This window comes from Struthio camelus, chromosome 5 (genome assembly GCF_040807025.1).
Source record: "Struthio camelus isolate bStrCam1 chromosome 5, bStrCam1.hap1, whole genome shotgun sequence".
Lineage (NCBI taxonomy): Eukaryota > Metazoa > Chordata > Aves > Struthioniformes > Struthionidae > Struthio > Struthio camelus.
This window is the reverse complement of record NC_090946.1, coordinates 57,819,549-57,956,237: the sequence shown is the minus strand read 5'-3', so window position 1 is coordinate 57,956,237 and position 136,689 is coordinate 57,819,549. Positions and strand designations below refer to the sequence as shown.

General features: G+C 50.4%; 8 protein-coding genes across 15 annotated transcripts in view; 5 read left to right on the top strand and 3 right to left on the bottom strand.

Moving 5' to 3' along the window:
- Window positions 1–2,535, bottom strand: part of FOS (Fos proto-oncogene, AP-1 transcription factor subunit) — a 2,693-nt gene extending 158 nt beyond the window's left edge. Inside the window, exons 1-4 of the mRNA XM_068946595.1 lie at window positions 2,235–2,535; window positions 1,568–1,810; window positions 1,346–1,453; window positions 1–1,246 (exon numbers count right to left, since the gene is read on the bottom strand). The exon at window positions 1–1,246 is cut by the window's left edge and continues 158 nt beyond it. Coding sequence (XP_068802696.1) covers window positions 638–1,246; window positions 1,346–1,453; window positions 1,568–1,810; window positions 2,235–2,375 — 1,101 coding nt within the window. The 5' untranslated portion in view covers window positions 2,376–2,535 and the 3' untranslated portion in view covers window positions 1–637. The remainder of the gene's footprint in view (window positions 1,247–1,345; window positions 1,454–1,567; window positions 1,811–2,234) is intronic.
- Window positions 2,536–28,176: 25,641 nt separating this feature from the next.
- On the top strand, window positions 28,177–44,045 carry TMED10 (transmembrane p24 trafficking protein 10). The gene is made up of 5 exons (XM_068946594.1): window positions 28,177–28,503; window positions 32,736–32,856; window positions 37,560–37,633; window positions 41,664–41,790; window positions 42,257–44,045. Exons 1-5 carry the CDS (start codon window positions 28,285–28,287, stop codon window positions 42,376–42,378), a joined length of 663 nt encoding a protein of 220 aa, XP_068802695.1. The 5' UTR covers window positions 28,177–28,284; the 3' UTR covers window positions 42,379–44,045.
- Window positions 44,046–48,756: 4,711 nt separating this feature from the next.
- NEK9 (NIMA related kinase 9) lies at window positions 48,757–74,991 on the top strand. 2 transcript variants are annotated; one of them, XM_068946591.1, is made up of 22 exons: window positions 48,757–49,372; window positions 50,453–50,630; window positions 53,678–53,733; window positions 54,623–54,693; window positions 56,624–56,729; window positions 59,383–59,514; window positions 60,471–60,581; window positions 61,181–61,245; window positions 62,215–62,265; window positions 63,366–63,558; window positions 64,801–64,945; window positions 65,869–66,069; window positions 66,470–66,516; window positions 67,517–67,672; window positions 68,059–68,167; window positions 68,773–68,934; window positions 69,293–69,463; window positions 69,698–69,757; window positions 70,364–70,554; window positions 70,991–71,155; window positions 71,866–72,078; window positions 72,458–74,991. In XM_068946591.1, exons 1-22 carry the CDS (start codon window positions 49,184–49,186, stop codon window positions 72,578–72,580), a joined length of 2,895 nt encoding a protein of 964 aa, XP_068802692.1. In that variant the 5' UTR covers window positions 48,757–49,183; the 3' UTR covers window positions 72,581–74,991. The 2 variants fall into 2 exon arrangements, with proteins under 2 accessions (XP_068802692.1, XP_068802693.1); XM_068946592.1 differs by lacking the exon at window positions 48,757–49,372 and adding an exon at window positions 49,695–49,719.
- Window positions 74,992–75,857: 866 nt separating this feature from the next.
- On the bottom strand, window positions 75,858–81,999 carry ZC2HC1C (zinc finger C2HC-type containing 1C). The gene is made up of 3 exons (XM_068946593.1): window positions 81,954–81,999; window positions 79,526–80,807; window positions 75,858–78,833 (listed from the first exon to the last, which is right to left on the bottom strand). The coding sequence occupies exons 2-3, from the start codon at window positions 80,798–80,800 to the stop codon at window positions 78,570–78,572; spliced, it is 1,539 nt and encodes a 512-aa protein (XP_068802694.1). The 5' UTR covers window positions 80,801–80,807; window positions 81,954–81,999; the 3' UTR covers window positions 75,858–78,569.
- Window positions 82,000–82,337: 338 nt separating this feature from the next.
- On the top strand, window positions 82,338–83,585 carry ACYP1 (acylphosphatase 1). Its single transcript, XM_068946589.1, has 2 exons — window positions 82,338–82,471; window positions 82,899–83,585. The coding sequence occupies exons 1-2, from the start codon at window positions 82,388–82,390 to the stop codon at window positions 83,112–83,114; spliced, it is 300 nt and encodes a 99-aa protein (XP_068802690.1). The 5' UTR covers window positions 82,338–82,387; the 3' UTR covers window positions 83,115–83,585.
- Window positions 83,586–84,196: 611 nt separating this feature from the next.
- On the top strand, window positions 84,197–104,218 carry MLH3 (mutL homolog 3). Of its 6 annotated transcripts, none has more exons than XM_068946583.1 (13): window positions 84,197–84,292; window positions 85,310–88,677; window positions 91,849–91,947; window positions 92,638–92,708; window positions 93,704–93,808; window positions 95,580–95,652; window positions 96,300–96,371; window positions 97,387–97,495; window positions 99,960–100,119; window positions 101,384–101,407; window positions 101,625–101,703; window positions 102,955–103,106; window positions 103,722–104,218. In XM_068946583.1, exons 2-13 carry the CDS (start codon window positions 85,383–85,385, stop codon window positions 103,860–103,862), a joined length of 4,380 nt encoding a protein of 1,459 aa, XP_068802684.1. In that variant the 5' UTR covers window positions 84,197–84,292; window positions 85,310–85,382; the 3' UTR covers window positions 103,863–104,218. The 6 variants fall into 6 exon arrangements, 4 of the variants coding, with proteins under 4 accessions (XP_068802684.1, XP_068802687.1, XP_068802685.1 ...); XM_068946584.1 differs by lacking the exon at window positions 84,197–84,292 and adding an exon at window positions 84,524–84,652; XM_068946585.1 differs by lacking the exon at window positions 84,197–84,292 and adding an exon at window positions 84,797–84,905.
- Window positions 104,219–105,213: 995 nt separating this feature from the next.
- Window positions 105,214–111,978, bottom strand: EIF2B2 (eukaryotic translation initiation factor 2B subunit beta). Of its 2 annotated transcripts, none has more exons than XM_068946588.1 (8): window positions 111,702–111,978; window positions 110,638–110,758; window positions 109,880–110,028; window positions 108,863–109,026; window positions 108,479–108,574; window positions 107,455–107,592; window positions 106,655–106,721; window positions 105,214–105,684 (listed from the first exon to the last, which is right to left on the bottom strand). In XM_068946588.1, exons 1-8 carry the CDS (start codon window positions 111,862–111,864, stop codon window positions 105,527–105,529), a joined length of 1,056 nt encoding a protein of 351 aa, XP_068802689.1. In that variant the 5' UTR covers window positions 111,865–111,978; the 3' UTR covers window positions 105,214–105,526. The 2 variants fall into 2 exon arrangements, with proteins under 2 accessions (XP_068802689.1, XP_009669172.1); XM_009670877.2 differs by lacking the exon at window positions 111,702–111,978 and adding an exon at window positions 111,254–111,394.
- An 11,329-nt stretch (window positions 111,979–123,307) lies between these two features.
- Window positions 123,308–130,441, top strand: PGF (placental growth factor). The gene is made up of 7 exons (XM_068946582.1): window positions 123,308–123,436; window positions 123,652–123,691; window positions 124,320–124,516; window positions 125,999–126,075; window positions 127,592–127,621; window positions 127,710–127,772; window positions 128,438–130,441. Exons 1-7 carry the CDS (start codon window positions 123,371–123,373, stop codon window positions 128,457–128,459), a joined length of 495 nt encoding a protein of 164 aa, XP_068802683.1. The 5' UTR covers window positions 123,308–123,370; the 3' UTR covers window positions 128,460–130,441.
- The last annotated feature ends 6,248 nt before the right edge of the window (window positions 130,442–136,689 follow it).

Below are 136,689 nucleotides of genomic sequence, written 5' to 3'. Positions count from 1 at the left end.
AATTAAAAACACAATAAAAACGTTTTCATGGAAAACTTATGTCAGAACATTCAGACCACCTCAACAATGCATGATCAGTAAAGTTACAATGAACATCAATGTAGAACTACAGTACATGGATATAGCTATTTATCTACCTACTAGAAAATAAAATAGAGTCTCTTCCCCCCCCCCCCCACAGAAGATGGGTCATTGCTAAGTCATCAGAACACGATATTGCCAGGAACACAGTTATTGTTAATCAGCTGCACTAGATACGAGTTGGAGATACCCAGCACCAGGTTAAATCCCAATAATTTAAAACCAAGAGATTAATTAGTTAATGCTAGTGATACTAAGGAGGGGAGGGAGTCACCAACCCAGCCATGTGGGACATGCTACAGACTACCAGCTCTCATGGGTGGGCCATTGGGGACAAGACAAATTCCATGCGATTTGCTACATCTCTGGAAGAGGTACGAGGCCTCAGCACAGGGCGCTCTGCCAGGCCCCAGGGTGCCAGGCCAGACAGAGGGGGCAGCGGTGGTGGGGCCCTCCCCGGGCCTGGGGACCCGTGGGGCACAGCGGCAAGTCCATGGGGGCGCACGGGCAGGGGAGGGGGCCCGGCAGGTCAGTCAGTACAGGGGCCTTAGGCCACTCACAAGGCCAGCAGGGTGGGGGAGCTGAGAGAGTCGGACGAAGGCTCATTGCTGCTGCTGCCCTTCCGGTGTGCGGCAGCGCAGCTGGGGAAGGTGTCCGCCTCGGGGTAGGTGAAGACAAAGGTGGAGGTGTAGGTGCTGGGGCAGGGGGTGCAGGTCACCACGGGGGTGCAGAGGGGCTCCAGCTCCCCACTGGTCCCAGCACCCAGCGGCTCCCAGTCTGACGCATAGAAGGAGGAGGCCCCAGGCAGGTCCATGTCAGGCACCGAGCGGGAGGCCTCCCGTGGCCCTGTGGCAAAGAGCAGCTCATCGAAGGGCTCAGCCTTGAGCTCCAGCCCACCTCCGCTGGTCTCCTTCGGTGGTGCAGCCGGCAGGGCCTCAGCCAGCAGCGGCAGGGTAAAGGCTGCCTCCTCGGTGGCAGGGGGACTGGGGGCACCCAAGTCCAGCGCGGCAGCGGCTGCCAGCTCCTCGGAGAAGCGCAGCTCCTCGGGCATCTTGCAGGCAGGTCGGTGGGCTGCCAGGATGAACTCCAGCTTCTCCTTCTCCTTCAGCAGGTTGGCTATCTCTGCCTGCAGCGTGGATTTCTCCTCCTCCAGCTGGTCGGTCTCCTGCAGAGAGAGCGGGCTGTCAGCCAGGGCCAGCCTGGTGCCCCGACCACCCCCGGCCAGGCCGGGACCCCCCTGCCCCCCCGACCGGGCCACACTTACCGCCTGCAGCGTGTCCGTGAGCTCCCGCCGCCGGTTGCGGCACTTGGCCGCTGCCATCTTGTTCCTTTCCCGGCGGATCCTCCTCTTCTCCTCCTCCTCCGGGGACAGCTGCAGGCAGAGAGAGGCCGCTGAGTCGCGCTGCCAACCCCGTGCCCCGGCAGGGGCAGCCCCGCGGCCCGAGCCCCGGCCCCCCCCCCCGACCCGGCCCGACCCCCCGCTCACCTGCTCCACTTTGCCCCTGCGGCCGAGGCTCTGCCCGCGGGCTCCCGGCGCCTTGAGCGCGGCGGGCCGGGAGTAGGCGCCGGCGGGCGCCGCGACGCCGTAGGGGTGGCCGCGGCTCTGCGAGGGGGCCACCGAGGAGACGAGGGTGGGCTGCACCAGCCACTGCAGGTCGGGGCTGGTGGAGATGGCCGTCACCGTGGGCACGAAGCTGGCGCTGGACACCGCCAGGTCGGCGCAGAAGTCCTGCGGGGCGGGGGGGAGAGGGGGGCGGTGAGCGGGGCGGGCGGCAGCGCCCCGGGCCGCCTCCCGCAGCCGCCGGGGCCGCGCCGGCCGCGGCGCCGCGCTGCCATCACCCGGCTCCACATGAAAAGGAGCTGTTATAAATATCTCTGACGTCCGCGCTGACGCAGACGCCGCTCCGGAGTCTCCTCAATGAACTCGCGTTTTATCAATGAAGCCGCTTTACGCACCCGCTGCAGAGCGCAGCCCGGGCCACGGCTCCCCGCCCGCCCCGCCGCGGGGGCCACCCCGCCGCCGCCCCATGCGGCCCCGGCCCGGGGGCAGCCCGCCGCCGTCACGCCGCCCGGTCCCGGTCCCGGCCCGCGTCCCCCCCCCCCCCCCGCCGGGGTGTCCCACTCCTCCTCCCCCCCGCCGCCCCGGCCCTCACCTGCGGGTTGACAGGCGAGCCCATGCTGGAGAAGGAGTCCGCCGGCGACGGGTAGTAGGTGAGGCTGTCCCCGGCCGGAGAAGCGCTGCTGCAGCGGGAGGAAGGTGCCTCGTAGTCACCGGTGAAGCCCTGGTACATCATATCGGCTCGGCTCGAAGGGTGCACACCCGGGGCCGTGGGAGCGGAGTGTCCTCAGGCGGGAAGGAAAGAGGGAAGGAGATCGGGAAGGCCGGCTGCGCCTGTCCGTGCCGCCACCGCGTCGCTCCGGCTCCTGCTCCGCCACTCGGCTCGCTCTGCCCTGGAGTACCGCGCCGCGCCGCCCCTTTTATACCCTCCCGCCGTGTGAAAAAGGCCGACGTCACTGGGGACGCACCACCCGCGCCCGCGGGGGGGGCCGCCGGCCCCGCGCCGCCCCGCCCCGCCCCGGGGCCGGTCCGCCCGCTCCGCCCCCACCACCTCCCGCGGGGGGGCCGCGCCCAACGGCCCGGGGGGGGGCGGGCGGCCGCCGAGCGGCGCGGCGGGGGGAGGGGCGGACCGGCGGCGGGGCCACCCCCCCGCGCGCGTGCCGCGTGGTACCTCCCGCGCGGCGTGGTACCGCCAAGCTCGGGAACCCACTGACGCAGATATCCTTATATGGGATACATCCTGTGCAAGGGGGTGTGACTGACGGGAACCGCTCCAGGCTGCAGCCAAGTGCGGCGGCGGCGGCGGCGGCGGCGGGCGGCGCGCCCCGCGGGACTGGACTGGACGGGACGGGACGGGTCGGGTCGGGTCCCCGCCGGACCGCGCGCCCCCCGCGCTCCCGCTCGGCTAGAGGCGCCCGCACAGCGGGCTCGGCGGCACGCAAGGGCTCGGGGCGCAGGGCCGGGCCGGGCCGGGCAGCCGGAGCGGCAGTACTCCTCCGAGGAACACACGTCTACTTTTTTTATTGCAAATAAATCCCGGCGCTGGCATCGAGCGATTTCTGTCTGTAGCCCGGCGCTGGAATATTACAGGCTGTCCATGTGGAAAATCTAACCTACTCCATTTCCTGCAGCGAGGAAAATGTTACACTCATGTGGCATTATTTACTTTTCTATTATATATGCAGAGAAAGAGCCGAGAAGGAGGATAATGACACAGGGCGCTGGGAAGCCTTGCCAGGGGAGCCTGCGGGGCTGCAGGGCAAGACACGGCCCCCAGGAGGGCTGGGAGAGCTCGGGAGCAGCGCCCGGGGGTGCCGGGATGCCGCTGTACCCCCAGCGGGTGGGCAGGGGGCCACCAGGAAACCACCAGCAAGGAGCAATGGGTGAGGCTTGTCCTTTCCCCTAGTTTGGGTTTTGTTTTGATCCCGGTTGCAGCGAAGCCCGGAGACACCCACCCACGACGGGGATGTCAGGCAGCCCTGGCTCAGGTCAGGCAAAGCTGGGAGCCAGACCGCAGACTCGCCTTGCACGGGCGCCAAGAGATCGCGGCTATAGATAGTAACAGGGAAGCTGCAGCAGCAAGCATGTTTACAGCAACAAACAGAGCCTGCAGCGCAGTCTCCAAGCAGGAGCGTCACCCAGCCAGGCTGGGATCCTGCTGGCAGCCTCTCCCGCTCTTTGAGCTCATGGGCTAAATGCAGCGCCTGCTGCTGCTGCTGCTGCTGCCGCCGCCGCTGTTGCTGCGCGAGCAACCTCCGTTCTTAGAGATCTGGGCCACGGGGGCGGGAGAACTGGGCCAGCTGCTATTTCTGCGCTGCCCGTCAGAGCGGAGGGGACAGCCAAGGACTGCCGCGGCGCACGGCCCGCTCCGCTCGCCAGCAACGGCCCATGGGCTTCTCGCCACCTCTGCGCCAGCCCAGGGGCTGGTCCTGCTCCAGCCCAGCGGCTGGCCCCAGCCCGGCGCGGCGCCCAGGGCTGCACTCTCCGGCCAGCCTCGGCCCCGCGCTGCCGGCAAAGGGGTCCGTCCTCGCCGGTGAACTCGCAAAGCCCCGGCCTGGCCGTCCCTGCCCGCCGGCCACCACGGCCGCGTCCCCGCAGGGCCCAGGAGGGTGGCTCGGGCTGGAGAAAAGCCTGCAGCACAGTTCAAGGCCCCAAACATTTCCCAGCCACGCGTTGGGGACTGCTTGCTGAGCCCTGCTCCCGCCTGCAGGCAGCCCCGGGGTTCCCCCTGCCAAATCGCACCCGCAAAAGAAACTTCTGGAAACCAGGGGGAGGACCCGCTTTGCCAAGAGCCCAAAATATTTTGGTGGTGCCGATGCAAGCCGTCTGTTGCCGTCTCCGCTGGCGACCCAGCGCGCTCTGTTTGCACCAAACGGAAAGTGCACAGACGCTGCGCATCTCCAGCATGTGCCGACGGAGGCAAGGAAACAGAGAAACCAAAAACACATGACGTGGGTTTGTTGTTTGCTCCAAACGCGGGGCGCACACGGTTTTACCACACTGTCTGTGAAAAGAAAAGGAGGAAGTGAGCAGTACCGCAGGGACAAAACACAGTCAGAGCGCAACCCTCCTGCCCGGGTGACGGGGTTGCCCTTGCTCCCGTGCCGCAGCCTGACAGAGGCACTTTGCCTGGCTCCGCCAGCGGGGAACGAGCCGTCCTTTGGCCCGCTCGCAACAGCAGCACACAAGTACCATGAGCCCGCTGAGTACCGCAGTGCTGCTAAACTCGCACGAGCAGGGTCGGCAGGGCTTTGCCAGGCCCCCGGCACTCGGCCGGGGCTCGGCCCGACGCGCCGCTGCCGGGCTGGGACCCCCCCCCGCCCCCGGGGCGCGGGATCCCCCGCCCGCGCAGAGCCCCCTGCGCAGGCAGGGCTGCCGGCTGCTGCCTGGAAAGGCCCGCCGTTCCCACGTGCCCGGCGGGACGGAGAGGCCACGGCCACTGCAGCGCGAGCCGCGCAGCCACCGCCAACTCCCGGGTCAGGATAGGGCTGTGCCTCCGTCCGGCCGCTCACCAGGGGAAAGTTCACGGCAGCAGCGCGGCCCGCCGGCAGCCGGGCAACAGCTCACATGGATCCTCTCACCACAGCTAACCGCACCGAGCGCTTCCACGTTTCACTTTCCGGGCGCGCGCCGCGACAAACATGTGCCTCTTGCCAAACCTGGGGCTGCTGCTGGGGGGTCGGCAGTGCCGAGGGGCCCGCGGCGGAGCCACCGGCGGGGGGGGGGGGGGGGGGGGCACAGGGACATGGCCCTGGGCACTAACAAATAATTCCTTGCTCTCAAATGCTCCTCTGTGCTGAGAAGCCGGCGCAGCTCCCCGCGGCGGCGCAGACCTCGCAGGCAGCAGGGGCACTAGTGCAATTCCCCTCGCACAGGCGCACGCTGTTCGCCGTGTCCTGCGCCGCACACTCTCCCGGCACAGCGTGACGGGGCCCCTCCGCCTGCCTGGCCCCGCGGAGGCTTGCAGAGCGGGGCAGGGACCGCGGGGCTCTGGAGCGAGCAGCAGGGAGCAGTAGGAAAGGGGGCTGGTAAAGCAGTGGGGGGGGGGTGCCCCCTGCCTTGCTGTGGCAGAGGAGCAGGCGCTGGAGAAGGGCCCCGTCACGTCATCCGGGGGCTGAGCTGTGGCTTTCCTACGAACGCCACCTCGCCTGGGAGCTCCCGGGAGGGCAGCCTTCCCACCTTCATGGCTCTTTAAAGTGCAGAGCCTACCTATAGCCAAGTATAAATAGTAATTAATAATCACAGCAGCTGGGTGTGTGACAGGGACATCCTAAAGAACAAACACGGCGAGCGGAGACATCCTGGCATCTCGTGGTCGCGCAGCCACATGCCACCAGCTGCCAATTACCACCAATGATGCTGCCAGCGCCTCCCACCCGTTGTCACCGCGCTGCCTCTGGCTCTTGCCTGCACCGTGCTGGATGATGCCACCTCCCGCCCGGCCGGACCTGCCTCCATACGCTCACAACACCGCGCTTCGCACAGACACGGCAAGTCTCAAAGGCGGCTTCGCCCATCGCGGCACGTCCTGTACGCCCCTGACCCATGGGCCGGGCTGGCCTTGGGACCCTCACCTCTAGCAGCAGCGACCCCAAAGTGACGTTTTATAACCCAGAGCAGCGCAAGCACAGTGTCCTCCAGGCAACGCTCCTGCTGCCGGCACAGTCCCTTTTTACTGCTGGAGCCAAGCTGGCCTCTTCTCTCCCTGCGCCTCTAAGGTGACGAGCCCACCCCAGGGCGCTGCGCGTGCTATCATCTATCCTCCTAGGGCACCATCGGTCAGCCGCGAGAGGAGAGGAAACTACGCGAAACAAGGTGGCCCACGTGTTTGTAGAACTGCTCAGTATTTAGAGGTAAAACCTCAGAAATGAAGCAGGGCGAGGAAGCAAGCTCGCACGCTACGGTGAGAGGCAGCACGTTCAAGCCCCATGACAGACAGACTGACAGAGGTCTTCTTCAGCTAATGGAGCAAGATCCAAAGGAGGCGAGTGCAGCGGCGCTTCCCTCGCTGGAACCCCCCGAGGAGCGCGCAACAAAATCCGACACAAGCAGGAGTCAGCCTGGGCTTTCCATCGCACCCACGAACCTCACCGGCGCTTTCTGGGGGCGGCGGCGGCTGGGCCGTCCCGCTGGCCCCCTCCGCGCGAGCTGCTCTTCCCCGCAGGGCAGGCAGCCAACGCCAAGCTGGGCTGCAGGCTGGGCTGTGGCGAAGGGGCCCTTGCGTGCCCTGGGTGTGGGGATCCCGAAGGAAAGGGGACACGGGGCGGGGGGGCAGGAAGTGCTGAGATCAAGGAGGAGGAGACCGCTCTGCTTGGCTAAGGAGATGTTGTTGCGGGTGGAGAACAAAACAACAGAAGTCAAGGAAAGGGACAGGATGTTGAGGATTGTTTGGCTCGGCACAGGAACAACCCTCTAATTGTTGTGACCAGGCAGCGCTCTGGGCAGCTGCTCAAGGGCACCCGGATCTCCCAGGACAAACGGAGCATCACAGAGCTGAAGATCGCCCTGGGGGAAAGCCTAAGGCTTTGCCGCTGCCTAAAGAAACAGCCCTGCTTCAGGAGAAGTCCCCAGTTCACCTTCCTCCTGTGTCTGTGTCTGAGACCAGCACATCCGGGCGAGCTGCCCAGAACAGCCTTCAACACAAACAAGGTCTCTTTTTCTGGGTCCTGCAAGTCCTGGGCTCGTGCGGCGACAGGGCTGCCATAAGGACTTGGAGAGATTCAGGCTCGCTCCTTCCTGGCCCGGTGGGAATCATATTAATTTGTTGATGCTGAAATGAAACGGAGAGATTTGAAAGCAAGATGTTTGCTGCCGGTTCTGGATGAGCTGTACCTCGCCCTGGACAGCCGGGCTGCACACTGTGCAGAGCCCGGGGAAGCCAACGGCTCAGTGGAAAGATGCTGCCACTGCAGGAATAAGGACCCCAGTAATGCAGCAAGAGAATAAATGATGACTACACCAGCCTCCTCTCCCCTAGGAACTTGGAAAACCCCAGGAAACTGAGGTTCCTTAGATGGTATTTAAGAAATCAAACATATTTGAAATTCAATATTGTTAAATGGTCTGAGGTTAACTGTACCATGAAGAAACACGCATGTAAACAGCGTGCAGCTCTGCCAGGCTTTGATCCTCCCTCCCCAAGGATGCAGATCTGCCAAGCGGTTTGGCGGGGGGGGGGGGGGGGTTGCAGGGGAGAGGGAAAAATCCTTTGCGTTAACTCATCCCTAAATAGCTGTGCAACTGCAGCAAAACCCAAGTACATGCTTGCGCAGACAATCCTGGCTGGAAAATCAGATCCTTGCAGATCACCTCGGGACCCTGCTCTACCGTGGCGGGGCAGGCAGGGTGCAGGGGCTCTGCTGCTCCCGGCTCCCAACCCACCGCTTGTTCCAAGGCAATACAAGCGTTCGACCAGGGCCCATACCAGCCCCGAGCCCACGAGAACATGTCGACAGCAGGCAGACCAGAGAGTACAGGCCTCGAAACTCAGCCGACTGTCCCCACGGAGCAGGCCCAGTGACCGACTTCAGGGCTCGGTTCGGCATGGGGGGCCCCGACCTCTCTGCGCTCAGCCCCCTGCCGCCGGGGCACAGCCGCCGGCCGGCGTGGACGGCTAACCTGCTTTCTCCCCGCTTGCTTCAGAGAGCCAACGGTGCCCAGCAGGCTGCAAAACCGGCCCCTGGTGCCTGCGCGAGGTACACCTTCATCCTGCCGGCTTCGCCTGCAGCCAAGAGCGTCAGCGTGGGCGCGTGGCGGGAGCGGGCAGACACCAGCCGGGAGAAAAGGAGCCCTGTGCTCCGGGACAGAGCCCCAGTGAGCAGCGCTGGAAGGCTTCCCGCAGCCACCTACCCGGGCCGCCCATTTCCTGTAAACAGGGATTCCCTCCTGCCTGCCTGCCTGCCCTCGGAAAAGCACGCCTCTCCCCAGCGGCTCAGAGGCAGCGCTGCCGAGCGACCCGACCGGCCCGCTCCCTCCGGCCAGGCACGAGCGCCGCGCGGGCAGCACACAGACAGCGGCGTGGGCTCAAGAGGCTGGAAGCGGTGCTGGGTGCGGCGGGGGCATGCGCACGCAAACACACAGCGCCTTTGTTACCTGAACACCCGCCGCTGCCCCCCGTCCCCGCCAGCGGCGGGCCCTTGGGCTCCTGCCCCCCGGCTCGCCCGCGTGCTGGCTCTTCCCAAGGGCGCCGTATGGCGACACTCGCTAGCACACGCACCCCAGGGACAGGCCAGGTCTTGTGCAGGAGGCGAGCGAAACTCGTTCTGCCACTGCACCTCCCCGGCTGGGAGCTTCCCCGCTGCAAACGGGGCCGCCTGCTCCCCCTCACCGCTGCTGGCGGCGGACTAAACCGCACCGCCTGCCCGCCCCAGGGTCTGGCGGACGAGGAAGGCGCACAGGCGCCGTCACAGCCCCGCCGTGGCGGGGGCAGAGGGCAGGGAACGAGGAACCACCTCTCGGCGACACCGACCCACCGCAGCCAGCACCCTGGCACAGGCTGCGGCGGGCACAGTGCTCCCGCCGGGGCAGGGGCCGCTGGCCGCGCTGTGGGCCCGGGCACTCCTCGCGGGAGGCCTGGTGACCCGTGGCAGAGCCCCACGCCTGCGGGGCCACCCCACGTGGCGCGGCACACCGTGCCCCGGCCAGGGCGTGCCTGACGCGCGACAGCCGCCCCGCACCCCCCGGGGCCGGCTGTGCCCCGCGAGGGGAGGGGGAGGGGCCGGCCCCACGCACGCCCCGCCCCTCGCCCCTCCCGGCCAATCCCGGCGCTGTTGCTGGGGCCGGGCCGACCGCCTGACGTTGCCCGGGAGACGGCGGAACGTTGAAAACACACAAACCTGTTGACGTCGGTGCGTGGTCTCCATAGGAACGGGTCGGCAACGTCATCGGCCTCCCCCTCCCTCCTCTCCCCGTCGGAGCTCGAGAGCGACGCAGGCGGCGGCGTCAGCCGCGGCGGGAGGGGGTGGAGCTCGGTCGCCATGGCAGCGGCGGAGGGTGGGGCTCCGTCGCCGTGGCAGCGGGAGCGGCTGTTGTTTGTTTGGAAGGCGGCGGCGGCGGCCGAGGTCGGGCGGGAGCCCGCGGCCGCCCGGCCCCGGCGGCGGGGGGACACCGGCTGCCCGGCCCGGGCCTGTCCCCCGCCGCCGCCACCCCGCGGCCCGGCCCGGCCCGGCCCCCCATCACCCCTCCGGAGGGAGCACCGGCAGTGGGCCAAGGCGCGGCCCGCGTGCCCTTTTGCCCTTGCCGGGCAGGTGCTGGTCTCCAGCCTGCCCCACACCTGCTTTCACACCTGCAGCACGTGGGCTGGGTTTGGGGGTGTCGCGGGGTTTCCCGCTCCGCTGGAGCCCTGAGGTGCAGAGAGCAGCAGGGGCAGGTGGGGGTTAATAAACCTGTACCTAGATGGCAACCTCAACATCCACCCCTCAGACCTCCAGCAACGCGTGTGCACCCTGCCTGCTGTGCCCAGGACAGAGGTGGCTTAGTGACTTGAAGAGGGAAACTGGCCGAGGCTTAAAAATAATCCAGCTGAAAAAAGAGTATTTATTTTTAACCCAGATCGGCTGTTCAACCCAATTCACCCTGTAGCCTGAGAGATGGTTGTAACAGCCCAGCTGAAGGAAGGGTTGGGGCTGGGAAGGAGTTGGCAGGGAGGCGACGGCTGCCGGCGCCGGCGCGGCTCTGAGGGGACGGCGCGGGCAGGCTGCCCCTCCGCAGGCGCTCGCTGCCAGCCGGCACCACGCGCGCCGCGGGGCCGAGGCCTTCACCACCTGACCGCCTGAACGGCGTGCGGGTGTTAGGCGCGCGCCCAGGAAAACCTCAGCCACGTGGCATGGGAACAAAAGAAAACGGGAAAGTGAACTCTTAAAATATTCCAGAATTTTCTGCTCCGCTGCTCCAGCCAGACAGTCGCAGGGCCCGTTTCTTCCCCTCCCTGTTATATCCGCTGTAAAGCCTGATCTTTTACACAGCCTGGGCGGACTTTGCCCGCCGCGACAAGGCGCCGCCTCGCTCCCACGGCGGGCGGTGGCGGGGTGTCGAGCCGAGAGCCGGCGGACCGAGCACTCCAGCCGCCGCCGCCGCCGGATGGGCTGCGCCCGCCGCGCCGGCAGCCGGAGGCTGCGTCAGAGAGCCGAGGTCCAGGCGCCCTTCCTCCCTGCCACGGCGCGCTGCCTGTTGGCTTGCCCTGGTGCCTGCTGGGGGGTGATTTTCCCTCTGACGTCCGCTGCCTCCCTCCCGGCGCGCGCGGCGGCCGGAGCCCTCCTCTGTGAAACGCCCAGCGGGCAGCGTTCACCGGCTGGCTGGCGGCGAGACCCACCCACGGGCACTTCCCCAAGCATCCCGTCCCGGCCAGGTGGCTGGGTCGCCCAGGTCAGGGGCTTCCCTAAAATCCGGAGCGCTGCATTCACACCGCTGGTTGCACAAGCGCTGCTGACGGATGGGGAAGGAGGGGACCTCGGGGCTGCCTGAGCCTCGCGCGCTGCATCAGGCACCTTCAGGGTGGGAACTCCCCGTGCCTGTTCCTGCCTCGATCTGCTGAGACCAGCAAACTGGAAACCAGCTGCTGACCCAACCCTCGCCAGCAGCCAAGCTGTTGTCATTACTATTAACTTTACATCAGCTCTGTTTGATTTGGCAGGCAAAGGGCAGCAGGTTCAATCCGTGCTATTTTACGAGGGCTGGTTCCTGTCCCACGCCCCTTGCCCATGAACACAGTGTGCGTTTAGGATACCCTCACCTCGCAGCCCCAGGCAGGAAAGGGTGGGGTTGAAATTAGTGTTTACTTCTCAGGGACAAGCCCTAAAGTGTCTGTGTTTGGGAAGGCAATCACCCGGCAGGAGAAGCGCCGTTCTGCGTGGTCACGGCCGCGCGCGCCGCCTGCCCCAGGTGCCCCGCCGCCTGCGCACGGGACGCTCTGCAACGCAGGAAAGCGAAGGGATGTGGTTAGGTGGCCGAAGGCGAGAATCGCATCCGGTAGCTGGCCAGCTGCAGGGCAGAGCGTGTTGAAAGCCGCCTGCCAGGGCTGCAGCGAGGAGGGCACAGCTTCTCCTCTGTGCCCTGCTTCGTAGCTGCTTGTTCATTAACCCGCTCTGCCTCGGCCTGATCGGGCTGTGTTTCCCCGAGTGGGAGGGAGCGTGTAAGGGGGGCTTATGTTCCCTGGAGGTTACGTGAGCTGTGTCCTGAGACAGGCCTGAGAGAGAGGCGAACGTCCCCTCAGAACAGATATCCTCACGGAGCCTTTGCCCCGAGGAGCATCTGCCACGTTTATCCCCGCAGCACGAGGGAAAGGCCAGGTTTTCATCTGAGACGGATCTTGTTCGTTGTGCAGATCTTAGGGAGCTGGTACCTGTGGAAAGGATTGTCGTTTCTCCTCTACGTTTCACATTGCAGTGAGAAAATGAAAATATCACAGGTTGCCCCAGCTGCTCCCTGCCCTTTTTTCAGGGCAGGCTGTGGTAAACGTCGTCCTCCTGGAGCAGTCTGAATCAGGCCGAGGATGTCTCTCCTCACGGCATGGTTTGTGTTTGCAGTTCCTGGCAGGGAGGACCAAGCTGCATGTGGATAGCTCTGCACTTTCCTCCTGTGCAGATCCCGGGGGGGTGGTAAGAACCATTGTCTCCTCCGCCCAAAGCGACCTACCCCTGTGGCAGCGCGCTGCCGTGGCCTCTTGGGGCCCAGGGGCGCGGGAAGCGAGAGCCCAGCACGGCGAGAGCCACAAAGCGGCAGGGGACCGCGGAGGGCCAGTTAGCCTGGCGTCTCTCAGCCTCACTAGCTCACGCCTCTCCTCGGCAACGGAGCAGCCCCGGGGTCCCGTCCTATCCGTCGGTGGCCCCGCCACGGCTGATAGGGAGCTGTGTCACACCCCCATTTACAGCAGGACCTCACCTGCGGGAGAAGTGGGGCAGAGGACGGAGGTCAACGTGCTCCTCTCCTGCTGGTGGCACCAGTTCAAGGAGCGGAGCCTCCGCCCAGTCCTTCCCCGGCGGCTCGTTCCCAGACGGCCCTGTCCTCTGGCCATACTGGCCCAGCGGAGCAGGTGACATGGGGGGAGAAGGGGCACCTTGCAGCGGCTTGAACATCACTGCTGTTCCTGTCTCCCGGCAGCCTGGGTAAAGCCTGCTTCTCTGAAGCAGCCTCGCGCTGCGATTCAGCAGCGTCGGTGGCCGTACGGCCCTGTGCCACTTCCGATCCCCTCCAGCCGCAGCTGCATATTTCCACTTCTTTCCTTGTGCAGGTCATAGGAGCCACGCAGCAGTGCAGCAAGGCAGTTTGGAGAGCTGACCCGGCTGAAAACTGAACGCTTTCTGTGGCCAGGTTAGACGGCAGCTACGACGGCTCGCTGCTCAGGCTCGCTGCCGGCTGTGGCTCCCCAGCAGCCTAAACTGCTGTAGCTGGCTGCCACGGTGTCCCCTCCCAGCTGCGACAGCCTGGCCTCTCTCCTTGCCAGGTCCAGCGCTCAGCTGTCCCCAGGAGGAGCTGCTCTCTTGTGCTAACTCAGCAGAAAACCCTGCGCTGTTTTCTGCCACATTAGTTCTCTGCCAGTTTAGCGAGGTGAAATGGCTCAGAGCGAAGTCAGGGGAGCTCAACAGTCGGTGCACGGCTTGGACCCTGTGCCAAGGGGATTGGCAAAAGCAAGCCTACAGCAGCTGGCAGGCAGCTTGGCTTGGCCTGCTGCGGAGCTGCAACGTGGGAGGCCCGGACTCGGCTGTGCGGGCACGACGAGGGTGTGGTGTGGGCAACCGTCCAGCTCTGGAGCAGCCCAACTGCATCTCAATCAGCTGATCCGAATCAGGGAGGCACTGCACCTCAGCACCTCCTGAGCCACCACGCATGACTTGGGTCTGGAGCCGCGTGGTGAACTGCTCTCGCAGAAGACCAACCCTGGAAAAATAAAAGACGATTACTTTTCTGCCAGATCAGTTCCTCAATCTGGTTCGCCGAGCTGCTGCATATACTGTTGTGCTGGCACAATAGAAAGGATGTGAACGAGCGTCGAGGACCAAGGATTGCTTCAACCGCTTTAAGCAGCTTTGGCACCAAAAACATGTAACCATGGCCACACAGAAGACCCCGAGTTAATGGGTCTCTAGTTATCTGCAGAGCCTTTGTGAGTCCAAGCCTTACACGACTCTTTACTGAATCGCCTCACTACGACAGACTTTAATGAGTGCTGGATTTGAGCTCCAACAGGAGGGCTTAATGGTGTTTTTATCTGCCCTTTTGGATAATATTTGAACGCATTTGCACTTTAATAAAGAACTGACTGTGGTTTTTCCATTCCACTTTGTCTCGAGGCTATACCACTTTCACTCCCTTTAGCGTTTTAGTTTCCGTGTGCGTTTCTTGGTTGCTCTCATGCCACTGGTGGTTCTGGCAGTTTTGATGGCCTCTGACTCCCTGCATAACGTTCACAGATCGGAGTACCCAAGACAGTATTGCAGGGGGCTGCATAATAGCAACACTTCTCTCCTGCTGCTTCAGCTGGATCATGTACCGCTCTGTCCAATGCTACGGTGCTGTCTGCTCAAATCCCCTCCCTCCACACACAGCGAATCCATCCACAAAATCCTCTGTTGTCTGCCCCCTCTGTATCGCAGGCTAGGATACACTCATCCTCTCTCCTTTGATTTTTCTCTCCCTCCCTAGCCAGCGGGATCGCTCTGGAGTGAGCCACTCACTGGCAGTGTGACTTGTGAAACAGCTTAACTTCCTACGGGAGCAGCAGCCCTCGCCTGTCAGCCTGTGCCTGGTGCTCACAACGCCTCCAGCACTTACATCCCTTCTTCCTTGTCACTGACGTGCGCGTATGCACGCTCCTGCACGCACACCCCTCCCCTCCTCTATTATGTCTCTTGCGTCCGGTGGTTTCCTCCAGGGTGAGAACCTGCCCCGAGGAGCTTGCAGCTCAGTCAGCGAAGGGGAAGTGACGGCACCGCTTGGGAGCTAGCTGCCGTTTTCAACATGGATGGAGGGGAGGGGAGTGCAAGGCAGATGCACGGGGTCCCCGTGTAGCGGGATGCAGACTAAGAGGGCTGGGTCCCACTGTAAGGCCCCTGAGGAGGCAGCTCTGCCACCGCAGCCCCAGCAGCAGCTTGGGTGCATGGTGGTGACAGGTGGCCACAGCCCCCTGGTCCAGCCGTGGCTGTAGCCTTCATCCGTGAGCGCTGCCTCCACGCAGCGAGCGCAGTGCGTCGCACGGAGGGCAGCCCGGCCTCTCCCGAATCAAGCCGGCAGGTATCGGGAGCGCCACTGTCACACCATAATAACAGGGGAGCAACTCGGGGCAGGGCAGCAAGGGGGGCGGCAAGGGCCGGGAATGGGCCGAGCATCGCCGCCGAGCCCGCGGCGCAGAGGCTGCGCCGAGCAGCCAGGCGAGGACGAGAAGCGGGAGGAGAAGAGAGCGGTTCCAGGAACGCACATGCCCAGGGGAGATGTCAGAGGCCTCCTCTGGAGCTGAGGTTCGGCTCTGTTCCCAGGAGGTGACTCTTTAGGAAGTGGGTGCGCCCCGGGGCGCACGGGAGGACGGGTGGGAGGCAGGAGGCCTGGCAGGAACCGCGTGGGAGGGAGCGGATCCACGGAGCTGCCCCGACCGCGGCGTGAACCCCTGGGTGATCAGCGAGCAGGCAGCTTTGAGGAGACATTGCAGCAGCGCCAAGCGGGGCTCAAAAGAGCGGGAGGCTTTACAGGATCTTGGATGGGGGAAATAGAGCCATGGGAGAAGAGGAGCAACGAGGGCGTTGGGAGACTGGGCTCTGAGGGCTGGTTCTGCTGGGAAGGAAGTCGCCTAGTTTCCTTTAGTTGGCAGCTGGGGTGTCTGAGGTGAGGAAACGGGATCAAGCTGGAGGTCAGGCCTGGAGTCAGGGAAGGGCACGAGTCACTATTAATGGGCCGTTTGCAATTACCTTGTGACACGTCGTAATTGTTTTAGTTTCTAAACTTCTCCCAGATCCCCATTGCGCTGTTCAGTTTGCTGCTTGCACAAGAAACAAAAGCAACAGGCATTCCTCAAAATTCCCTCCAGGCAGTGGGTTTCGGTGGGCAACCCAGATGTTTACAGGCTCTGCTTGTGCCAGACGGAGAGTAGGAGGGAGTCCCCGTCACACTGCCTCCTTCTAAAAATTCCCAAATCGGTAAACCCAAGGCCTGGTGCCCTGACTTGCTAACCTTAAATCAGGCATGGGAGCATCACTCACGTAACCACTGCCGGCGGGGGACGGGACGCACGGAGGAAGGGCGACGCAGAGCCCCGTGCTCCCCATCCGGGAGAGCCGGGCGTGAGAGACGCGGCCCCCAGCGGGGCTGGCGCGAGGAGAGAAGCCAGGGCTCGCACATTATGTAATGTGCCTACTCCCTGCAGTTGGGAAATAGCTATTGCGTGAAGGCCTTGCGCTGTGGTTAGCAAGCATGGGACAGGATCACCAACGGCAGCTCATCACGTCTTGCCTTGCGTACAGGAGTTCAGCGCAGGGAGAAGCCCTTGGGATTGCTCAGAGGCTTGGCCCAAGTGCCTGAGACCGTGGCAATGCAGAGTGCCGGGAAAGGCAGGCGCAAGGGCGGGAATTTCCCAGGAAGCGCACCCGAGTGCCTGCTGCCCCGTGGGGCGCCTTGTGCCGCGGGCGCCCGCAGCTTCCCGGGGCAGCCTGCCGCAGCGCCGCCCGCGCCGAGGAGAGGAGGAGGCGAGCGGGGGGCTGCGCGCTAGCTCTGCTGGAGCCCGCAGGGACCCTGGGGAGGGTCTCCGGGGGTCCCTTGCTCCCACCGCTCTGCCTTGCTGCCCTCCGCTCCCTCTCGTCGCACCACTGTGCCCGCCATCCCCCTGCTTTAGTAGTGGCGCTTCCTCCCATCGCTCTGCGTTGCTTTTCCCTTCATGTGCCTTGTTCTGCGTCAGAGCCCGTGTTTGCAGTGTTGCCCTTTTTTCTCCCGCAGGGATGATCACCTGGGGTCTCTTCCCTTCCCCTCGTCCTTTCAGAGCTGCGGGAGAGAGGAGGTGGTCCTCCGAGGGCTGTACGAGGAGCCAGGCGCCAGCGCCCTGTCGCAGGGGGCTCTACGTCTCCCGCGCAGGGACCCAGGCTCCTGCGGGGGAGCTCGTGGCAGCGTGGCGGGCCAGCCCCGGAGCGGCCCCCCAACTCGTCGCCGTTGGAGGGGCCGGGTCCAGGCGCCAGGAGCGCCCGCCGGCCTCCGCGCGCCCCTGCGGAGGTGCCGCCTGGGGCCTGCGCGCCTGGTGTCCCGCCACGCCGCCAGAACAGCCTGCTGCTGCTGCTGCCACCTAATGGAGTCCCTCCCGCGGCCCGGGTGAGACGAAAAGGGCAGTGCTCTGCCACCGCTGGCAGGCCTGCGCTCACGCTCCCCGGGAGCCCGGGCCCACGTGGGCGCTTACACGTAGCGCAGGTAACGTGCAGGCACTGGCACTGACAGCATGCGTGAGCGCGCAACACGCACATATAAAAAGCAGGTGGAAAGGACAAGACTGGGTGTCCCTCCGTAGACGGCCGCATCTGCATCCTGCCGACACCAGCTCTCTCCGTGCGCCCCTGCGCGCAGCGCACCTGGCCGCGCGGAGGCTGCGGGCGCAGGCACCTCGGCTGGCAGCAGCCGGGGCAGAGAGCGGGAGCCGCCGCCGCCTCGCCGTGGCTGAGGCGGAGAAAGCGAAGCAGCTCTCCAGCAATGCAGGTCATGGCAGGATGCTTTATATAACCCAGAGCCACAGAGAAAACCAAAATAGCTACCTCCCTGCTGCTCAGTTAGTCTCTTCCATCAAACACGGATAAAATTAGAGCAGGCGGTGACGTTCACCTACGTCTGCACAGGGACTCCAGGGAGACAAAGGGAGCCGGCTCAGGGCTCTGCCATTAGCGGCACAGGCTGCCAGAGCTTTCAAGTAAAATCCGTCAGCGAGGTTAGTGTGTGACCGCAGGGGACAGATGTGTGGCAGCGCAGCGGGCGGCGTGGGGGGCACGGCTACCGGAGGCTTGCCGAGGCTGCGCCAGCTTACCTCCGCGTTTTGGGGAGGCAGCCTGAGCAGGCATACGCAAGCCGAGCTTCGCCGCGGCGCTGACCCGCGCCTCCCTGGCGTGGAGCCGCAGGGGACAGCGCAGGGGGGCTTCGAGGGCTGAGCTCTGCAGCGGAGCGTCTCAGGGGGCTGAGCTCCCGTGCCGGGGAGCGCTGCAGCAAGAGTGGTTCTGCGAGAGCCTCTGAGCAAATATGCCTCTGCGGGCTGGCAGCCGGAGCGGCTGTGCCTCGGGAGAGGACCCGCAGAGCTGGCCGGCCCCCTCTGTCTCCGCTCTCTTTGCTGCTCGGTGGAAGCACAGGCTATATAGTACTCAAGGGTGGTGAAAAGCCAATTCAGAAATCGTGCGTGGAGACTCAGACACCTTTAAGAAAAAAATGAACAACAAAAAAAGAGCCTAAGACAAAAGTCTAGGCTAGAAGCTGGAAGACAGTCACCTACATCTGTGTTTAGGCACCCAGATAAGATCTGAGCCTTTCACTGATGACATGAGAAACTGCAGTTGCTAAAAGCCTCTGAAGACCAGGTGAAAAAATGGTGTCATTGTCCAGAGCGCACACAGATGGAGGTATCTGACTTCAGCTCTCTCCTTTGGACGTTTTGGCTTTGTTTTTTACTGTTTGGTTTACTGGTCCGACTATAGGAGAGGGAGCCAGGAATGCAGGTGTCCCCCCACCATGGCATTACCCTGGTCCGTGACCTTGGGCACATCCTTTCCCTGATGTTCACGTGTATCTGTGGGTGCTTTGGTGTCCCATTTGCTTCTCTGGGGCTAACGTTCTCCATCCTCATTCAGCTGACAGGATAAGGATTTGTGAAGGTGAATATTTGCCAAACATTTAGAAGATGACAAGAGCCCTGGGGAAAATCTCTATGTTAATTATCATTACTGGAGAAGGAGCCAAAAGAAAAAAAAAGGACAAAAGATTTAAATTTGCCTTCCTGGTCTGAGACATGTGCCCACTCATGAAGGTAATTCATGCCGAGTCCGCTGGAGCTCTGCCATCCTCCCCTTCTGTCCCTGTCACCTGACAGTGCTGGATACCTCTGCTCTTGGAGAGGTGGCTCAGATCTCAGGCAGCTCCTCTAGGCAGCAGTCGGAGATATATATAGCGCACAGCGAGAATCAAGCTAGGCAGCCACAGCAGCAGCTCTTCACTCTGGGCTTGGAAAAAAAAAACCCAAACAGATAGAGGGAAAGAAATCTGTTCATCTCCCCCATGAGAGAGAGGGTGAATAGCTCAACAGCGAAGAGGGGAGAAACAGCCAGATGAGAGGAAAGATGCCTGTTTCAGGCTACAGGGTCCTTACTGATGCAGTCCTGCCCTGAGCCTGCCTAGGCGGGCTGGAAGTTGCTCACGTTTTCTTGGGGACATTCACTGCTAAGCACCCATCTCTGCCTGTTATCTTATCTCACTGATTGCTGGGGTTTCTAAGGAATTACTCTGAAATTCAAATGTCAAACAATGTGATGTGGAAAAGTCAACATGTCCCTGTGTCATCTGCTATCTTTCTCTCCTTTGGCCCATATAAGCCTGAGGGATGCGTGTGCACGCACACGCACCCTCAAGCATGTGAAGTGGCATATGTTGGTCTTGTGTATTCTGAGAGGCAGTTCAAAAGTGGCCTTTGGGTATCAAAAGACTTTATGTCATCGCACACCAAAATCCACCTTCTGTGGGTCGGCACAGAAGTCTGTGCGACTCCCCCAAGCCACCGAACAGCCCTTGCACAAATGCAATGGCACTCGGGGCAGGCTTCGAGCGGCCCCAGCCCAGGGCAGTGTGCAGGCTGCGCTCATGCAGCAGGCTGGCTGGCAGGGCACAGCCCATGCTTTCCCAGGTTACCAGGTTCCTTCAGTTCACTGGAATCATGGTAGTCTTTTAGCACCAAAAAATTGGAAGAATAGAGAATGTGGAGGTGAAAGGCACCAAGCAGGCACTGAAGCTGGTTCCCCGCAATTAAAGACAGTCGCCCTCAGACAGCTCCATGCAGTACCATGGTGGCTGTCCCTGAAAACTTAAGTCCAGAGACACCAAAGGCAAGTGAGGTGGCCATGAAGTGGCTGCTGGGAAAGGGCAAAGCGCAGAGAGGGTAGCACAGCCGGAGGCATGGAATAGGGGAGTCCTTGGTGCCGCCAGCAGCGTGTCCTGTGCACTCACACCTTGTCCTTGCCTTGTCTTACACACCAACTCTGAAGGGATGGAAGAAGTAACACTTGAACAGAGAATATCAGGGGTACTTGTTGTGGACAAGAGCAAGAGAGCACTATGATACAGGCTGGGATTCCCTGGGACTGCTCAGGGGACTGTTTTTTACTGTAGGGATCTGTGCTGGGCTCAGATGAGTGGGGAGCAGGATTAATTTGCAGCCCCTCCTCTGTCACTTGTCCGAGGATTTAATGGCTGGGATTTCCCTCCGGTTGTCCTGGGAGATCAGAGATACTTTACAAGCTCTCGGCCAGGGTCAGACAAGGACCTTTCTCAGGCCGTTTGAGTCCCTTCAGAATACCTTAGCCATACAAATTCTTTCCTGTGAGCAGTGGCAAGGACTAGCCTGGCACAAGCGTGGTTTGAAAAAGATACTTAACCACGAGAGCATCTTTTTCCTCCAACCCTCAGCACATTGCTCTTTCATAACTGTTCTGAAGCTGAAAATAACCTGTCCTGGCAGCTGGTGTTACTTGCATAAAGAGGAAGCTGAGGCCCCCAATGAGGTCAAAGGGAAGAGCACCCTGTCTAGACTGACATCCCTGGGGATTTCAGCCTCGGCCTCCTGGAAACCCCCTGGGGTCCAGAATTGCTCTGGTGAGTCAGAGACACTTGCACAAAGCCGGCACCAAGACAAACTCCATAGCTATCCCATCACTCTGACAACTTTCCTGTGCCCTGCTGCTGTTGGGAAGGCTTCTGGGGGGGGGGGGGTCTTCTCATCCACCCTGCAGGGCAAAGGACATTTCCACTTTGCTCCTACCACTTCATCCTTTTCAGCTGTACCTAGTCAGGCTGCAAGGCAGATGAGAACCTGCAACTGCACATCCTATCCATCTTCATTGCCTTATTTTCCCTTCCTCCAGCTAGACGGCCTTTCTTGAGGTGTCACTAAAAGGCCTGTCTACTAGCCCTCTTTCTCCATCAAACATTGTAAGCAATAGTCAACCAGGACTTTTATACTTGCTAAGCCTGATGCACCAACAGGGCTTGCAAGGCCCGCCAGCGTCTGGTATGATGCTTAGGAGTGACTTAAGCATCACGTGGCCACCAGTGAGAAAAGGAGTATCTCTCATGCACCTCTTCCTTTGTTTTTGGGGTGCATCCTGCACCCAAGTCCAGTCTGGCAGCTCAGCTTGTCCTGGCAGGAGGAACTCAGGAATGGAGAAGTTGCCCATCTGCACGGGGTGGCAATGGAGGCTGTGGTCGGAGTGAGCCATCCTGCCTTGGAGAAGTCTTGTCTTAGAAGTTATTAATATTCCTGTTGCCACGTGCCATGCTGACTAGCTTCCAGGGATAAGTGCTCTCCTCATGTGCCTGTGGAGAGAGGGGACTTCCCAGGCCTAATTCAATGCTTCCCATTCCTGCTTTCTTACACACCAATCTCTGCCGAGGATATGAATATGTCCTGCTGATTCAGTGTTCATCCAGCCAACTTCCCCTTTTCACAAGGGGAAATATTTATAATCTAGCACTCAAGCCACCACGCAGCGCAGCTGGTGGAAGACATCCAATAAACATCCCATCTAACAGCTTTCTTTGCTGCCAAGCCTCCTCCCAGGTGCTGGTGACTTGAGTAGCATTCAACTGCCCTGTTTTGGTTAGGTACCAGGTATTTTTTAAACCATTGGCGAGATGCTGCCTACTCATGAGTTGTACAGAGGAATGTTCTTCATGTAAATCTTCAAATAACAAGCAAGGCCGTTCTAAGCAGGAAAAAATTACATCAGTCTGGATGGATTCATTAATGGCTGTCTTCAGTTGAGAACCTGAATTGGTACTGTCCATTGCATTTCGTTTGTTCCTAGCAGGAAGATATCTTTGAAATCTGTAGTATTCCTGTGCACAGACCTCCTCTGGTTATCACTGCCAGATTATAGGAGGATATTATCATTCAGAAATAAGTAGTGGCTCCAGTAGTAGGCTGAGCTGAAGTTTGTGTTTAAGATAAGGGATCCAAGCTCTTTCCTATCTTGATGCCTCCTCCCCAATGTTCTTGCGCTTACTTGCTAAGTATAAGAAGGAAAGTTCTGAGAACAGACAGAGATCCAAATGTTAAATAGCTGAGAAGTTAAAAATAATTAAAATTAGCCTTGAAGAAATACAGCCTGTAGTGACAAACCTTTTTGACTTTTAATTATCACTATAACTAGAATAAAACAAAGACTTCAAGCTTCCTACAGAGTAAAATCTTACTGTTACCATGTGCAAAGCTTGCACAAGAATATTTATTTTTTAATTCCTGGGCACTTTTCTCATTACTTTTCACGTGTACAAGTTTCTCGGGTTTGCTGCACTGAGAATTCAGCTCAGTTTTCCTTCTAAAAACACAGGCAAAGTCACAAGTGGTCTTAACTGGTGATCACAAAGGAAGAGTTCCCATCAGGAACGACTGGAGGACGCATTTTGTGACAGATAAGCTTTCAGTGATGAAAGACTGAAACTGATTTCAGAAAATACCTTTCAGGCATTGGGCAACTAGACTGTGGAACACCTTACTTGGGAAGGCATTTAAGTCAAGAATTCAGCAGTATTAATAAGCATTGACATTCATATGGCCAGTAAGAACATCCACATTTTAAAAAGTCAATACATGTTTTAAAAAGGATAGTGGGTCTTCTTCCGAGGTACCCTGGCCAGCTCGAACTCTAAAGGATTTGGACCTGATGCTGGAGTAAATATGTCCTGTCCGTCTGTTGCGGGTTTTTCCTTTCTCCTATCTTGTGTCTCTCACTAGCCATTAGAGGACAGTGGAGTAGCTGGTCGACGGGTCTGTTCCTGGGGCCACAGCTAGACCCAGGAGCTGGTAGGGATGAGGTGAGCAAGGACTCCACCTTATCTGCAGGGAGGTGTACCTTGCAGGTGGCCACCTGCCCCTTAATTAAACTGCTGTTCATTATGTACTTGCTTTACCTCTTTATTTTGGTCGTTTCATGGGTGAGGAGACTGCCCCGTTAGACTTGTGCAGAGCAACAGCACATAATGTAATTGCCGACTAAACCTTATTTTCAGCATAAATTTAGTTTGGAGAAAGCTACAGCGGGCTTTACCTCACCAGTTTCAGAAGTCTACTTTAGGATAAGATGACCTTCTCCCTAGAATAATATCTTTCCCTCCACTGCTGGGAAAGGGAATCTAGCCCCCCTACCGCCCAACTCAGACGTGGAGTTGTACCTTTGACCAGATGAATCTCAGCTGCAGTCTTTTAAGAAAAACTAACTGCAAAGTCATACCCCAAACCGTGAAACAAATTCTCTTTCGTGTTGTCCTTAGACTGCACGGAATTTCATAACTGAGATAAAAATAATGATCTGACTTTACATTCGAGAGTTTGCCTGTTCAAACATGACAATACCCCAAGCCACAATTTTTTTAGACTTGTGTGGCTCAGGTAACAAAATTGCACACAATGTTTTGTAGCGCTTCCTCTTTAGTCTACATAAACAGCAATTTCTTACCCTTCCTAAGCAGTGGCACGTGTACTGCAGAGGTTAAAGGAGGACAATATAGAATCTAGGGGGTTGAGGCAAGGTAAAAAGTCGACTGCTTCTTGCAGGGGGTGGAAGTTTCTTGGTAGACTCTTTATTGGAGTTCTCTGGAAAGGTTAATCCCGACACAGCTGCTGGTCAGCAGAAAAGGCCACCAGGCCTCTGTGAGGCTGGCGGTCACGCGTTACCCGCTGCTGAGGTAATCGGAGAAATGGAGCTGTGGAGCCACATGTCACAGGCAGAAGGACAACAGGCTCCCCTTGAACTTCAGAAGGGCAGAGGGTGAAAGTTCCTGGGAAGTGAAGTGGGAGATTTCCTCCAAGAGCAAGGAAGGAGCTCTTGCAGTCTCGCACTGCAACTATTGCTTGAAGACTGAAAAACCTGGCTAGCATCAGGCAAAGAACTGGGACAAAATGAGAGAAGTATTCTGAATACTCGCTTCCTCAAAGTGGTTTATGTGTGATCAAATCTGTGCTGTCTTTGATAAAGGATGTTTCATTTCCCTAAATCAACTACTCTTTGAGATTAAATCCCATACATCCGATTTCAAGCAAAACCAATTCACATTTATGCAAGATTTTAAGCCCAAGATTCCCAGTTGTTTACATACTTAAGCAGAAATAACTTCAGTCACTCCATGAAATGGAGAAAGATACATATATAAAATATATTGCCACAATAGTTTCAGTCTTCTCAAAGGAAATGCAGCTTGAATTACCTTATATACTTCTCCTCTTGATATCTAAAGATTATTTTATTCCACGCCTCTAGCAAACCCTGTTTATTTAGCTATATGACCAGGACACAGTATCTGGGGTCTCTGAGGCAGATTACAGGGGAGGTAGAGCAGTGTGGTGCTGATTTATGGCTGTTTAGCTATTGTTTATTTTTAGCTCATTGAATTAGATCCCTATCTGGATCATGATCATGATGGTGACTTAGTAGTTATATCCCAGCAATGAGTTAGGATATATCCCTTTAGAAGAAGAGGTTTTGCACTTCTCAGAAGACGTGGACAAGCAACTTTGCACGGGTTAGTAAAAACAGTGATTAGTATCACAAGGCTTACGTAGTTTATGCAGAAGTTTCTCAGTAGCTTGTAGTGCATTGCCAGATGTAAGACAGAATGCAAAAGGATTAGATCATAAAAGTAATTCTAGAATAGCTTTTAAGAACAAAATTGTTTCAACTTTTTATTGTTAAAAACAAAAAAAATGCAGAAATGGCAAAGCAGCTGAGGCAGAAGCAGAAAAAAAGTCTAATTACATCATTTACACACATTCATACATATTGTTTCATGGAGACAGCAAATTAAATAGTGTTGTTTTCTGAGATTCACCCTGGATACAAGATACATTTTAGTAAGGCAATACTAAGTATTGCCAACAATCTGCCAATTTCTTTTCCAGTTGAGAAAACAATTAAAAATTTGGTGGGAAAGAGCTTATTTTCCTCTGCAGCTACTGCCGCCTCACACTACAGAAGTATTAACAAGTTTCCAGGGCTTATTTGTTAATATGGAGATGAAAGCTAAATAATTTGTCGCTCTCTTCTTTATTTTCCAGTCCGCAACTAAACTGCACTGGGATGTTTGAAAATATAAGAAACGTACAGGGACAAAATGGTTTAAATTTTGGCAACGTGTCGCGATTTGCAGATGATAAGGTAGAATGGTATACACCCATTTGTCTACAGATTAATGGCAGCAAGAACAAATACTCGCCTGTAGCTAGTTGCCAAGCTCATATAATGCGTAACATTGCAAATTATGCTAAAATAGGTCATCATTTTATCTTGAAAGTTGTGTAACAAGTTATCAATCTTTTTTTCTCATCTGTTAAGAGTTTCAGAATTACAGGAAGTATTTCATTTTGCCAGCCTGGAATATGTGGAAATGTTAAGGCATGTCCCTGCAAGACTGTTATTTCTAAACCCGCAGCTGAAAGGATCTTAAAATGCCTTCCATCTGCTAGAAGTTACTTTGCACATTAAATGAAGATTGCCCCATTGCATTTGTAAGTGCTTCAGAGAGCGAAAAGATGGAAATTGTAAAGAGCATATCAGTACTACTTTCTTTCACAACATGCTAAAGCTCTAAGGCGTTTATGGTACAATTTTATAATTAGAACAATCTGAACTTGTAGCAGCTTATAGCATAATACCGTCATACAAGGGAAAGTTACAACAAAAGATCGATGATAAGTTTGTTGGTCATAAATGTAACTCTTATCTAAAAATGTACCATGACAAAATGGACCAAATAGGAAGGGACTGTATTCAGTATATATTTACTCTTTAATAGCTGACATCACACTTTGATTTTAGAAAATGAGGTTACTTTAACAGGACTGAGCCACTTTCTCTGATATTTACCCCAGAAAATAAGGCATCATTGAATGTTTTGAACTTGAGAGAAGATTGGCTACATATCACTGGTATGAGGAATGTTCTGCATAGAGAGATTTCTAGTGTTGTGCATGTTTCATCAGGAATTTTGTGGTAGAACATTACAACATTTCATATCTTTAGATTCAAGTAATCTTATGTTTCTTAAAGCTTGTGAAATAATATCTATTTTTGCCTTAAGTGCCATAATAGAAAGAATGTTTTTATTGTGCAAGTATACTTTGACATATTGCAGAAACCAGCTAAATATTTGTTACAGTTGAGCTTAAAATTAATTTAATTGTCCATGTAAGGAAAGATTTGTGAACTGATCAAAAAAAAAAAAAAAAGATGCACTGAAATGTGCAACAAGTAACCCTAAGTACTACTTCGAACAATAAACTGAAACTTAAAATAATGGACTGTATATTTGAGTACAGTCAACGTTCATTTAAAACATATAGGCTATGCTAAGGAAAACTGTGTTTCCCTAAAATGTCATTTAAATGTAGGAAAAGGCTTTGTGTAGGTCTTTTTTTTTTTTTTTTTTTTCATAAGGGTTCTCTTTATTTCCCTCCAAGCAAAGAGGTCAGTCTGTCTCTGTACAGTTGGGCATAGTTTCTGTTCCTTCATATGAAGGCCAGATCAGCTTGTTGCTTGAGTTAACGAGAAACGAACCCTGCCTTCATCATATCGTCTCAGGAAATATGAGTATATGCTTGTAAAAAACAGAGCTGTTCTTTAAAGCATTCTGGTCATGGCTTGGCCTGTCTTGGTCTGCGTGTAAGCATCTAGTCATAACATGTAGTAGTTTAAGTCTCTTAAGATTGAAGTTTGCACCGATTCCTGCTTATTACTTGCCATTAATGATATGTTTTGCCCACAGAGAGGAATGGTGACATTTAAAATAAATAAAAGTGAAACAACAGCGTAATAGGTATTTTTACACAAGCTAATAAAAATAGAAGAGCTTTTTTGTTGTTTTCTAGCAATATTACTATTTGTCCATTTCTTCTCCCTTTTCCTTACTTCCAAACACACCCAGATACTTGCAACCAATCCCAGGAGCTGACTACAGGTTTGGTAATCCTAACTGCGTATTTAGGAAATTTTCCTCCTTCCTTTCTCCCTGTGTCAAGGCAAGTTACGCTGAGGAACACTGCAAAGGCCAAAGGAATAAAAAGAGGAGAGTATTAATGCAGCTGGTGGGTTATTTCATGCTGTGTTCATAAAAGCTAAAATACTTAAAGTATCAGAGACCAAATGAAAAAAAAAAAACTAGATCTGAGCATACACTGGAAAGAAAAACAATTCTCCAAAGTGTCTTTAAAAATCATCATAATTATATTTAGTGGCAAAAACCGTAGCCTCTCTCTATCATTATTGTATGGTATTGCATGGTGCTGATCTACAGAAGTAAGACATCTGGTAAGACAAAATTTTCCTGGCTGAAGAAAACAGAGGGAAAATTACTCAGAAACTTTAAAAAAAAAATTTAGAAAGGGCACTGCATCTTCCACTGAAAGACTTGGCAGACGTCCAACCGTATGAAACGCTCTGGGAGTCTGTAACAGTTTAGATGGCTTGTACGTCCGTTGTGTGCACCTCTCTACCTTAACACATTTCGATTTTGTTAACTCATGACTGTGTTGTGTAACAGATCATTTCTTTAAAAATGTAACAGTCCACCAGTAAGAGGCAATGTTTAATACCTAACTCCAGCGAATACCCTTGTGCCTGGAGAAGACGATCAGAAACACACTTAAACTCTCAACGTTGGAAGCTGGTGCAGGAGGCCCCGAGTGTTGGTTGCAGGACAGAGGAGAAGGGGGTCCGGCGGCCCTAGGGTTTCCTGCGGCGGGTCTGGGTGACGCAGGGCGCGCTCGGGCACACACTGCGCCGCCGTGCACAAACCCCACCGACCCCACGGGGCCTGCGCGCGGCCTCCCTACCACGGCGGAGGGACGTGACCGGCCCTTTTCTGTTGGCCGCCAGTCTAGGCCGGCGCCCGCAGCCTTCCCTCAAGCGCGGCGTTTTGGGTCGCTACTCTAAAATTACCGACTGTGATTTAAGGCGCGCGGTAGCGCTTGCGCTACGTTCATTTTACTCTTCTGCCTTCCGACGTTACTGTTAACAGCGAGAGTTTTTGGGGGGACAGAACCGGGTGTGAACCTGCTCCCGGGCCTCCCGCACGTTTGCAACCTTCATGGCAGTTTTCTGAAGCCATCATTTACACTTTAAAAGAAAAATAGCGTCGCTTTGCCACGATCCCGGGTCCATTTTTATTCCCCCTGCTCCCCGCCGGCAGCCGAACAACCCTCAGCCCTCATACTCCAGCCCCCCCATCCCCCCCCCGCGGCTGCCCACACGCCCGCAGCCGCCCCTCCCCCCCAACCGCCGCCGCTTCCCGCCCCCCGCGCGCGCCCCGCCCCCTCCCCCCGCGCCGCGCCCGCGCGCGAGCCGCGCGCGCCCCCTGCGCTGACGCAGCGGCGGTGGCGGCGGTCACGTGGCGCGGAGGAGGACGCCCGGCCTGTCGCACCCGGAGCCGCCGCCGCCGCCGCCGCCATGCCGCTGCCGCCCGGCCGCCCCCGCCTCAGGCTGGCCCTGGCCCCGGCGCTGCTGCTGCTGCTGCTGGTGGGCCCGGCGCGGCCGATCTCCTTCCAGCTGCCGGGCAAGGCCCGCAAGTGCCTGCGGGAGGAGATTCACCGCGACACGCTGGTCACGGGCGAGTACGAGATCGGCGCGCCGCCGGGCTCCTCCACCGGCCCCTCCGCCAACCTCAAGGTGCGAGCGGGGCGGATCGCGGCCCCCCGGACCGCCGCCGGCGCCCCGGCCCGGCCCGGCCCGGCCCGACCCGCCCGCGCGCGGCCGCCGCCGCCGTGACAGGGCCGCGCGGGGCCGGGGCCGGCGCCGGACGTGGCGGGGGCGGGGCGCGGGCCATGGCGCCGCGCGCGGCCCGCACGTAACGGCCGCGGGGCTGCGGGCGGCTCTGTCCAGCGGCGGGGCGGCCTCGGCCGCGGCCCGGGCGGGCTTTCTGCGAGCGGAGGCGGCAGCAGCTGCGGGGCGCCGGGGAGCTGCCGGCCTGCGGCGGGGCCTGCGGCAGCCTGCCGTGCCGTGCCGTGCGCCCTCTGCACACCGGCGGTGCTTCAGGGCCGCAGGACAGGGCCCAGCGCTGCTGTGGCGGGTTCGCTGCGCTCTCCGTGTGGCGTGGCGGGGTTACGGGTTGTGACCCCAGGCCTCCGCCGGCGTTGTTCTCTCTGCGTGGCACGGAGGGACTGTGGCTCAGAGCGCCAGGCTGCGGCAGGTTTGTTTTCCGTAGGTGGCGGACTTCCAGCCTGTGGGCCCTCCGTCCTGACGTGGCCTGTGTTTCCATGTATAATGCAGCACATACATGGGTTATAGTTACAGATGGTGGCAGGCCTTGCCTTTTACGTTTCTCATGATGGGAAGGATTGGGGCGCCTCAGTGACAGACAGCTTCCAGTGACGTAGTAGAGGATTGTGACAGGGCTTGCTTTGTGTTAGGGAACAGTGTGGGTGAACAGCTCGCCCAGCGTTTGCTATCTGGGGATTAGGTAATGGGGGAGAAAGGTAGGTAACAGCTTAAGAAGTTACACCAAGGCTTGCTGTCCCCATGAGATATCATAGGGGGAGGCATGTGGATTATAAGACATGTGGCACCACGTGGGGGATGGGCCGCTGAGATAAAGCCGTCCTAGGCCTGCCTTTGTTGACACTGTGTAGGGAGGAGAGAATTACAGTGACGTGGCTGTTCAAGAGCTCCATCTCTGCCTATAGCCTGGTACAAAGGGGCCAGGCAGCAGATCATAGTGAAAAGGTCAGATGGGGGCTTAGAAACAAGCTTTTCATAAGCAGTTACTCTGTTCTTTCTGTATCATATGACTTACATGGATTTTAATGGGGCATTTTGGCATACTACCACTGCTGCGGTGTTCACTGCAGGGAAGAAAGCACCAAGATGATAGCCTGAAGGACCTTTACAGAGTATAGGGGAAAGATCAGCAGAATATATATGTGAATAATAAATCTATCTATGTGACAGGAAGCTATTAAAATAACACTTCAGCAGCTTCACTTTAATTCTGTTCATTATCTTCCTTCCCTGGGCTTTCTTCTCATTTCCCAACTATCCAAGTAAGGTCTGTTACTAATCACTCTAACTTAATCCATTTGCAGAAGCTTGCTTTCTGTCCGTCTTCTCTCTGAGCTTCCAGAGGATTTTAAAAGTAAGTGTACAAGCAAACAGTGACAAGGCTGTCTGCTCAAGAATCTCTAGGTTCAGAAATGGGAGTGTTCAGTGAGCACTGTGAGATTTTTCTGAAATCATGTTACCCTTGCAGCATCTGCCTTGAAATACCTGAAAACCGTGGGATAGGGGTAGTCTTGCTTGGTTATGTTTCTGGATTGTTGCCTTTTTTTTTTTTTTAATTGTTTTGTGCTGTATAGTTACATCATTTGTAACAGGAAACTTATCTGTATATAGACAGAACCAAAACAGCTTTGTGTCTGAGTTTGTGCAGGAAAGGTTAGTTCAGGGCGTGATATCTGCAGGTGGTCTCCCTCCTTCTGCACTGGATGGTCTGTTTCAGTTCCCTGAATTGGGCCACCAGAACGTAGGAGGTTGGTAGTTAATCTTGGCTGAGCTCAGTATGGTTCCTGTCCATGAGCTAAGTTCTGTGTTTGTGATATTCCAACACTAACAGTGGCACCCTCTGTTTCTGAGGAATCTGCCCAATTTGCCAGCTGGCTATGGAAGGGAGGCTTTTGGGTGGATGACGTCTTGCTTGGGCCCAGTCACGTGCATCTGTCCATTGTTGAGGCTGGCAGTTTGGGGAGTTGTTGGGCTGTTTGTCAAGGGAGAACAATGCCCTGTCTGTGGAGGATGGTGTTACTGTAAATAACGTTAGAATATCATGAAAAATCCCTTTCAGGTCAACTTCTCCCCCACAAGTGTTCTGACTGGGTTACTTGCAACTTCTCCCACCCCCGCATGCCCAACTGAATGGGTAATGTATTTGCCTGATTTGGGTAACAGTGTCCAATATTGAAGGAAGCAGACAGCAGAGCTTTTACTGTCTGAGATCCTGTTTATGAGCGGGCTATTGCTAGAGCTGTAAAGGACAAAAATGGATCAAGCTGCACAGTATCCTTTAGCTAAAGCTTAGCTCTGGTCCCTAGAAATCTCTAGAGGACAGTGCTCAAAATAATAGGGACAACAGTAACAAGAACTGTTTCTTGAGACTGAGAAGCCAGTGGGCACACCGTGCAGTATGTATGTGTGTGTGTGTGTATAATATATACACACGTATGTATATATATAATTAGACTGGCATCTTGGTTAATCAGAGCTGCGCTGTTGAATAGTGTGCGCTGCATGGTCACCAAAACATATACTTTTATGTCATGTCTGTGTGGTCGGATAGAGATGGCTCTGCAGTGCAGTTAGGCCTGCTTGCTTGAGCTTCCAGTGGTTCGGTGGCTTGTCCCTGGCTGACAGGAGAAGTGGCAACACATCTGTCTCTGTACCTGACTGCATAGCCATTCTTTCCTCTGCTTGATGCTTGACTTCAGGTAGAGCTCTGATTGGGAACTGCAGTACTAGACCAGAGCAGTGCTCCTTGTTATCCTCAGATGCTGACAGATTCCAGATGGTTCAGGGGAAGCTAGAAGAAATCCCATAATAGACAATTATGGAATAATCTGTATGTAGAGGAAGTTTGTTGCTAATCTCTTGCCAGCTATGGTTTATACCCTGAGGCATCAGGTTTTATATCCTGTACTATTTTTCCTGCCTGATGTGGAAACTCTTATTATCTGTGTAAAGGTTTGAATCTGTTCTGAATCCTGGCGTGCTGCTGGCCTCAGTGGTATCCAGTGACAGGGAGTGAATTAGGTGCTGTTATAAGAAAACAAGATGAGTATTTCCTTTGAATCATTTCAAGTGCTTAGCTGTTCTATGTGCTTTTTGTACAGGAAAACAAGACTATAGATTACATGTGTGCTTTTTTCTTGTAAGATGGAGTAAGGGAGAATATCTAACTTATCTTCTCTGTATTACGTTTGTGTGTGTGCGTACTTCTCTCTTCTCTTCTTTTAAAATTATCCCCAAACTTTTCAGTCTCTTCCTCTGCAAGACTTTCAAAGACCTCTAGTAACTACAGCACTCAGGCTTTTCTGCTGTATCTGTTGAGGGAAACTGGGAAACGTTCCAGAGGAACACGTACTGTTGGTTTACATGCGATATTATAAAGCCTTCAGGTTTTTTCACTCCTGCTCACTGGTCAGCATATTTCAGCTGGACAGGCCTTTTAATTCAGTTGAGCACAGTGATTCTTAAGTCTCTGTCCTGAAACGTGTATCTGTTTTTGCTCTTTGTTGATGCAGTTTGTAGACTTCTACAGTTTTGGCCTATTCTTAGTGATTTCATAGAGTTAGCGCAAAGTAGTCATCATTCTGTGTAGTCTGAATTGTCTTCTGAAGTGATGACTTTTATGGATCCTGGCACCTAAACCTTGTATAATTCAGGGCCGTGCTGATGGTTCATTTCTAGGGGAACAGATGTGCCCTTCTCTCTTTCTTCTGCTAGGGAATGAGTCTTTTTTTGTCCCATAAGGCTTCTCTGTATTTCTGTTGCTATGGGAATTTATGAATTTTGCTTGCAAAAAGAAGCTACAGAGGCAATGAATAACAATTTGCTACAGCTAGAGAGCCTAAATATAGCGTGTATTCAGAAGTTGTAGGGGGAGGAGGGATGACTCTTTTTTAATCTGAATATGAATAAGTACCTGAGAGGCACTCTGACTTTTCCAGCTCCTGGGGTGGGGATGAGTGGGGGGAGGGACTGAAATGATTGAGAGGAAGGAGGTAAACTGTTGAAAGCAAAATGCAGTAAATTCAAAGCGGAGCCTAGGAGAAGTCTTCCAGCTTAGCTTAAGAAGCATAAGCGCATGGCAGTGAAACATTGTGTTCCTCATCCGCATTGCATCTCTCTTACAGATAACTGACTCAGCTGGACACATCCTGTATGCTAAGGAAGATGCCACTAAGGGCAAGTTTGCCTTCACCACTGAAGACTATGATATGTTTGAGGCCTGCTTTGAGAGCAAACTTCCTGTGGGTAAGTGAAGCGAAGCCTCCGCTTTTTGCCTCTAGCTGCTGATGAAGTTCATGTATATAGTGGATGCGTGCTTTAGGAGTACAGGTGAAGCGATCCCTGAGTGTCGTTTGCAGAACACTTTTAGGACTTTTAAAGAAGATCTGCAGGAGGTTGTGGGTAGCGTCAGAGGTACACAGTATCTGCTGTCAGTGTTGCATTTGGAAATAAGACATTTTCTGTGGCTGTTGTGTAGAGCGCTCAGGTTTTCTCTGCAAGAGGCATAAGAAAGGGGAATCTTGTGTATTCCTCCTGCAGAGGTCACTGCAGTTCTAATGAATGGCACGGGCAGGGAAGAAACCAGACCTGTTTTACTCTTGTCTTGCTTCTCCTCGTCTTGCAGTTGAGCCAGAATAGAGTAGGATGCCATCATTTCCAGAATCCCATCTTCCTTGCCAGTTGTCCATCTCTTTCCTTTTGGTGGAATGTGATCGCTCCAGAACGTTTACTTGGCAGCAATTCTGTGTTAGGTTGCAAAACATTTTCTGGCGTGTGTGTGTAGAAGAATGCGACCTTGAGTTGCACCCACAACTGCTCTCTAAGTGATCGACAAAGGGAAGGGGAAATGAACAGGACGTCAGTCTTGTATTTGTGCTGCAAGGATGGTTGCCTAACAGGCGCTGAGGCTTGTTTCCTGCGAGCCTGACGCATGTGCTGCTTTGAGTGGCTAGGTTCAATTTCAGGATAAATTTGTTGAAAAACAGCCAGCACGTGGGCTTTCTGTCTTGTTTGCTGTGGTGTGAGGGGATGCGAGTTTGTAGGTGCTCACATCTCTTCACAGTTGCTTTCAGAGTTCTGTTCTTTGGGCCCAGTTCTCCCATGTCTTATCCTGAAAAAAAAAACGAAGGTGTTTCACAGAGCAGCCACTTGCAGCATTCCCCATATCTGTTGAAAGGCAGTGTCTGTTTTGCTGTTCTGCTCCACATTTAAGATGCAAATAGTTTGCCAGCAGAAGAGGACTTTCCAGAAGCAGAAGGCAATTTTCTGCATTGGGATTGGGAAGGATTTGGCTTATAACACCTCTTCTGCAGTATTTTACAGATAAGGGAGAGACTCCAAATGCTCAGGGTTTTGCTTTTCCTTCACTCCAAAGGTAGTGCCTTCAAATGCTACATAACACATCGAGACATGCAGACAGCAGTGACTCATCTGGGAGAGTCACTCATGCCATTTACTGTCCAACACCTGGGTATTTGGGAGGTCTCCAGACAGTCCCACATACCCGTTCATAGCTTCCATGTGATCACACACTGAAGTGGGAAGATTGAAGGCTTCTTTCTTTAGTTGTGTCTAGACTCTTTTTTTCATTGCTTGCGACAAGAAGTTTCTTGCCTAGCCTCAGCCCCTTATAGCTCTTTCTGTGGCATCAAATGCTTTTTCCCTGTCTCCCTTGTGTTGTTGTGAGTTTCTTTTGAAGCTTTCCTTACAGGTGAGGATAAAATATTTCCAAGTGCAGCTTCTACCAGGTGACCAGTGGGAGACTGAGGTGCCAAAATCTAGAGCTGCTCAACTGAGCAGCTGTATCTTCCTCTGGAGGCTTTCTCTTTGGTGGCATCCAAGCTGCCAGTTTCTTCTTGGCCCCAGGGGCCCTGTATTCCTTGCTTTCAATATATGCTGCACAGTGGGTATCCCCCAACTTCCCATGCTTGTGCCAGTATTCAAGGAAGCATTAAGGTGAGGGAGGTGGCACTGTGAAACTGAGTTGTGTGTAGGGCTTGGTGACTGGGTAAGAGAAATCATGTCACAAGCAAGTGCCTGCCTTGGCTTTTCTATCATGTTGGCACTGGTCAGTTGGCACTGACCAGGCTCTGATTTCTCCCCATGTTTCTCTTTAACAGATTTTCTTTTTCACAGTTTCCTCAGGTAAGTAGTCAGGGCTTCTAGTGCTGCAGCCAAGGAGGATGTTGGTAGAGTATAGGGAGAGGACAACTGTTGGCAGAGGAAGCCGAGAGCCGTTGGGCCAAGGAGGGTCTAAGCAACTGGGATTTCTCAATTTATAACCACAGAAATGAGGAAGAGGAAGTGAGGAGATCCTGTGTTGAAGGTCCAGCTTGTCTTAGTAGAGAGGCCTCTTAGGGCACTTCTTGGAGCTGTGGGTGTTTGTATGGCAGACTTTTTTCCCCTCATCCAGTCCTCCACTCCTACTTACTGTCTACTCAGTAAGACAGGGTGCTGTCTTACTGACCAGTGCTCTGTTCCCAGGACCACTTATTCTAGCATCAGATGCTAATTTCTGAGGAGAAAAGCATAGACTGCATTACATGCTCCCCTGTGGGGCTCTTGCTATATGCTAATCTTTATCTGTCTTCTCCCTTATAGTGATGGCAAAGCTGTGTGGTCATATTAGAATTGTTGTTAGAACGCTTATGGAGAACTGGTTTTGCTTTCCACTCTAACAATAAAAATTAAAAATCTGAATTTACTGGAGGGAGTGGAGCATCACTTTGCTGCTTATACTTCTTTGAGGCAGCCTTTAATTCTTCTCTTCACCAAAGAGTTCAATGACTTATGTATTCTGGAATTTTCTTTGGAAAACTTTTTGACAATCCAGTTTAACAATCCTATTTTCCCATTGACTTAGTGAATTAGGAGCTCTCTCAATCTCCCAGGAAGCAGCTTTGTGTTCACATGAGATGACCCGATGAAGACCCTGGTCTCCCAGGGGATGTAGGTATTAGCAGGACAGTTTAGTTCAAGATCTCTGGAACTTCCTGTTTTTTATCTTGCTGCTTATTGCCTGCAGGAGGAGCAGGGAGTTACTGAGGGTCTGGCGTCCTTGAAAGAAGCTGCCTAGTACCTCAGCCTCAGTAAATTTCTGGAAGAGCAACTTCATTTTTTCTAGGATAGTCCCTGATAATGTTAACCTCTTGCAGAAAGTCTGCTTTCCGTGCCTTTGCGCTCAGCAGCTCTTTCATTTGTCTGCTTTCTTACTGCCTCTTGGCAGCTCTCCCTTCCAGCTCTCCCTTCCAGACCAATTAATGCTTCCAGTTCTGTTCTCCTGTTCATTGGCCTTTTCATCTTCCTTACTTCTTCCTGGAAGCCCCAGAGCTCCACCCAAGCTACTGTAATTCAAACAACATAAAAAACCCTCACTGAAGTGTGTGCTTTGGATTTTTTTGTGGGGCTACTTTTGGCCATCCTATCTGTCAGTCTCCAGGCATACTGATACATGACATAAGTGGTCAAAACCTGTGGCTGGAGAATGGAGCATGGGGTTGTTGTAACATGTCTGTTAAAGAACAGTGCTGGGGTTTGAGTTTGTTTTTACAGTAACCAGTCTTTTTTAAGCAAACTGAAAATTTCAGTCCTAATCCTAATTGATCCATTAGGCTCTTACGTAGCTGGGTTTGAATGTTGAGCCATTGTGTCCCATAGGAAACTAATGAAACAGTTTGTAGTTGATATAGACCATAGTGCCAGTAGTTATTCCATGTCCTGAGAGCAATACAAACTGGAGATGACTCTGCTCAGGTGGTGAAGGAGCTTTTTAGTGGATAGAAAGAGAACTTGAGGCTGCCATATTAAAGATCTGGGACACGTTTCTAGCTCGATCTGAAGTGTCCCTGTGTATTGAATTTGTGGACTGAGGAACGTCCACCTGGCAACCTCCTAAGGCAAAGGATAAGTCTTGGGTATGCTCCTGGATAAAGACTCTGAAGTTCATAGTGTAAGTGAATTTAAACCTTATGTTTTCTTGGCAGCCAAGTGAGGACAACTATATGCCTGAAAGTGCTGGGGTTTGGGAATGTGGTATGCACGAGCGTGTCCTTCGTGGGTGGTGTAGTGGAATAGGATATTCAGTGCAGCTGAATGTTCTCTCTCTATGTATGTATGTATATGTGTGTGTGTGTGTGTGTATATATATAAACTATATATAGAGAGTTTTATTTTTAGCTTTCCCAGATATGATAGTTTGTAGCTGTTAAAAGAGGCTGTTAGCTGTAGAGTTCTCTAGCGTGGAGGCTCCAACCTTAAAACATACCTGTTCTGCTGTTGACTGCAACCTTATCCTACTTGCTGTGGCTGCAGATTGCAGTTCTCTGAAGTAGCATTGTGTTTTCCTGGCTTAGGAAGCCTTCTGTCGTCTTGGGGTTCGCATTAGTGGTGTGGGTCCCAGACATCTGATCTGTTCTTTCCCTGAAAAGATACTTTGCAGTGTTTGTCTCTTCTCCTGAGACTGTGCAGCATGCTAGGACCAGTACTCCCCATAGGCTGTAACCCTGAGTTAGAGTTTTCCTTCTGCTCCTTTATATGTAAAATCATTTACAGCCCTAGGGATCCTAATAAATGGTTGGTGCGTTTCCTGCTAGGAGGAACACGGGCTCCCCAATTGAGTATTTGTCCCTCTGCTGACTTGTCTCTAGCCAGGCTGTCTCATAGCAGCTGGTATGCATCTTCTAATCCTCTGCAGTTTTTACAGTGATTTGCATCCTACACACACTTAGCATTCTTAGTTACAGCTTGTTCTCATTATCTTTGGGAGGCTCTCTTTCAGCCAGGATTTATTCTGAAGTCTCTGTATTTTTAGGCTGGACTGTGCTGCCTCCGCAGTTAGCTGCAGACTGGAGGGGAGGGTGTTGTGAGCCCTTCCTCAGTGGTGGGGAGAGCTGGTGATTTCCTGGCAGGCTGAATGTTTCGCACAATGAATCCTTTCATTATGCTTCCAGGAACAGGGAGGATGCCGGACCAGCTCGTGATTCTGGATATGAAGCACGGAGTTGAAGCAAAGAACTATGAGGAGGTATGTCGCTTGGCTGCCTGCACTTTAGACTCCCCTTTCCCAGCACTCACATGATGCCATTTGTAGATCTGGGGCTCGTGATGGGAAGCTGTTTTCCCAGTGGTGATGAAAGCCTCTCTGCAACCTACAGATCCATTGAAGCTTTGTGTGTTGCAGCGGATGGGGGCAGACATCAGCTAAAATCCATTCTGTGCTCTGGCAACTGAGGCCTAATGTGTGACTTTCTTTACCAGGGTAGTGTGACCCAGCATAGGTATTAGAGGCAACGAGAGGTTGAGATGTGTAGTTTCCCCTGACTCAGCAGCAGAGGGCATTTTAGGTTAGTATCAGATCATCCCAAAAGGGAAGTTGCATTTCTACTGTTGTTACCTTCATGACTGTGAGAGATGCTGGTCTGACAGTCAAGAAATGGTGCTTGTGCGTTTCTAGCAACTGGCAGTGTATCAGTATAAAAATATTTGGCAGAGTAGTTCGTGTGAAATGAGTATTTGATTTGAAGGCATTGCGTTGAGAATGGACATGAAACCTAAACGTTTCCGTTTTCGGATTTAGCTTTTTTAGACCCAAAAGCCAGCTGTGTGGAATAGCAGTTGCTTTGTGGTTGGGACAGTCTCTGACTGGTTTGTAGGCTGAATTTTGATTACAGCTACCGTGCTTTTGGCTTGCTAGGATTTAAGGTTGATTAGCCCCCAGTAGATCCTGTGCCTGAGAAAATGAGAGTTGTTAGTTGTGAAAGGTTCAGTGCCCGTAGCAATGATTTGCAAGAACAAAACAGCATGGGAGATGCCTTATGGAGGAGAGTGAGTAGCAGAGGCAGTGTATGGTGGCAGTTAGGAAGACTAATATTTCTGAGCTGGGTCTGCTAGAGTTTTATATTCTTTTGAGCTTTTGGGCTAGCACATCCCACGTGGAGAATAAGAAATAAGCTTGGGGTCAGCAAAGAGCAAAGCAATAATTGGGCCAGCTGGCCAACTGTCTGGCTAAACCAGCTATTGAAGGATTACGATGTTGAAATGTTATGGCGTGACTCCTGAAAATGTGACTGAATTATGGCGACTGGATGTACAGAATTTCTTTAAAGACAACCCTGAAATATACGCTTGAGTTATTTTTGTAATGCTCCCTCTAAGTACTGTTCCCTGTAGAAAGGTTCCTTTATGCTGGTATATCTGCATCCTTAACTGATTAAACTAACATAATTGTCTTGGATTAAAAGTAAGAATACATCACACTCCTCTCCAGTGTAGTTAGACCAATGCGAAAGGTCTGTGGACGGATTTAGGTAAAGAAGAATGTAGACCGGCAGTCCTACGATGCTATCAAATCCGGATCTTGACAGGGGTAGGAAGCCACCTTGACTTCTGGGGACCTTTCAGAGTGATGGATGATGTCTAGCCTTGTCAAGCAGCATGTCTGCGAAGTACTCAAACTGGTTTACTGTTTTTTTGACTTGAGAGGTTGGTGTAAGGCCTCAGAAGGGAGGGCTGCTGTCCAGGATTCTGTCCTGGAATTGCTGCCTTCTAGAGGCTTTTGCTTGTGATGTTAATCTGCTGTAAGGCACCAATGTCCTCTCTTCCTCCCAGTTCTTGTTGTTGAGCTGTTGCAAGGAGAGTTGATGCAGAGATTTGAGCCAGAGTCGATGATACTGTCCTGCTTGTGCATGGATATGTGCAGTGAGGATAGGGGTGATGTGTGAGTCTGGCTGCATCAGTTTGCTTTGCTCCAAGAATGTCTGGATCTATGCAACTGAGACAATGAGCTAGGTTAGAGAAATCTTAGCTGTCTTACTGTATGGCTTGGTCAGTCGTCTTTGTTCCTGGGGTAGGGAAGCAAAACTTTCTCCGTTTAGCAGATAGAATTGGAGGTAAGGAAAGGTGAAAGGACTTTTCGGAGGACACCGGGAGGACTAGCTGATCTAGAAAGGAACCTATTTCTCCAAGTCCTTGCCAAATTCTGCCACAGCGTGGCTCTCTGTGCTGGAAAGAGAGTTAGGCTTTAGCCTGTCTGTGAGTGGCCCCGAGAAGCTCGATGGAGTTGTTCTCTTGGTTGGCCTCTGGTGGTCATGATGTTGTCATGCCTTCCAAGCTGATGATGTTTCCGTTGCTCACCATCACAAATGGTGAGTTTTTTACAAAATCCTTTGCAGCAACTGTGCATGTTGCTAATGGGAGGTTGGCTTCACTAGAGGCAAGAGGGGTTTAAGGATATACATCTGAGAGTCCATGCCAGACTGAGAGTAGCCTCACCTATTAACAGCAGCTAAAGGGATGCAGGATGGAATAGACGAGCCTAGGTTTTTCCCTGTGGAGCCTTTCTGTGAATGTGCAAACGTGCCTTCCGGGATGGTATTGGAGCCTGTCAGCTTAGGGTTGTTTTGTCAGTAGAGATGCCTGAAACCTTGTGTGTGCTACAGACTGCTGCTGTAACTGTGTCAGCAAAGCGCAGGCTGTAGGCATGATTGTGCTAGTGCCAGTTTTTCAGCAAAGCTCTTCTGGCAGAGTTGTGTCCAGACCACAGGGTTTTGTAAGTGCAGTGTGTCAGCTAAAAAGTGGGAGGGTTTTGATCTCCTATATCCTATCCCCTCTCATACTCTTTCCAAACTGACACTGTTTTGCTGGCAGAACTGTAGTATAGAGCTAGTCTCAGTGTAAAAATACTCAGATGACTGCTTGAGGGCCTACTGCTTACCACAGCATGCATGTCATGCAGAAGACCCTTCAGTGAAATGGCTGATTAAATAGCATTGACCTGGTTGTGAGTGTCTCTTCAGATCCACTCTGCCTGGACAGTTGTATCTAGAAATGGCATTTCTGCTCCATGAGCGCCCTCTATTGCCTGCATGACTGCCACCTTGAGCTGTGAGGGACTTGGTCCTGGACTTCATTTTTAAGTAATTCTGTGTCACTGTGAGAAGGGTGCCCTGCAGCCAGTCTGTGAACTGAAGGTGTGCCATGTGTTTCCTATAGGGATTCCCAGGTCATACGGTATTTGTTTTCAGTTGCATTACCTCAGGACACAAAGTCTGGCCTTCAGCTGCGGGTTCTCTCATTTGTAGTAATGACAAATTATGTGCAAGAACCAGGGTTATTCAAAATCCGCAATGTAGCGGTGGCAGGAATTGCATTTAGTTTCCTTTGTGTAATGTCCTTGTGTCACACGTTTTTACGTGCTGTTTAGTCAGGCTGGGCCAGGGAACTTTTATGACTCCACATGTTTTCAACTTTAAATAGTTACTGTAATGGAGTGCGCTTTCCAATTGAATTTCCTGTAGATTTTTCTTTTAGATAAAACTCTTTGGCTTACAGGAATGTGGATTGCATGATATGCACAAAAATGATGTCCTGTAAGATCCACTTTTTTGAAGCTTATCTATCTTGTGGTTCTTTTTTTGTTTTTTATTTTTAATTGGCTGAGATGGAGCCCATCCCTTATGTATTCCAGCAGCGTCACCTGGTGGACTGAGGCAAATGCAGCACTCTGTAGCTGCATGGTCCCTACCAAGAGCATTGTGGTCTTATGTCTGTAATAAAACTGCTGTTATTAGGAATCAAAGTGCCCTGACTTCCTGGGACTTACGGCAATGGTTAGCAAAGCGCATCTCAGTGCTACTGTCCAGTGGGCATGTATAACAGTGTTGTGTACCTATATAAGTTACAGTTAGCTGTACCTTGGTCTGTGGCATCTATTCACTGGAGGTTTAGCCGTGTGGTAAGCTCTTCGTACCCAGTGCAAAGCAAATGAAGCAAACTGTGATTAAACTAACACTTAGGAGAATAATGAGGGAATGAGCTCGTGTGTATGCTTTGCCCCTCCTTTGAGTTGGAGGCATAAATCTGTGTTCCTGAGAACAGGTAGGAGAACTGATAGTGTTTTATGCTATGGTAGTTTCTGGCCTGTAGAGGCATTTCCCTAGGGGAAGGATGTGTCAGATATGAAGTATGTGAGAAGGAATGTTTCCAGCTAGCAGCAAAAGCCCATGTGGGAGCTTTGGGTTTTGGATCTGTGATTTCCTGACTCTCCTGTTTTCTAGATTGCTAAAGTGGAGAAGCTGAAGCCTCTGGAAGTAGAATTAAGGCGTCTAGAAGATCTTTCAGAGTCCATCGTTAATGACTTTGCGTATATGAAGAAACGAGAAGAGGAGATGAGGGACACTAATGGTAAGACTTTGTGTGTTCCTTGGGAGGATCGGCGCTCTAAGACGTTTGGTCTTGCTGAGTGTGTTATTAGGACAGAATCTAGAGATGAGGCGATTACAATGGTCTCTGCCTGTTCTGTTCCTAGTTAGAGAAACCCTCTGCAGCTTCTCTCCTTTTGAAGCAGTCACTCAGTCTTGTTTGTCCTCTCTCTAGAAATCAGTTCTTTCTCTCTCCAATCCTAGCGTGAATTATTCTGTACTGTTTCATGCTGCCATTTGATCACAGTTTAATCTTGTCCCCTCTCATTAGATGACCTTCTTTTATTCTCATGTACTGCTGGTGCTTGGGTGCCCTTACCTTCATGCTATTTGATATCTTGACTCTGAAGTTTTGTAAGGATGGGGAGAAAATACCCTGGGGACTTTGCCCTCTTGAGGAGCATCCTGTGATGTTGGACTCCTGTGCAATGGTTTGTTGTCTGTTTCAGAGTCGACAAACACCCGGGTTCTGTACTTCAGCATTTTCTCCATGTGCTGTCTCATCGGACTGGCCACTTGGCAGGTCTTCTACCTGCGTCGCTTCTTCAAGGCCAAGAAACTGATTGAGTAAAGGAGCAAGACCTCCTCCCCCTCCTTTCAGACCCAGCTGGACACCACTGGGACCCAGCCGTGGCCCTCTGGAGCCATCTCATGGATGATACCCACTGATTGGAGCTTTCCTGCAGGAACTTGGCCCCCAAAGGGGGAGGGGAGCATAAACATTGGAGGCAATTGGGGACTTGTGAAATCCTGTTGGATGTTGAGGGTGGGGGAGGTTGTGATGGGTTTGGGGGTTCCTGGGGCAGCGATTAAATAAAAATGATGTTTCCATGACAGCTGCAGCAAACTTTTGCGCTGTCTGTTCTCCTTTTATAATCTTGGCTTGATGATGTCTCCCATCTGTCTGTGACTGTAGTGTTACTGTGAGCCTGCTGAGCTCATTAGGTGCAATGCAGCTAGCACCAGGGCAGAGTGGGGGATTCCCTGTTCTGACCAGCTGGGATCTAAGCCTCATGCAGATAGAGGTTGGTGCAAAGCAACAGGATTTGTCATTCCAGCAGGGCCTGAGGATAGAGGGAGGTCCAAGCTTTGGTCCCTGTCGTGGACCTCGGTGTTTCTCCCTGTGGGAGCTGGAATCTTTGTGGTGAGGGGTCCAGGCACTTGAGTGTGATGATTCAGCCTGGAGGAAGGGGAGCCTTGGAGGGCAGGCTTGCTAACATATTTGAGCTTGGAGAGGAGAAGCCTGTCCTGCTCAGATAAGCTGTTCAGCCTTGATCCCAACCTTGCTCCACGTGTTTAATTTGGACTAGCCTCTCCTGTTCTGAAATGATGCGGCAGTTTCCCTGAAAGCCGTGGTCAATGACAGCCTTTTGCAATGCAGACCGGAGGCATCAGTCAGATACAGTTGCAGTGCAAATAGGAGCAGGTTGTGCTAGGAAACCTTGTCTTATGTTGAGCAGGAGACTTTTTTCACCTAACGCTGTAGAGTTTATTCAGCAAACAGCTGGATAAATCTCCCTCTTTTGAGACCTCAAAGCAAGGTATGCTTTTGCTATGTGAAGCGTGAAGGCCTGTACCCTGCTTTGAGGTCTGGGGGTGCAAGAGGTGCTTTGCAGGTTAGCAGAGGAGTTGGAAGTGTGTGGATGAACTAGAAAGCATTACAAAGTAGGAACAGACTAATGCTGCATCTGTGGAGCATCTGAGCTGTGCCATCAGCAGAACTGTTATTCTCCTATGCGGTATTACAGAGAGCAAGGGGACTCTCATAGGTTCTTAGCCGTCCAGATGGCATTATGTCAAATAATCCAGGCTGGGAAAAAAACAGGCAGGTTCATTTCCTGGACTTACATGCTGCAGTTTGTAGGCAGTGATTAAAATTCTTTTGTCTTCTCTGCATTCCTTCAGAGCAAATGGTTCAGCAGCACAGCCTTGTGGACTCACGTGCCTAGACCATTCTGGCTAGGGAAAGGGTTGTCATGGCCCTGGGCCCAGCCTACCATTTTGAAAAAAGCACGTGTTTTATAATTTCTAACCTGAATCTGATCTATTGTTGGGAGGGAAACGGTTGTTCAGGGTGAGGCAATGGGAAAGATGGTGAAAAGATGATCTACTGTCACCTAATACATTAGGACTTTGCACCTCCTTTTCCATTGCCAAGATCCTGGAGTTGTTAGTTCTACTGGAAAGTGCTTATATTGCTTTTAATTTGTGTCCTTTTTAATAAAGCCATATGAAGAACCCAAGTCCACTCCTCTCCCCCTGCATCCGCTTTATCCTTGTAAAGTTTTGAGAGCTGTTACAGCGCAGAACAGCAGTGATGCCACAGGACTGAATTACAAACATCACTTGAAGTTAGTTTTTAGGTCCTACATTTTGAAGCCTGTAGCAGATCTGTTAAGGTTTTGTTTGTTATTTTTTTATATATATATATATATATATATATATATATGTAAATTGAAAAGACAATACCAGGTGGAGGCTTTCCCTGTCTTGTCTGTTTTGATATCCTCTCCCCGATCTTATCAGAGTGCAAAACAAATCTTTATCCTAAAAATGGTGGTGAGGCTTTCAGGTCCCCAGGTGACTGTTGCAGTATCATCGTTCTGATGTTGCTTTTTGATCTTCACTGTACTGGTATGGTTACCAGGGAACAGATGTGGGGGACTAGTATGAATTTATCTGTAATTACTGGTTGGGGGATTTTGTCAATTTTCTCAAATAAAATTTCTTTGGGGAAAAATAACCCACCCCAGTTGTCTGTGCAAGTCTTGTCCTCTTTGTGCGCATTCCTACTGACCGCTGTTCCCTGCAAGCTGACCTGTCATAGGAAACAGCAGACACGCAGAGCCCCAGCAGGACTTTGGATTTCTCTACCAAAAGTTGTTTTCAAAAGAATTTGAGAATTCTGGAGTCTGGAAAGGACTGTGTGTACTGAATTTTGTCTGAGGAATAGGATCAACCCAGCAAATGGCAGTCACTCAGAAAGAGTTGTCCCTGATAAAAACTCTTTGTTTTATTTGCCTTTTTTCCCTCCCCATCTTCCTAATCATCTCTCTCTGTGTGGAGAGGTTTTGAGAACGCCAGTTTGGTTTATGCTTGGCTGATAGTGAAATAGGGCTGATGCTCTAGAGTACAAGGCCCAGTTTTTCACTGTCAGCTCCCAAATAAAATTCAGCTGATAAATTTAATTACTTTCAGTTTTGTGCTTCAGAGAAAATCTTAAATTGTTGCGAAGATGAGTTAGTCCTCTGTGAGCGACAGATCTTCACTGAAGAGAGTGATGAGGTATTTACCTGACTGCTGTCAGATAACCTCTGTTGGGCCTCAGGCAGTGACCAAGTGAGGTATGTCACATAACAGCGCTGAGGCTACTTAAATGCTACGTAACTGGTTAATAGTATCAGGGAGAATTTCGAGAAGGGAAATTCCCAGACCTCTGGATAAGGATTAGCCTCCACAAGTTCTTGCTTGGATGAATAGTTGAGTATGTGAAATCATACAGCTGTTCTCATGTGGTAGGTTGGAGGTGAGTCTGAGCAGTTTCAAAGTACTGTGCATGCAGAGCTGGTGTGTTCATTCCATTTTACTTCTGGGAAACGGGCTAAAGTTGAGCTGTTACAGATACTTGGGTCTGAGCCCATCTTTGTGTGAGCCCATCTTTGTGTGTGACAGATGCATCACTGGTAAATCTATAATTGCCTGTAGCAAACTGCATCAGACATTTCCAGCCTCTTCCACCCACTTGTCAACGTGACTAACAGTTTAATTATCATGCTACTTACACAGCGCGTGAACATTCCTAAGTAAGGTATATCTTCGTGCATTCCCCCTCCTAATATGTCAACGTAAATTGTGTTCTTTGTAAAAAGTACCCAGGGCAGCTGCTGTGTGTGTACACACTTCAGAGGATGAACATTTTGCACTCTGCTGACTTGTCACGAGTCAGATATGTGAGATATAACCCAAGCGTACAACACCTGTGTTTAACTACAAGGCAGCCTCTGAAGGACTTTTGACTCAAACTAATCTCACAACTAGTTGGCAAGATCATTAGGGGATTCCAACCTGAACAGTTCATGGGGCCCTACAAGAGGTGTTTTGGGAAAGTAGTGTGGCCTCTCTTGACTGTTGCAAATTCATGGAATTAATTTCTGTCTCTCATCTCCTTAGTTGGGTCTTTCAACTGTTGGGTCTTTCTGAGGCCCAAGATGTCCTCACCTTTGATGAACAAAGACTGCGGCACACTAGATTTCCTTAAGTTGAAGGCTGCTCTGTGGAAAAGAGAGAGCAGAAACCTGAAAACTGATGCACGTTTCACAGGAGAAAAAAGTTGAGATGGGTGGCTTGTGAAGACTAGCTATTCGGGGTGGGTTGTGCCCTTCCCCAACCTTAAATTTTGACAGGCCCCCTTGCATGTTCTGACGTTTCTACCCCCAAGCAAACACTGGTGTTTGTGGGGTGACTCTTGAAGACCTGTCCTCCTTTGAGGAGGATGGAAAGAGCAGAGGATTTAGAAATAACTCTGCCTGTTGGTATTTCTTGGACCTTTCCATAAACCTGACAACAGGTGAGCCCCAGCTTTTCCTGCAACACTGAAATATAGTTATGAACTCAACTCGCACAGAAAACTCCGGCAGGCTCTTTGGCAATGTTTTTAAGAAGTCTGTTTTACTTCATACTGAAATGAGCTGGGAGTTACCTCGTTTCATCTGCAGCTAAAGTAACTCCTTAAACTTTCTGCAAAATAGCAAGTAATTGACGCTTAATTTCTCTTTATGTTGCAAGTGGTCTGTGAGGTTTATCACTTCAAACTAAATTCAGTAGCTTACTCTTCTCTATTTCAGACTTGCTGAGATAGCCTGCCAGAGGACCTATGGCTTTTAAGTACCCACCCCAGCAATCTTAGCTGTGAGAGTCATTTGTATAGCTAATGTCTGGAGAGAGCAGCTGTTTCCTTAAGGGCTCTTTTGATTTGTTTTATTTCAGTTTCTGCAATAAAATGTAGATGTTGAATAACTTCCTTTTGGAGCAAGAGACAGCTATAAGAGTCAAAAAAGACAGCTACAGAGCAGTTCTCACATAGCTCAGTCTTGCCTCTTTTATGGTTTCCTCTGTTGCTAATTTCCTTTCATAGATAATATTCCTGAGGCACTTTTGTCTTGAGCTTTTAAATGATACGGTTGTTACGTTGTGTGATCTTTACATAGGCTGTATGAGGAGAGCGGCCCTGCTGAGTCAAGTTTTAATGAGATGAACTGTCCTCTTGGTTCTTTGGGGCAGAGTATTCCTGCAGGTGCCACCCAGACAAGGCAGGCAGAGGGAGACATGCTTGTATTTTGCGGCTATATCGCATTGCAGCTCTAGCTGGATTTGCTGCAGAGCTTCACCCTCTAGGGTGTTTTTCACCCATTTCTGCTGCTCATTCTTTTCTTTCCTGCTTTCCATGCCATCCAATCTTTTGCCAGGTGTATGACGCTTGCTATAGGTATGTAACGTGAACCTCATTGTGTTGCCGTCTTAGTTATTAGTTAATTATAATTAACCGTGTAGATGTCTTTTCACTTTTCATTGTGGGCTGCTCTTTCCTTAAGTTATTAAGGACTTGCACTGTTTTCCTTCAAATGACAATATTGCTACCCTAGGCTGCATTCATCTTTCAGTAGTGATTTTGCAAGGGACAGAATGGCATATTATCAAATCCAAATACTCTAAACTAAATTGTGGTCTCTTTAAATGTTTGAGTGAAAAATGCAATATAAAGTTGAATATATATTCTTCATTCGTATTCCAGTAAACCTGAGTGGCCAGTGTATGTCTTGTTATGCTGTGCTTTTAAAAGCAAAACGGTGGGGTGGCTAAACCTGATTGTAGATGCTATCGTGATCATCAGCTTATGAAAGGCCAGGATGAAAATGCAGGTAATAATGGACAAGATAACCCTACTTTTTAATATAGAACATGAATATTGATCTTTCAAGTAGTCTTACAGTTTTTTGAAGTTGTTGCAGACTCTTTAATCTCATTTCCATGAGACTGAATTTTTTTTTTGCCAGATTACATTTTGCTAGGTATTTCCCTTACAGTGGAGGGAGAGGCAGTGAATAATATTTAGTAGAACATATCTGAGCTTTTTCATGCATTCTTGTAAGCTCCTTTATTCTAAACCTGAGGTGCCACCTTTGCTGCTTGGAAGGACAACGTCTTTGTATGGAAATAGGTACAACCCGCAGCTAATAAACTGTGGCAGGTAAATTATTTACTTTAAAAATAGGTATTTATAGTGGAAATGCTGAACGCCTTTTAAACCTAACCACATCACAAGGAACCCCAGTCATGTCACGTTCTAAGAGCAGAAAGAACCTTCTCAAGGTAGTGAGATAAAAGCTAACCAGGCTTTGTTCTCCTTGTTTTTAGGGATTTATACTTCAGCTCCTCAAATCTAATATGAGCATAGGATCATGTATCCTAAAGTGAGTGCTCTCTATCATCAAACTGTGTCTTCTGGTCTGTGGCTATCTGTGACTGCTGCACTTTGAAAACAAAATAATGAAAAGATGATGATGTGCATTATCTATGGAGAAAATAAATCGTTTACGTAAGATTAAGGTTGCTAATGCTTCTTTATGACAGAGAAGTTATTGCAGCTCCAGGTCTAAAATATTATTTATGAAGCTTTCAGTTTATTTCATCTTGGTTAGAGAAAAATGTCGTGACTCATGAATAGCACGGTAAGGAATACAGTTATACTTTGTTAATTGTGTAAAATGGGTATCCATCACAAACGACCTAATCTTCCTAGCAGATCTTTAAGCCTGGGATACAACTGTGAACCTCTATCAGTATGTTTCCCCATAGCAATTATTTTTCAGTAGCATGTAGTATATTTAAGTAAGAAGAAAAGTTAACATCTCTGTGAGATAAAAAAAAAAGTAACAACTTTTTTGATAAGAATCAATTACTTCAGACGCTTTTTATTACCAAAGTATAATTCGAAAGCTTTTTAGGACAACGAAAGCTTTTTAGGCTGCGGCGAGGCGTCGAGCGGACGGGACGAGGGCGCCAGCGGCGCGGCAGGAGGCTCCGGGCGGCGGCCGGGCCGCTCTTGTCACTCCCGGGCAGCTCACGCAGCTCTTCCGCCGCCCTAACAGCAGGAGCCAAAGGCGGGCGAGCAGGACGGGCCGGCGGCGGCGCACCCTGCAGGCCGCAGCCCGGCGCGGCAGCGGCGGCAGCGGCGGCGGCAGCGCGGGGGTCAGCGCGGCGGCAGGAAGCGGTTCCGGGTCGGCGGCGGCGGGAGCCAACATGGAGCCCGCGGGGCCTCGCTGAGCAGCGGCCGGGCCGAGCCGAGCCGCAGCCTCAGCCCCCGCCGGGCCGCCGCCATGTCGCTGGGCAAGTACGAGCGGCACTGCGACTCCATCAGCTCCGACTTCGGGAGCGAGTCCTCGGGCAGGGGCGGCTCCCGCGGCGGCGGCAGCCTGCCCGGCGAGCAGGAGGAGCTGCACTACATCCCCATCCGCATCCTGGGCCGCGGCGCCTTCGGCGAGGCCACCCTCTACCGCCGCACCGAGGTAGGCTGCCCGCGCCGCCGCTGCCCCGGGCAGGCCACCTGCGCCTCCCTCCTCCTCCTCCTCCTTCTCCCCAACCCCCGCCGCGGACGGGGCCCTCCGGGGCGGAGGGCGGCCCGGCCCGGCCGCGCCGCCCGGGAGCTGCGGCAGGCGGGCGGCGGCGGGGCCCTGCCGGGGCGGCGCGCGGGGGCCCGAGCGGCGGCGGCCGGGCCGGGCCGGGCCGTGAGCCGCTTGCGCGCTGCCCGTAGAGCTGCGCAGGGAGGTGTTCAGACTCTTCTGACGCTGGCGGGTGCCTGATTTTTCTGCGGTTTTTTTTCCAGTCACAGAGGACATGGGGGCATCTTATACAGGTAACTCTGGCGCGCGATCAGAATTTCGGCAGGACCAGGTGAAACTGCTGAAGGGCCAGTCTTTCCTTCGCTCCCAAGTCGTTTGGCTCTGTCCCGTTCATTTGGTCCGAGCTGTGGGGTTTTTAACGGCCGCCAAAGAGAAGCGCTTGAGTGGGTTCCCAAGGGAAAATCTGTAGCTCCTCTGGGGGAAGGAACACGGAGGTGCCCCAGCGCGAACAGTCGTAAGTGAACGCTGTCCGCTTGACAGATCGCTCCGAGCGTCCCTCACAGCGTGGGGGGGGGGGGGGGGCTTATAAGGGCAAACTAAGTTTGTTCTCGTTTCCTTGATGATTTTTAGGAATAGGATGATGATTTTTTTGGAGTTCCTAATGGCTAGTATTGTACAACGTCCTACAAGCGTAGGACTGGAAATAAACTGTTTTTCCCCCTGCCTTGGAACAGGATATGCTTAGTTTTGATTGAGGCAAAACGAACTCTGTGCCCTTTCACTGGAAACCTTTGTAGCCCTTTTTTTCGAAGAGAGTGCCAGCCAGCTAGAGAGATGGCTTCAGGCTGCTATTCCTAGCATCAAACAAAAAACCTCAAACTTATTTTTGTGAAGAATCTTTGTCTGAAATCTGTAAGAAGCTGAAACTCTGTTTACCTTTCCTGAAATTTTAATTTCCTGCAATAAAGGCACATACTGTTCTCTTCAAAGCAGTGTTTTTAATTAAAAAATGTTTTTGTGTTTCAGGATGACTCACTTGTAGTGTGGAAGGAGGTGGACCTGACCCGGCTGTCAGAAAAGGAGCGTCGTGATGCTTTGAATGAAATCGTTATCCTTGCTCTGTTGCAGCATGAGAACATCATTGCGTACTACAATCACTTCATGGATAACACCACGCTGCTGATTGAGCTGGAGTACTGTAATGGTGAGATCCCTACTCCCACTTAGGAAAAGGAGGCTGCCACGTTGCTGAGTTACCCTCCTACAGAACCTGCAGGGAGTACTGCCTGAGTATCCTGTAGGGAGCAGAGGAGTGGAGATGAATTTTGTCGTGTAGCTGCTGAAGGAGAGACTGAGACTTGTTGTTCATCTACGTTTCTAATGTGCCTTGCTTGGTCCTTTTAGGAGAGCAGTGGGAAAAGACTATGAGGATATTTGGGCCTCTCTGCCAGTACAGAATGAGGCGATTTTTTAGTAAAGTTGCTTATAGACCCCTTTATTTGACAATTACAAATCAAAGCTTGAAAATCTGCTTGCCAAGTGTGATCAGGTCTCTTTCCTGCCTGACGCTGTCAGCGTCTACATTTACTGCTAGGGAAAAACACGGTCCTGGTGGTGGAGAAAACCTTCAAATTCTATCCAAGAGCAGATCAAGGGATGTTATTTGGCATTTGCAGGGGGACCAGTCCCTGCTGGGATGGGGAGGCAGAAGGATTCGATATGAGGGACTGAATTGCGGCTGCTCTTAGGCAGCTGGAAGAAGCAGTAATACAGCTAACACTGTTAGAACAGGTTACCTACTTAGATCTACAATATGCTTCCCAGAAGAAGGGGTAGTATAGCGTGCCTCTTTGGGTGAGTAGCTCCCCTGGTATCCTGCATGTGTTTGGGGGCTACGTTTAGCCTTGGCATGTCATCAGACGGGTTTTTTGGTGGAAAAGGCTATCGTCATATTTTCATCATCTTAGACAAACAGCTTTTGCTGGATCAGGCTGGGGAGGGCAGAGGACTTGTACAGAATGTTTTCGAAGGGTGTCAAGCGAGGAACCTGCGTTGCTGCTCGACAGGTTGGCCAAAGCTGTTTTCACTTCTCGAGTCTGTCACTTTTTGCTCTTATGGAGAGTGGAGTCCAGAGCCGGAGTAGGGAAACATTAGCTCTTTGATGCTCCATTTATTTTAGGATTACTAAACAAACTGTGTGAGTTATTTGGTTGCCTCATAAAGGGCTTATGCTTAGGGCTATTATAAATTCATGTGATGACATTGGGAGAAGGCATGTAATATTAACGTTTGTGTAAGTATGTTAATGTCTCAAAAACGGATTGTTTTACTTTGGGGCGGTAATCGAGAGATGAGTGTATAGCCTGCATTACCTGGGTATGTCCGAGTCCAGGCAGGTGGTACAGAAGTAGAGGCATGAGAAGATGGAACGTGACTTAGAATTATGGGTGTCGTTTTTGTGAATGGTTGTGTTAGTAGTTGTTTTTGTAGCTTTTTTTGCAGTATACGAGTCCAAGGTAGGTAGTTTTTAAAGTAAGGCTAGAATGGACACTGTCAGACAAGTCTCAGAATGCAAAAGTACAGCAGAGACAAAAAGCATAGCCAGATGTTGAAAGTTTCTACTGTTTAATTGGCATGTCTCTTCCTGAGATTTAGAAAAAGCTTTCAAATTTGGGTAAGTATTCTCCCTACTTCACAGATGAGGAAACTAAATTGGTGATTTGCCTATAGTACGGTCTGTACATAGTGGTACCGTGAGACTTGGATTTATTATGGAATAATGTCAGTGAATACATCTGTAATAGTTCTGGGGAAGAAAAAGCCTATAAAATAGGTGCATTGAAGACAAAAATAGGAAGTCAAAGAGTTAGACTGATTTTTATTTATATATATATGTGTGTGTGTGTAAATATGTACATATGTATGTAAAACTATCCTTTTTTTTTTTGTTTCGTATATATCTTTGCATGTATATGCCTAGAGGTATTGATTAACTGAGCTGAGAACTAAGTTTTCTCCTGGCATATCATCTTGGTGATGTGGCACCTGGCATGCTGCACTTTGGTTCAGAAAAGCTGCAGAAAAGATGAAATAAATTCAGAGTTGAGGAACAGAAATCACTAAAAGCTTGTGTAGTCTGAATCATGAGGAAAGAGTCATGGAAAAAGGTAGAAATGAATACTTTGGTTAATTTGTGAATGCAAAGAGTTGTTTACACATAACTTGCAAGCGTGAACGTAGGGCAGGAAAAAGAAACGTTGAGAGGTTGTAACAAGGCTGAATGAGAAGAACATAAGCAATTGGAATATCAGAAAAATCTTCCTAACGTGGAAGCCTGAAATACTCCCCCAAGGAAGCAAAGGAGCCATTGCTATCTTTTTTGGACATCTACAGTTTGACAGACTTAGGAAGAACACACAGCAGAAAACTGTCTTGCGCCGTTCCTATAGGAGTGGAACAGGGGCTTGTTGCTCCATCACTATTAGGACATAATGTATGTAATTGGGAAGTGGAACAGCTAATAGGATGTGATCAGAGATTTGGGATTTACTAGTAAGATTCTAATCTGGCAGGGACTCTTTTACTGTTCTCTGCCTGCAGCAATCCGTGCATCATTTCTTTTAGTTCCTGATTTTTTTTTTTTTTTTTTTTTCAGTCTGTAGTCTTGAAATTGTGGCACCCTGAAGAGGCTGTTTGCTGATTTCAGGCTTCCGTTTGGGTTCTACTGCTGTTGTCAACCCTGTTTTTGAATTCTTCATTGACACGTTTGGCAGGGCAGATGAAGGAAATGGGCAGGTCAGAGCTGGGCAATAAGTATGGAAAGGCAGTAACTGCTGCTTCCAGAGACTTCTCTGGACTTGTAATTGCTTAAAAAAAAAATTTTTTGTCCTGCTTAGCAGGACAATCTCACATGATTTGCTGTACAGGCTATAAATGTTTGCATATCCCGAGAAGCACTGACAGGTGAAAAAGTAGGGACTGCTAGCCTTTCTTTCTGGTTCATCTTTCAGAGAATATCGAATGGTTATGTTGAAAAAAGAATGATCTCTGCCTAAGCTTAGATATGCCAGTGAAGTTCTTAGTGGAAGAAGAACTTAATTTCGTGAGTGTCTGACCAGTTTAAGTGAAGAGTGCTGAGAGAGAGCTGGGATGAACCATCACATCTCCTATGGGATTTGAGTATTCTCAGCAGAATAACTGCCATTAACTAAGATGAAGCTCTCTGTCTTTCTCACTCGCTTATAATTACAGGAGGGAACCTCTACGATAAGATTCTGCGACAGAAAGACAAGTTATTTGAAGAAGAGGTAATTTTGACTGGTTTGAGGGAGCAGTGGGGCTGACTTCTTGTGGGGATCTGGCTGTGTATCCGAGTATTTATATTATACTTTTTCTGCGGCGATGGTGGGGGAATTTTTGTGTATGTCTGGAGACTGATATCCTTGCTCTCCAGTTGAATACTGCAAGCATTTATGGATTATCAGAAACCTTTTCCTTTCATTTCTGGCTGTCTCTGGCATTACAGAAAGAGAGAGCTTAACTGACTTTGTTCACCTTATTGTCTTGGCTAACATTTCACTTTAAAATCTCTTTCTGTGTTTCTTCATGACTGTTGTTCAATTTCTCTCACTCTTTAGCCATTCTGTAGGTTCTTTTTGGAGTAAGCCTCATTTAGTAGTTACCATGGACTTTTCCCTGTTCCTTTTTCTTTTTCTTCTTTTATTTATTTATTTTTTGCTTATTTTCTGCTATCTGCTTTTATGTCATGCTGTAATGATTACACTTATTTATCTTCCTTTTTATTTTTATTTTTTAATTGTAAGGCCTCCTGGCTCATGGTGAATATAAAATGGTCCAAGTTCCAATGGTCAAAGTTCTCTTTCTAGAGAGCCCAGCTGCGGATCTTTTGCAGATGGTCGTTAGCTGCTGTTCCCATTTCTTTTCACTTAACGAATTGTGATTTCTGTAGCACTTATCAGGGCAGACACTATGAAGGGCACTAGAACAAGCAGCCTTTTGGAATTTCCTTCTTTTCAGAGATATCTGAAACAGGAAATTCCCAAAGGAATGACAAATTTACGTACTTCCCAAAAGAGCATCTAAACAGTACAGATAGGCCTTCTTGCTGTGCCTCTTTATGTCAGGTGCACCTGTTTTCTCCGAGTCTCACATAAGGCTTTATTCCTACCTTTGCAGATGGTGATTTGGTATCTCTTTCAAATTGTGTCAGCTGTGAGCTGCATTCATCGAGCAGGAATTCTTCACAGGTAAGTGTGGCATGCAATAAAGCTGAGGCGAAATAGTGATTCGCAGATGTGAGTGCAGAACTCCTTTGAGTAGCCTTTGTTTCTATGTTTAAAGCAAGCACTGAGCTTCTCTGTTTAAAACGTAGCTGGATTGCTCAGACATTAAATATCATTTCTATCACAAATTTTTCTTGGCTAGAAACTGACTTGTACTATGCAAGAAATTTTTTTTATATAAAAATGGAATCACTACCTGTGTGATGCTGCAGCTCTGTGAATTAAAGGTTAATCTGTATAGGAAGGGAGTAAATTCACTGTTTATTGTCATAGCACATAAATGATGTTTGCTAACTTGAGTAAGAAGGAGCAGTCCCCAATGGCTGAGGGTATTTCCCTCCCGCTTCACAAGTAATAGCTGCAGATCACATGTGCCTCCTCATGTAATTCCTGGAGGCTGACAGTGGTGAAGATTTTGCACTGGTGCATTGCTGTAATATCCAGCCAGGTGAAGCTTTGTCCTGCGTTTGGCTCAATCCCATTTCTTTGGCCTGTTAGTTAAAGAAGTATTATAGCTTGTTAGCTGGTCGTGGTGATTTTGACGTTGACTCTGAGAGTTTAATAAGTAGCTGGTTACCTTTTTCTGCTGCCCTTTTCTGTTTGGGAGGGGTACATTTCATTGCTTATGTGTGCTTCAAGAGTGCCCAATGCATGGGCAGAGTAAAGAGGCCGTGGTGTTCTGGGGAGCGCGCGCATGTAGAGAGCTATTTTCAGCATGCTTGGATTGTGTGGTGGGCCGCATCCTTCTATAACTAATGAGGATAGCTGCGTGAGGATTTTTTCTGTGGGATAGCATCCTGATTGCTGCCATTCTGATCTTTGGTAGAGTTTTGCAAATGAGGGATTGGTGCCTAATGCTCAACAAAGCAATGCATATGTTTTTGACTTAAAGCAGATGTCATGTCTGTCCTGCTTTGCAATGATTTCCTGCTTACCACCTCTGTTACCCATCCTGACAGCAAGGTGCACAATCTAGGAACACCTGTGGCCCCAAATCCTTCCATAATAACAAATTGAAGAGTTATTTAAATGTTTGCAGTGATTTCCTTCTGCTGCAGACATTGTCAGAGTGACCCAGGACTTTGCGATGCCCCAAGTGGATGAATGCAAAGTGCTGCTTTACTTGGTGTTGTCCTGATCTGCACTGGGAAGTTGTTGATGGTACGTTAGGAAAAGGGGATGTTATGAAGTGTTGGCCATGGGAAGTGTATTCTGCAGGGGCTTCCTCACTGTATTTACAGCCTCTTGTATTGATCTCTGAAACTTTAAATATAAATGATTCTGTCTGGGACAAAATGTTTTCAATGAGTGTTGGAATTCAGCATTTTAGTGGTCATTGCCTTTTGACCTTCTGGGCATGATATATCGTGTTACAAAGACTTTTGCCTGAGGCATAAGGTAGAAGGATGTTATGCTTAAGTTCTAGAGTGGTATCTGTTTCACACTGTGTGTGTGTGTGTGTGTCCTTATACATGTGCATATATATATTTGCCTACATGCACATTCGTGCATATACTTACATTTTGGTGAGCTCAGAGATATCTGGCTTTGGTCTGTTTATAAAAACAGGAAAAATAAGACTTGTCCAATGGCCTTCATGTGAGAAAGGGTTGAGAAGGGAAAAGAACCGTCTTTGCTCTGTGGTCTTTACATAGCTGTTTGGAGGCTGAGCTTTTTGGAGTCTTGTGTTTGTGTGGGGATATGATAAAACATAGGTTGCAGCAGTTAGTACCTCAGTACTTGGGGTCAAATTGCTTTTGGAGAGCTACATGTATGAGAAGGCTCTGATAGAGCAGAAGTTACCTCATGGGGGGGAAAAAAGGATGATAATGTGTGGACAACTGTGCAATCTGGAAATATATTTGAATGTCTACGTTTCTCTTTCTCCTTTCAGAGATATAAAGACATTAAATATCTTTCTAACCAAGGCAAACCTGATTAAATTAGGAGACTATGGGTTGGCAAAGAAGCTGAACTCTGAGTACTCTATGGCTGAGACTGTGAGTATCCACCTTGTATGCAGAACAGATTTTTTTTTTTCCTTTTACCTCTGCATGCCTTGCAGAAGACCAGAAATGCTGTAGTTTTCTTGCTGCTTGTTTTCTTTGTTCTTTCTTTGCCTCTCCACCAGCTAGCCTGTATCCATTACAAGACATATTTGCTGATGTTTTGCAGCCAGCAATTATCCTTGCTCCCGGATTATCTTTTGAAGATCGGACTCTCTGCAAAGCAGCAACAGACTAAAGATAAATGACACTATGGGCATGCAATTGTGCGAGAGCCAGTATAGCTATATCAGGGAGCACTGCTCTTCTTTGGAAGTACCACAACTAGGTACCAGGGAAAGGTGAATCTGCATAACATGAAGGCCATCCATACCATCCAAATGGACAGAGGCAATAGTATAGTCATGCCATATAGCTTTCCCTCTGAGGTAGTTAAGTCTGGCTTAGCAAGTCAAATCAGTTTGGGCATGCTGTTGTGCTTACCAGGTGTATTTTGCCTCTGCTGGGTCTGAGCTGGCTTGGATATGTTTGCCTAACACTGCATTGTGCTGTAGGTATGTGTCCTTTCTCCCTGATATTCAGGCTCTGAACTGAATTTCAAAGAAGCAAGAGATGCACTCACTTTCCTTTTGGTAACAAAGTGTGTGGTTTATTGGTAATGCTCGTGAGAGGGGCAAAGCTTTGCAGAAGAGATTAATTCTACCAGAAGGTTGTCAAGATTGGCTTTGTTCCAGACCCTTCCAGAAAGCAGTTTCACACCCAGACTTATCGTACAGGGTAAACTGTATTGCAGGCACCTGAATGCCTTGGCCTGGATTTCCCAGCTCCATTAATTCTGTTGTGAGCAGGAGACTTGAAAGGGAAGACGTTGTCTGGAGCTCCGATTTGCTAAAGGCTTTTATATTTAGGATGCCAGCCAGCTTGCACTTTTCCCTTACCGGGGCTTATTATTAGATTTAATGCAAACTGTTGGTGTCCTGATAGGATTCATAATTAAACGCTCATCACCTCCTTCCAGAACATGAGTGTTATTGTGCAGTTCTATAATAAGTGGGAGCTCAAGGGTTATGCGTATAGTCCTTGCTAAATTTGGGTCTAGCAAAACCATTTCTGGTATGTTGTTTTTTTCATGGGCTTCTGGCTGTCAGAGAAAGCATTGTCTGTGCTGTGAATTTCCAGCTTTGTTTTTGTCTGTCTTGTGTGTCTTCATCTACACGTGCAAGTTTACTTCTCCCTCCCCCCCCCCCCCCTTTTCATTGATAAACGTTTTGGAACTAAGTACTTTAACCATCTTTAGTTCTGTATATGCTGCTGTGCTCTAGCCTAGTTGCTCAATTTGTGATCTAATGACCAATGGCAGTCTGGAAGACATCCTTTGTGAAATAAGTCCATAACATGTTATTGTCAATATTTTTCATTACAGAGGTTGTAATTGTAACAGTCAAGCTATGATTTTGTAAAATGTTAACTTCTTGCTTACTAAATGCTGAGTTCTTCATTTACCACGCTTGCTCCAAGTCAAGGAGGATGATATAGAAAATATGTCTGTGTCTTTCTTCTAAAAAGTTTACATGATTCTTAAAGGTTTAAGAGCAGTGTCCTAGTTCTCTCTGTGATAGTCCAGCTAGGTGGGGTTTTAAACTTTCCTGTGATTAGGACTCAACGTAGCTCTAGCTGTTGTGCAGTGTAAAGGGAAGTGGAAGGTAGACGATAGATTCTGAATGTGTGCTTTAGGTATCTGGTGTACTAGCAGAGCTAATGAAAGGCCAACTCTGTAGTCCTTGGGGCTTTGCTGAGAGAGCTGAAAAGAGGGCAACTATAAATATTTCCCTCTCTCCTAAATTCTATACTTTTCATTTTATTCCGCTATCTAACTCCTTGCTAGGGAGTGAGCTCCGTTCATCTGGAAGCTTCATTCTTGCACCTTTTATCATGTTTGTTCAGTGTCTCCTTGTTGTGACTTTGAGCTATGCCGCTGTTTCTGTTGTAGCTGGGAGGGTTTCCATATTTAAGTGGTGGGGTTTTGGATTTTAGGGGGAGGGGTTATTTTTTGATTTAAACAATTCTTCAGGAAAGCTTCACTTCTGAAGTGAAAGTCTTTCAGATGGGACTCATGCCAGCTTTTTACTTATTGGCCCAAAAGTAATCCCTCTTTATTCAGAGACAAAGTGGCCTTTCTCCTGGTAGTGCCCTGTGATCAGACAGAGTGGCTCCACAGCCATGGGCTAGCATCTGCATTTGGAAGCTCTGCTAGATCCCTTTTCCCTCAGCCTCTCCTCAGGGTTCCCATATGTCTGATCACTACCTGAACCCCTGATTACCTCTGAATATAAGGTATTTAAAAGAGGGGCAAGTCCTCACTGTGTTCTCATGGCTACTACTCAATAGAGCAGTATATAACACATCAGAATCTGAGCAGAGTAGTGCTGGGGATCTTTTAAGAAATACAGGCACAAGTTTGTGGGTAGGAAGGGAAGAAATGTGCTTGCTCTCTTCCCTCTAGCATGTGTTGGTGAGGTGTATGGTCTGTCTCTTGACTGATGAGTTGCAGCTGCATCCACTCTGATACTCATGGGCCTACGTGATGGATGCAGAGCTCCAGAACGGAAGGCTAATTTTTAAGTGTTTTTTTTTTTTTTTTTCCTAGCTGGTGGGAACTCCATACTACATGTCCCCAGAACTCTGCCAGGGCGTGAAATACAACTTCAAGTCAGATATTTGGGCTGTGGGCTGTGTCATCTTTGAGCTTCTCACTCTGAAGAGGACGTTTGATGCTACAGTAAGTTTGCAAACCAGGATGGACTGAGTACCCTGATTTTCATCACCCTGAGATCCGAAATTGACTCGTAGCTTTTCTTAACTCCTGTTTTTCTTTCACTGTTGATAAATCCACTGATGAAGAAAACAGCGGCCTGGGACTGCCAGAGAAAAGTCATGCAAGATTTCCCCTACCTTGCACTTCCAATACCTCTCCAACTTCTGACAAACCCACCTTGTCTGCAGCACTGGGTTTATCAGATACAGAAGTGCAAACTGTGCTGCTTGTATCACTGTTGTGAGTGAAACTTGCTTTCATCCAGAAGAAGGAAGTTTGTGATCCGGTAGTCTGGGTTCAGCATTGGTAGTTATGGGTTTCCTGTGCAGCGTTCTGTAGGGAAAATTTCCAGCCTTGGATTTCGTAAGATCTAATCCTCTTGCCCTTATCCAAAGTTAGAATGCAAGAGCAGTGTGGTCAGCTGGCATTGAGAGGGTGAGAGGGAGCATTGCTGACTGGCATAGGTGATTTGCCAGCATGTGCCACGAGATGGGGGGAGCAGCTAGCTGACCTGGTGCAAGATTTTGTCACCCTTGAGGAGCTATGTCAAAATGCCATCCTTTCCTGCCTTCCTGTCATGAGGGCTGCCAAGTTCCCAGTAATTGTGCTGCTGTGCAGTGTTTCAATGGTAGTATGCTGCATAGGAGCTTTTGTGCAGAGAGGAGCCTACCCTTCCTCCACTGCTAGAGAATTTGGCAAAAAGGTGGATCTTGCCACCAAGTCCTAGCTATCAGAGGTACCACATCTGCAGAAATAATTACTAGGTTTCTGGAGAACCTCCTAGGTAGGAAAGAAGAAAGATACGTCCTTTCTCTGATCACGGAAGGAGAGAGTAAATGCTGATGGTCTCTAGCATCTCTCCCCACTGGACGCATTGTCCAGTTCAATTCTTTTACGTCTGGTTTCTGTTTTCTGCCTAGAATCCGCTGAACCTTTGTGTCAAGATTGTACAGGGGAACCGCGCCATGGAGGTTGATTCTACTATATACTCTCGGGAGCTGATCCAGATGGTCAATTGCTGCCTTGATCAGGTTGGTGAGATACTTTTCGGTCTTCAGACACCCCTGCTGAGTTGCCTAAGCCACGCCATTCAGGGATGGAGGGGAGTGACATGCATGTTTCCGCATGAGAGATGTTGATGCAAGGTAATATCTTTGAGGCGTGATGTATCACTAAGGCTGAGCTTCTTCCAGTCGTCTGAAAGCATCCTCTTAAGATGCTATTTGGTCCTGCAGGGTTAGGAGGGGTGCTGGGTTTGTTCTGATGATGCTTGTTCTATGGGCTGGCTGAAGTGATCATTTTCTTATGCAGCACTTTGAAAGTGGAAGCATCAGTTCAGTGCAGTACAGTCTCTTAAGGTTCTGGCTTTCTGACCGTGACTCTGTGTTTCTGTAGGGAATTAATTTCTTGGAAGCAAGCACAGTATGGATATCTTCATAGTGTGGAAGTCCATACTGCTCATTCCTGGCATTCATCGCTGTTCATTCCAAATATTTAATTCTTTCCTTTCCCTTGTGAAAGGAGTCAGGGAAAGAAGACCGTGCAACCTTGCACGAGGTCTTCTGGCCCCAGATTTCATTGGAGATGATGAGCTTTTCCCAGGGAATAACTTGTTGCTCACCTCTTTCAGGATCCGGAGAAGAGACCTACTGCAGATGAACTGCTTGAACAGCCTCTTCTCAGCAAACGCAGGAGGTAACCATATAGTCTTGCCTGAGACCTGGGTGAGCCAGAGGAGTCAGGGAGAACAGGAGGGCTTGTGCAAACTAGTGGTGTTAATGCTTTTGAAGCAAAGTGCTAAGACTAATTTGTGCCTGGCATGAGGTGGTTGTTGAAGCAGATTTCATCCACTTTAGGAGGGAAGTGGATTTTTGCTGTCTTGTCTTCTGATGAATCCCTATGTCTGTTGGCACGTGGGTTGGGTGGGAAGGGCTTCTGCATCCCAACAGCCTCAGCAGCTGTTGTACTGAGAACCCTGAGGCATCCCCTTCTGAGGCTCCTTTGAAGAATGCAGGTTTTACTCTTCAAGTTAAATCCCTATGAATGAAGGGTTACCATTAGATCCTTGTATGATCATTGGAAAAAGTCTTCTGTAATATAGAACTCCTGCAATGAGTCTAGATCTGCACTTTCTCCCTTTGTTCCCTCCCTTTTCCTGAGGAAGCGTATTGAACATGGTCAATTTTAGCTCAGGTCGACCATCAGCCTCTGTGCAGTGTCTTTCTATGAAAGATGGATCAGGATTTTAGACTGTTTGGATCCCACTTTGGCTGCCTTTGGGACAGTGGACTTAGTTCTTTATGCAGAGATTGTTTTATTTGGAGGGCAGCAAAATTGCTGAGTTTTGTCTTGCTCATGTGAGAACCCAAATCCTGATAACATTTAGCCATTTAAGGCCATACAATATGGGTATTGGTTGGCCAAATTCTGGTGTATATGTAGTTGGCTGTCACTAGCTCTCCTGGAATTTTGTTAGCTTTTATGGCACATTACTTCTGCCCTACTTACTGTGTGTTGCTGTGAGCTGGTAAACAGCTGCCCCGCTTCCTCCAAGAGGAAGCAGCATTTTATTGAAAGGGAAAGCAGTCTGTGTATGTTGCTTGTCAGTAAATTGCTTTGGGAGATGCACTGCTGTTTCCTAAAATGCTTTTTCTCTTTTGGCAGGGAGATGGAAGAGAAAGTCACACTGCTTAATGGGCCAAACAAGCGACCAAGGTAATTATTTGGGCATGTGTTTGAAAGGAAGACTGGAAGGAACAACTCCCCAGAGAGGAACTTTACGGAGACTGTTAGAATGTGACAACCTTAATGGAATAGTGTACTTTAGAAGAGCGATAAATGCTAGGAATTTGACATGCTCATTCCATGGTTATTGTCCCAAGCTTTACTCTGCCTTTTATATCTTGCCTGTACATATGACTGGAACCTTACCTCAGGTCCATCCTGCTGAGGAGGTACTTTTCACATCCCTTCTTTCAGGCAGGTTCCCTTCAACAGGAAGAATATGACTATCTGACTGTTGACTGTCTTTCATAATGAATGTGAAATTAATATGAATGTATTTCATAAAACTGGATGTAGGGAAATATTCTCTCTGATTTCCAGCCTGTAAAGCAGAGTTGCTCTGTGTGGCATATAGGTTCCATGAGAGGTACAGTGTTTTTCTGTTGAAGTATCAGATAGCATTTGACCTTTCTTTTTTTTTTTCTCCTCATAAACTTGAAATTGCTATCTGAGCACGTCATGTGAGGTTGTTCAGTTCATGGGCTGTTCAAACTGTTTGCTTTGATTACAACTTCAATTTTTCAATCTGCTTCTGGATTGATTTTTTTTTTTTTTTTTAAATCTGCCTGAGAGTTGTATTTTTGCGTTCAGATGGAATGCCTGTAACTTAAATGAAGAGGAAGTCGAGGGAAGCTAAACGGTTTGGAGTGCTTGCATGTTTTGAGCAAGATTTCATGACTATGTGAGGCTTTCACGTTTCACAGATGAGAATAGCTCCATGGCTATTCAGTGAAAGCCTATTTTTTTTTTAAATGACGTTGAATTGGATTCTAGACATTTTTTAATGCTTGCTGGAGGCTCCTTTCTCTGCCACTCTGAGACAGATTTGTTCCCGAGTCTCTCTATAGTGGTTCAGGCCTCACAATTTCTGAACGAAGAAAGCAGTTGGTGAAAAGAAAAACCATGAGTGGTTTTGAAGGGCTGCTGGTTGGGCTCGGGAAAATTGGTGGCATGTGGTAGGAGAGTGGTGACAGTGATCATAAACTCATTATTAAATGCATGTGTGTTTTGCGGGGGTGGGTCTTGTGCAGGTCAAGTACCATGAATGAGGCTCCGATTGCGGTGGTGACTTCACGCACTAGCGAGGTGTATGTTTGGGGAGGTGGGAAGTCCACCCCCCAGAAGCTGGATGCCATCAAAAGTGGCTGCAGTGCACGCCAGGTGTGTGCTGGTAACACTCACTTTGCTGTGGTGACAGTGGAGAAGGAGCTCTACACCTGGGTGGTAAGTGAGAGAAACCACAGAAGTGCAAAAAGGGGGAGAGAAGAGTCCAAATCCACCACCGGCCATTCGTGAGCCTGTTAGAAGAAGATGGGTATACAGCTTGGAAAGAGAAACTTAATTGCAGGGAACGCTGGGTCACGGAGGAGGCAATCTGCTTGGGGGCTACCCAAATCTCCCAAGGCAAATGTATTTGTGGAAGAAGTTTTCCATCGTGCTGGGAAGTGCTTTGGAGATCTGCTGTGTGCTCGAGGCTTGTAGGTGGTGGAGCTGTAGGCCCAGAAGCAGAGTGAAACATCTCCTCTTCCCCTTCCTGACCACTAGAAGTGCACTGGAGGCATTGTGATGCTCTGTTGACTTGTGTATTTTTGAGGAAAGTTTTCCAAGATCGTAGAGGATGGGATGGGTGACCTCACTGTAATATAGAAGAAGTCACCTGTGAAGCAACTTGTGGATGTAGCCCGAGCTGTCCTGTACGAAACAAGCGCTTTCCATGATGAGTGGAAAATCTGCAACGGCTTAAAGTGAACAAAAAGCGGTAGCGTATAATGGATTTAAAACAATTGAGTCCAGTCATCTTGGGTTTATATGGTCAGTAACAGAGAGGTATTCTGCATCTCCAGGCTTACGTGGGCTTTTGTATTGGTGATACAGAATATGTTAGGAAAGATTAGGAAACACTGATAGGTGGGTGAGAGAAGAAAGAGCTCCAAATTGGAGGGGAGCAACTTGAGACCGTTCTCTGGGTGTTCCTACAAGAATGGCTGTTGAAAATGTTGACTGTTTTAAAATTATGAAGATTTTAGTTTCAGTTTCAGCACTACTCAGAGCTGTTTTGGTTTGCTCGCAGACCTGACGCCTCTTCAGTGACATTTGTTTCATGTTACGGGTTTCTTTGCAGTTATTAGGATATAGAAATGTAGGTAAAAAAGCTGAAGGATGAATTGCAGTCCTACAGCAAGGGAGTGCATTTGGCATACTGGCAGATGAGTGCAGCGAGGAAGGAGCTGGGATTCCTCTCTGATTCTTAGACCCTTCAGCTGGTGGCCTGAGACTGGATCACTTGTCATTAGCGCCTGAAAGTCTGTGCTGCCGTTTAAATGGTGCCTGCTGTTATGCCTCTTCCATAGGATAGCTAAGACACTTTCTCTTGCTCTTTTCTGTTGTTCTTAGGAAGCTCTGTACTTATTGGCACTATCTCTTGAGTTGTGGATACGTAACCTTACAGATGTTTCTGTCTTACAGAATATGCAAGGGGGCACCAAGTTACATGGGCAGCTGGGGCATGGAGATAAAGCCTCCTACCGGCAGCCGAAGCATGTAGAAAAGCTTCAGGGAAAAGCCATTCGCCAGGTGTCCTGTGGAGATGATTTCACAGTCTGCATAACAGGTGAGAGCTGGAAGGGGACCACAGTGGACCCTCACTTTGCTGTGCTGTGGAGATGGCTTGCCTTAACAATAAGATTAGTGTAGCAACTTTGTGCACAAAGAGAAAGTCCCATGTTTTAATTACCATCAGTTTTGCAGATAATAGGCGCAATAGCGGAGATAGATCCCCATTATTTTACAGAGGAGGATGTTGACCCCCTAGGGAGGGTGACTGTTTTGCTGAGGATGTGCCCCTTTTTGGTGATGAAGCTGGGTGTTAAGCGCAGATCCTTGCGGCTGTGTGGAATCCCTGCTCTTACCGCTGCATATGTTGCTTCTACATATGCCCCACATTAGAGACAGAGGTGCCTGAAGTTATGAGACTGTAAATGTGTGTGAGACTTTTCTTGATCTGTCTGAGGATAGAGGCACCCAAGGTTGAAATGCGAGGTGGGTTTGAGATTTGCTATTTAATTCAGAAATCTTGAGACCTGGTGAGGATATGTGAACCATGGTGTTGCCTGTTGTAGGAGAATTCAGGAGATCTTACTCTGCCCATGAAAACAATTCTCAGCAAGAGATTTTCCAGCTTGCTCTGCCAGTTCTGGAAAAACAGAGTCTGACAGAGCTGAGTTCAAATGCTCAGGGTGCTGTGGCAGGGACTTAGGAAGCCACAGGGTCAATCTTTGGATTTTTGTTACAAAAGGTGGCAGGTTCAGCGCTATATTTTGTGACACTGGTGGCCTGCAAAAGCTGCAGGTCATAGCATAAGGTTGTGCATCGTCAGGTGAACTAGAAGAGTCTCCGTAGTCTCCTGATGCCACTCCTCTGCGTTGAAGATGAGGGTGATTACAAAAAATGGGTTACTCTTGCCATGTCCTGAGAGATTAATATTAAGCTAATACAAGCTCTGTGTTCTGACTGAGCTTCCTTCATGTCCTGCAGATGAGGGCCAGGTGTATGCCTTTGGCTCGGACTATTATGGATGCATTGGCATTGACAAAACTTATGGCTCTGAAGTGCTTGAGCCCCTGCAGTTGGATTTTTTTCTTACCAATCCTGTGGAGCAGGTCTCGTGTGGAGATAACCATGTGGCAGTTCTAACCAGGAACAGAGAAGTCTACACGTGGGGCTGTGGGGAGTACGGTAGGTAGAGTGTCCCTGAACCTAATGGCACTGGGGCATACCCATTCCAGGAAGTGGCGTGGTGCAGGTGTGTGATGCAGGGCCTGGGTGAGGGCTGTCTGTTTTTTTGGGGTTGCTGCTTTGGGTTTTTTTTTCCTTGTGAGAATGCGAACTGGGGCTGAGCCCTTGGGACTTTACTCAGGGAAGCTGTAGGGTGTTGGGTGGCTTCTCTGGGAGTAGGGCAGTCATTCTGTGAGTGGGGACGGATTATCATGCAGAATGGCAGGCAATGATGGATGTATGGGAGCAGGTTTCTAGTGCTGTGAGGAGATCCCTTTGGTACTAGGGAGAGAACAAACCATTTCTTTGTAGCAGGTACCTTATGTGGCCATTTCTCACTGCATTGTCTTCTCTGATGCAGGGCGCTTGGGTTTGGATTCAGAAGAAGATCACTACACTCCTCAGAAGGTAGGACTTTGACTGCCTCTTCCCAAAATCTGCGTGGGCATAAATGCAAATTAGTCCATTTTGAAATATTGACTGTCTGAGGTGAAGGTGCTTTTTCTGAGGTATCACAAAGTTTGTGAGGTTCTTACCTTTACTTACACGCTTCACTTGGCTTCATTTGTCCCTAGAGATCATGGCAGAGGGACATGCCACTCCCAAACTGGCTAACACCTTGAGTTGGAGCTTCATGGCTCTGATCTCCAAGCTGAAAGTGGAAATGCTGAACTTAAAGAACGTTGTAGAGGTCACAGTAGGAGATACCGAATTGCATAGCTCAGATCTGTAGAGGAAACTTGCAGCATTCTGGACAACTGTGAATCCTTGAATTTGACATGATGTGTTAAATATGGATTGAAAGTTAAACCTATTTGAAATAAGAGGTAATAATTCATTGCAGGTTAGAAACCAGCAAGGAAACAGTAAACTTGGGCCAGGTTTAACCTGTTCATGTTCCTCTTAGCTGGCAGTGTTCTACAGGACAGATCTACATCATACCTTGGCACATGCATGCCGGGCTCTCCCAGGCTCATGTCAACTGGAACTACCGGGTCCACAGAGCACCATGCACACTTAGCAGCTGGTGCCTGGAAGCTATATATCTGCAGTCACACAGCGTCGCACTCACATAGCGCAGACCCAGCCCTGCTTGGCTAACTGAGTCTGTTGCTTGTAGACCCCAGTTGTTGGGATGCCTGTGCACCATATTTCTGGTTCCTCTGCTCTGAAGTGTCTGCACACAAGGTCTTAAATATCTTAAATTTCTGTATTGTGGCTGGGGTTTCTCAGTATGCTATAGATTTTATGATATTGTGCCTTCATTTGAAGAAGCTGCATTAGGTGCTGTCAGTGCTCAGGCTAGCTGAACCACTGCTTTATTCCAATACGTGTTTTCCATGGGCCCACCTTCTGCACACTAGGTGTTGGGGTTTTAACTCTCTCATGATTTGTTTCTTTTATGTAGGTGGATGTTCCAAAGACCTTGAACATTGTGTCTGTTCACTGTGGCTGTGATGGGACTTTCCTGCTGACCCAGACAGGCAAAGTTTTGGCGTGTGGACTCAACGAGTTCAACAAGCTGGGCCTGAATCAGTGCACATCAGGGATAATTAACCATGATGTAAGTGCATTTGGGTCCCTGGTTCCAACTCCCAGCAGTCAGTAGTGTATGGGGAAATAGAGGTCCCGCAGCAGTGACAGGGAGTGCATTAGCTTTGTGCCAGTCTCTTATTTCCAGTCCAAGAGGATGGTACCGTGAGAAGAGGCAAACTGTTCCTCAGCTTCCTGTCTGCCCTGCGGGCTCATGTCAGAGCTGAGGTAAAACAGATAATGGCCTGCTGCAGGGTAACTTGCACGTGGGTGACATGGAATCTGGCAGGAGTTTCCCATGGCTGTGTTGGGGCTGTCTAATTTAACACTCATCTATCAAGACCTCCTCGAGTAGACCTTAGCTGATGAACGTGTGGTCTCTCGCTCTGTGCTTACCTAAACGTTGTCTTTGCTCAGACGTACTGTGAAGTGCCCTACACCACTTCCCTTACTTTGGCCAAGCAGCTCTCCTTCTACAAGATCCGTACCATTTCTCCAGGGAAGACGCACACAGCTTCCATTGATGGTGAGCCCTACTCGCAGCCCCCAGGGATGTGTCCTAGTTGGCTGAAGCCAAAGAAAGGAATTCTAAGCTAGTGTGTTCACAAATGGATACTGGTTGCCTGATTGCTTTACATCAGCTTTGCCCTTTCAGCCTGGCTTCTCTGGGTGAAGCCGCAGTATCAAGGCAAGGATCCTGTTGTTGAGGGTTACACTTTGGTAGCAGGGCTCATGCCTGGCCCAGGAACTCAGGACTACTGTTCCTCAGGAGTGCTACCTCCTGGCCAGCTGAAGCGGCAACATTAGTTTAAAAAAGAGGTTTTGGAAGAATTATGCTCTGGGGTAGTGGAGGAAATATTTTTGACTGTCATTTGGGCAAGGTGAAACTTGGTCAGAGGGCTGGAGAAGACCTACCTCCTAGCATCAGAAAAGGGAAGCAAAGGGAGAAAGAATTGGGGAAGCGTTTCCCAGCTGAAGCCATTCCTCTTGGCTGGCACTGTCCCTCTCAGCCTGACTGGTCTCTCAGTAGAGTTCTTTCAAATCATGGGCTGTTACTGTTAGCTCTCTGCATGCGTGGCTGCTTCCAGAGTTGGGCCCTGGCTGTGACTGTCTCCTCGTTCCTCCTCTCAGAGCGAGGCCGCCTGCTGACCTTCGGCTCCAACAAGTGTGGACAGCTTGGTGTTGGGGACTATAAGAAGCGCCTGGGAATTAACCTGCTGGGAGGCCCCTTGGGGGGTAAGCAGGTGATCAGGGTTTCATGTGGAGATGAATTCACCATAGCTGCTACTGACGGTGAGTGGGTCTTTGTGAGGTGGGTTCCTTTGCACAGGGTGGTTAACTGGCTCCCACTGGGCGTTTCTTAGACCATCTTCCACAGCACTGCACTGGAATAAAGAAATCCTCACAGACTGGGCCCCTATGCCTTGTTCCAGTGCAGCGCCAAGCATTTGCTGTCGTTGGGGCTGCAGAGTGCTGGCTTGGAGACTGCATGTTAGAGTCGTTATCAAGTTTGTTCTCCCACCGGCAAACTGGAGCTGGTGGATTAGATGCTTTGAGATAGCAGTTACAGCAGAGAAGCTGAGATCCCTGTAACAATTACAGGCTGACAGGGAGAGAGTGATTTGAGGCTCCTGAATCTCTCTTTCCTTAGACAACCATATCTTTGCCTGGGGCAATGGTGGGAATGGGCGTCTGGCGATGACACCAACTGAGAGAGCTCATGGCTCAGATATTTGTACCTCATGGCCTCGGCCAATATTTGGATCTCTGCATCATGTCCCCGACCTGTCATGTCGTGGCTGGCACACCATCATCGTTGTTGGTAAGTGTGAGTCCATGATGAATTATTCCTGAGCTAGGTTATGATGATGTACTGTTTGCCAGGGCCTAGCCTATAAATCCTGCCTGGGAACAGGCTACGTTGCTGTGGGGAAATGAGGTGAGCCCCTCTCAGGTGTCAGACTGCAACATTGGCTTTATCCTGTGCCATTTGTAGGAGTTCCCTTGCTCTCTGTGTGGCCCTGTAACTGAAGGGGTGTTTTCTTTCTCCCTGCAGAAAAGGTGCTGAACTCTAAAACCATCCGATCCAACAGCAGCGGCCTGTCTATTGGTACTGGTGAGTAACCAGCCCTGGGGAGCTGTGTGTTAAGCCAGATCAGTGGTTATTGTGACTGAGTGCAGCTCAGTCCTGCAGCATGGCTTCTCTGCCTTTAAAAGGCCTTACAGAAGCACGTGAAGGGAGGAAATCCAGTTTAGTGCAGTGCACGGGAAGGGAAGGGCAAAGGCTGGGGAGAACGGAGGGACCCGAAACAGGGGAGGGAACATGGAAAAGCAGTAAGGCCTTTGTAGTGAGAAGTGTCAATTTGTCGTGGAAACAGTGAGAGCGGCTCGCTAAGGGAGCTGAGTAAGGCTGGGGGGGGGGGGTTATGGGACAACTGTAGGAGAGGTGGAGTCCAGTGTCAGGGACCTGTGGGAGGGATGGGGCCAGGAAGCTGCAAGAGATTGCAGATAAGGTGTTTTGGGGAGGCCTGCAGCAAGTGCTAGGAGGTAAGTAACTGTCTAGGGAGATGCTACCATCATGTGCGCTTACCGTGGTTGTACAGCCCTAACTTCTGGGGAATCCATCTTCTGTGCTCTAGCTGAGGGCTGGCAACAGTTGTGGTTGCTGGAATAGCAGAAACAGGGAAAATGTAAAGTTGTCGCTTTTCTTGTTGCTTATTAGTGGCTCAGAGCTGCACAACTGGAGGAGGAGAGGAAGAGGAAAATGAACGGGAAACAGAGACTCCTGATCCCAGCGGAGGCTTTCGAGGAACCATGGAAGCAGATCGTGGGATGGGGGGCTGGATCAGTACTACAGAAGCTAAAGGGAACGACAGTGCTGACAGCAGCTCCTGCCCTGGCTGGCTGCGCAAGGTAATGTGGTATCTCAGAAATGCCTTAAAATGGGGATCAAGGCTGGGGAAAAGCAAGGGACCCTTTCTGTAAGGGATGCTCAGAAAGGAGTTTATCAGAGTTGCCTGCGCAGTTCCTGTTCTGTTTCACCAGAGAGGGTGGAGAAGCGCCCTCCTGGCCAGCTTGTGCCCCCTGTTCTGAAATAACTGCTGGAATGATTCCGCAAACAGAGCGTGGGCTGGCAGCCTTGCTGCCTGAGCTGTCTGGTGGCTTCGGGGGACCTGGCTGCTCTGTGATGCCAGCTTGCCAGTCCCACTTCAAGCTGTGCCTGTGTGAAGACCTTTAGCCGTAGCTGCCTTTTTTTTACCAGAAGAGGGTGCTGGTGCATTGGCTGAGGAGACTTCAGTCAGCTGCAGAGAAGCAGGCAGGCCTAACAGTGCTGCTTTGGTGTGTCCAGGAGCTGGAGAATGCTGAATTCATCCCCATGCCTGACAGCCCCTTTCCTCTGAGCATGGCATCTTCAGAGCCTGAAAAGGAGACTCTCCCTTACCAGGAACTTCAAGGACTCAAAGTGGCACCTGAGGAGTCTGCTGGATTCAACAAGCCCAAAACAGAGGCCTGGGTAACATTATCTAAGTCTCCCACGGTGAAACCTTGGCCAAAAGGTCCTGGGACCATAAACAGCAACGTCTGAATTATGGGGAGAGCTGGGAAGGGAGCGTTGGATTGGCCTAATTCAACTGGAAGAGCAAAAGAAGGGTGTTGATAATCAGAGATGATGCTGCAAATACCGTGAAGAGAACAATTCAAGGCGGTTTAGAACATGAAGCAGGGGCTTGGTCAGATTTAAAAAAAAAAAAAAAAAAAAGGGGACATTGATTCTGAGGAAAAATGTAGTTAATGCATTTGAAAATGTAGAAGCCTGAGGCCCAGAAGCCTACCAAAAGTTAAAAATTTATTTAGAAAAACGTAAATTGCTGTGAGATAGAAAGGAAGAGTGATTAACTAGGAAATCACTGAGAAATTGCAACCTGTGAGAATGCCTTATTCCAGGAGTATCTGTCCCAGGAGGAGGCGCAGATCCCAGTCTTAGAGGCAAGGGGGTAGACCAGATGGATTTTGGTGATGGGAGCACAAGATCAGTTTTCCCAGAAAAAGGAGGAAAATAGTGACTTGGTAGTGAAGAGTCTAGCTGCTAGATGCTTTGAAAGTCAGGACTCAGCTGGGGTGATAACCTTTTGTGCATGGTCTCTTCTTGTGGCATATGCAACGCTTGGCTTAAAAGTTCCCTTCCACGCAAGCCTGCTCTGATTCCGCTCTGTGTCTCTGCAGCCCGCTTGTCTGGGTCCAGCCTTGCCATGCGATGGAGAGAAGGCCGTGCCTCCTGTCACAGGCTGCATGTGCAACGCTCTGCAAGCAGAAGTGGCGCACCTTCGGGGCCTGGTCTTACAGTGTCTGGATGACCAGAAGAAGCTGCAGCAGGAAACCGTTCGTCTGAACGCACAGCTCCAGAGGTTCTGCCGGGGGACGGAGGGAGTGCAGCAGGTGAGCACCCATCAGCTGGCGCTCTGGGTGCATGCCTGTGCTGAGGGCTCAGGACCCTGATCCTGGCTCCTGTGGAGGCTGCAGAAAAGGAAGCAGCTCTTAACAGTCTACTCTCTTAGAGCAAAGCTTGGTGGAGCTGCTGATGCAGGCTCTGGTAGTAATAACAGGAATAAAGCCAAGAAGTTAATTTCCTGTGAGGACAGCCCAGCCCTTCAGGGATTTGGGATTCCCCTTTATTTCTCCTTTATTTCTACTACTGGTAGTCAGATATTGTGGAGAGTCCCGGATGGCTGTGGAGAACAGGAGTTGCCTTGTGCAGCTCCTAGCTTCTTTGCAGCCAGTCTCAGAGCTGATCTGAGAGTTGCTCTGTGTTTGACAGGTAGAGGTTCATTCCAAAGGAACCCAGACAGCCAAAGAGGAGATGGAAGTAGATCCAAAACCTGACTTGGATTCAGATTCCTGGTGTCTCCTGGGAACGGACTCGTGCCGCTCCAGCCTCTAGTCTCCTGAGCCCACTGGGATCCATCTAACTTCACAGCACACTAACCGAATGCAGAGAGCGGCTTTCCTGGCTTCAGGTCACTCGCGGACAAGGAGCGAGGCCGGAGGCTCCAGAGCAGCACCCATGTATGTTTGATATGAACTAGGAGTGAGTTTGAGAGGGGGAGGGCCCCTGAGCTCCAGGCCAGCTCAGTGATTGAAGCAGCAGCAGCTCCTCTTTGTACCTCATCTGTCAATTCTGCACATGAGGCAGAACGGCCCCATCATGGCGATGGCTCCAGTAGCAGCTTGTGGCCCTTTCATTGTTTCACTGCTTCCTGGGAGCTGCCTTTGGGACCCCAGTATTCATCACTGCATTTCTAGGTGTGAGGAGGAGGAAACATGTTTTTACCAAAGCAGGCTGAACCCTGACGCTCGCTACCCTCTCTTTAGAGGGTTGAAGGACTTGGATCCTCTCCCTAGCATGTGGTAAGGCCCAGCCAGTGAGGCTGTTCCCCTCTGTTCAGGGGCAGAGAGAGCAGAGAACGTCTCATTCTGGAGGCAGTGGAGATCTTCCCGTTAGGGAGATAACAGGAGACAGCATGTCCCTGGCCTCGAGACATAGCTTCTGGCCTCATGGCTGTGCCCAGTGGCCAGTATGGAGAGAGTTTAAAGGCTTTATTCTGGGGGCCTAAAGCTTTCCACCTTCCAGGCACTGCACAGAGACAAGTGAATCAGGTGTTGTTTCCAGCAGCGGCAGAGGGGACTGTCTGAGATGGGATCTCTGGCACTCAATTTCAGACCACTTGCTTTCTAACCGGATGACGAGTGTCTGGGTCTCAGACTAAATCGCCCATTTCTTCCTCCAGCTGTTCAACTTGGTTTGGGTGCCAGAGCTTCTGGTTTCTTGGCATAAGTCCATAGCTGCCCCCTGCTTGGCTTCTGTTCTGCTCAGCCCCTGGCACCCATGCTCAGTGTGGGAAGAATCAGTATTTTTCCACTCAGTGTTTTGATGAAGCTGGAATGTCATTTCCTACCCAGAATAAGTCATTAATGCCGTGGTCACAGGATGCAGTATTTCCCAGTGACTGTGGATGATCAAGTCTCTGGCTGGAATTCACCCTCCTTCTAGAAGCAAGAGGCTTTCCCAAAGAAATTGGAGATGGGAAGAGGCATGGTCTGATGCTCAGAATTTCCTCATTTCCTATTAGATAATGAGGCTAATTTTATTTCCCCTTAAATTTTTTCAGTAAACTGATTTTGAACGAAGCCTGGGGGATTGGTGGGTCTCCCAGGAGCAGCTGGCCTCCCCCCACCTTACGTGAAGTCTAAGGAGTCCTGAGTCCCTCTCACCGCTGCTGTGAGAGTGGGGTTGTGATTTTGTTATCCTTAAATCATCCCCATCACTATAATTGCCTTGGGTCTATTGGGGATGGCTGTCCTACCACCCTCTCCTAGACCTTTTCCTTTGAGAGACTGTTCTTGGGGACCTAGCGTTCCCCCTTTGTCTCTAGAGGTGAATGCCAAGCTATTCTGCTTGTAATTTATGCTCCTTAAAAACTTTCTCTGGTGCCTGTCGCTAGTATCTTAGAGCTCAATCAAGTGCAGTCTCTACAGTGCAGTGTCCAGGGCAAGGATAGAACCAGTATGTCTGTCCGTCGTTGCTGAAGGAAGGGCAGGAGGACAGTCCTCCTGGGAGGTGGTGAGCGTTGTGCCCTGGCGTGGCCACGTTCCTGGGTTGCCCTTGTGACTCTGCCCTCCTTTCCACCATGTGTGTTGGAGCCAGTTCTCAGGTTAGGGTCCCAGCTTGATGGCTGTTGTTGCTGTTGGAAATGAATGAGTCAGTCATGTCGCAGCAGTGCCTTTGAGGAGTGAAGAGCTGAGCTGTGTCCAATAAGCAAGCACCGAGCAGATGGGAGTCGCTCTCCTGCAGTGCACTGCTATCCTCATTTCTCAATGCTCTGCAGTTGGGAAGCTAGGTGCACAGACTGGATTCCCCTTGGATCTAGTGGAGGATTAGGGTCCCTGACAGAGGATGCCCTGTGCTCCGCAATCTCATATGTGCCTTAGAGGATTCACGCTATCCAGGTTGTGCCTATTACAGACCACAGATTTCACACCAGCCAGCTATGCAACCAAAAAAAAAAAACAGTTTAAAGCCAGCACCTTCATCTTGGGCTGAAAATGGAAGGGCAAGTGGGCAGAAGTGCCTTTGAGCAGTTTCAGACCCTTGTGACTTCTCCCCTTCTTGCAGTGCTAGCTCCATATGTGTCAGTCTCCTGCTAGTATTGCTAGTGAATTGTTATAGTGGAACACAACTTATGCCTGCTCTGACACTCTGGCTGAAAAACTAGTTTGTCGTTGTCTTTTTTTTTTGAAAGGTTAAAGGGTGGAGTGGTTTGGAGTTTCTGTTTAAATAAATGTTTAAACTCATTCTCCTGTGTTCTGACTCTCTGCAGGACGGGAAGGGGGAGTATGCATATAAACAGCTGGGATATTGGAGTTATGTTTTGATTTTTGCCTACAGAAAGAGAGCCAAGGGCTTGCAGGTTCATTACTGTGGAAAAAACGTCAGGTTCTGTGCCCCTTTGTGTGTGGGGTTGTGTTGTTTGTTTTGTTTTGTTTTTTTTTGTTTTAAGCCTTTCTTCTCTTGCTGCTGCTTCATCTTCTCCTAGTGACGTCAAGGGGCTTTAGCATGTGCTGGTTTTACAACAGCTTTGGTGCCAAGTGGGAAATGAGTAAGAGGAAGAGACAGGCTCAAAGGGAAGAACCTGTTTCTCTCAGAACAGCTTCTGCTGAGCATTTTAGTCTCTGGAGCAAGAACCTGGCTGACACCTGCTCGGCTAGCTGTTCTTGCACACTGTACTTATGTCTGTCACTTCTCACTTGTTATCAGGGCTTTCAGTAAATTATGAAATGCCTTCACAGGCAGAATTGGGTGAGAGATTTCTAATTCACAAGAGATTCAAAAAAAATAAAAATGCTGTATGTCTCTGAGAATGGGCTTGTACTGCAGTAGCAGAAGAGGAAACTGAGCCAGCTTGAGTAAGATAGCCTGAGTAGTATCAGGATAACACTAATCACGATAGCAAAGAAGTAGGGTAAATCTCTTTGTGTTGAGCCTTATGCTGTGGCCAAGCTATTAGTAAGTTTTAAAACTGTTACCTGAGACTTTCTGGATACTGCGGTGTTACTTTTATAGGTGTTCATTCAAACAACCTGAAACAATAGTTCAGCGAAAAGGGGTGAACTGCCCATGGTTTACTCTGAAACAAAGATGACAATTTAAGTCTGGTAAGGTAGTTTGAACAACTTCTGTTTAATCTACAGTTTCTATCACAGCATTAGCCATTTTTGCCTGTCTGTCACTTAAGAGAAATCCCCAGCAGATGGATTTATTTTTCAGTACCAGAAGCCTCTGCGTGTGTGTGTGTGTGTATCTACCACAGCCACCATTTGCATCCTGCTGACTTTTAGGATCCACCAAACACTGTCAATAAAAGCTACTGCAAGGGAAAAGGAGTTAACGTTACATGACAGGCAGGGGTATTGAATATCTTGACTGCTCTTTGTTTAATTCAGTTACACCTTTCATGAATGAGGAGGCTGGCATAAAGCTTCCAGTCTACTCCTTTCCTTCCTCTTCTCCTGTCACCTCTTGCTATTATTTATTAATAAGCTCTGAAGTTAAAGCATTGCTCTTGCTTCTCTCATCCATTTGGATATACCAAATTCCTTTCCATTGTTCTGGGCCTGGTTTTCTCTCCTCTCTAGGTTTATACACTCTCATACATACCTGGCCAGCCCCGTGCAGCACTGATCCTTTCTGGGACCTTCATATTTGTCTAGGGTGTGCCAAGGTATTAGGATTTCTGCCCACACAGCTGTAGGCAGAAGCACTCCAACTTTTTTCAGGAATCTGTTCCACCCATTGCATTCCAGCTTCCAACTAACCCACTTAAATCTAGTCCCTTTTTATCTTTTTCTAGGCTCCCATGAGCTGGGGCTGCACTACTGAAAGGCTTGCCAAAGGAGCTGCTGGAATTTTTTTTTTTTTCCTTGTTTGCTTCCTGCTGCAGATTTCTCATACATGTAATCAACCCTCTGAGAACAAAAAAAATACTTTATGACCATTTACTATGGCTTTTTACACAACAGAACTAGTCTAATAATGTCTTAAAAATCAGAATCTTGAAATAAACTGGCTTAAAAATGTGCATCAGCAACCGTCACCAACTACAAACAGATGCTTCCCTAAAAGTATCTATAGGACACTTTTCCTCCCCAAAGACCTTTTAACAGTGCATGAGAAACTCAGACTTCCAGCATAAGGCCAAAATTGCCTAGAATCAGTTTGCATCTTAGGAAGAAAGCAAGGGAAAGGGCATTATTTTTGTCATAATTCCCTACCATTGCAGTAGAAAAGATGGAAATAACCAGGTGACTCAAGGAAGCGTGTAAGCCTTGTGTTTTAGAGGAATCTGGTTGAGAGGAAAAACTCAATTTTTTGGATAGTAAATTTTGATTTAACCCTGAACATAGGAACTTCACATAGGAAAACATCGCAGCTGTTTTGCTCCTAAGCGTACTGTCTGGTTACTTCTCTTTTAGCTGTAGCAATTCTTAGTTGCAGATGAAAGTTTTAAAAAAAATAATCAGAAACCAAGTTAGGAATCAAGGGTAGGTGGTAGTGGGAAGGAAATTCCATCTCAGCTCCTGAAAGTGATACACTGAAGCACAGAACTCTCTCTGATCTGTTGCTTGTGCTTTATACAACAAGTGCTGATAAGGATTACACGCCTGGAGGTACTAACATGCTCTGTATCACACCTGTTTCTAACTTCAGCAGTACGCTTCCTTCCAGGATCTTCTCAAAGCCCATCTTGAAACAACATACAAAACAACCCCCACAAATTTCTGCTCCTGGGATTTTTGTGTTGAGGAAGTAGTTAATACTACTCCTCTCAATACTCCTTTTCTAATTCAAGCAATGTCATCAGACTCCCACTCAAAAGGATACTGAATTTCTAAAAGGTAATATGTCGCTGGTCTTCAGGATTGTCACTAGGCTTCCAGAAAAGCATCTAAACAGACTCTTGTGCTGATGTGATTGTAGACCCTCTGGAAAGTCTACTGGGGACAGAGTCTCTTTTAGTCTAACCTAAACTACTGCTAAATAGTTTTTAAGAATATAGAATCCTTCCACTAGGAAAAAAAAAAAAAAGAAAGAAAGAAAAAAAAGAGAGACCTCCCCCTACCTCACATCTCAATCTTTTGTGGGCAGTTATAATAAAAATGCTATTACAGAATGAGCCACCAGGCAGAAGCAGTGTCACTGTTAGCGTGTTCAGATGTCAACTTCTGTATCCACAGAGCTACAGAACAAACCAAAGGCAGATGCATTCTCTGGCCCAGCTGTGCCTCTAACATGCCAATTTGAGCTCCTCAGTACAGCAATACTCTTTACTTTTGCAGTAGGGGAAAAAAAAAAAGAAAAACCACTTCTTCAGTCACTCATGAGCAAAAGGGAGAACAGTTAACCCCACACCAGACAACATTATTGTAAAGTAGAGGGAAAAAATAAACATGCCTCCCTAAGTGAAAAGCAAAATAGAATTCTGAAGAACAGCCCCTTTCTGATGGCTGGTTTGTTCTTTGCTGCTGTCCTGTTGACAGCCTGTAGCAACAACCTTTCTTCCCTGCTTTGGGCACTGTACGCCCTTCCACCCACACTAAGTCTTCTCGTTGAGAACACCAACGATGGGGAACAGGACCCTCAGAGGGGCATCCCAAGTGTCACAACCGCCTCACATGTGCTCAGGAACTACTGGGCACAGGTCAAAGTACACACATTTTAATATTCTGCTTATAGGTCCTGAGCTGTTCACTTGCTGTACGTACTAGCTCAACCCTAACAGCCAGTGGGGGAAAGCACAAGGTGTCACTGGGAACCTGGCAGAAAGCAGGCAGGGAATCAGAACAGCACATATATATAGCTGGGCAGTGCCTCATCAGCGCCTCTTTTGGGGTGGGGGTGGGGGCCTATTCTTGATGGTTTTGCATTTGGGAACGTGTCTCTCGGCTACTTTGGGTGCAAATCGGCGGCTGCAGTAGGGACAGGCAACGTAGTCTGGGTTCTCAACAGGAGGCAGCAGGGGCAGCTCGGACACCTTTCCTCCCTTGGAGAGCACTTGCTGCACCTGGCGGGCCTGGCGCAGGGTCTGGATGAATGACTCGTGCTTCTGCCTCCAGTTGTTCTTTCTAGGTGGCTGGTTCTGCAGAAGGGAAATGCAGTCAAAGCAGTTGGCACAACAGTCAGCCTCCACTCGCTGTCTTACTCTTAGGGTCCAACTCAGGTCTCCCCTCCCTGAGCCCAGCTGTTGATGTAACAACCCCCCAAAGAGGCCGAGTCTCCTCATAGGGGATGGAGCAGACCAGCACTAAGGAGGATTTGAAGGATTTATTGATATTTCCATCAATCCTTAGGAAAAGCTTGGGAATACCCAGAAGAACAAGGGCCAGGGAACTTGAGGAAGATGCTCTGTAGGAACAAGGCTGCATTTTTTCACTGCCTTCACTTTAATAGTCTGTTATATTACCTGGATTTTCAACCGGTTCCCTGCACCCTGCTAATGCCACCGGTCTCTGTTTCATTGCAGCACAGCCACCCTGCCCTCTGACAGGAGCATCTTGACTCCAGCGACGAGTGAGTTTTCTCTGGGAGTACACCCTTACACATTGCAAAGACAAGTCCAATAAGATCCCCCCTCCCTGCAGCTGGGGCAGGAGCTGCAGCTCCTTCCATTTACCTGCTTGGCAGGTGCCTCTCAGAGGGGATGGCTGGATTGTATCCCCCAGCCCTGTCTACATGGGAAGGACCTCACATCTCAGTCAGAATTCTATCTCCAGGTGGGAGAAACATGAGCAGTACACGCAGATTGAGGGTGGAAAAAGGGCTGCACATTACCTGAGGGCTCTCTGAGCTCTTCCACTGCCGATACTGTTCCAGCTCTGTGCCCCTGGCTCTAGCCTTGCTCGAGTCAAACACCTTCCTCTTAGAGCCTTGGCTCTTGCTGCAGATATTTGCGTGCTTCTCGAGCCTGGTGCAGAGAAACTTACGTCCGCAGAAGCTGCACTGTCCTAGTTCCCCAGCACTGGCAGCCTGTATGTACAACATCTCTGTGGCTAAGTGGTCACCAGATTCTTGGTCTGAGAAGGCAGAGGGAGAAGGGCTCTGTTTTGAGACTGGCTCTGAGCAAGAGGCTAAATCCTCTCCAGATAAGCGGTCTCGTATTTTGCTATTGCTGGCCACCAAACGTTCCTTCTTGAGTTTCCCCATAGCTAGCTCTTGGGGATGGAGGCTGGTGCCTGGCTTGGACCTAGTGACCTCTGGAGACTGCGCCCTCTCAAAGTCCCCATCACCAGGCCTGACTGCCACTCTGTAAACGTTCTCTTCAGAGTGCCTTGTGGCCTTTCGCTCAGTGGTCCTCTCTGCTTCTCTGGCTCTTCTCTCCTCTGCCTCCACTAGCTCCTTCTCTCTTTGAATCCTCCTAAGCTCCTCCTTTGTTCTCCTCAGCTTCTCTCTGAGGAGGGCCTCTTTCTTTCGGATTTCCTCTTCCAGATTCCGTCCATCTGCCTCCAGCCTTAGGATGTAGGCCAGCTCTCTCCTGTATAGGGGTGAGGCTGACTGTTTTGGTTCTGCTGTCCAAGGAGACAGCACTGCAGCTAGCTGAGATCTCCCTACTGCAGGCTTCCCTTTGCTCTTTGAACTAGGCCGACTACTTAGAGATTCCTCCATGTATGGGGGACTTCTGAGTTGCCCTCTGTTAACCACTGGAACACTTCCAGCCTTGCGGTGAAAGATTGGTTTCAGGGGATATGAACGGTCCACCCCTTCTCTCCGTCTGGCTATTGATTTAGATGGCAGAGTCTTGGCCTGGCTGGTGAGATATTTGCTCTGGAGTCCAGCTAAACAGAAGCCTTCCTGTCTGGAGCTGTGTTGACTGCTTTCTGCTGAAAGAGAATACTTCGAAGCCGAATAGCTTCGGCTTTTTTCAGTGTAGAGATCCTTTAAACTTTCCTCTTTGTCACGTAGGAGTTTGTGATGAAAGGTGCTCTTCGAGTGTTCCAGCTGGGATTGGCGGACTGGGACTTCAGAATCGTATCTTCCTGTCACTGGAAACTTGGGAGCTGCCACCACAGAATCCACAGGTGGAAACAAAGCCAACTGCAGCTCAGCCATCCAGCGCCTGAGAAACAGCCCGAGGTTAGAAGCGCAATCATTACACACTATCTTATCTAAAACTGGAAAAATTCCCTCCCAACAATCTACAGCTGGAGGCTATAATAAATACTAGCAAAGTTTTTGTAACTTTTCTGGGTTCCATAACTCTTTACCTTCCTTCCACCTAAGGGGCTCCTATGCTGCCTCTTCCAGTCCTATGCAGCTAGAGATAAGGTCTGCCTTTATTTCTGTCTCTGTCTGTGCGCTGTCTCATCATTGTAGCAACAGAAATATGCTATAATGTCAGGGAAACTGTTATATCTCTCAGGGCATTTCCCACATGTCCCTTCAGTTTTGCCACTGCATCTCTGTCAGTGTGGTACACAGGCCTGGAATACAGACATCCTGTAAAGCTCAGTCCAATTCTTCTGCGGCTCATTCTATTACCTGGTATTTCCTGAAGAGTAAGTTTCAGATACCCGCGCAAAGCCGCCATAACTATAAATACAGCTTAAACCCCCTCTCTCCCCCCCCCACACACATAGACGCCTGCAATCTCAGCAAATACTGTACAGGGGACGAGGAGCGCCGTGCCCCTTTACTGCAGGCGGCCAGAAGGGCGCCGGCCACTGCCCGCACGCCGCGCTCCCACGAGCAGCTGATAGGCGCGGCAGCATTGTGACGGCAGCCGCGGCCGAGCCAATGGCGCGCGGCCGCAGCGGGCGGGGCGGGGCCCGGCTCGCTCGCGGCCGCGGCCCCGCGGCGGGCGGGGACGCGCCGCTTTAACTAACGGCTGCAGCCGAAGCCGCCGGCCCGCCCCACCCGCGTGGCGGAGTTCACGGCACGGCGGCTCGGACAAATCCACAGCCGACCGAGCTCTTTTGGCTCGCTTTTAAGACCAGCACCCGGGGGCTGGCAAAACCGGGTGGCCCCCGCGCAGAGCAGCAGCTCCTTTCCCCCCCGCCATCAGCGGCCCTTGCCCCCTCCCACCGGGGCAGGGCCGAGCTCTGCCCGCTGCCCTCCGCCGGGCTGGGTGCCTCCGGGACGCGGCCCCGCCGCTGACCTCGTTCCTGCGCCCGCACTGCCGCAGCCGAGGCGCACACCGTGCCGGGGGCTGCCCGGTCACGGAGGGACGGCTGGGCCGGGCGCCTCGAGCCCCCCCCCCTCTTACCGCCGCCCCGGGCGTCGGACGTTGTGTTGACCACTGTTGCCTAGAGACAGGCACGCTAATGCTATTTCCTGTGCCGCTCTCACCGGGTAGCGGTCTCTCTATGGTTCTCCCGAGAGGCTTCTCTTCCACTCGGCGCAGCGGGCGGAAGTTGTGTACCGCGGTGCGGGACCACTCTGCTCCCTGGAAGACTCCCCCTCTATGCCCAGGCAGCGGCCGTTGAGCGGAGGCGATCCGGTGGGAGGGGAGCACGCTCATGCATTATTCATAAGGTGGTTAGAGGTGGGCAGGGCAACCCCTCCCCCGCGCGCGGCCCCGCTCGCCATTGGCCGCCGGGCGCGAGGGTGGCCCCGCCCCCGGCCGCGGGCAGCGTCGCGCAGGCGCCGCGGCGGCAGGAGGCGGTAGCGGCGGCGGCAGGAGGCGGCGGCGGGGCGGCCATGGCGGCGGGCGAGGGCTTGATGTCCGTGGACTACGAGGTGTTCGGCAAGGTGCAGGGCGTTTTCTTCCGCAAGTACACCCAGGTGCGCCTCGGGGCGGGCCGGCCCTCCGGCGGAGCGTCCCCCTCTTGAAGGACGCCCTGTCCCCGGGGGCGCGCGGGGCTCTAGTGAGGCCTTTGCGTCGCCTATCAGCGACTCGGTGGGAGCTGAGCCAAAAGAGCTTGGCTGAGTGGCTGCCGCAGTCCTGGCTCGTGCTCCTCACTGCAGCTCTCAGTACTGTGTGCTGCGGGTGACTTTGCGCTGCGTTATGTAAGCATGACTGAAGTATGTTTCAGCCCCTGTTTTTCATGTGAAGGAATATAATGAGTAGCGGATGACTCCTCTGCTGCTTTCCTTCTGTCTGACCCGTGGGAGCTTCCCTGGAGCTCTGTGTCTTGTCTATAAAACTAACTCCTGTGTGTGAGCGGCATTGTGTAGTTCACCTTCACCGTGCTCTACGTTTTCTTCTCAGGCTGAGGGACGGAGACTAGGACTGGTTGGTTGGGTCAAAAATACTAGCCATGGCACTGTGCAAGGACAACTTCAGGGTCCAACGGCCAACGTACGGAAACTCCAGGAATGGCTGAGAAAGACAGGAAGCCCCCAGTCCTGCATCAGCCGAGCGGAGTTCCGCAACGAGAAGAAGATTGATGCGCTGGAGCACAAGGATTTTGTGATTTTGAAGTAGCTTTGTCCAGAGAGCACCAAGATTTGAAGCATGAGCCACCCTCACAGAATAGTTTCTTCTTCTCCATTTGTTATCAGCTAATATTCAACCACAGAGAATTTTATTTTATTACTCTTCTAATTTATTGGTTTGTTACACTGTTTGTCTAATTTTATCTAACTCTCGACCATTCATGATATTTTGACAGGCAGACTGAAGAGTTGTATTTATTAAAGGGGCTGTTTAGAAGCACAACCTCTTCTGAATGTATGTGCACAATGAGTTTGAGTAGTTGTACATGGGTAAAATAATTTGTGCAGTGTTCTGCTCACTTCAGGGAAGTTGTAGAAGTGATACCAATATTAAATATTGCTAAAAGGATATTTTGCATCATTTTTTGTGATCTGAATGTCTCAGAAACAGTTAATTTTGTTCTCTACCTGGTAAGAAATTTATTTATTTTTTCTTTCAAATAAAAGGGCTTGGAACTTGCGTTTTGTGTTGAATGGATGTGTCGTAGTGGGGCTGAATGGATGGTGGATCTTTAGGGGTGATGTGTTCCCTTTGTTGATACCTGTCTGTATGGAATCATGCTGTGTTTCAGTTGCTCACTCAGTTACGCTAACACATGAACCCTTGTGCTATTTTCAATGAAGTGAGCCAACCAGAATACACAGTCCCTGAGCCCTTCCTTATGTGAGCCATCTCTGACCTGAGACCTGGCGACCTCCCAAACTGGTGGCGCGTGCGGGAGGCTAGCCCAGAGTCAGCTGCTTCCCTCCCCACCCCATTCCCAGTGAACTGTGGAGCAGGATGGGGACTGCAACCACAGTGACCACCGCCCACCCCCCACTCGCACAGGTAGGGTGCTCCAGCCTGCCTCCACCCGCGAGGAAAAGCTGGTCCCCACGGAGTGACGTTACACGGCCCCCTCCCTGGGTGACCCACCCGGCCAGCGCCCTGCTCCGGCCTGGGTGAGAAACAGCCGGCAATATGGCAGCACGGCCCCGGAAACTACAGCTCCCAGCATGCACCGCCCGCGAGGCGCAAGGTGTGATGGGCATCGTAGTCCTCGTGCCGTTTCCGCCCTTCCCAAGACCTCTGGCGCGCAGGCGCGGTGCGTGTGCCCGCGCGGGCCGTCAGCCGGCGCGGCGCTGCCCTGCCGCAGGAGCCGCGTGCGCGCCGCGGAGCCCGCGACGGTTGGTCTCGCGCCGCGGCCGTTGCGGGGCCGCGCAGCCTCCAGGCCGGCGGGCGCTGAGGGGGGGAGCGGCGCGGTGCGGGGAGGCGCCGGGGGAGCGGGGCCTGCTCTGCTGCCGGGCCCGTCTGTCAGTGGGCCGTCACCGCCCTTCGCCCCCTGCCTGCCAGGGCCTCGCTTCGCGCTTCTGGGCTCGCGGGGGGCAGAGTCCCTGGCGGGGAGGGGAAAGCGGGCTGACCGTCGTGCCCGCCCGCGGCACCCGCGCGCCGCGGCGCTAACGAGTGTGGGCACGGGGCGCCGCTGCCCTCCTCTGCCCTTGGAAACCCGCCTCGGGCTTTGCAGGAGGGGGAGAGCGCCAACGAGGGTGAGCAGCGCTTACTAGACTGCGAGGGGAGCCCTGCGTGTGGGGGGCAAGGAAAAATCGTGTATTCCCTTGCATACCCCTAAGAAACCAGTAGTCGTCAAAGAAAAGCCGGGAAATTATTGGGATCTCGTTTATATAAACAGCTTAGTATCCCACCTCCGTTCTTGAGCCAGCTTTTCTTCCCTTGGACAAATAGCAGCAGATACTCTCTGGCCAGAATGAGACATCATGAATGTATGTGAGGAGATCTGAGGTAAATATGAGAGGAAAGCAGCTTTCAAGCCTGATTCCTGGTGATACTCAGTACATATCTTTGATACAGAGGGAAACAGAAGCCTTTTGCTTGCAGGTCAGTTGAGTTTGGCCTCATTGTGGTTGGATTTTCTTTTAGGGATGATAAATTCGGGAAACAAGTGTGTAGCTACTAAGGAGCATAGATTCTGGTTTTGGCCTTTTACCCAGAAGGCACCAGCTGATGTGTAGTCAGTCCTGGAGCAGGAAAGTAGTCATAGAAAAGCCTTTGAGTACCAGAAAAACAAACAAAAATGTATTTATGAGGGTGAGTACAATAAATAAGAGATCTTTCATGCCCATAATTTTAATTTTTCTTTCCTTCTTTCTTTCTTTCTTTTCTTTTTTTTTTTTTTTTTCACCCAGGGAATTGTTTTGACAAATATGGATGAGTGAGCTTGCTGCAGTTTCTTGACTTTGTCATCTGCCCAGTTTTGACATGATCAAACGTCTGGTAGAAGATGTGCGAGCCAGGCTGCGTTCTGGAGTGACTATCAGCTCACTGGGGCAGTGTGTTGAGGAGCTTGTCCTCAATAGCATTGATGCCAAAGCAACATGCATAGCTGTCAGGGTGGATTTGGAAGCTTTTAAGATCCAGGTGGTGGACAATGGTTCTGGGATGGGGAGAGAAGACTTAAATAAAATGGGAAGACGGTACTTCACTAGTAAATGCAGCTCAGTGGAAGACTTAGAGAACCTGAAATTCTATGGCTTTAGAGGGGAGGCTGTGGCAAGCATAGCAAACATGGCCAGCATAGTGGAAGTTTCATCTAAGACCAATAGGACAGCAAAAACTTTTGTGAAACTGTTTCACAATGGGCAAGCGTTGGAAGTCTGTGAAGCTGAACTGAGCAGACCAAGTGGAGGAACTACAGTGACTGTGTGCAATCTGTTCCATCAGTTACCAGTGAGGAGGAAGTGTATGGATCCAATCTTGGAATTTGAGAGAGTAAGACAGAAAGTAGAGGCTATTTCACTGATGCATCCTTCTGTTTCGCTCTCTTTAAGGAATGATGCCTCTTGTTCTATGGTGCTTCAGCTCCCTAAGACACGAGATGTATATTCTCGTTTTTGTCAAATTTATGGACTGGGCAAATCACAGAAGTTACGGGAAATAAGTCATAAGTCTGGGGGATTTGAACTAAGTGGTTATATCAGTTCTGAAGGACATTATAACAAGAATATGCAGTTCTTGTATGTGAATAGAAGGCTGATTTTAAAGACAAGATTACATAAACTAATTGATTTTTTGTTAAGAAAAGAAAGTGTTATTTGCAAGGCAAAAAGTGTCCCTGCCAGCAGACAGACTAGTTCAAGTCCTGGTCGCCATCGCTGTGGCCCCGAGTTGCATGGAATCTTTGTTCTCAATGTGACTTGTCAGTACAGTGACTATGATGTGTGTCTGGACCCTGCAAAAACTCTAATCGAGTTCCATAACTGGGATGTTCTTCTAACTTGCGTTGAGGAAGGAGTGAAAATATTTTTAAAACGAGAACACTTATTTATTGAACCGTGTAGTGAAGACATCAGAGAATTCAATGAAGATAATGACTTTTGTTTATATAGTGTCCCAGTTCTGAAACCTTCACTCTCTGAGGAGAAGAACATCCAAGAGAGTTTTAAGAAAGCCTGTGATGAAATTGTGGATTCTTATGAAATGTTTAACTTGCAGTCCAAAGATGTCAAAAGGAAATCAGTGACTGGAAAAAAGTCTTCCAGTCATTTTGAGTCAAATGGAAATCCAGAGGAAACTGAAATCACCCCAAATCAAATGATGGCTGAACCAACTGACGTGTGTAGGAACAATAAAACAGAGATTCTGCTGGCCAACAAAGATAGCACCGCTTCTGATGTCAGTATATCAGATATCTCAGAACAGGAAACAAAAGACACTAACAGTTCCCAAAAGGTGTTTGATTCTGATCTCAAATCTTCAGAAAATCTCTACTCCTCTCCCAGTGAAGGGGCCAGATCAGAAAAAATAGAAACAGACCATTGCGATGACCTGCAGCATTGTGCAGAGAATTGTGTAAAAGATGTGGGAAGCCAGCAAGACAAAGTAGTGCAGAAAAGCAATACCGTCCATAACTTAAATAACAGTTTTACTCAGTGGTCATCTGAGAGACTAGAAGACCCTACTGAAACAGTAGTAGGACCTGAAATTATCACTGGAAGTTCATTGATGGGAATGTGCAATACGAGGAAAGGAAAGAGGGAAACAACTGAAATGACAGATGGTGCTGGCAGAGGAGCTGTTAGTTCAATACCATTAAAACTGTGTTCTACGGGCCTTATAACACATGTTATGCGAAGTGAGCCGCCACGTGACTGTGAACAAATAGAAACACATCTTGCATTAAATACACACTCTAGACCTGGCCCTGTCAGTGCTATGGATATTTTTGGAGATAAAGTGAATTTTCCAATTCATTCTTTAAATGTTAAGGATATTTCCAGTAATATAAATAAAGAACATAGGCTTCCTTACAACAGAGAAATGTGCATGGCTGATGGCAATAAGCGCCTGGAGAACAAAACTTTGACAAATCAGGTGAGTGAGGGGATAGCCATGCCGACTGCAGCTGGCAAAAGGCATTGCGTGACACTGAACATCAGAGAATTGCCATTGGCAACGTCTTCTGGTATTCCTCAGCATAAAATTATGAAAAGCAGTGGAAGACAAATAGCTGAACCAAGATCTCAGCCCTGTAAGAAGCTGAGCTTGTCCATGCAGCTGGGTTCATTAGAAAAGTTCAGGAGATATTATGGGAGAGTCAAGTGTACACTACCGTTGCCAGATAAGCGTGAATGTGGTCTCCCATTTTTTAATTCACAAGCTAACCTTGACTCTTCAAAGAATCAGAATGACAATCATAGTAACCTGCCCATTTGTGAAACTCCAGCTTTGGAATGTACAGATTCTAATAATAGTAGCCAAATTCTTGGTTCTTTGGAAGAGACCATATTCAGCAGCGAAGAAACGTTATTCAACAGACAAGTGCTTTGTCAGAGTAAAAGTCCTTTCACATTGACTGAGTACTCTCAGGTTTCTAAAAAAAATGTGAGTAGTGCAAGATCTCTGGGATCATTAGCATCTAAACTGTCCAGAATGAAAAGCGACCACAGAGAAGTAGAACACCTTGGTGAACAATTCCAATCGGATTCAAGTAGAAGAGGTAGCAGCTCATTCGATCTTGAATCTTCAAATAATGATTTTTTGTGTAATGGTTGTCAAATGTATAAATCCACCACGGAAAAAACAACAAGAAATTGTTTTGGCTTTTCCAAGGGGGATACTCCCTGGCAGTTGGACAGTACAAGAGCAGAGTCCGTGGAAAATACTGAGTCACCACTCAGCAGCACTGAACAGGAGTACACAATCTCCTCAGGCAGTGTTTTATCACTGCCTGATAAAAAAGGTTGTTCTAATGTCATCTGTAAAGATAGAAGTATGTTAGGTGAATCCTCAAAAGAAACTTTGAAAGCTGCTGAGGTTCCCCAAATGACTGTCCAAAGTAGCTTGGAATTCTCTGCAGATGACAGAAGTACGGGTGATCCCAAGAATGATTCGTGTTTTTCTGACTGGCTGCAAGATTTTGATGTTTCGTCAGGTAAGACAGTATACATCAATAAAACAACTGGACTGAGCACTTACGCTCCTCCTACTGAAGAGTTTCAAGCTGCCTGCACTAAAGATATAACAACAATGGCTGTGAATGTTGTCTCAGAGAATGGTAAGAGGATTTTTTTTGTCCTAAAAAAGGGATGAGGAAAAGTTTGCATTTTACTAGATGAATAAAATATCTTGCTGGCAGTGCCTGACAGTTCATGTGGAAGCACCCGTTGCCTTAAATGTAATAATAGCTGTATGGAAAACAGAAAAGCGTTGGAGTCAATATAGAAGCAGTAAAACGCTAAAATTTAAGATACTGAAAGATAATTTTTAATTAAACATTGAAAAGAAATGTTAGCATCATATCAATTAACAGACAACTGCCTGTTTTTTTCTGAGCGTCATGGCATTTATTGTGATCACAATTATATATAATTGCTGTCACATATAGAATGAGAGACATCAAAGTAAGCATACCAGATTTTCTTTTTTTTTTTTTTACATTTTGTCCTAAATGGCCATGTTTTTAAGTATATGTTATTAGTGTTAACTCCCATACTAAACTATAAAAATGATCTTTTTTTCAGCCTTCATAAAAAATGTTACTTGTCAGAAGAATCATATTAATAATATTTCTGCCTGCTCTAAATTCTCACTGGCTACTGGGCAAGACAATCTTAACTTTATGAATAGCGTATGTCTTGAGCAAGGATTCTCTCTGAAACAAGAAGCAGAGAAATTAATCTTTTTTCATTATGTATAAAATACTGGATTTGTGTTCATATAGGAGGATGATAGATGCTTCTGTGAACTTGTGGAGTAATATCTTTCCATGGCAATAGCTATAACAGTTCTGTCAAAGTGTAATTTAGGTAGAATTGTTCAGTTTGCCGCAGCTTAGCACAAATCACATTGGGCCATCTTCTCTTTTTACTAGGGAAGAGAGTAGTCTTAACGGTCTCCAGCAGTGAAGTCTGTTTAGAAAGAGAGCCTGTGGCTGGGTTTTGTGATAATTGGATGATGAGTTAATTTCCTATGCTGGACTGCCAATTCAGAGATTCCTGAGAGGATTTGCATCTTGTCAGTCCTTGGGGTAGAACTATCATTGCTCTATACTGGACTGAAGCCAACAGCCAAGGGTCTATATAGTGGCTGTAGGATCTCATAGAACCTTTTCAAACGACGCTTATCAGCACACAGCTGGTTTTCCTTAGCTTTATCACTCTGCCACTTTTCCTGAATGCACACCCTTAATTTCTTGGTAGAAGGGAACTTTATTAATTCATTGTTACTTCACAAAGAATAGAAGTCTGAATTGTACCAAAGGAAGGGTGAAATGTTTACCACTGTGTTGGAAATCTCAGCCACTTTTCTTTATAATCTTGATAACAGTGCAGGCTTGTAATGTCATTAAATCATTTCTGGTTGGGTTGGAACATGTTGTTAGGCTAACTGTGATATCTCATGTCGTCTCAGTGACTTGTGGTTTTCTATTTTTACAAGTTCCTGATTACTGTACTAAATATTGACAACGGTGGTGGTAGACTGACAGTTCTGGCCTTCCTGAAAATAGAGAAGGCAGGAGTGTTTTGATACCTGACAAACTTTACTGTATGCCTTCTCTTTTCTTTGGGACTAAACTTTTGCTTGCACTAATTGTGGAGATAATTGTGATGATTAAAGTAGCAGCCTATTTTTAAGAAGGACAGTCTTGCAGAAGTCACCGTAATGGCAGCTGTCCTGAAAGTATTCATTGTCTAGTGTCTGTATAAGTTGCTCAGTACGTAGCTCAACTAACTCAGCATCCAGAAGTCTTAACTGAAGTCGATGAGAAAGAAAACCACAGGGAGTTTATGTACCTCTGTTGCTCTCTTTAAACAGCATCGAGCAGTGTTTGTTCATCTGTCTCATATGAATAGAAGGTCATTCAGTAGCCTGGGAGTGTGAATTTGTCAGCCAGGGTGCGGCCTTGTACATTTGCAAAAGATGAAACAGAATAAAACAAACAAACACAAATTCTACATTAGCCTATGCCTTGTTCTAAATATTGTTTACCTTCAGATTCACCATTATATAGGAACACCTATTAGTGTATAGCCGTTGCTTTTATTTCCTTCATCTCTTTTTCTTTTCTCTTTGCGTGAGAGGCACTGTAGCAGGTCTCTCAGCCATACTCTTCCTCTCTTGTCTGAAAGGATCCCTAGTTTCTTTATGAGTATAACTGACTGACTAACAAGAGCCCCTTCATTCACCTCTGCAGTACAGTCTTTGAAGGTAAAGGGAGAATTCCTTAATAGCAAATGTAGACAGAATTTAGAACAAGAAGTGCTTGATAGTCCTGTACTTGCTTGCAGAAGAAATTACGGATCAATGTAATTACTCAAATTTTTATTTGTCCTGCACAACATCTAAAAAATGCATGGAGTCTTCAGCAAACAGATATATCCAGGGACAAGAGTATTTTGTTTGTTGAATTAGTGAGCATTTGAATGAAGTTACTATGCTGACCATTGTGCCTACTGACTACTGACTGAGAGGGAAGAACTTCATGCATGACATTGTCAATACTATTTTTCCTCAGTATCTTTGTAATCTGTGGACTTTTTCCTTTTAAGTATTCAGTAGGTCTGATTTACATGTGAGACCCATTATAATCTTAACTTGAACAGTATGTTCGTTCACTGAGAGCCAATTTTAAGTGGATGCAACCACTCCTCGAGGATCCAAATAAGTAAGTGGGAATTATACATCGAAGCCCTTCTGAAAACTCCATTGAACGCCTACTCCTAACTCAAGACACTAAAATACCTTTAAAAGCTTTGCCTGGTATTTGTCAGTCTCTTTATAAATCACTTTGTTGCACTTCATATAAAGCACACAATGTAAGCATACCTTGCCTGTGTTTGGTCTTGGTTACATATGGCTAGAGTGTGGCAATATTTATGAAGGTGCCTCTTTCTATATTCAGTTTCCTAGGCCTCGTTTAAATCCTTCCTTAAAATAGCCTGTTTTAGTCAAGCCACAAGGGTTCTTCCAGTCACCTTAGAAATGTTGCTAGATAGAAATATTAATATATATTAAAAGGCATTTCCTGGTGCGAATCTCTCTGGTTATTCTCAGCATTTTACATATGTACTGTTATTTCTCAGTGTTAGATTGCAAATTATGTGCGTACTCTAATTTGCACAGGACTAAGCACACACTCATTTATGAGAATATAATAATAATTGTATAGCTTTTTGTAATTTTGCATGCTATTGAATCTGCAGCAGTAAATTTATATTGCGTTTAGGGGCTCAGTGCAGGTGCCATCCCTTTAGAAGTGAGATTGTGCTACCCTTCCTTCCTAGACCTCGGAAAGAGAGGACTGTAGCAAGCCAGGATCTGAGAGGTAGGGCGAGCTTTCCAGGACATAGTGTACTGTGGTAAAAAAAAAAAAAAAAAAAAAAAAAATCAAAGAATTCTCCCAGATGTCCCAACAGGAACCCAGAATTACTCAAGGTCTGTTAACAATGGGACTGTGTGAGTCATCTCAAACCTAGAACTGGAAAGAAAAATCTTTTAGGGTTGAAGGCAGGTTAGGGGGTACTTATTTACAGGATGAAATACCCAGTTCTTTGTTGAATTATGTCACTAGTTTAAAGAGTAATTACCTACTCCCTTCTTTGTACTCATTCCAGCCTTGGAATGGAAAAAATAGCTTCAATCCTAACAATTTTTTTGTGTTGGAAAGGATGAAATCACCTTTTTGGTATGTGGCTTTGTTCAGAAGGAGTAAGTAGCAGAACCGGTCTTTTTTTTCTTTAAACCTTCATTTCCAGGGCCTACTGAACTGTGGTGCAGCACACTTAAGAGTCAGAAAGCTGCCTAGAGTTCTGGTTAAAACAGACAATAGAGGAATCCAGTCCCATGCTCCATTATTTATCTTTCATTCTTCCTTTTTCTAAGGGAAAACAAAATAGAATAAAATCAGTGTGGGGTAGAGGTACCCAAAATATTGGAAAGAAAACATCCTGTACCTTCTATTGAAACACATTCTGGATGGTGCTAGTCCCTATGTTATCTATATATCATTTCCTAGATACTGAAGGGGAGTCTCTCCAGTCATTGCTTTCAGAATGGGATAATCCTGTTTTTGTTCGCTGCCCAGAGGTGAGTATTATCTTGCATCTAATGCTAAAATAGGAGTTGTTTTATCCTTCTGTTATTTTCTGACATGGAGACCAAAATTGCAAATGTTGTAACTGTTGCATATAACTTATTCAGCTAAATATCAGACTCTAGCCTTGGAAGATATATCTTTTTATTGCTTATAAGTAAGTCATTTCTGTGGATTCATTCAACTTCAGAGAAAAAAGTATCTGGCTAATCTTATGCCTTATGTTATTTGAAAAGCAAAATATTATTGTAAGCTGTCTTTCCCTCTGCAGAAACAGTCCTCTTAAAATGAAATGTTATCTGATGGCAAAATTGTAAGGTAGTGTCTGTCCTCTTTGTGGAGAGAGAAAAACAACCTATCTTTCTTCTGTGGGATGCAAGGGAATCTTAAAACTGTATTTTACTGTGGTTGTTTTTATAGCCTGGCAAGATTATAGCATGTGAGAGGGGAACAATGTTGGAGCTTTTAGAAAGACTTCCTTTGTTGTCACGAGGTAGCATTATCTTTAATCATCATGCTCTGTGTGTGTAAACATATGTATGTAACCATTTCCACCTGCAAACAATAGAGATGGAGTAGCAAACCACCTGCTGGTGAGTTTCTGAAAAAAAGCAGTTCAGTTCAGTTGTTACAGTAACAGGTGCTCTGAGTCATTTCGGGTGATACATCTTTTATAATACAATCCATTGGGAGCCTGCGTAGCCTGATAATTAACTTCAGATTTTCTGATAGGTTCTTGAAATTAGCTGAATGGATTGAAGTTAGTATGTACTATCCAGATAGGAAAGCAGGGACGAAAGTAGAGTGATTATCAGATGGTATCTTTGACTAGTGCTATTCTTGTTAGAAAGCTCAGTTTTTCAAAATACAAAGAGCTCTTTCCAGAAGAGTTTTAAAACTGGTTATTTGTTTTTTTTTTTTTTTGGTTGCCATATCCTCTATTGACTGCTTAATCCTGTAAATTGTCCATGTAATTCTGTTTTTACAGATTGCTGTTGATGTGACCAGCGGTCAGGCTGAGAATCTGGCTGTGAAAATTCATAATATCTTGTATCCTTATCGTTTCACCAAAGACATGATTCATTCAATGCAGGTACAATAAGAGCTTTCACCCCAAAATTCTCACTCAGCAGATGGGATTTGCTGATGTTTCTGCTTTGTAGGAAAGAGGTATCCAGGGACATTGTTCGTAACCTTAATTTTCACAGGCTTGGATAGAATTCTTGGTTGGTACAAGACAGCAGGCATGTATATTGAGCCAGATCTTGGTATCTTTTCATGGATAAACAACTATCTGCAAAGTGACTCTAAAATTCCTTGACTAGATGGTTAAATCAAATCAAGAGGCAGCCCTGCCCTGTTACTGCTGCTTTGAAACACTGTTGGGCCCTAAGTGACAGTTCAACAGGCAGTTTTTTACATTTATTGTGGGCATTTGTTTAGTTAATATGCCCCCAAAATCTATGTCCTGTGTGTTTTATTTTTATTGATCTTAGAAGGTTAATTCTTCAGCAGAGCGGTTTCAACAGCAAATCTCAGATTTCATGGAAAGACTTGAAATTTCCTTTTAAGACTTATATCTGCTCTGAAAAGTGATTCTTAAAAATGGCACTACAGCATGAAGCTTAACTGTGTTTTCGTGCTTATTTATCAAATATTTTGATTATAAACTAAAAAGCTAATGTAAATGTACGCTTTCAGCTTCTATCCTCGGATGGTCTGTCTGGATAAAAATGTCAAAGTGAATTCTTTCCCTCCCTTCCTTCTTATCTACTAAAGGCTTACAGGAAAAGTTAGCATTATTCTCATGTGATCAGATTCCTGATTTAGAGACTGTGGTTGTGACTGGGTGGAACATGGTAAAGTGTCTTGTTGATCTCCAAGACACTCAAGGATACAAATGATTCTCTCTTACGTATCTGTGTGCAGTAGTAAGGGGAGGAAATAAAGTTATTAGAGGAGACAGATATGTCTCAAAAAGACAGGAGAGGAAAGCTGAAAAACAGAGGATACCATTTTTCTTTGCATTTCTCGTAGTAAGAGCTGCTCTTTAAAACTTACCTAGCAGTTCTGTGGTTAACTACCTGAGTAGTGCTTTCCTTTGAAGTACTTAGGAAGATAAAGCTGGAAAAAATTACCACCTGCCCTTTCTCTGAAGAAGCTAATAACACCTTCAGTACCTTATAGCAATTATAAGAATCTCTGTAGAAAAGACCAAAAGCACAAAATGTTGCATCGTGCCACAGGAAGAGAATAAAAAAGATCATTAATGTCTTGCATCCCTTCAAGGAAATGCAATTATCTGTTCATTTTTACCTAGGAGGTGGAGCATGCACGTGTTCTGAGACAGAGTATTCAGTGAGCTCTTGTGCATCTGATTTGGAGAGAAATTCCTCCCTAACATCACGTTTGTTACTTTAAATAGATATTCAAAGCGTATACGTTATTGCCCAGTATTCTGTCTGTAGCTCTGGTTGTTTTCTGATGCTTCCAGGGAAGGTGCATCCACAATGCTTTTCTTTGACGTTTTGAAATGTTCTCTTAGTTCCAGACTATGACCAATTTATGGTCATTTGATCTTCTTCCAGTATATTCTTTAGCTTAAATAACCGTACCTGTTCCATATTTACCCCCAATGTATTTATAAAGAATCATTATATATCTTTTTAGCCTTAATTTTGCTAGACCAAATCTTCTATCTTTAATTGTCAAATCTTTAAGCGTCTCTAGTTAGATGTGATTTCCACTCCCCTAATCATCCTAATAGCTCTTCTCTGTAATTGATCCGTTTTGATTGTCTATTGTTTACCTTAGTTTTAAAATTGTTTTACCACTGGGTAGCGATTGTTCTGAATATCTTACAGGTTCTTCAGCAAGTGGACAATAAATTTATCGCATGTTTAATCAACACTAGGAATGAAATGGATAAAAAGGCAGGTAAGAGTAGTTATTAATGTTGAGGAAGCTCTCAAGTGCAGTTTCATTGCAGAGGGAACAGTGTCCTACTTGTATTATCTTCGTGCCTTAGTTAGTATTGTGAGTAGAGGAAAACGTTAGCCTTCATTTGAAATTTCCTGGATCGTCTTTCTCTTTATTTTGGATGTTATTGAATGTTCCTCCTGCTTTCAGATTAGCGTTATAAAAATAGATTATACTCGAATTACTAACGTCTTTCAGATTATGTTCACAGTGCCTGGATATATTCATTACCGAAGCTTTCTGGAGCTGTATAAAAAAGGCATTGAAAATCAGTAGTTTCATAATGTTTTAAAGTCTGTATTAAACAGAGCAGTTGTTTATTACCGTAGCTGTTATTTTTGAGTTAGACGAAGATGTCATTAGACACAGTTTTCAAACTCACTCTGATTACCCTTAATTTAAATGCCATATTTGGACTGCTGAATTTCAGTTCTGTAGTGACTTTATGTTCTGCTAACGCAGCCTCCTCCTCACTTCGTGTCTGTAAAACTGGCTGATGTTATCTTCTAAATGTGGCTTATGGGGAGGGGTCATTCTCCTTCACAGCCTGCACAGCTGTCTGGTACGAAGAGGCCTATTTCTAATGTTTTCTGATACGTTTTTAGGTGGAAACCTCTTGGTTTTGGTGGACCAACATGCAGCTCATGAACGGATCCGCCTGGAGCAGCTTATTGCAGGTGAGGATTTTGCTCGTCTTTGGAAAGATAATCAGGGCTCAGCAAAGTGCAAACAAGAGCTGTCTTACAAGAAAAGCTTGCTAACTGACTTAAAATAAGGATAAATCTGGAATGAATGGAACAAGCAAGATCTTTGCTTGTCATCTTTATTCTGATCCCTGGGAGAGTGCAGGCGTTCAGTATTTGTAGCAGTTAGAGTATTGGCAGCTGAAAATTGTGACAGTGTTTCCAGAAACGGAAGATGTACTCCCTACCCACAGAATTATGAAACTAAAATAGTCCTGACATAATGAGAGAGGGGGAAGACTGATAAGAAAAATAATGGAGAGGAAATAGAGCAGTATCAATAGGATTATGTGGTTATGCTATGAAGGGTAAGACATGGGATGCAGAGTAAAGAGCATCGTTTATTTGGTTTCTTTTTAGCTGAATACCATGCTTAAAGCCTAAAATTTCCACATTCTGGAACTGTTTGCAGAGAGGGATAATGGTGTTTTCTGTAAGCTCATTAGCCTTTGGTTTCAGTGTTAAAGAGCATAATAGCCATCCATCAAGTGCTTAAAAATCATTGACCTTCTCTTTCATCAACAAATACTATGCAATCCCTGCAAAGAGGATTCCAGGAACTCTACTCCTTTTGGCCAGGTACTGAACATAGTTAAAGACTGAAGGGACAAATGCTTAATGAATAGTATTATAATGCCATTCATATCAAATTATTCTGTGAAAAAATGGCTCTCTGTGAGTTAACCTAAAAATATCAGTAGTCTTTTGCTATTTAGGGTGACTCTTTTTTGGAACCGGTGGGAAAAAACAAAGTGACGTTAACCAGCCCCTCCCCAGAGACTAGATGTCTGGTCTGTGACATTCCCAGTCCTCCGCAAGTGCCAGGAGAAAGAATTCTGTGGTCACTGTTTAATCCAAACAGGGGATTACATGTCAAACCATAGGGTCATTAAGGGTAATGCCTGCATAAATGTTCTAAAAGGGATACTTCTGACTGTTTCATTCACAGATTCCTATGAGAAGGAGACTGCAGCATGCGGCAAGAAGAAATTATTGTCCTCTTCCATCTCTCCCCCTTTGGAGATTGAAGTAACAGAGGAACAAAGAAGATTCTTACGGTTAGTAAGGGCGAGTAGCTCTAATCTCTTGGGGAAGGTTCTGTTGACCAGGAAGATCTCTCTGTATTGCTAGGTTACCACAGCTGTTGATTTTTCCTGAGCAGAGACCCATTGGCTATGTCTACACTGTGTAAAATAGGTTGCTTCTTAGGCACATCATTACAATATGTCAAGACAAAACCCGGTTGTGCCAGCTCCATGTTACTGCATTATGCTCTGATTTCCCTGGGAAGAAAATCTGGATGCGTGGGCAGCAGTTTCCAACAGATCCTACTGTCTGGGGACCAGGACATGGGAGTGCACACTGTAGATCTAGGCAATGATTTGACAGACACCATCTGAGAAGAGAAGGATGGGGTATGGAAAGTTTGCATTGTGAATCCTTAAAAACTGCATTCCTTAATCTGAGGTGTCCACACAGAGTAACTCGTGAACACAGTTTCCCAAATGTTTCAGAATGGTGGACTAGCTACTGTTAGGAATTTTACCTTTTGTACTGCAAGAATTTAGATTAGATACTTTTTTTTTTTGTGGATTACTAAAGAACTACTGAGCATTAATCAAAGATATTTGTTTTTAAAAAATCTGTCTATCCCCTGCCACATGTTTAGTGTTTTTTTTCCCTGCATTGTTCTTCGTGTTCCGATGAAGTTCTCTATTAACATTCACAGTTGTGAACATTCTGTGTTTTGTACAAATTTGGTTGCCTCGCTGTTCTTCTTTTCCACATCACTAGTAAACAAATTTGAAGATACAGAGCTGGAATCATGTCATGTTGAAGGCTGACCATCTGTTGCCAGTGTACCTTTTTTTCTGTCCCAGTTTCTAATTCATGACAAATATTACTTCTCTGTCCTTGACAACTATATGCATTTCTAGACACTTCTGTGAGACTGCAGCAAAGGCTTTTTGAAAGCCCAAATAATTCTCTAAGCTAATTTTCTGTATCAGCTATTTCGCAAACATATTAAGAAAATTAGTAGGCATGGCTTGCTTTCATGGAAGCTCGTTAAACTATTCAGCACAGTGGGATCCCACTTATGATTTTACATTACTACTTAAGATAATTGATTCAAAAAGTTTATTGGTGCTGGCAAATACTGGTGCTAGCTTACTGGTGCTTATTTTGTGTTGCTTATTAAATAGCACGTATTTATTGGCAGTTCCTCTCTTGATAATCAGTCTGTGAGACTATGCTAACTAAAAGTTACTAATTAAAAGCACCGTTCAAGACCTAAATACTATTGCTACTCTTACTTGTAAAGTAAGATTGTATTCTGTGGTGAAGGCTGATGTAATGAAAGAATTTAACTTCCCTGAAAAACCTTTCTCTTCAACTGTGCTTACTATTCAATAGTTCAGTTGGCCCTCTGATTCACTTGCAGCTCTCTTGATTTTGGGTATTGGGCTATTTGTCCAGCTAATTGCTGCTGAGCTCTACAAATTATTGCAGACTGGGTTCTATTGTCTCTCTTGAACTTGACTTCCTTTTCTTTTTTCTTGGAAAATGACCTGAGTGACTTCAGTAGTTCCTTGGATTCTGTCATTTAACCAATAGGACTTTCCTGCCTTTCTCCTCTCTTACTTAAGGCTATACATGTCTTCCTTGTTTTTGTTAGGATTACACAAGTCACCTCCATGTGGAACCTAATAATTTTATTATCCTCAATAATGGATTTTAGTTTTTTAAACTAGCTTCTTTTTTGTTCCAAGAGTCTCTTTTCTAAAATCAGTTTTCGCTACCCTTTTCTGAGTGAATCTTCCCTGAGTTAAAATAAACTATGTTATTATAGTTGTTATCTACTATTGCTGATGATGATAACGGCAATTCCTTCTCTTTCATTTTGATGACAAGTTCCCATCTGATTGTGAAGTCCAGTTGTGGTATTTTTTCAGCTACAGGATAAAATATGTCAAATTGACTAGAGGTTGTTCTTACCTGGGCACTCTTTGTTTTATTTATTGAGATGTAAGTTCTTTAAATCAGCATAAATTTCTTAACAGTATTTTTTCTATCATAAGCGTTTGCTGTTATTTATCAATTTAAATTACAAATTTTATTAGACTTAAAGCAGTCTTTATCCTGTGTAATTGTAATATGTGGAGAGTGTGTGTCCGTGCATAATATTTTGGTAGCTTTTACTGGAACTAAACACCTATTGTATCTTTAGGGGGAAAAAAAAGTTAAATTTAAACATATAGCTTCTCTCTGCATAATACAGGAACTCTTTGACCTTGTAGCTATGGTGCATGCAATGTGCACAGTTGATTGGAGTGAAAAATATAGGTGACTGTAGGCTGAAAAGGCCATGTTACTTGGAATCTCACAAGGCATGGATTGGGAGATTGGGAACTGTTGCAGGAAGAAACCTACATGGAGACTACAGAAATATTTAGCTAGCAGGTGCGGAGAGGTAGGTGCCCTGATGTCTTATATCTGATTTTTATTTTTATTTTTTGCCAGATGCTGCCACAAAAATTTGGAGGATTTAGGCCTTGAATTATCATTTCCTGAGACCAACAGCTCCTTGATTCTAGTGGGGAAAGTGCCATTATGTTTTATAGAAAGAGAGGCCAATGAAATACGACGGAAAAGACAACCAGTCGCTAAAAGCATTGTGCAGGTCAGCTGTGGATATAGATAAGAGCAAATTATTTTGTGATGGTGGATTTTGTTTTGTGTTAATGGTCCAAGGTGCATCTTAACAGTATCTCTGTTATGAGAGAGACAAAGAAGTCTTTCCGCAAGCATGGATGCCATCCCTTTTAGTAGCAAAATGTATGTCTCCTAAAACATCTCGTCACAGAAATCCCTTAACTATAAAATAAATGACTAGAGTCCATTGCAGACTTGGAGTAGTGGAGAAACTAAAAAAATAGTGTACAGTGCAGATGTTTCATCAATTCACTGTTCACCTCCTTCCCTGAGTGCTTGGATTAACAGTAAAATAGTTAATATTGCTGATGTGTAAATATTGTTTTTTAGGGTTTAAAGTTATTTTTGTGAAAAATCTACATGGACAGTTCAGCTTTCTAAAAGCTGCTGTTCCCTTCACTAAATGCTCGCAGTTTCCATTATAAAGATTTGCTCCACAACTGCTTTAAAGACTCTTCCTTAAAATTAGATACTGGAGTACTAGATTCAGCCACTAGGCTGAGCCATTGTGAATCAGTCCAGTCTCACCATACATCTCTTCATCTCCTCTAATATAAAGAGAAGATAGGAGAAGATGATGCATCTGACTAAATTTCCTTTTCCAGTCCTGCTATAATCAGGAAGTAGACAAAATGCACTCTCTTGGTGTGATCTAAACTCTTTCTTATTCCTGTGACAGAATAAGACCCACCAAGAGCACTGAACCTAGCTGGGGATCCAGTCTGTGCCTCATTAAGCACTCTTCTTTAGCTGAAGCCTAAGCACCTGAGCCTCAAGATGTCATGAGCGTTTTGCCAGATCTATTCTGCAATCCTTTTTTTTTTTTTAAATTAGGATTGGTAACACCCATTAATAATTATGAATTCATTGCATGTTGGTCATTAGAAATGAAAGCCACACAGACTGTTATTCAAAGAAGAAATGGCAATTATTCAAAGAACAGGTTTCCAAAACACTCTGAGGTAGAAGAGTTCCACTGTACTCATTTTATAGATAGATAGCAAACTGAAACGAAGTGATTTGTCTAGAGGCAAGCAAGATGCTTGTGAGAGGGCAGGACTTGCACCAAGGTCTTTCACGCTTACAAAAGAGTCAGTGTACTAGCCACTGGATTATCTGTCCTGGGGAATATCCAGCATTGACACAGTAAATATACAAGGATGTGGACAAAGCAGTGTTTGGGAAAGGAAAGGGGAAAACAGCAACTGATTATTTTGCCTTTTGCTTTCCAGGAGTTTATTCAAGAACAAGTTGAGGTGAGTTGCCGTCTGCTTCTAAAATTGCCTGGAAAAATGGAAAGCTTTACTGCATGAGCCACAGGGAGTTACTGTGTTAAACATCAGACTGCAACAGTTGAGAGATGTGGGCTAGATGATCCACTACCTTTTCCTCATTTTTAGCTCCTTCAGTGTTACAGTTCTCCCGTTTTCACATTAAATGGAAAGTAAGATCACATTCTCTTGCTACTTTTAGCTAGTGCAGACCACAGGAGGAGCACGAGGGACACTGCCACTGACTTTTCTGAAGGTGTTGGCTTCCCAAGCGTGTCATGGTAGGGAAACTGTGTTTTTTTTTTTTTTTTTTTAACCTTTCTGCCTCTATACAACGTGCTCCCTGGGGCAGTAGTTTTCAGAATGTGCTTGCAGCAATTCCAGGACAAACTGTATGTGTTACATAAGGATATGGAGAAAGCGGTCTTTGCTGGACAGCACTGTGAGGGACAATCAATACTGCGTTGATTTGTTCCTGTATGGGTCTAATTTACGTTCTTACCCACACTTGAAGCACTGACAGAATACAGCTCTGATACGCACGCTTCCACGTGAGCTGTAAACCATTCAAATGACTGGTCTGTGAAGGAGCAGAAGGAGGTGCTAGGAACTGTTTGGAAAGCAAGCAGAAAAGATTTTAGAAAGTCTTCCAAAAAGCATTTTTAATTTGTCTAAGTACCAAAAGTGGTGGTGCGAAAGACTGGTTTAAGTGTGTCTGTGACCTTGACAGTATTTTTGGAGGCCTGCTGTAGGAATTTGTGTCTTCCAAGGGACTATGGTTTTCCAAAACCTCAAAATAAGCAGGTCTTACAGGTACAGAATGCAGTAGCTCCAGCCTTTTCCTTTGCCCTATATTGTGTTACAATTGTATTACAAGCTCATGCTGAAAAGGTAAACATGACCCAAAAGCATCTATATCACTGCATTCTACAAATGGCAAAGGGTATATAAAACTTCTTATACCTAAAAAAGTTCCATGACTGAAAGGCAGGATGCAACTGCAGAGTCTTCTGTGTCTGTGAAGGTTAAAAATTGCAAACACCTATGAAATGACTCCTTAATGTTGTTTGGATTTTTCTCTAGATGCCCAAGTGCCCACTTGTGAAAAAAGACTTAAGGATGGGCTAGCATTTGGTCTTAAAGCCTACAGATCTGATATTAGCTGTCTTGTTGTTTTAATGCTTTCTCATTTGTGAATTGGTTGCGTCTTCAGCCCTGAATTAAAAAAAAAAAAAATGCCTATTTGCCTCTTGCAGCATCACCTGAAAAGCCAAAAGCTAATAATCCTGCCATCCATGAGCCTTAGGTTAGATGAAGCAACTTAAGCCGTGGAAAGCTGATCTTTATGCAGCAGTCTGGTTAATTCAGCTAAGCCCTTTGCCTGGTATACTGCAGCCTTTGCTGCTATTCTGTGGTCTCCAGGAGCTGCCCTATGTTTTCTTATTGTGTAGATTAACAGTTGTGGAGGGGAGTTTGCTGGGTGGTTTGAATTCTCTCTGGCAGAACATGCAAGAACTTGTCTCTTGTTCTAGGAGCTATTAAGTTTAATGACAGTTTGACTTTGGAGGAGAGCTGTCAGCTCATTGAAGCTTTGTCGTCTTGCCAGCTGCCCTTCCAGTGCGCTCATGGTAGACCTTCCATGATGCCCCTTGCAGACATAGACCATCTCCAGCAGGAAAAGCAGGTACAGTGTGGAGCACTGGTAAAAGGCAGCACGTGCTGGGTTATCAGAGGCGTATCATATATCTGTGTTAAAACTAAAATGGACTAATTAAAAAGTGCCACTACTGGCCATTTCATACTTGAATTTCTACATAGCTGTTGCAAGTAAAATAAAATACAGAAAATGAAACTTCTGTTCTACAAACATTTTAGCAAGGGTCTTATCATATTTCATTGAAATGGTCACATTAACTTGAATGGGTTCCACTAGTACTTAATTAAGCGTATATTTAAAATCCTTGCATTTTTTACATGTTTTCCAAGTTTTACAGTTAAACTCTGATATTCTACTAGTGGCAAATATGCTAATTAAACAAACACCTACTTCCCTGAAGTTTAAGATGCCATAAAATGGTGAAGAAGGGAAAGAAGTAACAAAATTTAAATAAAACAAATTATAATCCCTTCCCCTTTGCTATCACTATGCTGTATTAAATTGTGAAACTGTCTTCCAATTGAAGTTGCATAGGACGTGGAATTAGATAAGGAAGAAAACCCTGGGAACGTCTGTATTAGGGCAAAGATTATGGAGACATTGAAGTTTTTTACTTGGTTATGATGATTTTTTTTCCTCCAGCCTAAACCTAATTTGGCTAGACTGCGGAAAATGGCACAAGCATGGCACCTCTTTGGGAAAAAGAAAGAACTTAACCAAAGAAGTGAAAACCATAAACTGCAATCACCGAAAGCATTGATACGATCCAGATTTTCCTGTTAGACAGCAATACCTTGTGTGGAGCTAAGTTTCTCATCTAGTGCAGTAACTGAAGTTCTGCCCTGCGTACTGACCTAAGAAGCAGAGGCCAGCCCGGAGAACATGGCAGAAGGAGCCCGTCCTGGTAGCCTGGAGAAGCGTCTTCAATGCAATTCCTTAACATTGTAAACCTGGGCATTATGTCAGTGCTTGACTATAAAAGGCAAGAAGTTGCAGCCACTTCCAGTTACTAAAGTATTTTTTCCCTCAGCAAGTGCAGCGGAACTTTGCATAATAGGATATTTTTAATGAATGCAGAAATACAGCCAGCGCTTTGAAAATGGGGAGGTATTTATTAATAAAATTAATGCTAAACTCTTTTCTTGGGCTCATGGCAGTGGTTGGAATGAGGACTGACCAGCTTCATCATTTATACAGGCAAACTAAACATTTAAAAAAATTCTCTTTTATTTAGCTATGCAATGAATGACACACCCAGCTCTTTTCTCTACCTCACTGCACGTTTTATTCTTGAGTGAGATTTCTAAATCCTAGTACAAGTCTATGTTTTCAGGGTACAGAAACTCACCCCTAAAATAACTACATAGCCCAAAACATTTATTAAAATAAGCAGACTTCTTCACAGGTTCCAGTTCCATTTTGTATCTCAGTCTAAGCTGGAGAGGAGTTTACTTCAGAACAGTAAAGAGTAAGTCTTTGTTTAATCGCAGATATCTTTGGTCTATGTTCTAAGTTCTGTTTAAAGACAAATCAGCTTGCTACATCTGCTGCAGCAAAAGCAAAACAAGGAGTAGAAACTACTATTTTTTTTTAAACCTTAAACGTGTAGTGTATTGCCGTGCATTGATAAAAGGGACAAAGGAAAAGTTTTATCACCAGCTGGTTAGAGCTTGAGATTTGGAAGACCTTCCATGCTACCGTTTAGAAGAAGCAAGAGCTTTCAGAATGAAACAAGATGTCTGCCCAGGAAGAACTGGCATCACAGTCATTTGTTAGTAGAGGAAAGGGAAGACAGTCAGACTACAAGCAAAGCAAGAATTTGAGCGCTGCCTTATACACAGTAGTAAACAAGCTAGTCGTTGGGAGTTTCAGAGGTCTGCTTTTCATGAAGAATGGAATTTCTGTTCCAGCATTTTACAAAAAGCCAATTTGTATTTCAATAACTCCACAAAAATTGTCAGGAAATTCCTCTAAAGTGTTCTGTTTAAGAGCACTGCCATTACACTCATAGCTGAAAGCAGACCTTAAAGCCTGCTATTGCAGTGTACGTGCAGGCAACTCACTATACTGGTAAATCTCCTGCTAGTTAAAGAAACAAATTAACTGTACATGGAAGATACGCTAAACAGTGACATCACCGTAAACAGCCTTTATTGCAGCACACTCTGAAATAACAGCTTGGCTTCTGCAGAAAATTACATGTATGCCTTGCTGGTTCAAAGGCAAAGTGGATTAGCAGCTCCACGTGGCTCATAACACAGCAGAGGGATCAAGACCTGTGCAAGAGCTCTGCTTTCTGTTGTTTTTGGGTAGGAAAGACATTACACTGAGCAAATTTCCCTCTGATGAATGGCAGCCCATCTTTGCAACACATGCTTTAATTAGCTGTTGTATCTTTCTCAAGGTAGGAAAAGTCTGGACAGTGACTTGCTTCAAGGCATTAGAGTTCACAGTTCATAGTCATCTGGATGGTAGAGCTCACTCATGAGGCGGTAGATATAGGAAGGCGCATTACCCCCAATGTTAGAAATGAAGAGAGTAATGAGCTCTGGAGGGACGTAGTCAAACACTGGGCAGTGAACATTGATCTTTGCCAGGATATCCCCTGAAAAGCGAATAGTAACAGCATCAGACAAACGGTTCAAACCAACAAAGTAAATCTGACCTTCTGCATGTCCTCCTGAGCTCCTGAGGTAACTGCCTATACATATGCCACCCAAAGTTAGTACTGAGATGTCCTGAATCCTTTCCAATTTCCTCACTAGATGCATTTGAATTACAGGTATTTAGCAATCCTGGATGAATAGCAGCACTCTCCTTTCTTTTAATAGTTTTAACTGATAGTAATCCCAAATCCCCTCAGGCGTAGGTTCACAGAGAACCTTCCAATATAAAATTAAAATACAAGAATCCTGATGCTGCCAAAGTTACTATTTAAACAAAACACTCAGAATGCCAGAAACAAAAACCTGAGCCAAACCTGACATACTCATTTCAGAAGTCTGCCCTCATAAAAATGGGGCTTTGAAAAGCCGATTGCTACCTGAAAACAGGCTTGGTAGCTGCCCCCTTTCTAAAGATGGTACTTGTGTAGGAAGTCCATCGCAGACACGCTGAGTCTCAGCAAGTAGCTTAAGTAACAACATTTAAAGAAGCTTCCCACAGAGTAAGTTGTGAGAAGGAAAGCAAGCTGCCCCAGAGTGGTGCATGTCTGCTTTGTCCTGCAGGGAATTGCTGCATGGCACCATTATCACAATCTGTAATAAGATGCCGAATATATCAGATCAGAAACAAAACTGCAAAGACGGTGTTCAAAGAAAATCCTTTTTCCATACTTTCCAGAAAGTTTCATATGAAATAGGACGGTTCCCAGCATTTTTTTCTGCTCAAGAAAACATGAAAGGGTTTTCTGTCTGTTTAAGGATAGTTACAGGTGGTCTCTATACAGGTAGATGGTTACAGTATAGTCTTATCTTTAAATGTTGTGTCAGCTATAAAACAAATACGCAAACCAGCCAAACAAACACCTAGTGCCTGGACCAGCGTGACCACCTTGTATAAGGAAGAACCAGTACCTTCTGTGAATGGCAGCACTTCTTGAGGTGACACAAACTTGTGGAATGAATCTTCTTCATTAGGAAACTGAATGAGACAAGAGAGTAGAGTACAGTAAGGTCAGGAAAACAGAGACCATCTCATTATCCTAGTGAAAACAGATCCTAGGTGTTGCAAGAAAAACAGAGGAAAAAGACACTGCTGCTCAGTTTATAATAATTATATCCTGCTTGTGTAGAGAACCTGTGTAACATCTATGGGTGAAAGGCAGATTTTCTCAAAGCTTTTACAGTCTCCTGTGTCCTGGCTGCTCTACTGCAAAGCCTGGGGAACTGGAGCAGAGACATGCCTTTCCCAGTCTGCATCTTGATCTGACAATATGGAAAAAACACCCAAGTGCTGCGAACACTTGAAAGCATCTCCTTCTACCTTTTCTGTAGGTAAAGACAACTCTTCCACCATTTAAGATATAAATTGAGATCCATTATGGTTAAAGGAAAATAAGTATGGAGATACTAATCTCTAGAGTGTAAGGATGGAGACCAACGTCTACTACACACAGTAACTCAGCGCATTTGTCAGTTTTTGCTGAAGGAAGGAACCTAGAATAGCAGGGAGCGATTCAAAGAGATCTGAGCTGTGGTAAATTTGGACGAGGGTGCCCTAGTCAGAACAACAGTGTTGGAGGGATGGCTCAGTTACTAGCCTGGCCTTGGGGCAGGTGGTGCTCTCCACCCTGAGCTTCCATAAAGACCCCCCTACCTCTCCTCCCCCGTCTCTATTTAGAGCAGATGCAGTACCAAAAAGCTGCCGTACTTACCTGCGGTGAAAGCTTGAACATAGGGGCACACACTATGAGTGGAGTAGAGTGGTGTTTAGCTGCCAGTGCCAGAGTGTGAGTCCCACTCACAGCAATCAGCGCGCCGTTGGCCAGAATTGTCTTTGTACCGATGATCACCTTAAAAGGCAAATTAGCATTAGATAACAGGCTCCACAGCAAACCGGGGAAGGAGGAGAAGAGCTTCCTGGCTTGGACCCTACTGGAAGAATCACAGGAGGAGCCTGTCAGAACAGACAGCCAAAAGCTAGAATTCTAGTAGGGCTATTAGATGCCTGATCCGTTTCATCTGGCCCTGGCTCTGCAGTGAGATGTTCTTCTCCAACAAGAGTGTGATTCCGCATGGTGAGGCCAGCACAGAGCACAAACATACATTCTACTGGAGGAAATGCCAAGCAGAAACCTGGGTTGTGTTTCCTCTCCTGCTACAAGCCCATGGAATAAGGTTGAGCAAGGAACTCGATTGCTGAAGGCAACAGATCCCTTACTGTAAAATGGGAAGAATACAGTAGGGGCAGCTTGAAATACAGAGATAGGGATTTTGGGGGCTGGATTTTATTGTACTTTTTCTTAGAACTCTGAGTGCAAAGTTTGTAGAGTATCGAACACAGGCCTCTTCAAAAGAATGCACCTCAACATTATTACCCCTCACTGCTCTGCCTTGTGTTCTAGGCAAGAGGAGCTCATCCCCTTTGGAAATGGTCCTTTTTGTTCCATCTTCTTTAGGAACTCTGAAATTAATCCTTTGAGGCTCTCTGGGCTCTGTGTCTTGTAATTGTTTTGTCTGTTAGCCACTGAGGAAGAAAGACAGCAGAGAACATCCTAACTGATTAAAACCTATCACCATACACTTGGCCATCACACTGATTTGGGCTGGTACACTGAATCTCCACTGTGTTTGTGAACAGGGATTGTCACAACTTTTAAGTCTTCAGTGGAGAAACACAGCTACCACTGATGGGAGCTACAGCTGGTTAACTCTCACCTCCAGCTAAGCCCACCTTACCTTGTTGACTCGAGACATGACAGCAAAAATAGCTGCATCACTCATGACGGTAGTTTCAATATTCTCTTTAGAAAGTCGGACAGCCATTTCATGACCCTAAGAAGAGCGAGAATACATTCAGTCCCCAGGAACAGAACTGCATTGCAGCTGTAGAGATACTAATTCTTCCCTGAACTACAAAAATAACAAGCGATAGAGCACAATACAGCCGTACGCCTGAAGGACAACGAGCTGTCCTTCCTCTCTCAATTGCTGAGGAGCTTCCCCTTGCAGAAGGCCCTTGTATGTACTGTGCTCACAGCTTGTTCTCCAGAGGCAAAAGAGTTCAGTAAGAATGCCTGGAAGAACACAGGGCCTGGAGGAGACGGCCAGCCTGGGTCTTACCTGACAGAAAGGTGCACACTCTGCCACGATGACCTGGAACTTCCGCTTGCGGGCAGCTTCCTTCAGGAAGGCCTCAACGGTACGCGAGTAGCCAATGGTCATAATCACCTCATTGGAGTGGATGTGCTCCAGCGCCTGCATGGCAATGTTATCGGTGGTGCCCTCTGTAACGTAAGGAAGCCACCAGTGGAAAAGAAGCCAGGCCCAACATCTGTGCTGAATCCAGCACCAGATGATGCCAGCAGGAGGAGAGGGCACTGCGCGGAGCGCAGTGGATCCCCCTGGAGCACACATAGTTCCACAAGATGCAATGCACTAATAAGATGCTTCAGGAAAAGCAACATTTGTGCTCTGAAGGCTGTCCTCCAACAATATCATTTTTCACTAAAGCAATGCTACAAGCACTGGAAGAACAGGAGCAGCTTTACTCTCTGTTCTTTTTACCAGTGAAGACAGACTAGAAAGCTGCCTCTCAACTGTCCTGTGCGCCTTAGCTACTCAGGAAAATAGACATGTCGAGAACTTCATCACTAGGGGAGCAGATCAGGTCAACACTACTCCTGAGAACCACTATGCCCACAGAACAACTAGTGACAGAAGTCCACAGATTTCACAGCCTAATAGCGCTAGAACCACATGAAGAGGAGATGCTGGGCAACGTGGGCATCAGAAGGAAGGTTGGACTCCTGATCTGTTTAAAGACTGCAGAAAAAGAATGCTTTCTGCACAAAGGTCATATGAACTCATAGCAGTTAAGCACAACCTTGGTAGATTTTTGATATTCTTCCTCATAGGGCTCAACTCAAGGCTTCTCAGACAACCAACAGCACAGGCACCCCTTCCTCCCCCACTGTTCCACCCTTCTCCCAGACAGGGCGTGCTGCTCCCAGGACAGGCATTCCTTCAGACTCAGCCTCCCAGATCTTCACTGTTTTCTTTCCAGCTAAAAGCAGTGAGAAGCATCAGTTCCATCCTGTAAGCAGTTCTGCTCCTGGGGCAATTCAGACTCAGCCATACCTAGCTCTATTAGCAGCTCGTTAATAGCTTCAATAACATTAGCTCTAAGGAGAGGATAATGGGTGCTGAAGTCCTCGCTCAGTCCTCCAGAAGTCAGAAGTTTGTGCAGTGATTCTTGCTGGTCGCTTTCTTCACTGCGCCCGTGAAGCCTGCGGAGAGAACGCAGCCCTTCAGGGTAGGAAGGGCGCACACGGGCGCTGCCAGTCTAACGCCAGCCAGCAGGAGAGCGTCGGGGCTAGCATCCCCCCAGCACAGCGTGCCTGGATGTGAACACAAGGGAAGGAAAGGTGCACGCAGGAGTCATGTTGCACCAAAGAGTTTCCCTAGCTGTCTGCAGCAGAAAGATACCTGAAGCTTTGCCAGTAAGTGCTATCCTAAGTAAGGAATCTCGAAAGCTGTGGCAGGCACGTGAAGAGCAGTGTTCAAGGCTACTGCTCCAGTGGAATGAACTCTCCTGGGAAAGCAAGGAGAGAACAGTCCGAGGTCAGAGCACAGACTGTTCTGCTGGGGAGAGGGGAACTCACACACATCCACAACAGATAGACCAAGTGCAGTTTCACTGGAGGAAATGTCATCAGCTACTTCAAAAACTACAGCTGCTATTTCCTTATATGTTAAGCTCACTGCATCCCTCTGTAGGGGCAGTCAGAAAAGGGGATGGCAAAAACTAAGGGGTCTCACAAAAGCAGCAGAACATACAGTGGGGATGTTCTGGGGTTACTAAGAGGAGTACAGAAAGCAAGAGACAAATGCTTCACCTGCCATATTCCTCCCGAATGATCTTCAGCACTCGCCGCACCATGTTGCCCACAGTAGTCTCCGATGGCTGGGCTGCTGTCATCCGCTGGCCCTCAGTCCGGATCAGTTCCATGAGCTCCCCTGAAAGAGAAGATGACCATGGTTATCATGGCACAGAGCTAACCTGTGTGAACTTCAAACCAACCCTAAACAGTTCTGGAGCTAGCAGCTGATTCAGGCACTAGTAAAACAGTAACACAATACCAAGAAAAAGTACAAAGTTCTGAGCAAAAAGCTCAGAACCCTAAGAGGCCATCAAGAACAGATAATTCTGTAGGATTCTTCTATAGTATGAGTGAGCGTTCCCAAGTATCAACTTAGATGCAAAGCAGACTCAAAACTGTGAAGCTTATAAAAGATCCTAAGTAGTAAGTTTAGAGAAAGGAAACTCATCTGCTACTAAAGTGATCAGCAAATAGTCTGCTTTTACTGAGTTTCATTAATAATACCACATATGGGATGAAGATCACATTAGTTAAATTCAGAGAATGCTGAAATTAAAGGATCTGCGAGTGACAGCCACAGAACTCCAAAGAGGCTTTCACCACGAAAGAACATAGAAACAGCTTGTGTCACCTCTACAGAGCAACGGGCAACACCTGAAGCCTTACACAGCCAGGCTGTGGCACCAGTGAAGTCAGAGCGACCCGGAGTGACGAAAGGAAGGAAAAAGAGCGAGGCCAAAGCAGGAGGCAGCCTGTGCTTCCTCACTGGCTGCTGTCGAGAAAGGCGGGGGTTGAACGGGGCTCGGGGGCGGCTGCACGGACGCCTGGAGGGCAGCGCTCCCCAGGGGCCCGGCCACGGCCGACCTGAGGCGCCCGGGCCCGCCCGGCTCTCCTCCTCCCTCGCCTCCCCACGCCGACGGCGGGCACCGAGCACAGGCCCGGAGCCCTGGAGCGGCAGGGCCGGCGGCCGCAGCGCCCCGCGCGCGGCGGGACACCGAGGGGGGCGCCCGAGGCGCACAGCCGCAGCGCCCGAAGGGGCCCCGCCGCCGCCGCCGCCGCCGCCGCCGCCCGGCCCTCACCGGCCCGGCCCCACCGCCTGTGCGCGATGATCTTCCGCAGCAGCGCCAGCGTCTGCCGCGCCGTGTCCTCGGAGCGCGGCCGCTCCCCGCCGCCCCGCAGCCGCGCCACGAAGGCCTCGATCTGCTCCGACAGCTCCGAGTCACGCTCGGCAGCGCCCGGCATGATGATGATGATGATGACGACGACGGCGGCGGCGGCGGCGGCTCCCTGACGGCCCAGCCCGGCCCGGCCCGCGGCGGCCGGCGCACACGCCACTTCCGCTTCCGCACCTCCCCATTGGTTGGCGCCGCCAAGTTGCTCCCGCCCCCCGCGGCAGCGCAACCAATGGTATGCGCGGCCCGCAGGCGCTAGCAAGGGAGGCAGCGTGCTGCCGTCCGTCGTCGTAACCTTGGCGACAGGCGGTGACCTCTGACCTCCGCCCTCTCGCCGGCGCGGGCACGTGGGCCCTGGCGTGCCCCCCCCCCCCCGCCCAGGCAGGCGCCGCCCCGCGGGGGCTTGTGGGAAGGCGGCGGACCGGACCGGGCCGGGGTGGCGGGGGCTCGTCCCGTCCCGTCCCGGGGCTTCTGCGTGGGCGCCCCGCCGGGAGGGCCCCCTCCCCCCCGCCCGGAGCCGCCCACCCGCCTTGTCACGGCGGGAACCCAATGGCCTGGGCCCTCCCCGGCCGTCGCTGCCGGGGGATCCCGGCGGGGGGAGACCTCGCTCCCCGGGCGCTGGGGAGGCCGCGGCGGGACCCTGGTCCTGACCCGGGTGCTGCGGGGCCCGAGGCGGGAGCGGGCCCCGGTGGAGGCCTCGGTGCAGGAGGGCCGCGGTGCCAGCCCGGCCCAGCCGGCGGGGTGGCGGAGGCTGCACGGGTGCAAAGAGATGTTGGAGGTGGGCGAGCTGCGGAGGTGGCCGTCCTCCCGTGGGAGGGAGCTGCCTGGGCACGCGCGGGATCTGGTGCGACATCTCCCTGGCACAGCTCCTCTCACGGGACTGCCCCAAGGCCTGCGTGCACATGATAGCTGGGCCCTCCAGGTGGGCACCGACTGAATAGCAAAGTTATTTCTGCCTGGACTGGACAAAGGAGCCGAAGAAGAGCCCAAGTTCCTGTAGGAGGAACGGCAGAGGAGGAGGTGTCTGCACGGGGCAGTATCTGAGCCGTCTGCTGCAGTTGGTGCCTCTGTGGAGGGGAAATGCTGTGGGCCTGGCACAGGAGGAGTCTGCACAAAGGAACGTCGCGTTTGTACGACAGAGCAGCAGGGAGGGGATCGGGTCTGTGCAGAGCAGCAGGGAGAGTCCGTATGCAGCGATTTACTTTGGACAATACAGTGTTCTAGACATGTAGAGCCAAAGCAAATGGGGTGGGAAAGGCGCAGTTCCTGGCAGTCCAATTGTTCTTGCTGGCAAAGCCAAAACTGACCCTGGATAAGGCAGGAATGTTGCTCCTTTGTGTCTAGTTCCTGGAGCTCTGCGTCCAGGCAGCAGGCAGGAGCAGCGGCGTAATTCTCATCTCTGCTGCTTTCCCTCATCGCTCTGCTCTGTGTCCTGTCCTTTTAGATTAGGAAAACCAGAGCAGACTGGTTTACTCTGGAAGCTTTCAGCAGGCACTTGCCAGGGACCAGCAAGGCCCTGGATGCGCATCACATCTTTTTTACACTTGTCAGGTCCTCTTAGGACTTGCTCTACAGCCAGCTGCCATCGAGGGGGACTGCTGGGCCCTAGGCATGGTATCAGCAGTTTGTGCGGAACGTAGTACTGGTGACTTGTCATCCAGTGCCTCGTCGAGTCTGAGAGTCCCTGCAGAGTCCCTCTCCTGCGACTTCCCCAAGCAGTCCCGTGTGCTGGGAAGCCAATGTTTGTGCCAGCCTGGGGAAGCTCGCTGAATCCTGTGGCTGGCTGGCAAAATCCACGTGTCTAGGTTTGCTTGGATGTGCTTGAGGGGTGCTGCTGGCCTAGCTGGAAGTCAGGTTTTGCCTCCTCTCTGAGCTTGTCTCATTCTTTCCTGCTGGGGAGAGTCACTGGAGAATAATGACGTTGCCTTGGTGGTGGCGAGGCTGTGCCGGGCCCAGGCCGGGCCCTGCTGTGCTCGCCAGGCCAGTCGTCCTTTCCCTCTGCCTTTTTTTATCCCTGTCTCCCCAACTTTAGGGTATCCATTTGCTTCCATCTTATATAAATTGGGGGCTGCCTGGAGCAGGGCCTATCCAGTTCGGTGTTTGCTCAAGGCAGCACAATTCCCCGTTTTGCCCCTCCACGCAAGAATGCTGCAAACGAGCCACAAGAGGTGCGAGGCTGCCTGTCCCCTACGTGTGAGCGTGTGCCTCCCGCGTGCCTGCCAGCCGCCTGCGTGTGCCGCCGGCTGTGCTTGCCTTTCGCTGTGTGCCGCCTGCCCCGGCGTGCGGGACCGCTCCCATGCGCGCACCCTGGGACCGGGGCACGCAGCGAACTGGCCAAAAAAAAATCATCATTTCGGGAGCTTTCCTTTGTTTGTTTACTTATCTCACTAGTAAACAGTGCAGCCCTTGGAGATTAGGCAGGAGGGAGCGAGAGGAAGGGAAACCGGACTCTGAGGTTATGACCTCCTTGTGGACGCTGGGGCTGTTTACATTCCCCTGCTCCAGTCCCAGAGCTATTGCAGGACAGTTTCTTCTCAGCATCTTGCCAGGCTGCAGAGTTTGCAGGCTCCGTGCTAGCTCTGCTCCTGCCCTGTTCCTGCAGCACTTCCCTCTGGGTGCTGCCACCACAGCTGGCTAGAGACGGCCAGCCGCCCGGCGTCCCTTGAAGGGCAGAGCCCTGTGCTTAGCCTGCTGCCTTGTATTTCATGAATGGAGAGCCTCTGAATGGGGATTTCGGGAGCTGTCAGCCCTGTGGCCCCACGTACCTGAGCCGAGCCAGAACCTGTGATTCTCCAGAGCTGAAAGGGAAGCACTGGACTCTGGTGGCTTGCAGGGACCGCAATTAAGAGACGTCTGGTTGTCGTTAGTCAGCAGCTGCTGCCAGGACCCAGTGAGTTAGGTGAGAAATTGCCCAGGAAGACTGAAAAGGAGGGAGTGAGGAAGAGGAGGGCGAGGGGCACAGTCCTGGCGAGGGGAGCAGCAGGGGATGTGGGGCATGTGGGGAAGGCAGTTGGAAAGACAAGTCTTCCCATACACTCAGCTAAAATCTCGCTTCTCCTGCTGGCTTGCCTGCTGAGCCGGCTGCAGCAGCACAGGTAATGTGGAGAGCGGGGTCCCTGCGTGCGTCCCTGGGCAGCTGGCAGGAGGCTCCCCTGGCTGTCCGCAGCCACTGGGCGTTACGGGGCTGGAGCTAGACCCTCTGCCTTCCCTCTTCTGCCGTGGCCACAGACTATAGCTCTGTACAGAGAGAGCTGCCTCCTGCCCTGTCCTCCCGGCTTTTCTTGCGAGGTATATCCAGTTCACCTGGGGAGACTTGGCTGTGGGGGCTTCCCAGCTGGTGCACGAGCAAGTGAGGAAGTCGAGAGGACTGCGGATGGGGCTGCGGGCAGGCAGGGAAGCTGAGCAGGGCAAGAGCTGGCCAGCTGAGCAAGGGAGCATCACGCACATTTTCTGGGCCTGCAGAAGAGCTGAAACTTGGCTCACCTCCTCAGGGTAGCATGGTGCTCTGCTGTCAGGGATGGCTGCTGGAGGCACCCCTCTCCCTCTCCAGGTGCAAATTGCCCCCCCCCTCAACCCAATAAGTTGTGCATTTAAGGTAGCTGTCTCCTGGGGGACTGAATTTAATCCCCCAGTCCCTTCAAGTGCTAGTGTGAGGGAGGCGGAGGCAGGATGGAGGCTGGGTGAAAGTCCAGGAGTGCTGGAACATTGTGTGCTGGGAGGCTGTTTGGATTAGAAACTCTCTGCGGATCAAGTGGGCTGGATGAAATGCCAGGGAGGGGAACCAGAGTTTGCTGAACTCTAGTAATTGGACTCGTCTGTAACACCCGGACAAGAAAAGTGAGCTGTTCATGCTCAGCGCAGATGAAGGGAAGGAGCCAGCACGCAAAAGCCAGCAGAGACACGGTCCTGCAAGAATAACAAGGCAGGCTGTCATTACAGAAGTTACTGTCAAGACTGGATAGGCAACAAGAGGAAAAGCAGCCTAGGGTTGTCACTGGGTGCCTAAGCCACTTTCTGAACACAAGTGACTTTGAGCAGCAGTGAAGAACTGCGCGGTGTGCGGCAGTTGTGGGGGGGGACACAAACCACAGTCCGAGGGGAAGGATGCACCACAGGTATCTCTGGTTTAATATGACTGCTTCTTGGAAGGTCCCTGTTCAAAGGCCAGAGTTAAAAACGTAGGGGAGGACTCAAGTAAGGAGCTATTACAGCCGCAGTAACAGATAGGACTGCGCAGCCAGGGAGGCAAAGCTGTAAAGAAGCACGAGTGAATATGCTGAAGGGCTAAGGGAGTCCAAACCAGCGTTTTCTACGTGCTACAGGGAAGAAAATAGGTCACTTAGTAAGTTAAAGGAATGAAAATGATGGGCTGAACCAAGTGCTGAATGCACGTTTAAAATGTGAGCTTCTAGGAAAAGAAGACAAAAACGCAAGCAAACAGCTGACGATCAAGAACAGATATGTGAAAAACTGGAAAACTCAGTTGTGTGGGTCTGGAGGAGCACGCAAACGTTGCCTGAGTCATCAGCAGTTTTAGCATGCTTGAAATTTGTGGCTGACTCTGCAGGTACCAGAGCAAATGTTTTCCTTGACTTCATACATTTTCCTGGTAACAACTGTCCCCTAAGCTGGTCGTTCTTAGTAAAGCATAACTGCTGTAACTCTCCAGATGGAGTAGGGGAAACCGGCTGGGTTTGCTAAGGGTGCCTTAGCCAGGCTAACGCGGCTCTTCGGCAGGCGCCCAGTGGGAGGAACGAGACCGGTTCGGTGTCTCGAGTTAGCACAGCATCTGACACAGCTTGTCAGCTTGCAGGTATGTACACCTCTCTCTGCCTGAAAAATACCTGGTGGCTCATCCTTGCATCAGCACGAGCGCCCACAGGCAAATCGAACTTGCAGCCAGACCTCTGCGATACCAACACAGTCCACGATCCCTGCAGGAAACAAGTAGGCGGTTCTGAATCCGGCCCTGGGATCATCTCTTCTGCCAGCGACTTTGCTGTTCGTCCCCCTCCTTTTTGTAGCCTTAAAATAGAGACCGAGGCTGGGAAGCAGGATGGTTTTTTCTAGGGCTTGTTGTGGAAGCGACCCACACTAAGGGGCCACAGGGGCCGTGCAGCCTGGACTGCCCCTCACCCTTCCTGGCCGCCGGGGAAGGGAGGGGGAGGCATGGGAAGCTGGCATTAAAGCGCCTCTGCTGGATATGAAGCCTCTTCACTTGTTGGCTTGTTAGTCTGCCACGGTTCCCCAGATCTCCTCTCAGGACGTAAGCAGCTGGAGGCAGCGAGTTCAAAGGCCAGGCTGGTCAGGAAGAGGTGAGGGAAGCGTGGGAAATAACTGAATATCATGTAGGAAAACAAACCCGAGCGAGGGACGAGGGAGCATGGTGCTGGGCTGGTCAGATATTGGCCAGGCACCATGGGCCGCCGTTGGCAGCGTTTCATGAATGGCGCGTCAGGCCTTTGCACCCGGAAAAGGTGTTGGCTTTGCTCGGCGCTGCGGCCGCAAGAGGCAAAGGCAGGCGAAAAGCCCGCTGGCACCGGGCGGGCGCTGTGCTGGGGCTGCGTCCCTGCTCGGCTCGGCCGGGGAGGAGGCGATGCCGCGTGGCGGATCGGCATGTGTCCCTCCCTGCAGGGCAGCGGGTTCGGGGAAGCTTCTGAGCAAACCTGGCGTCGCCGCTGCCGCTCCAGGAAGCCAGGCCCCGGGGGTGAAACAAAGCGCGGCCCAGCCGCTTTGTGGTCACCGAGGGGTCCGTGACACTAACAGTCTGGGCTGCTTCCTGGTCACTGGCCAGCTCCGCACAGTTCCTCCGCTCTGGCGCTCCCCACGGCTGCGGCTGGGCGCCGGGCTCGCCGGCGCTCATTGTCTGCCGCGGCGCTCATGCGAGCTCTTCGGCGGCTGCCAGGTCTCCGAGCAAGGCAGGGATGAGCCATCCCTCCACCCCCGTTCTGGGACGGGCTCGCGGACGAAGCCCTGCCGACGCACACGTTCGCCCCTGCCGGGGTGAGCCGGTGCAGAGGCCGTGCGCGCGGCCCCGGCGCGCACCGTCCCGCGCCCCCCGCCTCGGCCAGCCGTGCCGGGCAGCGGGGCTTGGCAGCAGCCCGGGCTGCTGCCCCCTCCGGCGCGCCAGAGGAGGCTGCTGCTCCCCTGCTCCTCGCGTGTTTGCCTTGCAGAGCCAGGCAGAGTCCTGCCATCCCTATTATTTTGCTTTATGTCAATATTATGACAGCTAAAAGCAGGAGAACTGCATCCACATGATAAGCAGCCAGAGGCTCTGGGCTGGGCGTGGATCGTGTTAGAGTTTGGCAGGGGAGAAAAGTGCCTGGCAGCCCCTGCCCGCGGGCTCGCTGGATCAGGAGAAGTGGGAGCCGGGGCAGGCGACGGGCAGGGGCCGAGGAACGAGTGATTTTTACCCATGCATCCCTCCTCTGGCGTAAACACCCGCTGCCCCTTTCCCGGGGGAGATGACACACACGGTAGATGTGGCCTGAGGGAAGGCAGCCACAGACGGCTTCGCTTTCTGATGGAGAAGTAACCTCGATCTCCCAACCCAGCCCTGCTTCCAGGGGCAGAGGGGCTGCTCAGCTCCTGCGGGGGCAGCCCCGTCCCTCCCGCCCCGCCTGGGCCTGCGGCTTTTCGTCTGCGCCGGCGGTGGAGGGCCGCGCGCGCCACAGCCCTCGTCCCGCGGCTGCTCTCGCCTCAGCGAGGCGGCGCCTGGCGCCTGCTGCCGCTCCGCAGCTGCTGGAGAGAAACGCGCAGGGTGTTTCTGGGGTTACGGGGCTCTGCTCCCGCCCGGAGGCAGCCTGCGCTTCGGGAGCTGCCCGGCAGAGCGGGCTTAGCTGCGCCGTGGGCGCTGCGTCTCCGCTTCCCGCTCTGGACCGCCAAAGCGTTGCGCGCGAGGGCTTGTTGCCTCGGCGCGGCGACTGCCGGCCCCGCCGCGGGGAAGGTGCTGATGCAGCGCTTACCTGCAGGTACCCACGTAGGCCAGGCGCTGCGCTTCAGCTCCCTGGGTGCCTCACCCCGCCGCGGGGCTGCGCTCTGCCGCAAGCGGCCGCGTCGCAGCTGAGCCCCGCCGCGCGGGGCTGCCCGGCCGGGCGGGCGCGGGAGCGCTGCGCCGAGCAGCATGCGCTCTCCGTGGCTGCCCCGCCAGGCACGCCGGCTGCCGCCCCGCGGCCCGTGGTCCTTCACCCTCCTGTCCGTCACCAGCATCGCTTTGCTGCCTGCCCTCAGCTTTGCCTCTGTGGGAAGGTGACTGCGTCTCCTGCCCCAGGCTCAGCCTCGGCGCGAAACTCGACGTGCGCCGAAAGCGGAGGCGGGCAGCTGAGCCAGGCTGGGGCCTCAGCGCGCTGCAGAGCTCCTCTCCGGTGCCGTCGCCCCGGCCCCTGCCTACCTGCGGGGAACCAACGGCCGGGCGGGAGCCACGGCCGGGCGCGTCGCCCGGCTTGTGGCGTGCTCCCCCTGCGAGGGACTGCCCGCTCGCGCGCCCCCGTGAAGACGTCCCGCCGCCCTCCAGGGGCCGCGCCGGCCCGGCACTGCCGCCCGGACCTCTGGCCCGCAGGCAGCGCGGCGCGGGGAAGGAGCGGGCTGAGCGCCGGGGCCGGAGCCCGCCGCTCCTCCAGGCTTGGCCGTCAGGTGTCGGCAGTTTTGGCCAGCCCTACCGAGAGGCCGTGGGTCCCCAGGGGAGGCTGAATCCACCCCGAGGAACAAAAATAAACAGCAGAGTTCCTGCCACGTGCAGCTGGGGCTGACTAACGCCAGCCGCTTCCGGCCGCCTCGGACAGCAACAACAGGCGCTGCAAGGCACAATGTTCGGGGTGCGCAGCACAGCCCATTTCCCGCTATTGTCAGCCTCCTCCTCGGCAAACAGCTCCCCCTGCACACCTGGGCTGGGAGGCGACTTTGACGCCACAGGAATCGCCGCGAGGAGCGAGGGGTGCGCAGGCACCGCCACCCCGGCGCTGGCACCGAGCCCCCTTCCCCTCGCCCTTTGCGCCGCGTGGCACGGCCGCAGCCTCCCGCAACGCCCCAGCCTGGTGCCGGCAGCACCCCTGCCCTGGCCACCCCGGGCGGCTCGGCGGGTGCACCTCGGGCTGCGGAAGGACCCGGGGCTTCTCTGAGGTCTAAAATCAGCTTTTCTGCTGCCGTCACCCAGCGCTGGCTCCCCGCAGGCTTCCCCGTGCCGTTGGCTGGCTGGCGATGGCGACCCGGCGGCGAAGACGCTGCCACGCTGCGCAGCCCATGTCCAGCCCCGGCCGCGCGCCCCTCTCGGTGCCCAGCACCGCGGGAGCGCTGAGGAGCCCTTCGGGTCCCAGGTACCCAGCCAGGCTGCTGCAGGCTGTTTCCTCTAGGAGAAATGCTGATGATCCCAGGGGTCATCCATGCAGCCCTGCTCATGTACGAGGGTGGGAGTCAACTCTGTGTTCCCCTGAAGAAAACAGCAGAGATCTCCTGGCAGAAAAATCTGGGTCTGCGTCTCCGGAAAGGCTTGTGCCCGGGAGAAGCCGCCCACCAGGCCATGCCCATCACCGTCTCTTGCTCTCTGGTCCTTTCTCGCTCCCACGTATGGATACGCCTGGCTGCAGTTGCCAGCCTTCTGCCTTTCGCTTTGAGACACGACCTGCAGGAAAGCCCTCCCACTACCATAGGGGACCAAAGGAGAATAACAGCCGTATCACATGGCTAGGGAAAGCAATCAAATCTAATTAAGGACGAACCCTCAGTGCTCTGGGATAAAGCACTAGCCTGAGGAGCCCAGCGTGTTACATTTTTGTGCTGCTCCGACCTTGGAGAGTCCCATCACAGCGCAGGCTCTAGCTAAGCTGCCAGGAGGGAGTGGGAGCTCGGTGGTGCCTTGTCCCCGGGCGAGGAGCACGGCCCCAGCAGCCCGGGGGTGGCTTCGCCGGGCACTAGACCACACGGGTTTTGTCACTTCCCCTGGGAGGAAGTCTCCAACCCTCCCCGAACTTCGTCTGGTGTCATAAATAGCAGCAGCACAAAAATAGTGACCTGAGGTTTTCAGGGCTGTTCTCTAAGGGGTTAGCGGTGACACAGGAGGTCCTGGATACCGTCAGCTTAAGAGGGAAGCAGGTTTTTGTTGATCTGTTTTCATCAGAGATGCTGAAGGTGAGGTTTTGGAGGGCAGAAGATGCCTGTGAGGGGATCTTGATCCTAAAATGGGTCTGTCTTACGGAAAAGAGGACTTAGCGAGAGCTGCAGCGCGCAGCCTGCAGTGAGCGGGGAGGTTTGCCAGGGCAGAGCAGCTGCCTGTGCTGGGACCCTTCAGGGCTCGCAGGCAGCCCGGGCTTTGCCTTCGGGCCCCATCCAGAAGACCCCAGCAGGGCTGTGCTGCTGCGGGGCTGCAGCCAGGTCACGGGCCCGCTGCCCCAGCTGGACTCACGCAAGGATCGCCCACAGAAAGGAAGCCGCATCATTTCCCGCTCGCCTCCCTCCCCGGCGCGGCTAGCGGAGCAGGGAGGCGGAGAGGCACGCGGGGGCATACCCGAGCCGACACTCTCGGCCCACGGCTGCTGCAGCAGGTTTGCCGTGGCGGAGGTGTTCTGCCCTTTAAGGAAATGTCGCTATTTGCCTTATGCTCCTCGCTGTTCCCCTGAGCCTCGTCCATCTCCTGTTCCCAAAACGCGCAGCTCCACTCCCCGGAGCCTTGTGGGAGGCGGTCTGAGAGACGCGCCGGAGCATTTATAGTATCGCATTGGACATCCAGCCTCGTCCTGCAGCTGGGGAAGGGTAGGCCTGGCCCCCGCGGAAAGAGCATGACAGATTGAAGAGCGAGTGGCCACGGCCCCAGCCAGCTGGATATTTCTCCCGTTAGCAGGAGGATGTTGCTGGTCACAGGTTACCAGTATCCAAATATTATTTCTCTGCTCACGTCTGTGCTCCACGCGGCCCAGAAAGGGGATGCTCATCCCAGGAATGTAAACTCTGCCCAAGGCCTCTGAGGAAATAGCTTCAGCCCAGCAACAGGATTGCACTCGGCAATTAAGGGCTGGTCTCCCGGCCACACAGCTCCTGGGGGGAGCCCTTTGCTCCATCGCCAGAGGCTGGCCTTGTGTCTGAGAGGTGGCCCCAGGGGACCTTCCTGCAGGGACAGGCGTGAGGCCCTCTGTGGTCACGGTCTTTGCAATAACAGGATCCTGTCTTTCGAGCAAGTTGGCAGCGTTTGCCGCTCGGGGCAGCCCTGTGACGGGGCTCTCAGGTGGAAGGAAATGCTCCCCCCGCTCCCCCAGCCCCCAAGCTGTCGGCAGGGAGCTGGGGGCTCCCCCGGCCCCGGGGCCGGGCGGTAGTGGAGGGGGAGCGTGGGCATTGCAGGGAGGGCTTTACCTGCTCCTTGCTGCCCAGCCGAGGTGGCGGCTTCAACAGCCACCAAGCCCCACCAGGGCAGCGGCACGGCGCAGCGCTGGGCCGGCCCCTCCTGGGCTCCTGTGGCCGCAGCAGCGCCCTGCTCGAGCGCCGGGCGAGGGACCAGCGGCCCTGCGACCAGCTCGGCAGCACTGGCACCTGGGGGCCGAACACCCGCTCGTGCTCGGGCCTCTGCCGCCTGTGGGGCGGGGGACAGGCAGCTGACATGTCCCCGCGCCGCAGGGGCAGACCCAGGCAGGGAAGCCCTGGAGCAGCCGCCCCACTCTCCCGGGACGATGGCAGTGTGAATCCTGGCAGGGACGCAGAGCCCTTTATTACCCTGGGATCCACGTCCCCAAGTGGATCATGTTGCCTGCCGGCATCCATTCCCTCCCTGCCCGCGGTGACTGCAGCTTTCCTGGCCGTCCAGACTTAAAAATAGAACAGAAAAGGCCACAGAGCAGCTCCGCATTTACCCCCAGCAGTGGGGTTTGGCCTGGCCACCCCCAGATCCGCTCTGGGGAAATGCTCTGCAGCCAGACGGTTGCCCCCGCCCCGGCAGCAGCCTGGCCCGGCTGTGCCCACCGCCGTGTCCCCAGTCCCCTGGGCGGCAGGGACCCCCCGAGGCAGCCGGGACCCGCGGCACCACGCCAGGGCTGCAGGGCTAGAGGCCCCCGGGGTGCGCGGCGGGGGCACCGCCAGCTCCCGCTCCCCAGCCCCGCGGACGCACCGGGCTCGGGCCAGAGTCACCAAGGGCCGAGGCGCAGCCCGAAGGGCGGCAGCCGCCGCCGCCCGGTCCCAGCCTGCCGGTGCCGGTGCCGCTGGCGCTGGCGACGGGGCGCTCCGCCGTCCGAGCTCCGCCGGGGCCGGGCACCTGCTGCCGGCCGGGGCCGGGGCCGGGGCCGGGGCCGGGGCCGGGGCCGGGGCGGGCCGGGGCGGGCGGTGGGAGGACCGGGGTCCGGGGCGGGGCGGCGGCGGTGAAATAGGACGGCGGAGCGGGCGCGCTCCCATGGCCCGGCGACGGGGCGGCGGGGGCAGCGGCGGCGGCGGCAGCAGCAGCAGCAGCAGCAGCAGCAGCAGCAGCAGCAGCAGGAGCGGCGGCGGCGGGGCGCGGCGGGGCCGGCCGCTGCCCGGCGGGGCGGCATGGCGTGCGCGGCGGCGGCGGGGGCCCGACGGCGGCGGCGGCGGCGCTGAGGCAGTACCGGGGCGCGGCGGCAGCGATGCGGCTGCTCGGTGCCTTCCTGCAGCTGCTGGTGGCCGGGGCGCTGGGGGCGCCGCCCGCCCCGGTGAGAGCCAGCGGGGCGCCGCCGCCCCCCCCCCCCCCCGGGAGGGAAGGAGGGAGGGGGCGTCCCGGTGCGCGGCGGCTGCGGCGCCCTCCGGAAAGCCCTTCCCGGTGCTGCGGGCGGGGTCGGGCCGGGCGCCCCGGGGCTGCGGAGCGGGCTCCGCCGTGGCCCCGTCCCGCCCGCCGCCCGGCTCAGCGCCCGCGTTTCCCTCCCTGCAGGGCCCGGAGGCGCGGGGGACCGCCGGCTCGGAGGCGCCCGGTGAGTTGGCAGCGGGGCGGCGGGACGGAGCCGGGAGGGCGCTCGCCCCGTCGGCGTCCCGCAGCGCCGGCCCGGCCCCCGGCGCCGCCGCCCCGCGGGTTAGCGGCGCGGGCGAGGCGGCGCCCGGCTCTGCCCGGGGCTTGCAGCGCTGGCCGTGACAGCGGGCTGCTGAATCGGGGCCCAAACACTCGGCTTCACCTCTCCTCTGCTCTCCCCTGCTGGGAAGCCCGAGGGGAAGGGAGAAGGGGGCGGCAGCAGCGGTCCGGGGCCGTGGGGGCGGCTTTCTCGTGTGCTGTGGGACAGGGCTGCTGCTGCTGTCAGGCCCAGGGACCAGGCAGAAGAGGGGACCCCAGCTGCAGGGGGGGGGCTGGAGACTGAGGAGAGATGGAGCTGGCAGGCAGGGGGAGAAAGAGCCCATCGAGGTGGATGTGGCAACTGTGCTGGCCCGTGCACCAGTGCAGTGAGGAGCCTGCTGAGGGTGCAAAGGGGTCCTCTGCGTCTCACCCTGCCGCGGCTGCTGTGCCTGCCACCTCAAGGTCCTGTTCTGGCACCTGGTACTGAGCGTCAGAGGGTGGGCCGGTGCCGGGCGCTCTGGACGCCTTCTTATAGCCCCGTGGGTCTCTTCCAGTTGTGACCTTTCGGGAGATCTGGAATCGTAGTTTCTGCCGTCCTCTGGAGCAGCTGGTGGACGTCATTACCGAGTTCCCCGACGAGGTGGAGTACATCTTCAGACCCTCCTGCGTCTCCCTGCAGCGCTGCGGAGGCTGCTGCGGAGACGAGGGGCTCCGCTGCGTCCCCGTGGAGACGAGCACGGTCACCATGCAGGTGAGCGCTGGCTCGGTGAGGGCCTGCAGCGACAGCCGGGGAAGCGGGCTCCTTGCCAGGTGCCAGGAGGTTGAACCTTGCAGCTTCACATCCTCAGGACGTGGTAGCAGTGTGGATAACAGGGGATGGGGGGGAGGGTCTGGCTTACTCAGAACTGCTGAAACTCATGCCAAACTGGAAGGGTCCCCCCGCCAGCTTTTAAGGCTTATCCTTGAGGGTAGATGAAGCCCTTGGCAGTACCAGCCTTGCTCCCTGCTTCCCTGCCCTGCTTCTGCATGGTCTGTCTTGCTGAATGCTGTTGCCTTGCTGGACCTTCCCTGGGCCCCACTGCCGCACTAGGGGCGTCCCCATGGCCAGAGACCCTGCCTGCTGGGGCAAAGCACCGGCTCCCCCTGAGGCGCAGGGAATGGTTTCCCTGCATCCTGGCTCCGGGTGCCAAGGAGATGCCTGCACTGACAGCAGGCACGCGCTGGATGCCCTTTTCCCGGGGGCAGGGTGAACACGAGGGGCTGTGCATGCCGGGTTTCCAGTCCTGTTGTGGAGCTGTGGGAAATCCTGGGCTTTAAACAAACTGAGCTGGCTGCCTCTTCCCCACGCGCAGAGCTGCTGTCCTGCTCTCTCTGCAGCTCTCTCACTGTGCTGTCAGAGACTGACCTGCCGTCACCACAGGGAGCAGACGAATAGCTCTGCTTTGCCATGGGTGATGGACTAGAGCGCTGGCAGCAAATCACCAGTGGCTTTGGCCCCTCAAGGGTCAAAAGCAAGTTGGAAGGCAGGGCTGGCATTCCCAAACAATCTTGAGTTAGGTGGAACAGAAGTCTGAAATAAATAGGAGGAGGCGGCACTTCCCCAAGCTCCAGGGCGGTCAGGATCCAGCAGACGCGTGTGGGGTGGCAGTGCTGGGCTAGGAGCGCTCCTGCGGGGCGTTAGTGGGGATCACGCCACAGAGGAACGTTCCCAGACGTCTGACCCAAACTCCAGGCTAGGTGGTGCAGACTGACACGTGGTAGGGCAAATCCTGTTCCCCTGGGTTGGGGAGCCCTCGGGAGGCTGTGGGAAGGGGGCAGGAGGAGGCAGCAGCAGTGGGAACGGTCTAGAAAACATGACCTAGAAGAGAGATTTAGTTCAGCGAAGGAAAAGATGCCAAGTGGTCAAATATGTGAAAGGTCTCCACAGAGGCAGGAGATCTGCCCTAAGGTTGGGAAGTCCCAAGAAGAGGGGACTTACTTAAATTTCAGCCCTGAAGACACAGCGAGGCACCCGGAGAGCCTCCTGAGCTGCTGGGCCTGGCTGAGCTGCATGCAGAGGTGGAGGCTCGGCTGCCGGAGGTCCTGAGCAGCAGGTTAGATATGAGAAGCTGGGGGCCCAGAGGCTGGGGTGAAGCGAGCATGCCCCGGGGTGGAGGAGGCGAGACAGTGCCTTGAGTCCTTCCAGCCACGTCTGCTCCTGCACACCAGGCAATAACCTTTGTTCCTCTTTCAGCTCCTGAAGATAAAGCCAAGCGGAGAGGCGCCGTATGTGGAGATGGCCTTCACTGAGCACAAGCGCTGCGAGTGCAGGTGGGGACCCTTGGGCACCGCTGTGCCCCTGCAGCCAGAGCAGCCTCGCCAGCTTGTGGCGCTGCTGCGCGTGTGTCCCGGGCAAATGGCCTGCTGCAGGCAGCCTTTGTGAGCTGCCTGGCGAGAGCTGGGCAAGGCTGGTGGCCCCAAATGCGAGGGCTGGTTTGGGGCAGCTCGCCCCAGGCGCTGGCTCGGGGAAGAGCCCTGGCCCCGGCGCACCCGAGGATGACTGTGGCTTAGAGAGAAAGCTGAAGTGCTGAGCCTTGAATCCCCATCTTGAGGGGGCCATCCCATCTGGGGATGGGGACTTTGGGTTGACTCACAGGGAGGGGTCTGGGCTGACAAACGAAAGCTTAAAAATCCCCAGGCTTGACCTGGTGCAGACACATGGCACCGACCTGACCAGGCACGGATGCACAGCACTGACTCGGCCCGGACACATGGCACTGCCCGGGCACGATGTGGACCTCTTGCAGTGCTGACGCTGCTGTGCAAGCTCGGACGGTCTGGGCTCCGTGCATGCAGCTGGAGCAGCACTGGCCCTTGGTGCAGAGCCTCTCCAGCACCACCTCGTGGGTCTGTTCTCCCATGCGGCGAATCTTGGCATCTGCTCTCCATCACAGCCTGAAGACAATTTGTTATTGCAAAAACTGGGGAATGAGTGTCCTGCCGGGCAGCTGCTGGATGTGATCCTTGCCTGGAAGAGCCTGAGGATCCCTGTGCCGGTATTCCCCCTGTAGCCATAAGCATGGCTGTGCTGGAGCAGACCCATGGCTCGAGTAGCTCAGTGCTGTCTCCAGAGCAATCAATCGGTGGATGTGTAGGGAGGAGTGGGAACCAGCACATGCGTTACTTCCCCCTGCCTCCAGCTACTTTCCCTGCAGGGAATTTCCTGAGCCTGATGTGGTTTTCCTACTTAGGGTAACTCCCAGCGGATCTCTGAAGTACTTGTGCAGTCTGCCTTTGAACCTATGTAAACTTTTTGTATCTGCAACACTCTTGGCTTCTCTCTAAGCAGCTTTCCTCATCCTTATGTTGTTCCTCTTTGAATTTTAGCAGAAGTGGAGTGGAAGCTTCGGCATGGGCTCCTACTGGGAATAGTGAGTCCAAGTATGTCATGGCTGCTGAGAACTGAGATTTTTGAAGCAAATCCTGTATGTTACTTGGGACTCTTCATAGAGCAGATGGCATATGGAAATGCAAACAGTCCCTGAGAGCAGTTAAAAACTGAATCTATGCTTCATGTCCTGATGGGCAAAATGTCATGGCCCACAGGGGAGTTGTAGCAGTCGGTCATCTCCTGCCCCTTTGCTGTCTCTTTTCTTTCTGCATGTTGCAGTCTGCTACTGGGTGAGGAGTTGATAATGTGGGGAGAAGTCGTGCTGGGTCTGTCCTAAGCTTGAGTCGTAACTCATCTAGGTTGTGCTACGCATTGAAGTGTTTCAATAAACCACCTCCAGAAGCTCCATAGATAGCACTGTCCAAGTAACCTTTCCCCTCTGTCCTTTCTCCCCAGGCCGCGGCAGGACCTGATGAAATTCGGGAGGTAAGTGGCGCTGGGAGAGACGCTGCAGGTGGGGGTACTGCTTCTCGCTTCCCACACGTCAGTCTCTTGCGCTCCTTTTCTTTTGAAGGAGGAGATCAAAGGGCCGAGGTAAGAGAAGACAAAACAAGAGGAGACGTAAAGACTGTGAACTGTAAGTGAGCAGGGGGAGATACGGGCTGTGTCTTTTAGGTTAATTTGTTCAGAATAAACAGTTAAGTTTTTAGGTCTAACTGATGCTGTGAATAGCGGTGCAAAACATGGGGCTGGGGAACAGATCTGGATGATTCGATGATGTGTAGATAAATTGCCATCACAGACCACACTTTTTATATATCCATTAATTTCCAGTTTCAGCCTCATCTTGCTGCCAGCCATGTCCTTACTGCAGTCCTTGGCTAGCCGTTGTTTGGGTTACTCTGTCCTTTCCGGCCTTATATTTAGCTGACCCCTCCGAACCGCTTGATGCAGCAGTCTGTACCGGACTCTTGTTGCTGTGGACACTTCTGGGGTATAGAGCCTGAAGTCAGCATTTTCCTGCCGTGTTTTGTTTTGTTTTCCTGCTGTGTGACACTTGCTGCTCAAGGCTCAGCCAGCACCTACATCCCAGCATGCTGGGCCTGACACAGCCATGTCCCCCTCTGTCCTCCATGAGCCCCAGCCCCCCAAGAGGCTGCTCATGGACCCTGCCCATGGCTTGGTGACAGAAGTAGGGTGCAGGGGAGGGCCAAGCCTGGGCACTTGCAGTTGGGGTGAGCGTGGACCTGTCTGGCACATGCAGACCTGTGGTGCTTACCCTGTGCCACGCTCTCTTCGCAGATGTGGCACGCCGCGCAGGTAGCCTCCACTGTGCCTGTGGTCCCGCTCCTCCTGCCGTCGGGGTTTGAGCCAGTTGCGTTTCTGCCTAGCACATTGGACCTACGGAGCTGTGCCCCTCCGCAGCCTGGAGGCTGGGGAGCGACGGCTGCTAAAGGGAGCACCTGGCAGGAAAGGGCTGACTGGACTCTTGCTGGCGCCTGGCAGGAGCACGGCCCTGGAGCGAAGGACTCTCCCTTGCCCTCCACCTGTGTGCCGTCTGCAGCAGGGACAGAAGGATGCCTAACTAGGCCTGGGGGTGAGGATGAGGAGCCCGAGGTGCATGCTGGTGCTCCAGGGGATCTTGCAGGGCAGGGAGCTCGTAGATGTGCTGCTGGAGTGGGCTGGGGACAGCATGATATTACACAGGGAGCTGGCTCCAAGGGTGGTGGCAGCAGTTGCTGCACAGCTGGGGAGGAAGGAAACCTGGGAGAAGCAAGGCTGCAGGGCTGCATCTGCCCAAGCCTTGGCACGGGGCAGGCCCAGGCAGGGAGCTGGCCTGGGAAGCCCTCTTCGTGGGGAAGGGAGGAAATGGGAGGTGCTGGGGGCCCCTCCTGTGCTCTCAGCCCCATCCCAGCCTTGCTCTTCTCAATAAAATCTGTCAGAGCCAGGAGCTGGCAGCATGAGCATCCTGTCTCCTTTCCGGCAGCTACAAAGCCCTTTTTTGCCATCTCCCAGTCCATCCTGTGGTGCCGCCACCTCACTGCCCCAAGGCTTGGCCCCAAAGCCAAGTCCTGCAGCACCTGAGGGGCTGACCTTGGTGTTTGCTAGACCCTACCTAGCCAAGGGTTGGTCCCAGCTTGCTTTCCCATGTCTTTCTGTTCTCATCTTCCCTATCTTCCTCCTTGCAGGCACCATAATTCCCCCCCCCCACCCCGGCTCCTCCATGCTTGCCCTGGGCTCCCACGCTGAGGCTCACCAGTCCCTCTCCCTGGCTGGGCTGCTGCAAGGTTGGGGCAGCAGCCAAGCTGCCTGCCAGCCTCTCCACCCAAGAAATACCTCACCGAGGGTCATTGATCCCCTGTCCTTCCTCCTGTGTGCGAGGTCTGGCAGGGGGCTGGCCTGCTAGAGGCCTCGTCTGTCAGCGGAAGCATCCTGGGATGCGTGAGGTGGCTGGTGTCCCTCTGTCAGGGTGGCTGCAGGGGGGGGCTCCTATTTCCTGCTTTCCCATGGATTGCCCCAGGAGTGAGGCTGCGATAACCCCCAGGGCTCCCCCAGGTTGGGGGCAGCCCCAGCTCTGCCCAAGCCCTTGTTTCTGCCTTCTTCCAGCAGTGCTCCGAGCTCTCGCCCAGCTGCGGTACCAGCAGCCTGGCCCCGGGGCCGGCCGCCGCTCACGCAGCGCGAGGGTGTGGGGACGCAGCGGGTCCCGCAGCAGCAGTTCCCTGTTTGGGGAAGTTGGCGCTGGGTGTTTGAGGTGTGTGAGCCTCTGTGCTGCCACTGCGAGCGAGCAAGCTGCCCTGACGAGCGAGCTGCCCTGAAGAAGCTGGGCATGTCCTCCCTGAGCCTGTTTGAGCTCTCTGAGCCCATTTACGCTTCTGGCTTCTGCGATGTCCTGGGGCAGTTTTGCAGTTTTAGGTGTGCTCTGCCTTAAAAACTTTGCACTAAGCTCCTACCTGGTTGGGCCACGGAGCACCTCATGGCTTGTGGGGTGGGTAGCGGGGACTGCCTGCTCCCCCTTCCCACGCTGTTGGGGGCTGCATGGCCTGCGTGGCCCCCCAGCTCCGGAGGCCTTTCCCGAGCTGGTTCCCTGCTCTGTGCAGGCTCCCCACCTCCCCGTGTGCCGTTTCAGCCTGCCTGGGTGCGCTTGGAGGGTAACGAGAGCTGGGTGCAGTGCTCGAGGAATGCGAGGGTTTGTACAGCGCTGTCTTGGTTTTAATATTAAAAGTTTTACCGTGGTAGTATTAAACTTTTAAAATGGAAACTACTTAAAAGCAAGGATGTTAATTAATAAAAAAAAAACATTGTCAAGAGTGGTTATCAGCATATTTGAAAAAAAAAAAAGGCCCAATGGCATTTCCTAATAATGTGTGGCCTTTTTGGCTATCGCTCATCACTGAGAGTTTTTTGGACAAGTACCCAGTGCCAGCAAGCTGAGCCCCTGCCTCACACAGGCACCTAGTGTTGTCCCCTCCCTCATGCGTTGCCTAAGCCACCTCGGCACTAGGGGCACAGCCTCGTCCCCTGCTTGTCCCACAGTGTCTGGAGCCACAGGGCAGCGTGGGGGCCACGGAGCAGGCCGTGAATGGTGGGATTGTGGGGCTGTGGTGGAGAGGAAGAGATGAGAGAGATGTGGAGGAAGGTCTGGTCTCTGGGTGCCTGATGCAGCTCGGGGCCACTGCCAGCTCCCTTGGAGCTGCTCTGGCAGCAGTGGTCACACATGGCAAGTGCTCATGGTGCTGCCCTGCGGGTGGCCCCCGTGCTGTGCTAGCCCCCATGCAGGAACATCGTGGAGCAGATGTGGGGTTTGGAGGATAGCACCCAGCCCCACATCCCCTGGGGTCTGCCTGTGCCTCTCTGTATGGTGAGTGTGTGGTCCGGGGTCTCCCATCTTAGGTACATGAGCGCGTCCCAATAGCCTGAGGGACTGTTCCCCTGTGCTCTTCGGACAGGCTGCTGCTCTTTTCAGGGCTTTGCTTTGCACTAGTTAGGCAAATCCTGCCCCTCTCAATGTCTGAAATTCACCTTTTTGGTGCTGAGGCCTGGAGAGGACTTGTTGCCTTGCCGAAGGCCTATCTGTGCCCGGGGTTTCTTCTGGTGAAGCTCCCTGACTGGGCTTGAAACATGGCCCATCGCTTGGGCACTTGGGTTATTGGGACCTCTCCCAGGCCCACAGCAGCGCCAGCTCACACGGGTAGCTCTCGCCAAGAGGACTGGAACCGCTAGCTCTGGGGATGTGGGACCCCGTGCTGCCTGCAGCTGCTCCTCTGGCCAAGGTGTCCCCTGGGCTGAGCCCCACAGGCACAGCAGGACCCCAGAGCTCTTGGCCAGCAGGAAGGAGAAGCCGGGAGAGCACAACGAGGTTACAGCCTGTCGCCTGCAGCAAGGGTATGCTTGGGGTCATCCGGAAGGCCCTGCCCAAAGCCCCGAACGAGTACAAAAGCTCTGAGCTGCGAGCTGTGCATGTGCAGCAGATCCAGCTGAGCTGTGAAACTGCACGGCTAGGCAAGGATTTCAAACAGCTATCTTCCACCTGCAGGGAGAGCTGGCTGGGGCTTGGGGCAGGAGACTTTTTCTCCTTGAGAGCTGAGATGGAAAAGGAACATGTTGAAGAGCTGTAGAGAGGGGCTGTAAAGGTGCCTAGGCAAAATTCCTTGAGAACTGGGTCTAATACCCGATTTTCGCCCTGTAACCTTTTTTTTTCAGCTTGTGTTCAAGAGTAGAGACTGATGTGAGGCTAGAATAACACCAGCTAGTTTTATCCTGTGTTGGAGGCAAATGGAGATGTGATACATGGGGTCTTTCAGCTCTGCGGAGGGATTCAGCCTGAATGAAAAGGGATGTAGGAAGACATATGGGGACCCTTTGCCTGGACAGTCTGGTGCCAAAGTCAGGCAGCCGGGGAGGGTGCTCTCAGGGCCAGGCTGTGAACAGGAATGCCCTCTAGCAGCCAAGGGACATCACAGAGCTCCTGCAAATCCCAGAGCACCACTGGGGAGCAGAGGCAGAACAGTTTGGAGAGCCAGGACCCCAGGAGCCCTCCTCATTCCAGGGTGGCAGGGACATCCAAGAAGACATCGCGCTCTCCTGGTGGTCATTCAACAGTGATGGGGTGGGGAGACGAGCTCCATCCCACAGATCTCCCTGCAGTGACTTGCCCCTCCCCCACTGCCAGCCCTGGTATTCACTGCTCTGCGTTTCCATCCCTGGCAGGAGGCTAAGCCTCATGATGATGCTGGCTCGAGGGAGCAAGGTGAGTCTGTAGCTGCTTTATCTGCCTGTGCCAGTGACCCAGGCCCTGGTACTGTGTGAAGATACCTCACAGTCTTGTCTGCCACCACAGGTGGAATGTGGGGTTGCACCTGGAGGTAGCTTCTCCATCTCTGGGGGCTCCAGAGCCCACACAAGCTTCAAACTGCTTGGTGGAAGAAGGAACCTCCTCCCCAGGGCCAGATTTATCCATACCTGTGGATGAAAAATAGCCCAGCCACTCACTGTCCTGACTGGGACATGACTGTTGAGACAGTAGAGGAAGGAGTTAGCAGAGCAGCTGGATGCCAGTGTGCCAGCTGGGGAGGTAGCTGGAAGCCTTCTGGGCTGGGCTTGATGTTCGTGTTGGGGAGAGCAAGCCCGGCCAGTGTCAGCTTGCCCTCCCTCTGCGTTTCTTTCAGATGTGCCTTTTCTGCAAGCTTACAGAAGTAGCTTTTGTTAGCCGTTCCTGGTGACTGTGAATGTTTACTCTGAGTACCCCAACGAGGTCAGCTACGTCTACAAACCCTCCTGTGTCGCTGTGCAATGCTGTGGAGGCTGCTGTGGAGATGAGGGACAATGCTGTGTCCCCATGGAGACAAAGATGGTCACCATGGAGGTAAAAGCCAGGCTCCTAAGAGCTAGACGGTTGTGTTTCATTCCCTCAGTGGGACCCTGCTCACTGCCAGAGGCATGCTGTTGCCCTCGTAAAAGGAATGGGAAAGACTCCATCCCCGAAGCCGGTGGTGAGCAGAACAACCCCACGCTGATCCTTTGCAGGCAGGCAGCAAATGCCCCAGCCCCAGGGCTCCCAAATCACACGTCCTTCTCCTGCCTGCACACCCCTTGAACACAAGCAGCTGTCTCATGGGAGCAGTGCACCACTGGGTTATCGGTGCGCCTTGGCTCTCTGCAGCTTCCAGCACTACGGAGCAAAGGTTTGTTTAATATGGCTTAAAGTAAAGAGCCAGAGCTACAGCAAGAAGGTTTGGAAAGAGGGATATAGGGAAGACAAAACATAAGCTGGACTCCAGGTCGCACTAGGAACAAAATCTTGTATTTTTGGGGGGTGTCCCAGAAATGGTGATGGGGAGATCAGCCCAGAGAGCCTATGTAACAGCTTTGCTGGTAACTTCTGACTTCCTCAATCCTGGGGTGCTGGCTGAGCATTGTCTCTCCTTCTCCTGCTTCTCTCAGACATACTGGTCCAGGTTTCCTGTGTATCTCAGTGCAAAGAAAGAGGCATTGAGTTTCTAAACTCTTGGTTGCGATTAACAATATTTTTTTATCCCTATAAAGCTGTGCACAGCCTTTCTGCTCGTTTCAGTGAGCAATATCTGTGGTCTCCAGTGAGTTTTGAGCTCTTGCCAGCCTTCATGCAGGTAATTTAGACTGATTGTGAGAAAAACAGCAGCTCTCACTCTCCTCCCCACTATTCATATTTGTTGTTCTTGCTTTGGAAGTTCCCACCCCACCACAAGGGCCATGGGTTCTTCAGCAGGTTGGTCTAATAATAACCCCTAGAGTTTAACATTCTCCAGACAGCACAGCCCTGGGAAACTTGAAGCCCAGAGATTAAGGGCCACCGTGCCTCAGGGGTCATGTCTGGTATTTATCTTCTCCGCTCAAGAGGCTCTTCCTTACAGGCTAGTCCTTTGGGATACTTCTCTTGGGTGACTTTGGCTCACTCTCTTCTGTGCTTCCCACTCCTTGTCCCATCCTCATTGCTGACTGCTGCCACATTTCTGGACCTTGCCAGTTCAAAGACGGAGCGCTGATGTGGATGTTGGCAAGGGGGTTGTCACCATGGTGTGCAGGACTGCTGTGGTACAAAAGAAAAACCTTCCTAAAGCAGTGAGGTGTTGCTGGGTCTCCATCCCGGGAATGCCAGGGGGTCTGTGTGGGGCCAGACTGTCCCACCAATGGCCCTAGCAATGCTGACGGGAGGAACATGTGGGTTCACCTCTCCTTGGAGTGTAGAGGGGCCGGGTCAGTGCTGGGGCAGGACAACAGAGGAACTGTGTGTCTGGGATGCAGGGGAAGGGGCTCTGGAGTATCCCGGACAAACCACCATTCAGCTTTCTTTCCCCTAGGCTGGGCGGAGCTGCCCTCCCACAGCCCTGTCCAAAATCAGCCCTGCAGTTCTGGCAAAAAAGCAGTAGTCATGGGGATGGCCCTGCACTGCCAAGGAGTGACTGCTGCTACCCCTCCAGCTCATGAAGATTGCTCTGGGTATCAAAGAGAGTAACGTGGTCAAAATGGACTTTTTGGGCACACAAGCAGTGTGAATGCACTGTGCTTTGCCGTGCCCCTCACCTCACAGGCCTCAAGGCTTTCCTGGGTCTGCAACCACCAAGCTGCCTTCTTCCCCTCCCTGTCGCCCTGCTCTCCTCCCCACGGCCCTGTGTGGGTACCTGCCAGCAGCAGTCCTCGCACTCAAGGTCCCCTGTGGGCCAGTAGCTGTGACTGCTGAGGACTAAGTGAACCCAGCATTTCCCCAAGTTCAGCCCTACTCATCTCTGCAAAGCTCCACTCCCCAGTGAGCCCCAGGAGGTCATTGCGGGCTCCCAAAATGAACAGCCACTTCCTTTGGCTGGGTCGGCCTTGGCGGACACAGTGACTTGTCAAATCACTGATTTCCAGCTTCTCCCTTTACTTCCCCAGGACACACTGGTTACCAGAAGCAATAAAACTCTTTAAATACATTCCTGATGTGACTTCGGCCACAGGATGTTTTATCATTGCAAGGGATAAAAGATGCGTTTGACAATGAAGTCACTTAAGTTTTGTTCCCCTCCCTGTAAGGGTCTGCAGACTCCTCTTCACATATTTCTCTAGCACTATTACCCCTAATAGCCAAACTTTACAGATCCCTTATGCAGGGTTTTGTATTCTACCTGTGCTCTCTATTCCTTCCAGGCCTATATAGATCAGCTGAAGTCAGGAAGGTGAGTCACGTTAGCAGAGGCTCTACATCTAGGGCCCCGTCTCAATTCCTGCCTGTTCAGACTTTTCTCTTGAAGGAGGACACCCTGGGCTTTGGTAGGAGTAGAAAGGCTCTAGACATTGTGAAGTATAAATGAGCTGGGCAGAAAAACAAGTCTCTGTTAGGTTAATATTGGTGGAGTAAATGGCAAAAATGTCTGCTGTGTCTCTGTCACTGAGCAACACTAATCAGGTAAACATGCTAACAATTCTGAGATACAAGTATCGTGGGTTGCTTTGTCCTGTGGTGAAGCACACACAAAAAAAGTTGGACCAGAGCCTGTAAGTCTCATGAGAGCTAAAAAAAAACAAGAAAATGTATCATATTTGGTCAGTGGGTTGTCTTACAAAAAAGGCCCAATTAAATCTTATCAGAACTGTCCCCTAGGCAATGTTAGGCTTTTGCACTCTCAAGGAAACGGCTTTAGTAAGAACGAGAGTTTGTCTGGTTGTTGAATGCTGAGCTGAGCAGTATGCATGGCTGTTGCTTTTTCTGTTTTGTTGTTAACAGAACGGTCAACCCTGACAGAGCTGTTGGAGGGGAGCTGAGCCAGGGGAAATCCCCCGCCATGCAGCAGGACAGTGCCAAAGGGATGCTCCCTTTGGGCATCCTGGTCCGGCTCTGGACCCTTCACTCCCCTCCGAGCTCAGGTGCCATCTGGTCACTGTAGTCAGGTCTGTCTCCCTGGGGAAGGCTGAGGCCTGGCAAAATTAGTCCTACGGCAAGTACGGACTTTTTCAGAAGAGACTGAACACAATAACTGTCTCCAGATGGCACAGCTGCAATGGCACAGCATGGAGCCAGCTACTGTCAAAGTGAAATTGCCTTTTTTGGAACATTTCCCGTTGAAAAGTGACAGGCCCTCAGGTTAAGAAAGGAAGGGCAAAAATGCAGATGCCTACCTCCTAGTAACAGACATTAGTCTTTCTTAGGTCTGACAGCGTATCATTGGGATTTCATTCTAGCTTTTCTTTCTTTGCAGGCCTCCTATCACGTCTCCAGAATGGATGCTATTTGGACCTGGACTGACCATTCCACAGATGCAGTAAATAAATTGGCCCGAGCCATAATTGGTTGATCATTCCCAATTCAGCAAATGTCCTTTGCTAATAGTTGCAGTGATCTAGAGGGCCCTGCAGTCCTGGCTTTCCAAGAAAAAAACAGAAAAAACAGGCCAGGAACACATGCTTCTAGGTTAAGCTGAAGAACGGTATTTTCCATGTGAACAGTATTGGCTGGGCTCTTGACTACACTGTCATTTTGCTGGGGCTTAATGCATTGGTGCCAACATTTCCTGTTGCATGTATTTGAATTAAGTTTGTAA

Bases quoted from the DNA above. Each gene is read 5' to 3' on its own strand.
- ZC2HC1C (XM_068946593.1), bottom strand. From the start codon at position 80,800: ATGGCTGAGCTGCAGTTGGCTTTGTTTCCACCTGTGGATTCTGTGGTG. The intron at 78,834-79,525 runs GTAATGTGCAGC...TCCCTTCTGCAG, and splicing joins AGAGCTCAGAGAGCCCTCAG to AACCAGCCACCTAGAAAGAA.
- TMED10 (XM_068946594.1), top strand. From the start codon at position 28,285: ATGCCGCTGCCGCCCGGCCGCCCCCGCCTCAGGCTGGCCCTGGCCCCG. The intron at 32,857-37,559 runs GTAAGTGAAGCG...TTATGCTTCCAG, and splicing joins TGAGAGCAAACTTCCTGTGG to GAACAGGGAGGATGCCGGAC. The intron at 41,791-42,256 runs GTAAGACTTTGT...TGTCTGTTTCAG, and splicing joins GGAGATGAGGGACACTAATG to AGTCGACAAACACCCGGGTT.
- PGF (XM_068946582.1), top strand. From the start codon at position 123,371: ATGCGGCTGCTCGGTGCCTTCCTGCAGCTGCTGGTGGCCGGGGCGCTG. The intron at 123,692-124,319 runs GTGAGTTGGCAG...GGTCTCTTCCAG, and splicing joins CGCCGGCTCGGAGGCGCCCG to TTGTGACCTTTCGGGAGATC. The intron at 126,076-127,591 runs GTGGGGACCCTT...CTTTCTCCCCAG, and splicing joins CACAAGCGCTGCGAGTGCAG to GCCGCGGCAGGACCTGATGA.
- NEK9 (XM_068946591.1), top strand. From the start codon at position 49,184: ATGTCGCTGGGCAAGTACGAGCGGCACTGCGACTCCATCAGCTCCGAC. The intron at 59,515-60,470 runs GTAAGTTTGCAA...TTTTCTGCCTAG, and splicing joins AGAGGACGTTTGATGCTACA to AATCCGCTGAACCTTTGTGT. The intron at 68,935-69,292 runs GTGAGTGGGTCT...CTCTTTCCTTAG, and splicing joins CACCATAGCTGCTACTGACG to ACAACCATATCTTTGCCTGG.
- MLH3 (XM_068946583.1), top strand. From the start codon at position 85,383: ATGATCAAACGTCTGGTAGAAGATGTGCGAGCCAGGCTGCGTTCTGGA. The intron at 92,709-93,703 runs GTGAGTATTATC...CTGTTTTTACAG, and splicing joins TTTTTGTTCGCTGCCCAGAG to ATTGCTGTTGATGTGACCAG. The intron at 95,653-96,299 runs GTAAGAGTAGTT...ATACGTTTTTAG, and splicing joins TGAAATGGATAAAAAGGCAG to GTGGAAACCTCTTGGTTTTG.
- EIF2B2 (XM_068946588.1), bottom strand. From the start codon at position 111,864: ATGCCGGGCGCTGCCGAGCGTGACTCGGAGCTGTCGGAGCAGATCGAG. The intron at 110,759-111,701 runs GTGAGGGCCGGG...CTTCTCTTTCAG, and splicing joins CAGGCGGTGGGGCCGGGCCG to GGGAGCTCATGGAACTGATC. The intron at 106,722-107,454 runs GTAAGTACGGCA...TGTCTCATTCAG, and splicing joins TGTTCAAGCTTTCACCGCAG to TTTCCTAATGAAGAAGATTC.
- ACYP1 (XM_068946589.1), top strand. From the start codon at position 82,388: ATGGCGGCGGGCGAGGGCTTGATGTCCGTGGACTACGAGGTGTTCGGC. The intron at 82,472-82,898 runs GTGCGCCTCGGG...TTTTCTTCTCAG, and splicing joins TCTTCCGCAAGTACACCCAG to GCTGAGGGACGGAGACTAGG.